The sequence below is a fragment of the Bos javanicus genome, chromosome 5, assembly GCF_032452875.1.
Source record: "Bos javanicus breed banteng chromosome 5, ARS-OSU_banteng_1.0, whole genome shotgun sequence".
Classification (NCBI taxonomy): domain Eukaryota; kingdom Metazoa; phylum Chordata; class Mammalia; order Artiodactyla; family Bovidae; genus Bos; species Bos javanicus.
Genome location: NC_083872.1, coordinates 117,075,460 through 117,192,128, shown reverse-complemented (window position 1 = coordinate 117,192,128; position 116,669 = coordinate 117,075,460). Strand labels below are relative to the sequence as shown.

The 116,669-nt window shown below is 51.6% G+C and overlaps 5 protein-coding genes and 1 long non-coding RNA gene across 10 annotated transcripts in view; 4 read left to right on the top strand and 2 right to left on the bottom strand.

Moving 5' to 3' along the window:
• Positions 1 to 1,324: 1,324 nt before the first annotated feature.
• On the bottom strand, positions 1,325 to 21,098 carry GTSE1 (G2 and S-phase expressed 1). Of its 3 annotated transcripts, none has more exons than XM_061418863.1 (12): positions 20,877 to 21,098; positions 20,340 to 20,424; positions 15,671 to 15,728; positions 14,939 to 15,572; positions 11,760 to 11,930; positions 10,968 to 11,091; positions 8,815 to 9,189; positions 4,899 to 4,971; positions 3,271 to 3,501; positions 2,887 to 3,091; positions 2,246 to 2,458; positions 1,325 to 1,795 (listed from the first exon to the last, which is right to left on the bottom strand). In XM_061418863.1, the coding sequence occupies exons 1-12, from the start codon at positions 21,081 to 21,083 to the stop codon at positions 1,712 to 1,714; spliced, it is 2,460 nt and encodes an 819-aa protein (XP_061274847.1). In that variant the 5' UTR covers positions 21,084 to 21,098; the 3' UTR covers positions 1,325 to 1,711. The 3 variants fall into 3 exon arrangements, with proteins under 3 accessions (XP_061274847.1, XP_061274848.1, XP_061274849.1); XM_061418864.1 differs by having other exon boundaries at positions 2,255 to 2,458; XM_061418865.1 differs by having other exon boundaries at positions 20,340 to 20,536; positions 20,877 to 20,899.
• A 32-nt stretch (positions 21,099 to 21,130) lies between these two features.
• Positions 21,131 to 22,514, top strand: LOC133248545 (uncharacterized). Its single transcript, XR_009736749.1, has 2 exons — positions 21,131 to 21,226; positions 21,506 to 22,514. It is a non-coding gene; the product is annotated as an uncharacterized LOC133248545 (long non-coding RNA).
• Positions 22,515 to 24,001: 1,487 nt separating this feature from the next.
• On the bottom strand, positions 24,002 to 56,207 carry TTC38 (tetratricopeptide repeat domain 38). 3 transcript variants are annotated; one of them, XM_061418877.1, is made up of 15 exons: positions 48,300 to 48,387; positions 48,064 to 48,243; positions 47,010 to 47,087; positions 44,140 to 44,221; positions 42,545 to 42,716; positions 41,262 to 41,435; positions 39,804 to 39,879; positions 36,460 to 36,579; positions 33,679 to 33,738; positions 32,768 to 32,806; positions 31,332 to 31,413; positions 29,110 to 29,275; positions 27,914 to 28,073; positions 27,629 to 27,702; positions 24,002 to 25,321 (listed from the first exon to the last, which is right to left on the bottom strand). In XM_061418877.1, the coding sequence occupies exons 2-15, from the start codon at positions 48,094 to 48,096 to the stop codon at positions 25,228 to 25,230; spliced, it is 1,410 nt and encodes a 469-aa protein (XP_061274861.1). In that variant the 5' UTR covers positions 48,097 to 48,243; positions 48,300 to 48,387; the 3' UTR covers positions 24,002 to 25,227. The 3 variants fall into 3 exon arrangements, with proteins under 3 accessions (XP_061274861.1, XP_061274862.1, XP_061274863.1); XM_061418878.1 differs by lacking the exons at positions 48,064 to 48,243; positions 48,300 to 48,387 and adding an exon at positions 56,121 to 56,207; XM_061418879.1 differs by lacking the exons at positions 24,002 to 25,321; positions 27,629 to 27,702; positions 27,914 to 28,073; positions 29,110 to 29,275 and adding an exon at positions 29,282 to 29,944.
• On the top strand, positions 50,365 to 59,059 carry LOC133248535 (polycystin family receptor for egg jelly-like). Its single transcript, XM_061418861.1, has 2 exons — positions 50,365 to 58,344; positions 58,757 to 59,059. Exon 1 carries the CDS (start codon positions 51,169 to 51,171, stop codon positions 58,129 to 58,131), a length of 6,963 nt encoding a protein of 2,320 aa, XP_061274845.1. The 5' UTR covers positions 50,365 to 51,168; the 3' UTR covers positions 58,132 to 58,344; positions 58,757 to 59,059.
• Positions 59,060 to 79,447: 20,388 nt separating this feature from the next.
• LOC133248532 (polycystin family receptor for egg jelly-like) lies at positions 79,448 to 88,117 on the top strand. The gene is made up of 2 exons (XM_061418857.1): positions 79,448 to 87,402; positions 87,815 to 88,117. Exon 1 carries the CDS (start codon positions 80,227 to 80,229, stop codon positions 87,187 to 87,189), a length of 6,963 nt encoding a protein of 2,320 aa, XP_061274841.1. The 5' UTR covers positions 79,448 to 80,226; the 3' UTR covers positions 87,190 to 87,402; positions 87,815 to 88,117.
• Positions 88,118 to 108,501: 20,384 nt separating this feature from the next.
• LOC133248536 (polycystin family receptor for egg jelly-like) overlaps positions 108,502 to 116,669 on the top strand; it is an 8,708-nt gene continuing 540 nt past the window's right edge. The window contains exon 1 of the mRNA XM_061418862.1: positions 108,502 to 116,669. This exon is cut by the window's right edge and continues 540 nt beyond it. Coding sequence (XP_061274846.1) covers positions 109,282 to 116,244 — 6,963 coding nt within the window. The 5' untranslated portion in view covers positions 108,502 to 109,281 and the 3' untranslated portion in view covers positions 116,245 to 116,669.

Sequence of the window (116,669 nt, the reverse complement as noted above, 5' to 3'; positions counted from 1 at the left end):
ACAGGAAGGGAAGGCAGCGACACACGCGGCTGGCAGGCACTGCTTTACCCACTGTGCACTCTGGGGCCTCCTCCCAACTGTCTGAAGACTTTAGATCCGGTTACTCTGTCCTGCCCCGGGACACCTGTAGACTGGACATGGCACTGTGGCCCACAGGAGAGTGTGGCTGCTCCAAGGAGAGCCTGGGGGAGCAGGCGGGGGCCAAGGCCCAGCTCACCCCTGCGCTGTAGGCCGGACGGCCGGAGCCCCTCTCTCCCACCCACCGCCACGCCCCCAGAAGACAGCCATGTGCGAGCTTTGCACCCCCATGACCACTGCCCACAGGAGAGTCCCCATAAATATTCAGTGAATGGATCCGACCCCAGATTTTGGCTTTCCCCTGTGAAATGAGGAGCCAGACCAGACATCCGAGGACCTTAGTGGTGGATTAACACCACACTGGCCACCGGGATGGAGACAAGGGCGGAGGAGCAGACTGCCGTGACTCCCGCGGGCTTGGCTCCACTGGCCCGGGGGAGCTCCCAGGGCGAAGGCTGTTTTAGGTCAGAGCACGGGAGGGCCACCCTCCCGGGCAGCCGCTAGTCACCTGGACGGTTGCCCCCAGGCAGGAACCCCGCCTTCTGAGCAGCCCCTCCTTTACCTGTGGCGCTAGACCTGCAGGTGTGGCAGCGCCGCCCAGGGCGCACTTTTCACTCTTGATCCACTGGGGTCGCCCTTCCAAACGATGACCTGGAAGTGCAGGACACCCCTCTGGGGTCAGAGGCCGCCTGGCTCCATGCGGGGAGCCCTGGATGCGAGCCCCAGAGCGGTCCACTTAGCAGTGTTCCTACTGTTTGCTGTGTAGCCACCACAGAGACTGAGAAATTATCCGCACACGCTAGCGGCTTTCCGGTCCGCTCATTTTCAACCAAGATCAAGTCAGAACAGCTGCAGGCCGCGAGTGCGCCTCCCAGGGGCCCTGCCCCCTCCACAAGGAGCGCTCCTGCTCCAGCACCCCGGGGGTCTGTCCCCTGCACACCACCCATCACCCCCGCATTCACACGAGCCCCTCCTCCCCCGTGCTCCCCTCCCCTCAGGTGTGGTCTGTGGACCATCACATCAGGACCCCCTGGCTGCCCACTCAAAGTGCAGATGACTAGGCTGCCCCGGGCCTGGGGGCTGGGGCCTGGGGTCTGCACTTAACCAATTTTTCTTCATGCTAAATTTTGAAAATCACTTTGGTAGAAAGAATTAACATTTCGAATAATACATATTGTGCATACTGATCACTAATAAATACAGCCATCTGTCTTTGAAAATTAGGATAATCTTAAACATCAAGAGGTGGTTTAATCCATTTTCATTTACTTTACCATTTAACTTAAACTAGAATATTTAACTTTTCATACAATGTTAACTTAAAAGATGGGTCACTTGCTATTTTACATGCAAAAAATCCAGACTCATCCGGAGCGTAGCCATTCTTCACTCTGCACCCAGCACGCAAGCGGGGCCGGGAGGACGGGGGCCATTGGCCTGCAGTGACCTCAGGTGGCCAGATACCGCCCCCAACCCCATCGCCCGCTCCAGGCACGGTAACTTTACTTAGCTTTTTGTTTCGTTTTACAGCTTTTCCAACACAAACTCTTCTAAAATTTATCTCTGACAGTTGAATACCACTTGAGGACTGTTCTTGTAACTGAGTGAAGTGCAAAGGACTGTTTCACTCCACTCAGAACTTGAGGAGCGGAGACTCCATGTTTTCCTTGTCAGCCTCGGGGCTCAGCAGGATCAGAGGGGAAGCCAAGTCTATGAGCTGCAGGAGAAAGGCCACACAGGTGAATGGAGCGTCTGCGACCCCCTTCCCGCCCCAAAGACCCCGAAGGACTGGCTCTCTGAAGCCAGGGCTGCCTGCGGCCGGTTCCCCACGGTTTGGCCAAAGTACTGGGTGAACTTGGCTCGGGCCCAGAGGAAAGGCACCTTGAACGCCACGCTGAAGCCGCTGGAGGGAGGCAGCAGCACACCCAGAGAAGCTCTGAGTTCCTCTGGCGTTTCTGCTCCCTGTTAAACGCTGGGGGCCATGGGCACAGAAGGGCTCCGGCGAGATGCCTCCTTGGCACTCACACTGCTGAGGGTGAGGCGAACCGAGCCACGTGGCCCTCGGAAGCCCCAGTGGCCACTCTCCAGGGTCATCGTGATGTGCCTGAGCATCAAACCCAGCAGAGACCACTTGAGGCCAGAGCCAGCAGGCCCTGCTACAGCTCACCTGTCCCACCTCGTCAGGGGGCTTGGCCATGGCCTTCCTGTTTGCCTCTGGGGTGTTTGTCAGGAGGTCAACTAGAGGCCCACTTCCAGACCGCAGGGCCACGACTGCCTCGGGGCTTCTGCAGAAGTCAATGAGCGGGCGGTCGTCTAGGGCTGTGGCCGCAGCCTCCATGGTGAGGCTGAGTTGATCCAGTTTGAGATCCACGAGGAGAGCCTGGATGACAAACTAGAATGAAGGGCCATCCCAGCGTCTTCTGTCAGCCATCTTGGGAAAGCAGTGGGTTCTGCCTAGGCCCTGGGGGCTGCTGGTCTGGAGGCCTAAGGAAGGAGGCTGGGATGGCCCTGCTGGGCCGGGCTGTGGTGTGTGAGCACCGAGGACTCCCCTCCTGCCAGTGGTCAACATGGGAAGCCCCTCCCCTGTGAACCCACGTCCTGGCTTCCCACCCCTCCTGTGAACACCAGCTGCCCCGATGTCAGACACAATGAGATGCAGCTTCTGTCTCCTCCAGGGGAGGAGGTCCCACAGCCTCCCGCCTCCCAGCCGTGGCCTGGCTGACACCACAGGCCCCAGGCTGCAGGTGACGTCCTCAGTTACCCGTAGGACCCAGGAGCGCAGACGTCAGCCCTGCCTGTGCCCCTCACCTCACTGGGGGCTGTGGCTTCAGGGGGCTGTGCTTCATCCAGGGTGACTTCTACAGTGACACTTTGTGAAAAAGTAAAATCACTCTTTTCTGGAGAAAAGTCCAGTGCCTGTGGCACAGCAGACGGAGGTGAGCAGCTGCCGTTGGGGGACAAGTCGAGGCGCCTGGATGCAGGCTGGCCGTCGCCCTCCATGGCAGGCGCAGTTCTGTAAAGAGAAGAGGGCATCCATCAGGACAAGCCACACGGCGCTCTTGTCTGCCTGTGACCCGGGTGGACCATGGCGGGAGCAGAAGCGGCATCTGCTGCAGAGCAGATCCCCCCAGCACATGGTCACTTGAGGTTTTACAAATTGGCGACGAAGAGACTGCAGCCTTTAACTCTCACCTCACTGTGGATTTTTTCGGGGGCTCAGAAGAGAGTCGCTTAGCAGATGTAGGCAGGGGAGAAGCCAGGAGCCTGGGCACAGTCGTGGGGGTTGCCAGAGGGAGGCTGGAGAGCCGGCGGCCGGCAGGCGTGGGCAGGGCCGATAGGCGCCTCGTGCTCACGGGGGTCCTCATGCTGCTGACAAGGCTCTGTGCGGCTGAGGACCACCTCATGGGAGTGCTGTGGGCCACCCTGGAAAGAAGAAAGCCTTCAGCAGAGATGACCCAAAACCTAACGACTCAGCCGCACACTGAGAGTAGAAAACCTGTGGCTTTAACATGGAAGGCTCAAGCCAGCGAAGCCTGTTAGACCCCTGGGTGGCGGGGGGCACGGCAGCACCCCCTGGGAGCCCTGGAGTGGGCTTCGGTTCCTCAGTGGGCCCATGTGAGGCTCCGCTCTGGTTTGGCTGCACATTAGGGGCGGGACCAGGAGACGCTGTGTGGGAGTCCACGGGGTGCCGAGTCCCCTCTCGCTGGCTCTCCCATTTCCACGAGGGAGCCCAGGCCCAGGGCGGCCCGGCGGGGTCACACAGTCTCCCTGTGTGCTCCCACTCCGAGTCCAAGACCCCTGAGCTGGGTGAGCACAGGCGAGTGGGTCGGGTGCCAGGCTCCCCACCCATCTCTCCTTCCCACCCTAACCGTCCAATCTGGTCTCGCTCTGACCCCGTGTGCATGGCAGGGAGGCAGCCCAGCGTGGCTGGTGCTGGGAAGGGAGGGCTGGCCCAACCCCAGGAAGTGTCTGCCAAGTTCATGTACAAGCAGAGGCACTCCCAGAGCCCTGGAGAGCCGAGAGGAGGACCCTGGCCCCGGGGCTCGTCCTGCCTGTCCCACCTCGCAGGGTCCGAGGCCACACTCCCACCCTGCTCACGGGCACTGGCACCAGGACCCTACCCTGGGCGCAGCGTGCCTGCGGGTCGGGTGACTTCACTGCGCCCCGCCCCCAGCCAACAGGCACAGGACTGAGGGGCCGGGTCCCTCCTCTGTGACAGCACTCAGAGCTGGGGAGGGCCAGCTGTGTGGACGGCGCTGCCCGCCCCCTCGGGGGGGACTGCCCTCTGTGTGAAGAACCCCCAGGAGTGCACATGTGCATGGGGCGTGTGTCGTGTGTGTGGATGTGTGCCTGTGCGTTTTCTTATTGTTTGCCTGGTTCCATTCCCACTGGGCAGACGAGGAAATGAGGCCAGCAACCTTTCACAGGCTGCACGAGACGCTGACCGGGGCAGCAGCAGCCCCGGGACCCAAACCCGAGCCTGAGCCAGGCCGGCGGTCTTCAGCCGTGGCACATGGGAGTCACCTGAGACCCGCAGGCCCTCGGCTCCACCCAGACCGACCAAGCGGAACCTCCAAGGAGGCTGGGCGGTCTGGCTGGAGACCCGCATGTCAGGGCTGAGGACCGGCAACCCCGCCCCGGGGGCCAGTCTGTGCTACTGCCAACCTCGAGGGACACCAACGGCGGCTCAGGAGACCAGGCTCAGGCCAGGCCCGCGGGGCCAGGCTGGGGGGCCCCACACGTCGGAGAACACACTCTCAGAGGTCACTGGGGACTCGGTTTGTTCTCGTAAGAAGAGAGGAAGCAGACAGACTCGGTACCTCCCCACCGACGTGCAGGACTGCGGCCGCTGCGCCCGACAGGACTTCGGCGTTGCACCGTCCGGGGGCTCACCTGAGAAGAGAGAGGCGGTGAGTGGTCAGGCAGCCGGGACACCACCTTCACCACACGGGCAGCCTCCTCTAAGCGTCTCTGTCCTCCCAAGTTGCAGGGAAAACCTGTGTCCCCAGAGTGCGGGGCTGGGGGACACACGTCCCTCCCCAGGGACCCACCCCAGGACCAGCAAGTGCAGAAGAGGGAGAACCCTGGTCCCACTGCTGCCCTCGGCCTGGCTGACCCCCAGACGGGGTCGGAGCACTTGGTAGATGACCCTCTCAGGTCTCCCACGAGCCCCCCACAGCAGAGCTAACAAGGGGGTAGGAGGAAGGTTCCAGACAGGCCCCACGGAGCCTGCCACAGCCTCTGCTCTGGGGAACTGGGGTGGCCTGGGGTCATCACAAGACATAACGGTATTCATGTGCCATCTGGAGGCTGACAAGAGTTTCGTGTGATCTCACCTGGTCATGGAGTGACTACAAGCGGGCTCAGAGGACTGAGGCCAGGGCCACTGTTCACGGGACTGAGTCCCAGACTCACCTGGGGCCAAGGCTCAGATGCCAAGCCCCGGGTAGCAGCCTGTTGTCTTGGAGGCCACGGGCAAAGGCCATGACAGTCCCAGACGAGAAGGCGGCCCGGGCCTCCGAGGAACTGGGAGAGGCCCAGGCCAGGCCCCCCATCTCAGAGCAGCCTGCAGCGGCCCCTGTGCTCCGGGCCTGCTCCCTGCCCCGTCCACGTCCCTGCGCCTCTTCACAGCAGGATCTCAGAGAGCCGCCTGCACACGCTCATACCCACCCCCACCTCCTGTCCCCTTAGAAGCTGATCTTATCAAAGTGATTCCTGCACCAAAACAGACAAGTTGTAAAAGCCACCCCGCCTCTAACCTGCTTCCCGAGGGGCTCGCCTTCTGGCTCTACGTTACACATCCTGCGACTTCCCACGGGCTCCCCACCCCAGCCCACACGCCTGCCCGGCCCCCAGGGTTTCTGTTTTGGCAGCGAGCGTCTAAGAACAGCACACAGCCCATTGCCCTGCAGCGCCCGCCCACCCCACCTCCAGGGCTGAGAACTGCTTCCGCCTTTTGCTGCTTTCTTATTGGGCGTCCTGTGATGAAACTTCCCTGCACACGGTTCATGCCACCTCCTAAAGGAGCTGTGCTGACCAGCAAGCTGAGAGAACCTGTCTGGTTAAACTGTTCTCCAACTTCCTTTATTCATGCCATTAAGCACAAGCTGGAATCAAGATTGCCAGGAGAAATATCAATAACCTCAGATATGCAGATGACACCACCCTTATGGCAGAAAGTGAAGAACTAAAGAGCCTCTTGATGAAAGTGAAAGAGGAGAGTGAAAAAGTTGGATTAAAGCTCAACATTCAGAAAACTAAAACCATGGCATCTGGTCCCATCACTTCATGGAAAATAGATGGGGAAACAGTGGAAACAGTGGCTGACTTTATTTTTGGGGGCTTGAAAATCACTGCAGATGGTGACTACAGCCATGAAATTAAGACGCTTGCTTCTTGGAAGGAAATTTATGACCAACCTAGATAGCATATTCAAAAGCAGAGACATTACTTTGCCAACAAAGGTCCGTCTAGTTAAGGCTATGGTTTTTCCAGTGGTCATGTATGGATGTGAGAGTTGGACTGTGAAGAAAGCTGAGCGCCGAAGAATTGATTATTTTGAACTGTGGTATTGGAGAAAACTCTTTGAGAGTCCCTTGGACTGCAAGGAGATCCAACCAGTCCATCCTAAAGGAGATCAGTTCATTGGAAGGACTGATGTTGAAGCTGAAACTCCAATTCTTTGGCCACCTGATGCAAAGAGCTGACTCATTTGAAAAGATCCTGATGCTGGGAAAGATTGAAGGCAGGAAGAGAAGGGGACGACAGAGGACGGGATGGTTGGATGGCATCACCGACTCAATGGACATGAGTTTGAGTAGACTCAGGGAGTTGGTGATGGACAGGGAGGCCTGGCGTGCTGCAGTCCATGGGGTCGCGAAAAGTCGGACATGACTGAGTGACGAACTGAAACTTATGATCTGACAGTGTACTTATCTGACTGCATTTCTTATCTCTTACTAGAAAAATGTAAGTTCCATCAGTAGGAGCTATCTTACCATGATGTCCCTTGTACCTATTAGACTGCCGAGCAACGGACAACACTCAACAGCCGGCTCATTCCTTTTCAGGGTGGAGGGCGCAGGGCACGTGACAGCTCCCCGAGTAGGGATTAAACCCACACCACCTTCTGTGGAAACGCAGAGTCAACCACTGGACCAGGGAAGCCCCAGAGTGGCTCATTCTTACATGAGCAAGAACTCCAGTGAGGTTTTCCAGTGCTAACAGCCACCTGAATTGGTCAGCAAAGCTGACAACTTCGACATCCTGAAGCCGCTAGACAGCACGTACTTGAGAGGGGAGGCCAGAACCACCCTGGGCTTTCATCAATGCCGTGCAGCCTCCTGCGTGACCATGTTCCTCAGATGAACTCACCTTGACCAGACGCTGCACCTGCCAGGCACCACGTGGGCTTTCTGCCCAGTGGCCCCGGCAGGACGCTGCGGCAGATGGGGAGAGCCCGAAGGGGCTGGAATTGGGAGCGGCAGTGTACTAGACACGAGGGAGTTAGAGAAGAGAGGACTAGAGAGGGAAGGAGCTCCGGGAGCCCAAGAGGGACACCGAGTCCTGGCTGTGCAGTGAGCAGCAGCGCCACGTGGGTCGAGAACAAGCGCCAGGAACGCTGCCTCGTCACAGGGCTGGGAGGCACGCCCAGCAACTGGCCGGAGGGGACACACGGCACAGGCAGGAGGGCTCGGAAGGGCCGCAGGTGGCAGGGCTGAGCTGTCCCGAGAGTAAAGGCCGAGACCCCCACCATCAAAGCTCTAAAGGAAGCCTTGAACGAATCAAGTTCTACTGAAACCTAACTGCCTGTCAAAGCAAGGTTCAACTCCTTCAAGTCCAGATATGCAGAAAATTTATGATGTCTAGCAGACAATAAAAAATCGTTAGACATGTGAAGAAGCAGGAAAATGTGACCATCACCAGGAAAAAAATTAGTCAATAGAAACAGGCCCCAAATGATACAGAGGATGGAATTAGAACACACCATTATAGATATGTTCAAGAATTCACAGGAAAACATAAGCACCACGAGGACAATAAAAGGGGAAACTGTAAGGTCAGAAATGAAAATCTAGCTGGATGGACTTAAGAGCAGATTAGACACACGGTGGAAAAAACAAACACGTGTGCATGGAGACAGGCCAGAGAAACGAGCCAGACAGAAGCAGAGGAAGGAGGGGGGCGGAGCGCGAGTGACCGAGGGCACAGGAGCACAGAGGAAGGAGGGGGACGGAGCTCGAGTGACCGAGGGCACAGGAGCACAGAGGAAGGAGGGGGACGGAGCTCGAGTGACCAAGGGGACAGCACGAGAAGGCCTCTGACACAGAGACTGGAGTCCCAGGGCCAGGGGGGCAAGGAAACATGTTTGAAGAAACAATGGCTACATTTTCCCCAGACCCAGTTAAAAATATCAACCCACAGAACAAAGGAGCTCAAGAACGCCCAAGCAGGAAAAACACAAAGAAAGCCACACAAAAATACGTTAGTAACAAAAACCCTGAAAATAACAACAGAAAGTCTAAGAGTAGCCATGGAACAATGATATGTTTACAAAGAGGAGAGTAATTTAAGAAATTCACTAACTTATCCAAACCTACAAAAATTAAAAGACATATAAAATGCTTTATAAGAAATGAAAGCAAACACCATCACCAAAACTGATAATTATTTGAACTTTATAAATATAATTTGTTCACTATTTTAAAAACATGTTAAAGTTTATCTATGACTTACCAGTAGAAAATCTGGGAATTTTAAATTGATTCGTAGGGGTAGCCACAGCCTTTGTCTTGGAGTTTAGACAGGAATCGCGCCTCCTTGTACCCCCGGTCTTATCCCACTGAGAAGACTGTGACAAACCACAACAAGAGCTCGGCCCAGGGCCTCCCTGTTCCGGGGTCTGGGGCTGGGGGAGAGATGCTCTGGGGGGCCCCCTGGGCCGCTCCGCCGTCCACTCCGCAGCCTCTGGCCTCTGGCTTTGCCTGCAGGCCACGCCCCCGGGGCCCGCCTTCAAGGATGGCCGTGGCAGGGCGAGTCCCGCTCTGCCCGTCTGGCTGGAGCTTGACCGGGCACTGTCCGCAGAGATGCCTGGACGCTCACTGGGCTTAGCTGGAAGAGGAGACAGGAAATCTGGTTGTCACTCACCCCGATGCTGTGTTTAAATGATGAAGTTATTTAACATACACACACAAGATATGCTATCTTTAGCATATCTACCTCAGAATGTGGAAAAGAAAACAACTTATTTCTATCATGGTGATTTCCATATTAAAAAATATGACACAGGAACAATATTCTGCATGTCCACCAGACAACATCCTCAGACACAAGACGACCCGGGTTGCTTGTGGCTTAGCTGAGTATGATCTGAGGTGCTGATTCTAGACACGGTTGCCAAGATGCATCAGGATGCATAAACTCAAGCTCTCTTGTCCTCACTATGTCGACAGCAGAACTCTATCCCAGCTGAGCAGGTGAAGACGGACAGTCTGGTCAGATGCCCCACCTGGCCAATCAGGGGTGCGGGCAGGGAGACATGGAGAGCAGATGCTCCTTACTGGTCAGTTCCTTTCAGCCACAGGGAGGCTGGGTCCTGTCAGTCACCAGCACTATTTAAACGAGCTGGCTTAAAATACTCAGTTGCCAAAATAGCCAACACAGGCCAACCTGGGGAAAGGCTCTTAAAGAGAAACTTAGGAGGACTAAACCGCAGCCCACGTCACACAGAGTGCAGGCTCATGGTGCTCTTCCCACCGCACTGACGGTCAGATCCCCATCAGATCTGACCCTGGGGATTTTGCCACGGAAAACTGAGGAACACACACCAGAAGGCCCCCCGCAGCCTGTCTCGACCTTTCCCAGAGGTAGGCTCAGAAATCATAGACAGAACTGGTGCTGATGCCTGAAGCAACACAGCCAGTCTCACGGAGCCTAGTGTAACAAAACTTCGTTTCCCTGAACACGTGCCGTGCCACACACGGGGCCAGGGCACCGTGTGGTCCTCAGGCCCGCAGGGACACTGCGAGGGCGGGGCCGCCCCCTAGTTTGTAAAGGTACAGACGCAACTTCAGTTCTCCTAACCACCCAGGCGGTCGGGGCCCCAGATCGGACCAGCCTCGCTCCAGAGGAGAGACTTCTCACGTCTGTGTACAAAACGCAGGCCGTGCTGCCCGGCTTAGAGCCTACCCAGCAAATCTGTTTCAAAGAAGGTTTTAGTCCTTGAGGGCAGGAGGCCGCGTGCCTTCCCACAGCCTCCTAGGGTTTCTCCCCTTTACCAGCAGATGGCACCCTCGGCTTGGAAAGACAGCAAAGTCGCCTGAGTTGAAACAGGTTTGAGCAGATTTAAACAAACACCCAGGAGTTACGGCTCCTACGCCTACACTATCTGGAACAGCCCCACTTTAAAATCCTACATTTGATCACGTGGCTGAGGCTGGCCTCAGCGTCATGCCGGGTCCTTGGCACCAGCAGGGCGTGCCCACCTTGTGACAGCTTGTGCTCAGTCATGTCTGACTCAGCGACCTCAAGGACATAGCCCGCCAGGCTCCTCTGTCCATGGGATTTCCCAGGCAAGAATACTGGAGTGGGTTGCCATTTCCTTCTCCAGGGGATCTTCCCAACCGAGGGATCAAACCCAAGTCTCTTGCATCTCCTGCATTGGCAGGCGGGTTCTTTACCTACAGAGCCACCTGGGACAGCTTAACTCAGCAGAAACTAAGACCGCCTGCCTGACCATGCCTCTCCTCGGAGGAGGGGAGGCACCTTGAGGATGGAGGCTTCAACAGTCTCCCTACCCCAGACCAGAGCCAGCCTTCCAGAACCTGCAGCCGAGCTGAGTGGTTCTGTGAAGAGTCTGGCAGGAACAAGGCGCTCAGGGCTGGCCTTACCTCCGCCAGTCGCAGGGGAAGCACGTGCCGTGGAGCTCAGGCCTGAGACAGACCCCGACGAGGACCTTCCTGCCAGGCCGCCAGCACACCCAGGTGGTTTTAGCATGGTTTTCTTCGGCCCGGACTAAAACAGAGACTGCATTACCTACCCAAGACTTATTTCTGCAAAAGTCGAGGTTTTCAACAGCTTACAAGTTATCATCTCGAATCAGAGAAAGGCCGAGCAGTGTTCCCTGGCGTGGCCGCCAGGCTGCCTGTGTGAGGAGCGCCGGGAGCCTGCTGACCGCAGGCGGGGGGCCTGGACTCCAGCCTGGGGAGTCGAGAGCTGCAGGGCCCAGTGTGGGCAAGCTTAGCAAGTACCACCAGGGACGTGGCACTTTCACAAGCACACAGAGCTCAGCGCTGGAAAACAAACAGCAAAGACGAGGACGGTCGCCCCCACACCTGGGAGGAGCTGTAGTTTTCAAAGCACCAACAGCCCATCTCCTCGGCGCACCAACCCCGTGAGGGAAGCAGGGGCATCTCTGCCATCAGACACCCCGATGTCAGCTCGGGGGGGGGCCGACGTTCCGCGGTGCTCACGGCTCCCTGGGGGCAGTGGCCAGGCCCTGCCACGTGCCAGTCCTGTGTGCCCTGCATTTCAGCACAGCGCCCCTCCTAGATCCTATTTTCAACCTCCTAAACATTGATTTTGGTCCAGACGCATCCCACATCCCACATCCTCAAAGCTGCCTCTTACTCCCTGCACTCACAGGCCAAGCCCCACCCCTGCCCCAGCCCCGGCCAACCCACCTTGTTTGGAACAGGGAGCGACCGCTTGCCTGGGACCAAGTGGCTTCCACTGGCTGGCACGCTGGCGACGGCCCGGGTGGTGCTAAACTTGTCCGGGGGCACGCTGCTGTGGGTGTCCTTTTCATTTTGGATTTTCATCCTGGGAGGACTAGCTGGTTTCTGTCTCACAGGCTGAAAAATTGTAAATCGAAACGTGAGAACTGTCTGGTCTTTCACAACGTAGAGACACATAAAGGCTTCAATTAGAGGGCATGCACCATCCATCTTCCCAACATGCAGTCCTCAATTCATCAACAGGAGAGAAAAGAACATAGCGGTTCACTTCCTCCGTCAAATTACCACAGAAAAAAATGATGATGGAGCCTGCTTCCTCATTAAAAACAGGGTAAAATAATACCAAGACAGACTATTAATAGGAGAGAACTCCTCTAGGCTAGTCCTCAATCAGGATTCTTATTTAAGGGTGATAATGAGGAAGTGGGATCTGGTTATACAAATTTTAAAATGCCGTCCAGAAAGGAATCGTTCATTAAATGGTCATGCCCTCTACCAGAGGAGCTGCTCGGCTGCAATGAATCTTCATCTAGGACTGAAAGCCATTTTTCTTTAGCGAGCAGAGCCCAACAAAGAATACATTCCTCACTTTTAGGTACAAGGGCATTCGTGGAAGTAATTCATGCTTCCATAAATAACCCCCCATACTAAGAAGAGTTCAGAAGAAGCAAAAGCAGCTCATAAAGCAGTAACCTTCTTTCTCCTTTACATCATTTTTTACATCGAGATATGCTTCACCTAAGCTAAGGTCCACCATTTTAAAGCGTGCACTTGAGTGGCTTTAGCATACGGTCACAGCGTCACTGGACAACATTTTTGTTGCCCCAAAAAGCAACTCCTGGCCGTCAGCACTCCTTGCACCTCCCAGCAGGGTGACCATGGACCCACTGTCTCCAGAGCAAGACACGACTCGCCTGCTACGGTCACTTCCTGTGAATGAGACCGTACAACATGGGACCTTCTGCGTCTGGCTTCTTCCTCTGACCGTGTTCCCAGGGTCACCCATGTTTACCAGCATTTCTTCACGGGCCAAAAGTATCCCACTGCATGGACCAGTCATCAGCTGGTGGGCATCTCGATTGTTCCTACTTTTTGGTTATTATGAATGAAGCTGCTTTCAACACTGCTACACGGGTTTCTGTGTGGACATATGTTTTCAATTGTCTTGGGAATACGCCCAAGTAGAACATGTGGAATTGCTGGATCATGTGATAATTCTGAGTTTAACTTTTCCAGGAACTGCCCAACTGTTTTTCCACAGAGGCTGCACCACTGCACAGCCCTATGGGCAATGCACAGGGACACAGTTTCTCCACGTCCTCATCAACACTTAGTTTTTTAATTCTCACTACAGCCATCCTGGGTTTTCCTCGTAGCTCAGATGGTAAATCATCTGCCTGCAATGCAGGAGACCTTGGTTTGATTCCTGGGTCGGGAAGATCCCCCGGAGAAGGAAATGGCAACCCACTCCAGTATTCTTGCTTGGAGAATCCCATGGACAGAGGAGCCTGGCGGGCCACAGTCCACGGGGTTGCAAAGAGTTGGACACGGCTGAGCGACACGACCACCACCACAGTCATCCTGGCAGGTGTCCTGAAAAGACACTTCTAGGCGGCGCCATCAAGAGGCCCAGCCTTGTCCACAGGTGATCCTCACAGGTGGCGGTGTGTAAGTGAGTCAGTTTCCATAGAAACAACATGGGAAGTGATGGGGGTCCCTGTGTGAGCTCAAACAGCTCCATGGTCCAGCTAACCCCTCATTGACCAAAACTCAGCTCTCTGGCAAGAGTACTTCTTACGACCCAGAAAATTAAAGGATCCAGAATAGTCATGGGCTTCCCTGGTGGCTCAGACGGTAAAGAATCCGCCTGCAATGCAGGAGACCTGGGTCCGATCCCCTGGTTGGGAAGATCCCCTGGAGGAGGGCATGGCCACCCACTCTAGTATTCTTGCCTGGAGCATCCCCGTGGACAGAGGAGCCTGGCGATCTGCAGTCCAAGGGGTTGCAAAGAGCTGGACACGACTGAGGACTAAGCACAGAACAGGTGAAATTACACCACAAGCCCAGCCCTGAGCCTATGTGTGACCACACTAATCCGGGCCCAAGTCCGGTGTTGCACCTGGACCCAAGATGCTTTCATTCTGGAAAAGTCACTTCAGAAATTTACATCCAAATGATCTCCAGGATGAGGCATTTGCAAGACTAAAGGACAGCTTCAGCCCTGGGGAAGCAGAGGCCACACGGCCCCTTGCAGGGTCTCCCCTCGCAGGGTCTCCGTGCAGACCTGCGTCCAGCCTGGTTCAGTTCTGGGCTCTGCTGGCAGGCAGTTGTGGGCTCAGGAGCTGTGCAGGGATCTTCTTTGCCTGTGCTGGGTGTTTTGCACGGACCTAACCCTGCTGACAGCCCCGCGAAGCAACGCTCCTCTCTAACTAGCTGGGAGTGCTGAAGCTGGTGGCCAGGGCCGCGGAGCTGGGGACGGCGCAGGGCAGGCTCCCGGCTCTCCCTCGCCTCCCCTGTGCTACCGCCCCGCCCTGAGCTCAGAATCAGAGGAGACAAACCCAGGTGGCAGCCGCAGTCTGACCCCTACCCTGCTACCCACAGACCGCTAGGACTCCCAGCTTGGCTAACAGCACCCCAAAGACACACGTGTCCCCCACATCCCAGAGCAGCACCTCCACTCATGTCTGGGAGGAAGGCAATCTAAACACAGTCATGGTTCAGAGGGAGACTCGTGGCCATCCAGAAGGGGATTTGGCAAAGAAGCTGCTTGTTAACGCACCTAAAATCCCTAATGGGAGCGGGGAGGGGGGCGGGTTGGTGAGGGGAAATGTCCAGTGCTGTAACAAAACGAAAGGGAAGACCTCAAACGGAATGGAGGAGGAGGTGTCCTTGAGTCACCACGATAGGGACCCAGCCCTGCCTGTGCCACCCCTGCCTGGCTCCCCACACCACGGACACAGCTCCTTCTGAACTTCCCATGCCAGCATCTCTGAGCCCTCCCTCCAAGCAAGACATTCCCAGGCTTCCCCCACAGTGGTCTGTTCCGGGGCATAAACCCAGAGGGCTCGGAAGCAAGGCCACGTCTGGTCCCCGAACAGAAGTGCTGGGGGGGCTGGAGGGGCTACCTTCTCCACGGCCGAGTGAAGGCTCTTTGCTCGAAGGGACGAGGTTCGGGGCGGCAGCAACTTGCTGGCGACCTTCTTCTGAGCCCCGGCCTGGTTCGGAGGCTGAGCAGCACTGGGCTCTGCTGGCAGAGAAGGGCATGAGGTGGGCGGCGGACCCGAGGTCTCGGGGCAGCCGGTCTGGGCAGGAGCGGCCAGCGGGGCTGCGCTGGAGGCGGGCTGAGTGCCCCGGAGCAGGGGTGCCCTCCAGAGGTCGTCCGACAGGCAGTATGTCTCCCGCTTAAGTGACTTGGGGCTTTTCTTCACTTCGTTTTCTCTATCGAAGAGGTTTATTTTGAGTTTAGGCTCCTGAATGAATCCTTCCCCTCCCTGGCTCCCAGGGTCTTCGGGCTGGGCAGCCTGGGCCGCCTGGGCCACCGTGGTTCGGCCATTGCTTTGTATCTGGAAGGCCAGTAAGTGAGCTTCTTTATAAACTTCCACAAACTTTTCCCCCGTGAGCGGACTCCAGATGAAGTGTCTTTCAGAAGCTGGCAAAGGAGGTTCTTCGGGAATCTGATTATTTAATTCTAAGCTGGCAGCAATACATCTTTCTTTATGGCCAACAGGTCCAAAAAAGACTTCATCGTCTTCATTGGCACTATTTTAAAAGAAAAGGATCATTAACACTGGCATCACGCAAAAGACTTGACTGAGCGTGGTTACACCAAGGCAAGGGGAGAAAACTCATTTTTTTACCTTGAAGAAGACAACGAAAGGTCGAAGTCAAACTTTTCATCAGCCAACAGAAGAATGTCTGGGGAGGAAAAAGTCGGCCATTACCTTAGGGGTGGGCTGATGACGAGCAAACATCACCAGCCTCCTCCAGCGATCAAAACTCTTTTCAAATTTCACTTCTACAGTGTGACAGCAGTATTTTAATAATCACATTTTCTCAAGGGGCTCTAGATTATCTTAATTTTTCCTTTAAAAAAAAAAATAGCATCAGCCATTCTGTGTTCGCTAAGCTGCCATCAAAGCCCAAGTCCTTGTTTTTAAGTTCTTATATTTAAGACACGATCTAAAATGCATTCACCGAGTCATTCGATTAGCTTTGCAAGACTCAGTCAGTCATTTTCTGGTAAAGAACATTTTCAAAAGACCCCCTGCCTCAGCTCCCCAACTCCCCAGTTACAGACTACAGCTAGTCCTCTTTCAAAAGCAAATTCAGTGCCCCTCACAGGCACAGTAGGGGCCCCATGCACACCTGAAGACCATCGCCTCTCCCTGGACCCCATCCCAAATGGCCAGATAAAGCGCCGCTGACATCCTGCGTACACAGGGCCTTCGCCAGCCCTGATGGCCCATGAGCCTCTGGGAGAGCGCACCCCTTGGCTGGGGCCACCACTCTTTGCCCCAGCTCCACATCCCGCTCCATGCCCGCCTCCCTTAGGGCTTCCTGGGGCTCCCACGGCCCCGGCCCTGATGTCTGCCTCAGCATCACCATCCTGTACCAGCTCCACATCCCGCTCCATGCCCGCCTCCCTTAGGGCTTCCTGGGGCTCCCACGGCCCCGGCCCTGATGTCTGCCTCAGCATCACCATCCTGTAAGGACGTGTCTCTGGCCCTTGTGCGGCCCCACCCGGCCTGGACGCGCCTCCAAACAGTGAACGGCTAGTCCTCTCCCAAGCTCCACCTCAGGGTCTGGACACTTAGCAAATATTTCTCAAAAAGCAACGAACCGGGGATTCCCTGGTAGCCCAGTGGTTAAAAATCTGCCTTAACCAACACTAAGCAACACTGACCAACAGGTGAACAAAAGCAAAGAATGTGGAGGTTAAAACTGCCGCAATGGACAGATGCTATGATTACATACAAGAAGTATCAAGAAAATCAACTGAAAACTATTATAAATTGTGAAAGAATAAAAGCAAATGTCTGAAGACAAAATTATTACACGACAAATCAACAGCTTTCATATCTAAAAAGAAGAGAAGGTATAATGGAAGAGAAGACCTCAGTTGCTATAACCAAAAAATGCAAAACACCTGTGAATTAACAAGAACTATGCAAGATGGATATAAAGAAAGTTCAGCATATCATAAAAGTAACATATCAAATAAAAGGGGAAAATGCATTATTCAATGAATGGTATTGAGATAAACTAGATAATCCTTTGAGAGGGAGAAATACACACATCTGAAGTTTGATCCATAGCTCATAGACCATACCAGGACAGATCCCAAAAAGGTCCAAGACTTAACTGAAAAAAACTAAACCCAAAAGAACAAGAAACCACGGGGAAATCCCTGTATAGCCTGGAGTGCGGAGGTTTAACTCTGACACCAAGCTGGAAGCCATAAAACAACAGGTTGATAGTCCAACATATTAAAGATTTAACGTCTCTGCGTGACAAAAACCACCGCGAGCAGAGTTGGCAGGAGCAACAGACAGGGAAGAGAACACACGCGGTCCCATCGCGAGGGCTGCTGGCGAGCGCTCCCACAGACCGCAGGCGAGCGCTGGACATGCGGGAAGAGCAGGCAAAGGACACGAGCAGAGCGAGGCACAGGGGGCAAAAGGAGACGTTCTGAAACACACGACCGGAAGCTCAGTCGCACTCAAAAGCAAGAGCCATGAAAAACTCAGAGACGCCCAGGACTCCAGTTTTCATTTATAAGACTGTTAAAAATCTAAAAGTTTGATCTGTAAGCTACTACAGCTCTACGGAGGGCAGCCTGACAGTGCCTACCGAGAAAGAAGCGCACGCACCCTGACGGGAGGCCCACTGCTGCCGAGCACCCCACCTGGTTTGCTGCAGCACCACTTGCAACAGCAAGATACCAGCCACAAAGCCAAAGCTCCCGGGTGGCAGATAAGCGTACAGCACATCCCCACAGCGGAATGGAACACGACTTGGGCTCAGAGAAGAACAGTAACACTTCCTATATTGACACACAGAGCTCATGGAGATAAATGAGAGGCAAAACCCAAGATGGCACCCAGGGTTCTACATACTATAGAAGAGGGGGCTGGACTGACAGGTACTGCCTCGCACGTGCACAAGTCAGGTCTGGACTGCCCAGGAGGCCGAGGAGATCAGTGGCCTCTGGAGGTGGTAACTGGGCAGCGGAGGGGCATAAAGGAGGAGGAGATGGACTTCTCACTTTTTAATGTGTCTAAAACCTAGGAAGTCAATTTCATGGGTCACTACCAGAAAATTCCAAACGTCTGCTGTGGGAAAAGGAATTCTGGATCGGGAGTCAGGGGAAAAGCCTTCCACGCCAGGCTCCGCCAGTGGCTCAGGGTGACCTGGGCTAGCTGCCCCTCCATCCACTCTGCAGACGTGGGCTGCGTCCTCCGCTAGGCACTCCTCAGGGGCGCATTGTCCAGCGGGCATACACCGTGGAAGGCGGTGTGGGGAGGGGCCGCCGGGAAGTAGGGACACCTCTGAGGCCAGTGGCTGGAGGAGGTGGAGACACAGGTCAGGTCAGATCCTGGGTGGCGTCCAAGCCATGGCAAGCTTTTAGTTTATTCAGAGTGCAACAGGAGCTATCGAAGGATTTTAAGCAGAAGAGTATTGTGCTCTAACTTCTGTTTTTAAAAGGCTACCCTGGTGGATGTGCTATAAAAGAAGCAGGCATTATCTACTGAAATTTCAGCGTACACATTGGCTAAAGTGCATAATATACATGGTAGGTGGAGGCAAGTTAATATGGCTGAGACCAAGGTGGTGGCATCAGGGTGGAGCTGGAAAGAGGCAGATGGATTCAAAATATACCGTGGAAACGACAGTAATTGATGACTGAACAAATGCTTCACAACCTTCTCAGCTAGGTGAATGGACAGACACTTGACTTCTATTACAGAGACAATAGAGAAGGAAATGGCAACCCACTCCAGAATTCTTGCCTGGAGAATTCCATGGACAGAGGAGCCTGGTGGGATATAGTCCATGGGGTCACAAAGAGTTGGACAGGACTGAGTGACTAACTTTCTTTCTGCTTTTCACAAAGACAAAGAACCAGCCAAGAATGGGGTGGGAGGTGGGACCCGCTGAGTAAGAGGTGGGAGACATTCACGTGAAGACGCCAGCCAGCCAGGTGGATGCACAAGCCCAGAGCTCAGAGGAGAGGCTGTGCCCAGACAAAACGTGGGCACCACCAGAAGGTGGAAGGATTTAAAGGACTGTCTGAGAACCTGTTGGAGGGGAGGGGGAGTTCAAAGAGACCCCAGACCAGGTCCTGGGCAACTCAGCTTCAGAAGGTAGGGCAGAATGAGAAGTCTGCAAACAGATGGAGATATACTGGCCAGAGTGGGCAGAAGGAAAAGCAAGAAGCCAAGCTGGCCAAGTTTCCTGTAGGAGAAAAGGTCAAAAGTCACTGAAAGGACAGAAAAAAACGACCGTAGATTTCACAACACGGATGTGCTCACTGGCGGACAAAGGCAGTCTGGGTGAAGTGAGAGGGCAGAGAAGGTTCGGAGGGGTTGAAGGTTGTGGAAAAGAACAGCAAAACAAGTGGAAAAGTTCTTGCTCTGAAGTCTGGCTCTGAATAAGGCACACAGCAGCGGAGAGGGCGTGGAGCACATGAGGGCAAGTCGGACAACGGGACCTATTTGTACATCATGAGCATGAAGAACAGACAAGAAAAGATATAAAGATACAAAGGATGGGTGACAGGCAGAAGTCCTCAGGAAGCAGCAACAGGGATTCAGCTGCATGTGGAAGGGACTGGAAAAGGAGGGCGTTTTCGCCAGGGTGGAGGTCAGGCTGCAGCAGCAAACCCTGTTCTAGAACCGAGGAAGCAGCGCTGATGACTAGCAGTCTTGGGGCTGTTTCTGCAGAATGGGGGTGTTAAGGAGAAACTGGGGTACCCAGTCTCCCTGACTCGCACACGTGTCGTGAAGACAAAGGATATAAAGGATGTCCCCGCGCTTCAGCAGAAAAAGAGGGCAGGGCCCGTAACTCCTTTTGTAAGGCTGTGCTCTCACTTCCACACTCACAGCAGGCAGGAACAGAACACGACAGCAAGGCTACAGGCCAGGTCGACTGGTCCGACGTGCTGGCAACGATCCTGGCAACGATCCTGGACAAGTCTCAGCAACCAGCCAAGAGGCAACATCAGTTCCACAGACCTGAGTGCCTGTGGAGTATGTCAGGCCCTGGGGACAATGAAGTATATAGAACAGAAAGAATCCCTGCTCCGCGGGAAGTCACAACTTGGGGGGTAAAGAGAATGTAGAAAACCCGAAAAAGAAAGAAGTTAGAGGAATGAAAAAACTCGGGGAAGACATAGAGTTTACCGGGGCGCAGAGAACGGGGTGAGTACTGAATAAACAAACAGGCAAGTTTTCTCAGGAGCATTAAATCGACCTGCGTGTTCCCTGAGACCCCCGGACCGACAGGGCTGCGGAGACAAGGACGTACCTTCCTTCTTGGGAGCCTCCATCTCCGCTTCCTGGGGGGGCCAGGCAGGCTGAAGGCACGTCGCTTCCTCCTTCCGCGGCCAGGGCTGTCAGAGGTCACAGCAAGGAGCAGGAGACAGAAGCGCGGCGGGTGTCGGAGCCCGGGTTCCCCCCAGCCCCCCAGGGAAGCCCCCACCGTGCGGGCCGCTGCAGCACCGGCTAGGCAGAGAGGGCTGGTTAGGGCGAGGTCGCGAGGCCAGCAGAGGCCAACGAGTCAGGGAGAGACCGCGAGGCCGGCAGAGGCCACCACGACCGCAGCCCAAGACCCTCCGCCCCGGGGCCCGCTCGCCTCTGGGCCGGCGCCACCCGAGGCAGGCCCGAACGGGGGCACTGGACCCGGACAACCAGACCTCCCCGGCTGGGCTTCAAGCCGGGGGTCTTCGGCTTGAAGACCTCCTTCAGCCTCGCCGGAGCGTGCAAGGAAGTCCCCCCCGCCCCGAGGACCCCTGACTGCCCCCCTACACAGAGCCACACCCGAGTCGCCCAACGACCCCCTTACCCCAGAGCCGCTGCGATACCCCAGCCGACGCGCCTGCGCCCTGGATTTAAACGGGGCGCGCAGGAAGCGCTGCGGGCTGCTGATTGGCCGGTTTGAAAGGCCGCGGGGCCGGGTGCATCCTGGGGGTTGTAGTCGGAGCCTCAAGAGGGGTGGGGGGAGGGAAATGGAAGGTGGCGCGCGTGCGCACTGCTTTGGCTCGCTGCGCATGCCCGACAACTGGCCAGAGCCGGGCCGCACTGGGCTGGGTGCCTTAGGCTCGGCATCAGGACAGCTACGTGTCGCAAGGGACATGGTTACGACACCACATCTTCAACCTTAAATGAAGATCCAATTCCTATGGTAGGAAATAGGTGCGTATGCCCGCTTTGTAGAGCACTGCCGGTTCGTTCTGGGGGATAAGAAAACCCCATCCCTGCCCGCGGAGCGCCCGGTGACTCTGGGTGACCAGACACCCTAGTTTATGGCCCTGGACCACCCTGACACCTCGTTTCTATTTAGAGGCTCCCTCTGCAGCCTTCAGCCTCGCTCTTTGCGGTCCCCTTCACTTCTGATGTGCTGGGTACACACTCCCTCAACCCTCCCTGAGCTTCTGTCCACGGGCTCCCTTCTGAGTTCCATCATCTGTTCAGGATCCTACTTAACTGGAGAAGAGAGATGGGGCCATGCCGGGAGGCTTCATATTGCATATTGAGTGCATATTGCATATTGAGTGCAGCACTTTCCACAGCATCATCTTTCAGGATCTGGAATAGCTCAACTAGAATTCTATCACTGCTGAGAGCCAGTGTGAGGAACTCCGCCCATGGCAAAGGTCATGAGGAAGGAGGCTCAGCATAGGCAAAGGCGGGATTGAGCCTCAGGAGTCCCCCTGGAAATTCTCGAGCATCTACCCCCAAAACCAGAGTCTGCCTACTTTCTGCTTTGTGCTCTCACCTACACCTCTGACTTTACGGGGGGCTGTCCCCCACTACCTCTCTCTGAAAAAAAGAGTTAACTTACAGCTCCAGTTAATAATTCCTGGGTGTGACAGTGTTTCAACCTACAAACTCCTTTGGAAGTCCTCTAGCCTGCCTGAATAGGTTTTTCAGGCCACATGTGATTGTTCAGAGCCTCCCAACTGTGAGAGGTTAGAGATGTTCTAAACTGTCTAAACACAGATTCCTTTGAGTAGTTAAAAGATTGATTAGAAATTGTATTGGTGAAGGGTTTTTCACTTGTTGGGCCAATGTTTGCTGCATCCCTTACCTGCTGTGTCCCTGGCAGTGTATTGATTAATAGAATTGGTGTAAGTAGTAGCTTTAATGTTTGTAACCTGGGACCCTTGAGTTAATTCTTTTTCTTGTTGTAGCCCACCACACCTTTGCCCTATAGGAATGCAACTTTAATGCTTTTGGAGGGTGGCGCTTGACTAATCACCTTTAGAGAAAAATAAGTTTTCTGAAGAAAGGGTCTTAAAATGTTAACAGGCCTCCGGGCCAGAAGATGATGCAAATCACCTAAGCTTTTGCATATGATAAGTTTGCAGGAAGAAAGCCTGGCTTACTGCATGACTCTACCCCTTCCCCCATTATCCTCTATGCATAACTTAAGGTATAAAAACTACTTTGGAAAATAAAGTGTGGGCCTTGTTCACTGAAACTTGGTCTCCCTATGTCGTTCTTTCTCTTACCTTCTGGCTGAATTATTCAGCCTCTTTTCTCCACTGAATTTCCTCACTGAGCTATCCTTATTTCAGCCTCTTTTCTCCACTGAATTTCCTCACTGAGCTATCCTTATTTCAGCCTCTTTTCTCCACTGAATTTCCTCACCGAGCTATCCTTATTCTATTACTCTTTATATCCTTAATTAACGTTTAATTAAGCAGTTGTTTCCCGATCCTCGCCGACGCCGTCCCCGCTTCGAATTCCCTGGATCCACCGGGGCTGGACCCCGGCAGGGCCATACATACCCAAGTTAAATCCCAGCTGCAGATACTGGTCATGAGCCTCGGGGTTGCAAGTAACAGAAGACCAGCCTCAAGTTGGCTTCAGAAGAAGAATTTATTGGCTGGAATTGGGAAGTCCAGGAGCAGCCCTGGCTGCAGGTGTGGATGGAGAGAGGGGCTTGAAGGAGGGCACTAGGTCGAACTGTCCCCCAGCGGCCTCTCTGGGTCTTGCTCAGCTTCTGACAGGAGCCTTTGTTGAGCCCACCGCCCAGGGGCCCCAGGCTTCCCTCTGCCTGCTGGGGCCTCCTGAAGGCAGTGGCCAGCTTAGTGCTGTGTGTGCTCAGTCCGTGGTGCCAAGGCCTGGGTTTGCCTGATTCATAACCACAGGGCCACTGCGGCAAGAGCCCAGTGGGTCCTAGACTCAAGGGGTATTCACCCAGGTGTCAGATCCACACAGCCCTGGGGATGTCTGCTGGGGGCCAGGGTCCCCAAACGCCCACTCCCAATGCCCCTCCCCCTGTATCATGTCAGCACATGAGACTCGGTCAGTGAACACACCAATTGTTAATAACTCATTGCGGCTAACTGAATTCTGTCTTCATCCAGCCCTTCTCTTGGGCCCCTCCTCTCTTCTGTCAATGGCCTACCCACCTTTTCTTCCTGTCCCCAGTAGGATTCTGCTTCATTTTGTAATGCACTCATTCAAGGGCTCATTCACCAGTCATGGGTTCACTGACAGGTAGTCAGGGCAAGTTCCGTGCTGGATGATGTTGGGACACAGATGTCCCTGACCTGCGGAGGGCAGAGCTGGGGAAAAAGGTGCAGTAGCAAGGACTGTGGGACCCTGGCCTGCAGTGGGAGGCCGGAGGCCTTCCTGGAGGAGGGGGCCAGGGTTCTTGCTCCCCTGGCCAGGCTGTGTCTTGCTTGGAACCAGGAGAGGGGAGAGCATATGGGGTATGAGCATGGGAGCTGGCAGGAAGGGACAGCTCAGAGTGGGAGGGCAGGCTCCCCTTGGGATGTGTCCCTAACTCCTGGGGACAGACAGCAACTCTCTTGAAATCCCATTGTAATGACCCTGCTTTTGACTCACTGCCCTAATCCACCCCCATGTTCAGGAGAAGCCTGTCTTCCCAGGACCCAGCCCAGGCCTGGCACATGGAGGAGGCTCAGAGGTGCCCACCCAGTAACAGTCAGGCAAAGGAACCAATTAACTAATTTATTTTAATCCCAGGAAATGTGTCTAGTCGATTTAGAGGTGTCTGCTGCCTCCCGGAAGACCCGCCCCCTCCGTGCCCCGTGAGTCCCTAACCTAATTTCAGTTTGCACTGAAGGAACCTGAGAAACACCAGTGGGCAGAGACTGCCTCTCACAGCATCACCGAGTTGGACGTCAGGGCCGGGTTCCCCGCGGGGAGGGAGACAGAGGCAGCAGTTATAAAACTGGCTCAGATCTTGTTAAAGCCAAGTCACAAGGCTTTGGTTTCTGCCTCCACACTCAATCCTCACACCTCAGAAAGCACAGCAGATCAACGAGTGTGCATACATATGATTAAAATCATGGTTGACAAAAATAATCAAGGACCCACTGCAGAACACAGGGATCCCTACTCCATAGTCTATAACAACCTAAATGGGAAAAGAATTTGAAAAGGAACAGACACATGCATGGGTATAACTGAATCACTTTGTTGAAACTAACACAACACCGTAAATCAACTGTACTCCCATGTGAAGTAAAAAATTTTTAAGAATCATGGTTGACAATGTGCAGTTTAGAATTAAGAGAAAATCTACCCAAATCAGTGCCACTAAAGCCCCAGGGGAAGCTTGCAGACATCTCTGCAGACACAGCAGAAGGGCCAAGGGCCCAGGCACTGAGGTGGGAGCCCCTCTCCCAGGAGGCACAGGGCCCCCACTAGTCGGGACCCTGGGCAAGTCACTCCCCACCATAGGTCCCCTCATCCAAAAGGTGGGACGACAGAACCTTTCCAGAATATGGAGAGGAAGGCAGAATGGTGGGCTTTATCCCAGGGGCGGCCTGGAGTGCGGAGAGGGGTGCCCCTAGGGGTGGATGGGAGACTCCCCTCCCCAAGCTGAGCCCACCACCACCCCACCCCGACCTTCCAACCCTCGAACTGGGAGGTGTAAAGGAGGGTCCCCTGGGAAAAGTTTTCGAGGCAAATAAAACAGCAGCCCCCACCTAGGCTCTGCTTGAAACCGCACTATGGCCCTGAGCGAGTATTAGAAAAAGATTTGGAACCATGCTGAAAATTGATTTCTGCCCCTCTTCCTGTAACGTTGCTGGTTACAGGGCCTTCTGCTTTACAGGCCCAGCCAACTGGCCCCAACCACTTGTAACCCTGCGAAGCCCATGCAGCAGCCGGTCTGAGGGTCGCAGAGGCCCCGTGGGGTGGGCAGCCAGGCCGGCTCACTGCAGGAGGTGGACGGCGGCCGCCTTGCGGATGAGCCTAGCGGTCAGGGGGGAGTTGGGCTTTAAGGCATCTCGCTCCATCAGAAGGCTCCTGGGGAAACAGAGACAAGGTCAGTGCTGGAACCTTCTAGAAGCTGGGGGATGGACGGCTCTCCACCCCGAGGCAGGACATGAGCAGCATGGGCTGGGGCTGAGCTGGCAGAAAGCAAGACGCCCCCTCACCCAGTGGTGGAGGGAGGGGCTGGCATCACGGCCCAGGGGACAGGTGGGACCAAGGCCCAGAGGCAGGAGACGGGGCCTTGGCAGGGGTGGGGAGCGGACAGCAGGTGGGCAGTGCTGTGAGGTTGAGAAAGCCTGGGCTCCCGCCCCACATCTTCATGCTTGCCCAGGCCATCCATGATTGGAGAGCACCCTGGCAGTGTCCTGGTGATGCCCAAGTGCAGAGCGTTTCAGGGTGGGCACACCCCTGTGGCCTCACCTGCCCCAAGACTGGGGGCCTGTCTCCTTGCCATAAGGAGTGCCTGGACCAGAGGGTGGGGCGTGACCATGGAGATGGAGGGGAAGACCATGCCTGAGAATGCCGGAAAAGACCCCGATGCTGGGAAAGACTTGGGGTAGGAGAAGGGGATGACAGAGGATGAGAGGGTTGGATGGCATCACCGACTCGATGGACATGAGTTTGAGCAAGCTCCGGGAGTGGGTGATGGACAGGGAAGCCTAGCGTGCTGCCGTCCACGGGGATGCAAAGAGTCGGACACGACTGAGCGACTGAACAACAACATGCCTGAGAATGTTCTAGGGAATCAAGCGGCCAAAGGAACGGTGAGGGGAAAATTCCAGCTTTCAACAAGGGAGGATAATTTAAGACAAAGACCCCCCGCCAAACAACTGACCATAGTGATCCTTTGCACTGAGGGCAGGGTTAAGGGGCTAGGCCTGGCACTGGGTCTGGGGACACCATGGCAGGGGGCTGAGGCTTTCTGCTTTGGAGGGGAGGGGGGCTGAGCAGCGTGAGGATGCCAGGAAGGTACCCCGCCGGCAGCGGGTTCCCCAGCACCCCCAGCGTGGACCGTATCGTGCCCTCCAGCTGACCCCAGCTCCCCTGCTCAAGGCCTCGCCCGCCTCTCTGTCCACAGGGCCCCACCCTCCCTGCCCAGCTGCCACCAGGCCTGGAGCCCCCAAGCAGCTCCAACACTAGAGAATGTGTGCGGCTCTGCATGTGACCGTGGGGGGCTGATAGAGGGGCCATGCGTCCAGGGCGCTACAGGGTGTGACCACTTCCTGTGTGTCTGTCCACACTCGTGGGACACACCATCAATGCTTGTTTCATCAGCACCAGCAAACCTGCACTGCTCGGCTGGAACCACCGCTGAGGAAGCTGGGCCTTGCCTGCCATGGGCTGCGTGGACTCTGGCCCCTTCCGCCGGACCTCTAACCTCCAGAGTCCAGCAAGTGCCCCCTGTGCAGTATGGACTTGCAGCAGCAGCTTCACGGGGCCTCAGGACACCTCTTCCACCCACCTGGCACCCCAGAACCCCTTTCCCTTTGGCGCTCCAGCTGGCCAGGAGACTTGGGCGAGGAGGGGGTCTCATCTCACCCCCAGGGCACTGGGGCCGGTGGGGCTGAGAGGAGCCAGGGTGGGAGCACAGAGGTTGTGGCAGAGGCTGGCTTCCCAGAGCTTTCTTCCTGGGGTGCCCCCACCCCGACACCCCTAATCCTCCAGCCGCACCCCTCCTCCTGAGCAGATCACCTCTGAGCCGGTTAAACCCGCTTGGTTTCAGGAGTCCGCCTGAATGTCACCTCCACGGGCTCCCTCCCACCCTGGCCCCCGTCCACTCAACCCCTCCACCACGGCATCCCGGGCAGTGCGCCCACGCCCACAGCGTTTTTACACACATTTGTGGAATGAATCGCTTACTCCCTGCAGGAGAGGGAAGCTCCTCGCAGCCTCAGCTGGGGCCTACCCACCCACCTCTCCCCCTGGCACCTGGCACAGTTTGGTAGGATAATGTGAGCCGAGGCCTGAAGGCTCAGTGGGTGTCAGTGGGTGCACAAGGAAGGACGTCTCAGGCAGAAGGGCGGCATGTGTGAAGGCCCAGGGGCCTGCACAAGTAACGAGCTCAGCGTGGCCAGGACAAGGAGTGCGCTGGGGGAGGGCGGGGCAGGGGGCGCTGAAGGCAGGGCCCTCTGCCCCTTTGGTCAAGTTGCAGATGCTCAGAGGGGAGAACCAGGCACCCTCGGGGCCTCGTGTCTTCACAGGCTTAGAGACGGGCACCACCTTCGGCCAAGGCAGGTGGGAACCTCTGGGACCCTGAAAGTCCGGGGGAGACCCCCGAGTGACAGGGGCTGTGCTCGGGGTCCTTCTTGGCTGGGCTCTGGGCCAGAATAAGGAACTCACCGGGCCACGTGCTTGTGCAGGCCGGACGAGCAGTTCAAGGCCGCGTGAATCAGTAACTGGTTGAAGACATCTCTCTGAAAGATGCACTGGGCATGTGAGACCCCGTGACACGGGACGAGGGGTGGGGACCCCCTCCCCCACTGCAGGCCGGCCAGTCCTCAGGGACAAGCTCATGGGGGTGTGAGCCGCAAGGACCTTCCCACCCCACGGGAGCCCGGGGGCTGCGGACTGTGGGGGCTCCTGGCCCCAGGGCCCTTGCGTGACACGTGCAAGGCTGGGGCTCACCTGGGCATTGCTGCCTCCTATCTGGACCAGCCGGTAGCGGATGGGCAGAAGCAGCTCCACCACGCGGTCGGGGCTCCCATCCTGGGCCTCCACCAGGGCCTGGCACAGGGGCAGCCCCACGTCGCGGGCCAGGAGGTGCTGGCAGTTCTCCCCTGGGGACCTGCCGGCCCAAGAGGGTGCCCTCAGCCCTGTGCTGCCCCCGTGACGGCACATCGGTCTCCCACCCAACTCAGGTCCCTAAGAGGGTGGCCTCTTCCTCAGCCCGGCACCCCTGACTCTGTGCCCCACACAGTAGGGGCTTTGATAAGGTGGGCTCGGAGGACAGGCCACCAGGGATGGGAGAGAACAGGCTCTCAACTCAGTCCAATGGCGCTGTGGCCTCGGGCCGGTGCCCTGACGCCTGGCCTCAGTTTGCTCATCTGTAAAGTGGGAGTAGCAGGGCTGACCTTGCAGGGAAAGCAAGTCAAGGCTGTACTGGAGCTGGTGCTGCCCCTGGACTGAATGAACAGCTGGGGCAGGCCTCGTCTTCCCAGGGCCCTCAGGAGGTGCCCGATCTGGGTCATGAGGGCTGGAGGCCTCAAGCTATGGCCAAAGCCCCAGGAGGAGGGGCAGGGCAAGTGGCCGTGGGTGTCAACCTCCCTTGGGCAGCCGGGACAAACCGCCAGGGCTCCTGGTCCCCAGCTGTAGCCCTCCGCTCGGGAGACGGCTGGCCACATCCCTGGTGGCCTGTACTGTGCCTCCCCGGACTCTCTGGCCCCGCTGTGATTGGTGCGGGGATGTCACCATGTCACTGCCCCCATTCTCCCACCAGCTGAGCAAGCAGGCTGACAGCAGAGAGCTGAGACCCTGTAAGGGGCAGTCCCTCTGGCTCCAGGGCCTCCCCACCTCCCCTGGGCATGACATTGACCTTGACCTTGAGGCGTAGAGGACAGGGACTGCTCTGTGTCCCGGGGGGGGGCGGGGTGGGAAGCAACCGTACCCTCGAAGGGCCCGCCCCACGGGGACACACACCTGGGGGAGACTGAACACCTGGGGCAAGCACCTTCGGAGGATGTTCGTCTAAGGGGCACCCCTGGGAGGGCCACCATGGGCATCCGTGTGGCTGTGCTCACCTGGGGCCTCCACCCTCGGCCTCCCGGCAGGCAGAGGCAGTCTGCTGCGCTGCCCCCGCCCCCCGCCCCAGGCCCTCCACGTACTCGCTGGCGTCCCGCAGGGTGGTCAGCAGCTCCTGCGTGGTCTGGGCGTCCCCTGCGCCCAGGGACGCCATCAGAAAGTGCGCATCGTTGAAGAGCAGGATGTGGTCTCGGCTGTGCTTCCGGGTCACAGACAGGACGTCCTGCCACCGCTCGCCCACGGAGACCCCTGGGGACACAGGGGGACACCCGCGGGCCTGGCGTGAGCGCTGTGTGCACGAGCCTCTGGCCCCCACAGGTGGTTCCACGTGAGGAGGCCCTGCCAAGCTGGCAGGCGGCATCTGGCCTCGGGCTTAGGCCTTTGGGCCTGGCTTACGTTAACTTTGTTTAATCATAAAAGCAGCAGATGGGTAAGGTAGAAAGCCAATCAAAATAATAAAAGCTACGGAAGGGTGTTCAGTGAAGTCTCTGACCCCTTTGACAAACCCCAAACCACTGTATTGGAGAAGGAAATGGCAACCCACTCCAGTCTTCCTGCCTGGAGAATCCCATGGACAGAGGAGCCTGGCGGGCTACCGTCCATGGGGCTGCAAAGAGTCAGACGCGACAGAGCAAAACCACTGTAAAACTTCCTCTTGTGGTTCTCACTGGGAAGGCCCCTGACACAGGGCAGGGGGCCAGTCAGAACCTGCGGAATTCATAAAGAGTATCCTTTGGGTCTTCCTTTTGGGGCTTCTCTGGTGGCTCAGAGGTAAACAATCTGCTCGCAATGTGGGAGACCTGAGTTCGATTTCTGGGCTGGAAAGATCCCCTGAAGGCAGGCATGGCAACCCACTCCAGTGTTCTTGCCTGGAGAATCCCATGGACAGAGGAGCCTGGCGGGCTACCATCCATGGGGCTGCAAAGAATCGCTGCAAAGAGTCGAGCACGACTAAGTGACTGAGCACTCCTTTGGGTCTGTATTTCCAGCTCGAGACTGTTCCTTCTACTCTGCTCTCTCACACCACCTCCCCTCCTGTCCCTCGTGGATCCTGCAAGTTACCCGACTCCCCCTCCTGCTCCTCACGTTCCTCCCGCGACCCTGTGGTTGCCCTGGACCTCCGCGTCTCTGCCCGTCAACTGGAAGCAGCCTGGAGGCTCCACTCTGCGGTGAGGAAGCAAGTGGCCTTCCTCTCCCTTCCCCAGCCCCATGGCACCCCGATGGGGCCTCCCAGCCTCCAGACCAGGGCCCGGCCCTTCTGAGCCCCTCCTCACAGGCATTCGGGGGGCCCAGGCTTGAGGCCCAGGCTGGACCTCCACAGACGAAGGGTCTACAGGGTCGGGGTCAGCAGGACGCAGCTTCCCCGGGCCCTCCCCTCCCCTCCCAGCTCTGGAGGCTCTGGCTGAGCAGAGACACAGGCCCCACCAGCCGGGCTCTGGCCGCCCAGCCCCGTCGCCCCCTCGAGCCTGGCCTCCCCTTGCTCAGCCCGCTTGCTGGACGGAACCAGTTCAGCCTGGCCCCACAGGCCCTCCAATATGCAGATAAAAGCTGCATTCGTCACCCTCCATCCCCACCCTTCAGCCTCCTCCGCTCCATCTAAGCATGCGGACCGTGCCGCTCGCTCATCCCCAGAACAGGCCATCGGCTGCCGTCCTTGTGGCGCTGGGTAGGCCACTCCCTGCTATGATGTCCTTTCCCATTGCCCCTCGACAAAACCCTGTGCTCCTTTTCGTGGCTTCCATCTCACCTCCTCTAGGAAGCCTTCCCAGAGCACTCTAGAAACAGCCTCATGCCCACTCTGTCCCGCTGACACGGGCCCTGTGGTGGGCAGGGGTTTGGCTCTGCTGAACCTGGGAGGGCGGACAGAGCCGTCCGGTACCCGCAGCGGTCGGCCGGAAGCCCTCCGTGGCCCCCAGAGGTATGACCAACCCCGTCCCGGCCACGTCCAAGCATCAGGTGACACTGTTGAGAAATGTGTCTCTCTGAAATCCCTGGGCATTGAGAAACAGATGGTACCAGAGACGGGTGGCCAGGTGCCACCTGTGCCTTGCAGGCCGGGCAGGTAGGCTGTGGGGACGGCAGGGGCCCGCCAGGTTTGGAGCTGGAGGCCTGCGCTCCGAGGGGCAGTGGGAACCAGGACAAAGGGCAGCTGGGGCCTGGCCCCTGGCCTGGGGCCGCACTGTCCCAGGGCTGAGAGCAGGCCCTGGAGAAACTCGCTCAAGCGCTCCTGCCGGCCTGGACCCCAGCCACGGCACCTCCCGCTCGTCACACTGGAGGGGGGGAACCAGGAAGCAGACAGGGCTACCTTCCATCTGCAGCCGGTACAGCATGGAGCAGTTGTCCACCACGTCCAGCATCGCCCCGCTGGCCCGCAGGCTGGGGAGGATCTGGAAGACAAGGGCGGGTGGGGGGATGAGGGGCTGCAGGGACCACCCGAGTCCGCCCATCGGGGCCAAGCCCTCAGCCCACGGAAGCCACCGCCAGCGTCCCCTCCACGCACCCCTCAGGGCCGTTCGGCTCTGGCCCCAGGGGAGTGGGCGTCGGGCCCTGGCCCGCCTCGCACCGCGTGTCCCCGCCTGGCCTGACAACAACTACTCCTCCAGCGGGTCTGCACCCCACCCCACAAGCTCCCGTCACCCTTCATTCCCTACCGCAAGGAGTGCCTTATAGAGGATGGAGCTTACATAGGCTTTCCTCTTACAGGAAACCCTACTGAGCATTTTTCTCCAGGGTTCAGAGCCTCAAATCACAAGCATGTCTGTGCCCCAGACTGTTCGTAAGCCCACAGTGGGGTGCCCAGAAGTTCTGAGTTAGGCTTTTTTTTTTCTTTTAAACACACATCTTTGGCTCAAAAGTTGAGTCTGCCTGCTAATACAGGACTTGGGTTCAATCCCTGGGTCAGGAAGACCCCCTGGAGAAGAGAATGGCAACCCACTCCAGTATTCTTGCCTGGAGAATTCCCTGGACAGAGGAGCCTGGCGGGCTACAGTCCACAGGGCCGCAAAGACTCAGACATGACTGAGTGACTAACACTTTCACTTTCAAACATATACTTAGGGCCTGGAGAGAGGGGGAATGGTTAGCGTTGAGTAGGTGGGGATTTTCAGTTTGGAAAGATAAAAAAGTTGCAGGAATGGATGGTGGCGAAGGCTGCATTGCAATGTGAATGTACTGACCACCACAGAGCTGTACATGTAAACTGCTTACCATGGGAACCGCACACCTAAAGCGGTCACCATGGTAACTGTACACACAAACTGGTTGTCATGGTGACCGTACACTTGCACTGGTTACCGTGGTAAAATACAGTATGTATGCTTTATCTAGTGCTCAGTTGTGTCCGACTCTGCAACCCCATGAATTGCAGCTCACCAGACTCCTCTGTCCATGGGATTCTCCAGGCAAGAAGACCGGAGTGGGTTGCCATTTCCTCCTCCAGGGGATCTTCCCAGGGGATTGAACCCTCATCTCTTGCATCTCCTGCATTGGCAGGTGGGTTCTTTACCACCGAGCCATCTGGGAAAGCAATCTCCCAACGCCTACAGGTGAACAGAGTCAAATCCCATTCTGGGTTTCAACACCGCCCTTGGAGAGAATCAGCGCTGTGAGGTCTCACACAAGAGCTGGGCTCTCGCTCCGGCTGTGGGTCTGTCTGGGGCAACACGGACTGGATCAGGGAACTGTTCGAGACTGAAGGTGAATCGACGAAATAAACTGAATCGGGTGCAAGCGTGGACTTACGTGGTCATCGTAAATGGTCAACGCAGCCTCGTATTCGCCCTGGAAAAATGAAGTTCCAGGATTAACACAGGGAGGAGGTGAAATGAGATGCTGAGACGTGAACTGAAAACGCCTCGACAAAGGCCCCAGCCTGCCTACCCACAGCTTGGTGGGTCTCGGGATGGGAGGAGGGGAACCCACCCGGCCCCAGCCCTTCTTCCCAGGTGGGAGACACGGCACCAGCTGCTGCTAGGGGAGCCCTTTCCGCAAAAGCATCATTTTTCGCATGAAGCGCTTGTCGAGCGGCTGTGAGCTCTCCCATCTATTTCTTCCAGGACGGTTTCTTCCTCTCTGTCTTTTCCTCATGGCCCATTCCGCTGGGTTCACCGCTTTCTTGAAGATGCTGTGTTACTGCATTCTGCATATCCTTACAGGGTCCTTACGTTTCAAGCATTTCTCTTTGGACCTTTAGGGAGCTTCTAGATTTTCTCTACGACAAACTGTAAGCAGAGCCCTTATAAATGGGACCCAGTGGTGGGGTCGCTGGGGTCCAGCATGGCCCCACACCCGCGCCCCCACTGGGTGAAGCACTGTGAGGGCCCCACGGCTCATCCAGGTTCACTGTGGGGTGCAGGCCTGGAGTTCACTGCAGGGGCTACCTTGGAGCAGTTCACACTGGAGCTGCCTTGTCGCCACAAATGGCACATGTGTGTACAGGGTTTCTGAGTCCAGGACAGTGGGAAGCACCTAAAGGAGTTCAAACCTGAGAAGCTGTTTGAAAACATGAGTGCCCGACTGTGTGAGAACACCGCTGAAATGCACACACACACCACTGCTCCGCAGGGCATACAGTACAGCACAGGGGAAAAGCCTTTCTTTCCTTGGAGGGTAAGCCCTCCATCTTTGTAGGGTAAGACAGCTGGTCATCTTACCTTTTCAATCAGATATAAGGCCCAGTGCCAATAATTATGACAAGCAAGCATGTCAGAGTCCTGGGGAAAGAACAAGAGAATGAGAAAAATCTGACAGCCCAGGGTCGGGGGTTGGGGGGGCGCGGTACGGGGGATAAGCAGCTGCTGTCCGTGTCAACGCAGAAGCCCGCAGCTTCGGGTGCAGGAAACACTTCCCAGCCCCTGCCTCGGCTGCCCTGGCTGGCAAGTCCACGCCTGTCCATTCCTTCGGCCCTGAGCCTCGGCAAGCGGTATGCCTGAATTTACTGAGGGTGCTGAGGCTACGGCAGGCTGGCATCTTAGCCCCAGGACGAGGAGACAGGAAAACCAGAGCCACCCAGAGGGGGCCACTTGGCACCCCAAGCCTCGCCTTCCTTAGGTGTGGTGTGGAGAAAATGAGGAAGTCCATCCAAACAGCTGCAGAGGCCGACTGTGCCCAACAGGCAGGGCATCCCAGTAAAGCCCGACGGACAGCTGTGCCCGGGGCCGAACCTCTGCAGGTCCTGGCACAGCCCACGGGATAAGGGGGCAGCGGTGGCACCTGGACGGCTGCGGCTGCTGTGCTTTGGGCCCCACCACGAGCGCCAGCCTACAGGGTTACAACAGACACTTCCTTCTCTGCTTGGGCACCTCCCACCTCCTGGGAGGCAGCTAACGCTGCCTCCTCCATGGCCCACGTCTACCTGGCACCTACGTCTGAGGATTCAACCCTCCCAGCTCCCCTCTGTCACAGGCCACTGCGGACTTCTGTTTACACTGATCCTACACCTCCCTGTCCTTTGTCCACAAACTCCTACTCACCCTTCGACATTCATCTCACAGGCTGCCTCCACCAGGAAGCCTTCTCTGACTGCTTCCCCCTCAAGCCCAATTGGGTGGGATGCTTCCTCTGGGTTTCCATACCCCCAGGAGTGCCCCTGTCATGCTGTGGTCATGCTGGGAGCTGTTGGCTCCGCTTGACGGGCCTTTTGAAGACGCAGAAGCCTGGGCAGGACTCTCAGTGGGGTCCCTGGGATGAGGTAAAGCCTGGGACACTGACTGGAGCCTGAAGAACTGAGCTTGGTGCCGGCAGCCAAGAGCCAGGGGCAGGTACTGGAGGACGGGAAGGGGAGCCGCGGGCCCCGCCATCTGCCCCTGGGCCGTGCAGTCAGGCTGGAGACCGTCAGGAGCCACCGTAGGGGCCTTGCACAGGCGTCGGGGCCCAGCGCCTGCCAGATGAGCCCAGCCATCAAGTGCTGCCTCATGTTAACAGTCAGGCCAGCGTCCAAGGGTGCTCCTTTGGGGCCAGGGGCCTCACGGCAGTGGCAACAGCAGGTTTTTCAGATGAGGAAACTGAGGCTCAGAGGGATCGGGTTCTTGCCCTGGGGAGAGGCCAGGCCTCAAGCACCCAGGCCCAGGAAATCCAGAGTCTGGGGCAGGAAGTAAATGGAATGAATACAAATGACCCGGCCTTGGCCAGGCCTCCCCGGCCTCCCCCTGGAGGGCACGGCCGCCCAGGTGCCCTCTCCATGCAGGGTCAGTACCTGCTGGGGGGCCTGAGGTCCGGGGCCCGACCCACACTGTGCTCCCTACTCCCCATCCAGGGCCGAGGTCAGGCCCAGGGTCTGGGGATCCTTTAAAAGCCATGAGTCTGAATCTAATGCCATCACAGTTCTCCAAGTGCACCTTGCACCTGCTCGCCTGCTCCACCTAATACCCCTCCCGGAGAGACCGGGATGCTGCCTTCTCGTCAATGACTTCTCACTGGCCTTCCTGGGCCAGGGAGCCGCTGGGAGGCACCGAGGTGACCCAGCCAGTCCCCGATCCCTGCTGGGTTCCTGGTCTCGCCTTCATTTGCTCAGTCGCTGACCACCCGCTGCTGGGTGCCCACCGGGGCCCAGAGAAGGGCTGGGCAGCAGACACCCCTGGAGAGGTAGCCCGGGTGTGTGCCAGGGACAAGCCCGAGGACAAGAGGCACGTGTGAGGGTGGAGGGCCACAGCAGCTGGGCACAGGCGGGCACAGGGAGGCCCCAGGGCGGTCAGGCCCCAGGAAAGTCCCTGGCAGGGCTTGAGAGGTCTGGATGGCAGGGGTGCCGCTGCCCCACCAGGGACCCGGCCCCCGCATGCCAGCCCTTCAGACGGTCGCTGGGCCCTCACCCACCCCATTGGCCCCTGGCTGCACCAGCTGCTCCCTGAGGATACTCTGTGGCTCCGGGGTCTGTGTCCAGCCCTCTGGCCGGTGGTGGAGCAGGCAGCTCAGAGCCTCCGTGGTTCTCACCGGCACCAGGCTCTGGTTCGTTGCCGTTGTTTAGTCGCTCAGTCGTGGTCGACTCTGCGACCTGGTGGACTGTAGCCCGCCAGGCTCCTCTGTCCACGGGATTCTCCAGGCAAGGATACAGGAGTGGGTTGCCATTTCCTTCTCCAGGGGGGGATCTTCCTGACCCAGGGATCGAACCTGGGTCTCCTGCGTTGTAGAGGATTCTTTACTGCTGAGCCACCTGGGAAGCCTGGGTTCTTGTTCACCCAGTAATTTTTCTCATCCATTCCTTCTACAGCCAAATGCCTCAGGCCACGACCAATTCTAGGATTGCCTGCAAAATGCTGGCAGGTGTTGGGGAGCCATGTGGCTCCCAGGGGACCTGGCGGTTTGATAGGAATGCTTCCAAGAGGAACAGAAGTTTCCCCAAAACTAAGCTGCACCCAGTAACCCTGGCTGTTAATCCTCAGCTTAACTTACGAAGACAGACAGAATTTTCCAGGCAGGTGGATGGACAAGAGCCATACCTTCCAGTGGGCCTCTGAGTGCTGCATGAACTCCAATCCTTCCTGGACCTCCGCTCTCATCTCGTGAATGTGCGCAACGGTGTGCACCGACCATGCGTCCGTCGGGTTAATGGATAAAGCCTACGTGGGTGCGGAGGGGGCGGCAGGAGGACAAATTAACGTGATGCGTGAGTCGGTCCACCTGGGGACAAGGCGTGCCAAGTGCGGGGGCGCCGGGGCCTGGGCTCTGCCCCAGAGTAACGCCCCAAAGACCGGCCCGTGAACCGCACGCTGGATGCTGCCAACGAGGGCGTCAGTGCCCACTTCACGGATGGGGACACTAAGGCGCAGGGAGGCTGAGTGACTTGCCCAGAGCCACACAGTGGGGCGGCAGTGGGGTCTTTCCAAAGCAGGGCTTATCCAGCCCCTTCGCCCCAAGCCTCCGGTACACAGCTGAGTCACGTGCAACACGCCGCCCAGCGTCTCCACCTTCCTCTCGGGGCTGCCATGGAGGCCAGTGGACACTGAGTGTGCACGGACTCCGGGGGCTCTCAGCTGCCCCTCCCAACTAGTACACACCCAAGGCCACACACAATCAAGGCCCACAACACGCAAGGACCACAGGTGTGGCTTTCCAGGCTCGTGCTGATACTGCTAGTAATAGCGACAGCCACTCACAGGACTGGTGGACTTGCCAGAGACAACACGGCAGAGGGATGTGAGGCTACTGGGCGCCTACTGAGCCCGGCACGGGGCAGTAAGCCGAGCTTCCCCGCGACCCTGGGGGCCACCCACACGGGTCCAGACCCCCCACACCCAACCACGGGCCCCCCCAGCCCTGCCACCTCGGTTCCCCCGTGCCTTTCACCTCTGCCCCTGGCCTGGCCCCTGCCAGGTGGTCTGCGCTGCAGCGGGCGGTGTGAAGCCCCACTGCACGCGCCCGTCCGGTCTGCGTGGGGACAGAGAAGGGGCCCGCCTGCAGGGATGCCGGGGGCCTGGGGCGGAGCCCCACAGGACCGGGATGCCGCGGGAGACCCGGGGGTGCAGCACGGGGCCGGGGCTTAGGGCAGGGGCTGCTCTCACCCCCTGTGGGGATCGTGGCCGCCCTCCCCGCTGACCTGCTTCCCCCACAGTTTCCTGGGGCAAAGTCCGCCTGGCCAGGGTGACCTGGCCCTGCTGTCCCCAGACTTTGCTCCCAGCACCCGGCCCTCCCGCCTCCGCCCTAAGCCCCGGTCTATCAGTGCTCAGTCTATCAGCCAGCCCGGGCCTGCCTCTCCCCTTCCCCACTGCCGCCCTTGGCTCTTTCTGCCCTAGGGGTTCAGCCTGCAGAGGAGGCCCGGGTGTCACCACCATGAAGCCTCTCCTGATCCCAGAGGAGACTGTGGAGCCTACTCTCAGTTTCCAAGAAGCCTGGCCTTGCCCAGTACCTGTCTGTAGTGGACTGCTGCTGGAGTCAGCGTGTAGGCGCCCACAGGAGAACAACTGTGAAGGGAGGGAAGGGGGCCCCCACATCACCCCTTCCTGCTCCTGCGGTTGTGACCCTTCACCTTTTGGTCGCCCTCTGACTTTCTGAACCATCCTGCCACCCACAGGTGCCCACACAGATGGCGCCCTGCAGGAGGGCCTAATGCCAAGGTGTCCAGGGGACCTTCCTGCAGCCGGCCCCCTGGGAGGTGACGCCTGGTCCCCCAGCACAGAGCCAAGAGTACCATGAAGTCCCCTGTGTCCCCCGCTCAAAGCCCTGACTCGGGACTGCATCACAGACCCTGTCACCTCCTGTCAAGTCCCGCCTCTATTTGTGAGCCCGGAGGTCTGCAGAGACCCATGTGCCCTGTGGCCCCAGGAGGGCACCACTGCCCCCTGGGGAGGGGGAGGGTGCTGGGAGCCCTCCAGGGCAACGTCTGGGGGACGAGCCCTGCTGGGAGCTGGGGAGCAGGTCTGTCCAGGCAGCATGGATGGTGCTCAGGCAGCCTGGGGGAGCTTGGCACTGCCTTCTGTGGGCTAGGCGGCCTTGGCCTTGGCCTCCCAAAGCCTGGCTGCTCTCCTCTGAGTGACGAAGGGCTCAATGCCTCATGGCATTGCATCCAGCAGATGGACCGGGCATGTTCAAGTGAGGGCCAGCCCTGAGCCAGGCCCAGGAGCGGCTGTCACTCCCGGGTACATGGTGGTCCCACCCCGGGCCTCAGTCTCTACTCTTGGGAGGGGAGGCGCTGGAGGAGGGGCCTCTGAGTCAGAGAAGCAGAAGCCCTGGGGCCTGCAAGCCAGGGTGTCCAGGGTGCTGCCAGGGTAGCGGCCAGCCAATGTGCCCCAGCACAGAGGGAGGGGCCGGGCCTGCGGGAAACACTTAGCATCCCGCCCAGCTCTGTGCCCTTGGCTGCGGCTCCCTCTGGTGGAGGTGGTACACCTCCAGCAGGCCCCAGTGCCAGGTCAGGGCCCACCAGAAGCAGCCTGATGAGATACAATTTATATTTTAAGGCAGGACAAGAAAAATTAAGCATAAGATCCTCCCTGTGCTTGTTCGGGCCTCTTCCCTGGCTCCCTGATAAGCAGTGCACGTCTGCATCACACATTAACCAGAGCTCCTCAAAGAAGGGAGTGCCTGCTCAGCCCTAGAGATGGAGTCTTCCCTCTCTTCCGACGCTAGCAGCGTAAGTTCTTCAGAGAACTCTGCCCTTTCGCAGCTCTGCAGCGGGGCATGGTGACTCGCTGCTCACTTTGTTCGTGCTTATCCAGACTGCGTGTGCTTGGTGGCCTTTAGGGAAAATATCAGGATGTCATTTCGATGTTCGGTCCTTAGTCTCACAAAAGTAAGTGACTGTACCTTCAAGTTCTAACAGGCGGAACAGTGCTCAGAACTGTCTGCTTCCCGGTTTACAATCCTCAGTTTGGCTCGAGTAAAATTCCCTTTCTTTCCTTCTTAACTTGATAGTTCAGTGGATTTTGGGCCACAAGCCTCACTCAGCACCTCACGGTCCCCTCCCAGAGGCTTGGTGCTATCAGCGACGCTTAGAAACCTGCGGTTCCAGGTGGGAGAGGCAACGCTGACACCCACTTCCCACCTACACAGTCTGGGTCCAGAACACACCCGGGGGGCCCTGGAGACATGGAGCCAGGGTACACAGAGCCGCCAGGCCGTACGGCCCAGAGGGGGAGGGGCGGACGGAGCCCCACGGGCCTTCCCCACCTGGGCGAGGTGGCTCTGCAGACCCGAGGGGCACAGGTGGCCAGAGGGAGCTGCCCTCTCTGTTAACACACGGCCTCCCCGCAGGAAATGGGGTGCAGAGTCGGGGGCCGAGCCTGGCCTGCTCTGCGCCCCGACACCGCTCCCCTCGGGCACTCCCGCACCTCGGGAAGGGCCCACCTACCTCTTTGGCGAGCTTTTCCGCCTGATCGTAGAGGTTGGTTTCCATCAGTCCGAAAGAATAGATGCCTTTCACATAGCTGGAAACAAACAAAAATTATTATTTCTTAAAAATGGATGGGAACCATTCCACCCGTGACACGGCGGGTGCAGGGCTGCGTCCCCCCAGATGGTGTGTCTGGACACATGCCCTACGTGGAATTCGAATCTTTGCAGCTCATTATCAAGATCAAGTTAAGCTGAGGTCATCCTGGATGAGGGTGGGCCCCAAACCCAATGGCTGGTGTCCTTATAAGACAAAGGAGAGGGATGTTTTGGATACAGAAGACACTCAGAGACACACACAGTGGACAGACAGCCACGTGGAGACGAAGGCCGAGACTGGAATGGCTGCAGACTTGCCAGTCCCCACAGTCCCTGGAGCCAATGCCTCCCTCCTCCGCCCCCTCTCTCTCCCTCTGGGTGAGTGCAAATAACATAGATATAGATATACACATCCTGGGTTTCCCTCGTGGCTCAGTGGTAGAGAATCTGCCTGCCAACGTAGGGGACTCGGGTTGGATCCTGGGGTCAGGAAGATCTCCTGGAGGAGGAAATGGCCACGCACTCTAGTATTCTTTCCTGGAGAATTCCATGGACAGAGGAGCCTGGCGGGCTAAGTCCGTGGGGTGGACACAAAACTTAGCGGCCAAGTAACAATAAACACATGTCCTGCTGGTTCCGTTTTCTGGAGGGCCCTGACACAGCCCTGCAACCTCTCAGTCCTCTTGCCCTTCACAACAGTCCTGCGATGCAGACGCAGTGGGGGTGCGCCCGTGTGGTGGCCCCTCGGCCTGCTCACAGGTAGTCCATGCCTCCCTCTGCTCCCAGCCCGTGGTGGCGCTGCGCTTCCTGGCCTCCTGTGGGGGTGACTGGATCTGGCCAGCGACTCAGAGCACTTCACTCTGAGCACTGATGCCATGCGAGTCCCCCAGGAGAGCTCTCCTTCCTCTCAGCAGCTGGCGTGTCCAGAGAGTAGTGGCTTCACCAGCTGGGATCCCAGAGGGAGACAACGGCATGGGCCCCGAGGCTCCGCCTGCCTCTGACAGACATGTATCACGAGGGAGAAGCTCGTCTTTCTCGTAATAAGAAGTGGAGTAAAAGACCTAGAGGATGTTTGTTACTGCAGCAAAGACTACGTCGTGCTGACTGATACATAACGGTATTCATTCCCAGGATGGGATAAAGATCAGATGAAGATGTGAAGCCTTTTCACTTTTTGTTTTCTGGCTGAGACTTGTGGCGAAACCATAGTTCCCTGACCAGGGGTCCAACCCAGGCACAGAGGCCAAAGCCCTGGGCCACCAGGGGACTCCCACCTTTCACTTCAGAGAAACAGGAAATAGCAGCAGCAGTCTCACGAGCTTCAGGGCAGAGGAGAGAGGCTGAGACAGGAATGATGTGACTCCTAGCGGGCACCGACCTGCTCAGGGAGATGTCGGGCGTCCAGAAGGGATAAACTCGAGCCACAGAATCTCGCATCTGCTCCTGGTAGCCCAGGTAAAAGTAGGCATCGTGGGAAAACTTCAGGGCCAACATGTCTGTTGGGTGGTCCTGGAGAATCTGCTCCCATAGCTCACAGGCTTTCGGGAAGTTCCTGGAAGCCAAGAGAAGTGTCTCAGCAACCCCGAACTCAGTTCACACACGGCGAGTGGAAGGGGCTTCACTTCCCGCCAGGGTCACGGCTTGCACTGAGCTGCTTAAAATACACAGGCACGTTTCTGTGTCAGGCTGTGGCTCAGAAAATGCAAAAGCCAGTGGGATGGTTTACTTTCTAATTCAAGCAAACAAACAAAAAAACTGGTTTCACAAGTTGCCAATCCACATGAGACCGTGTACCAGGTGTGGGGAGTCTGAGAGGTGGATTTCCGGCCCTGGGCTGACATTCACACTGATTCCCCAGGAAGACAGTGAAGGGCAGGGCAGCCTGGTGTGCTGCAGTCCGTGGGGTCACGCGGAGTCAGACACGACTTAGCGACTGAACAGCAGCGACACCAGGAAGGCCGGGACGTCACTGCTCAGAACTCCTATACCGTCAGCTCCGGTCACCCGGGTCTGCGGGCACCTCCCCTGCACGAGCAGACACACGGGCTGTCCTGGGGCCACAGGACACACAGGGGCACAGGTGGGAACCAGGGGGGAAGGGGGCAATGGGCAGATGCTCACCTGGTGCGTCAGGACCAGGAGTCTAAGGGCCAGAGTCTTCCTCTCTCTTTTATCTATTTCTTTACTGTGATCCTATTATTTTTGATGTTGTCATCCAGTCGCTAAGTCGTGTCTGACTCTTTGTGGCCCCATGGACCGTGGCAATTATTTTTGTAACGAAAATAATAACCAACTTATTCAATGGAACCAAATAAGCTGCTTTGAATGTCAGACTAGGGATCTGAACCGACTGTGCCCTCGGTCAGCTGAGGGTACAGCGGCACACAAGGCGCGGTTCTCAGTCAGACGCGCACGGGAGGCAGGGCGGGCATCACCCCGCCCCTTCTGCACAGCGCACGGGAGGCAGGGCGGGCATCACCCAGCCCCTTCTGCACAGCGCTGGGGAGGCAGGGTGGGCATCACCCAGCCCCTTCTGCACGGCGCTGGGGAGGCAGGGTGGGCATCACCCAGCCCCTTCTGCACGGCGCTGGGGCAGCCTGCGGCATTGGCCAGCGAGCGTGGCCCTGGAGTGCCAGCCCCCGGGCCAGGGAGGCCCCTCACCCCTTGGCAAAGGTCTCTACTGCAGACACGTGCAGCTGCTCCCGGTGGGTCAGGGGCTGGGTTTTGGAAATCTCCACCATCGTCTTCACGGCCGCATCCAGCTCTTTGTCCAGCCTCACGGAGCTTCCGGTGCCAATCAGCACAAGGCCATTAGCGATGGCGTGGCCCATGGCTGGCGAAAAGTGGGAAAAGAGCTGGTGATTCAGATGGTCCTGCCCAGCCCAGGCAGGCCCCGCAGGTGAAATAAACACCCCGCGTCCCAGGAGGAGCAAGTCAGGTGGCCTTAGGCTGTGTCCCCACCAACAGCGCAAAGCTCAGGTCCTCACCATGCGCGTGGAGGTGCAGCAATCCTAACATATCCTGCACGCCCGCCCTCCGAACACTTTTCCAGCCAGGACACTCCAGGGAGCACAAGTGTGTGGGTCGCCTGTGGCCCCACCACCAGGTGAGCTGGTCAGGGGCTGCCCCAGGCACTTCGGAAGCCCCTCTGCTTCCTTCATCAGCTGCTACTATCCCAGCCACCAGCACAGGTCCTCCCAGGGCCCAGTAGATGCTGTCGGGGGGCTGGCCCCCAGAGCACAGAAGCCATGATGGTGTCTTGGCTGCCTTCCTGCGCTGAGAACTTGGCGGCTGAGAAAGACTGGAGTGGGGGTGCCTTGCGGCCCTTGCAGCAGTCTTGCTGGCAGGTGTGCGGGCCCCCAGGCCCCACCTGGGCTTGCCAGCCCCCACCCTGACAGAGGAAGGATGTCCACTGGTGTTTCAAACTCCAGTCCCTAGCCCGGGTCTGGGACCTAGGACCCAACCAGAGTGCTCGGACCACATGTGGCCCCCACGTCTGACCTGGGACCAGGGTCTGCTCAGAGAGCCTGAGCCCACGCCCAGAGGCTAGCTCCCCTGACAGCTTCCTTCATCCCCTGTTCTGCGCCCCTTGCCCTCAGTGGGACCTGGCCATGGCAGGGGGTGGCGGCAGGGATGAGGGGAGGAGTCCCTGCTGCCCTCCCCTCCTCAGCTCTTCCCCCAGCCCAGAACCTTACCCAGGCTGGGGCTACCCTGCTGGGGTTCTGGAATGCACTGGGCTGACCCCCATGCCTGCCATGCACATGGCTTGCCTGTGACCAAAGCCCCTGTCCCCAGGTCAGTCTCCCCTGCCCCAGCCTCTCTAAGGGAGGCCTCACTAGTATGCAGAGAGGCTGCAGAGGCCACTTCTTGTGTTTCAGAGGGTTCCAGGCTTTGGATTGAGACAGCCGTGTCTGATCCCAGATCCCCAACTACCAGTTGGGTAGCTTTGGGTGTATTTCTTACTCTGTCTGAATCTCAGTTTCCTCATCTGAGAAATGGGATCAGAGTCTTCCTTGCAGAATTAATGTACAATTAAGGAAAACGTTTGAAAGACACCTTCTATCGAAACTGGCATCTTTATGGGAGCAGCTGTTATTCCCAACACAGTGCTGACTGTGATCTTCCCTTCCTCCCAACCTGGTCACTAGCACAGGCCTGCCCTCTGCGGCCCAGCTGAGGTCTGTACTCAGAGAACCAGTAAAGGGCTGGACTCATGAAACATGGCCCTCAACCCAGGGGAAGGAAGCATCACTCACCGAAGGTCGGATCTGCCGCTTTGAGCTTTGACAGGCAGCCCTCAATGCCACCAAGGCCCTGGTCGTTGGTCCATTTTACATACTGAAATTTAAAAGGTGAAACAAAGCTGTCCCAAGGGAGCTTTTAGTCCATGTAAATGAAGGCATGTATCTAAACCTTTTTTTTTTCTTTCTAGAACACTGAGTATTTTCTGGACCTCAGCTCAAAGAAAATGTAGCTGGGTGCATCTCAGATGAAGAGACTTAATAGATGTAACTCAAACCACATTTTCGAGGGCCAGTGAGGCCTCTGTGTCCAAAAATGACACATCTAAAGGAAAGTCCTTCCTGACCGGTGACCTGCCCGCAGTGTCAGCCTCGTCAGCCTCAAGAGGGCACTTGACATTTGGGTACTTGTATTTATTCTTTTTAGAAAAGAACCATAGTAAACATCCACTATAGAGACTTAGGAAGGGCTTCCCGGGGCGGCTCAGGGCTAAGAATCCTCCTGCCGATGCAGGGGACACGGGTTCGATCCCTGGTCCATGGTCCAAAGGCCGTGGAGCAACTAAGCCCATGTGCCATAATCATTAAGCCTGTGCTCTATGCTCTAGAGGCCACGCTCTGCAACAAAAGGAGCCATTGCAATGAGACGCCCCCGCTAGCTGCAACTAGAGAAAAGTCTGAGCAGCAGTGAAGACCCAGTGCAGCCAAAAGTAAATTTAAAAATATATTAAAAGAGAAAAGAGGAAGAGGCGCACAAGCTAAAAGATCAAACTTATCCTAATTCCCCTGGTGTCTCGGCTGGTAAAGAATCCGCCTGCAATGCAGGAGACCCTGGTTTGATTCCTGGGTCAGGAAGGTCCACTGGAGAAGGGACAGGCTCCCCGCTCCAGTATTCTTGGGCGTCCCTTGTGTGGCTCAGCTGGTAAAGAGTCTGCCTGCAATGCAGGAGGCCTGGGTTCGATCCCAGGGTTGGGAAGGTCCCCTGGAGAAAGGAAAGGCTACTCACTCCAGTATTCTGGCCTGGAGAATTCCAGGGACTGTACAGTCCATGGGGTCTCAAGAGAGTTGGACACGACTGAGCGACTTTCACTCTCACTTTCACCCTAATCTCATCTCATCGTCGCTCTTGACAATTTGTTTCCAGTCTCTCTGTTTTAATTCCTCCTCACTGATCTGGCTGTACTGGGTCTTAGCTGTGGCAGCGGGACCTTTTACTTGCAGCACTGGAGCTCAATGGCAACAGGTAGGATCCCCGACCGGGGATGGAGCCCGGCCTAGCACCGGGAGTATGAAGCTGTAGCCACCAGACCACCAGGAAAAATCCCTTACCGCCTAGTTTTTAAAACTCTGTGGGATGTTCCTGGCGGTTCAGGGGTTGAGATTTGTGCACTTCCAACGCAGGGGGTGCATTTCCAGTTCCACCCCTGCTGGGGGAGCTAGGATCCCACATGTCTGGTGGCCCAAAGCCCAAAATATAAAACAGAAACAATTCTGTAACAAATTCAATAAAGACTTTAGAAATGATCCACATCAAAAGAGAAATCTTAAAAAAAAATCCTAAAACCATAATAATGCATTAGATTTTAGAATGTGCTCTATCTGATATCCAACCTCCATCTATACAGAATTAGCACGTGGTATTTTAACAAGACACAGGAGAGTGGGCACAGAGACAAGGACGCAGGGGACAGCGTACACATTGGCAGGGGTTGGAGCGTGGGGCTGCACTGAGGAATTTTTCCTGTAACAAATCACGCTCTGCAAAAGCCAAAAGGGGAAGGGGACACACAGGTAAAGAGCTCAGAGGCACATGGCGCAGCCCCTGGGCAAGCCGACAGCCTCTCCCCGGTTGTCTCTTGGCTGGCCCTTATGTCTCTAGCAGCTTCCTTGGTCCTTATGCTACACGGATGCAAGCAGTAGGCAGCGGCCTTCCTGCTCTTGGAAGAGCCCGCCCTAATTTTCCATTGAGGTGTGCAGACCCAGGTGCATCCTGTCCCTCTTAACTCACTGCAGGAGTCAGCCCCACTCTCCAGGCCTCAGCTCCCCTGCCTGTCAACCAAAGCATCTGGACCTTATCTCTGAGACGCTCCTAGTTCGAAGACTATAGGCTCCTTCACTGCAGTTAGAAATGACCGGTGATACGGTGGAAGGTCTTAGAACAGCCACAGGTGGAACAGTATATTCACAGATTAGACCCAGGAGAGGAGAGAGGGAGGGCTCACATCCTAAATGGAGGAGCTCCACACCAAAAACCCCAGCACCCTCATAGACCAATGCCCGCCGCCTGGAGGACCTCCCAGCTATGTCGTGGGGCAGCTGGAACTGCTCCCCCATTCTGAGGATACAGAGGACATGGATTCTATTGCACTGGATTGCTCAAGTCTGCATGCAGCTTAAAAAGCATCCATGGCTTTCTGAGCCACTGACTTGGACTTGGGAGAGGCCTGAGCCATTGGTCCAGTGCAAGGATGCTTCAAAGCATCATGAAGGTCCCCAGGAAGTCTTTCTACACTCGAGTTTACCAGGGTACAATAACTCTGGGTACGAGTGGGGTTAACGGGCTGCAATGTTTATAAAATCAGGATAAAGTGGGAAAGCTTTGAAAGCTTCCAGTGCCATGCCTGTATGCAGTCACCACTGACCAGCTCTACTTGGACAGCACATCGGATGAAAGGCAGTTCGGCTGTAACCTTAAGCAAGCTATGCGGATGGAAGCTAGAGATCACTGTGCCTGTGTGGAAGCATCATGTCCTCGTGGCGCAAATAAACGCGGCTCTAAGACACACCAAACATATATCTCATGAACATAAAAACCATTCACCAATTTAAGAAACCTCCTCTTGGATCTTTACAGACGGAACTGCCCCTTCCCTCTGCAGGCGTACCTGGGTCAGGGTGGCATCAAACAGTCTGCAGGCCTCGTTGCTTGTGGTTGAGAGCGGCAGCCGGGCATCCTTCCATGCCTGTACACATCAAGAAGCCGTCTTATTCCTTGTAGCCTTTCCAAGGAGCACACATGAGCCTCCACCCCCAAACCCCGAAGGTGCTGATGCCTGTACTCTGCAGGTATGGGCCTGGAGAAGCCCCATCCTTGTGGGCCAGGTGCGGACTCCCAGATTTCATAGACGGTGCAGTTCAAAGAGAGTTGAATCCTGGGTGGGGCCATCCCTAAGTAACTGCCAGGGACTACTGAGCAGCCAACTGCCCTCAGGCAAGCTCCTCCCTCCCTCTGACCTTTGGCCCCTCTGTGATATGAGGCTCTGGAGGATACCTGGGTGACCGGGACATATCCCCCAGGGCTCCCACGCTCAGCAAGGGGGAGGCACTCATCAGGCTGCAGGGGGTGTGCCAGGGCAAAGGAGGGGCTAGAGTTGGAGTCCAAAACCAGGGGCTGGTCCTTCTCCCTGGCCTGCAGGGTGCCAACCACCAAAGCGATTCCTCTCACTCCACTTTTCAGTCAGACATTAGGGAACACCTCCAGCTCTCAGAACTCTGCACTGTAGTGGCGGCCCAGGCATCCTGCCATGGGCACAGGCCGCTCCCCTTACTCCCGGAGCACAGCCGGCGACCCCTCCAAGTAACAGTGGGGGCAGGTCCCCTCGCTCCTCCTCCTCGGCTCCCCTCCCCAGCGGGCCCCAGACGACACTCTCCACTGCCCGGCCTCCCCTCCGTGCGACGACGGGGTTGCTGGGCTACGCTGTTTAAGAGGATCTGGGGTCGCCGAGGGGCCGGGCCTCCTGCCACAGAGCTCTCGGTGGTGGGGCGCACCGGAGTATCCTCTGGTGCCGTCCGTGCGCCCAGGACGCCCGCGGGGCTGTCGGGGGGGCGCCCTGCCACCACCACACCCCAGGAAGCTCTATTCCTACCAGCCCACATGTCGCGGGGCCACCCCAGGGATGCGGGGCCGCGGGCGCTCGGCCGAGGGCGGCCTCCGGGTACCTGACAGTCGCGAAGCGGCACGGTGGCGGCCATGGTGCGGGTTCCGCGTCCGCGGTGCGGGCTCCACGACCTTCCGCGTGAGGGCGGGGTGTCGAGCCTCGGGGGCGGAGCTGGGGGCGGGACGGGGAGGTCTCCGCCCACTACTTGCTTTAGACACACCCGCCCTGCCCGGAGAGTTACCTGCCCGGAGAGTTACCCTCCCCAGGCTGGCAGCTTTGGTGTGAGCCCCCGCCTACCGAATCAGACAGGAGCCAGGGGCGGCAGGGGCGGAGGGCGGGCGTGGGAGGGGGAGTGGGATGAGGGACTCCCTCTCCATGGGAACCCTTTGAGAGGTGACTGCAGTCCCCTAGGAGGCAGAGGAGCCCTGCGGCAGGGGTCCCTTTGAAACTCTGGTGGGGCGGGGGGAGGGTGGGGGGGGTGGGGAGGGGAGGGGAGGGGGTTCCCAATCGTCGAAATGCGCATTCACAAAGGTCATTTTGACCTGAAGGCTAGCTTGCCCTGCACCCTCTCCAGGGTAGAGGTTGTAAGTGGCCGGGAGGGAAAGTGTCTTTGAGACCAAAAAAAGGTGATGTGACATTTCCCCTCCCCTCCCGCTCACCCTTGCAAGTAGCAGGGCTTTCTGGAGACCCTTGACCTGTGCTCCTGCAGGGCCTGGGTCCAGAGCTGGTTTGGGGTGCTAGGAGCAGCTTTGAACAAGTGGGACGAGGGACTGTGCTGTAAGGGCCCCAAGCCTGGGTGCCTCTGTCCTGGGTGTGGCCTGGACAGTGGCACAGGGCCTCACACTTAGACGGTTCCCATGCTCGCTCTAAAGCTCTGCTGTGGTCATCTTGAAATTCTTGACCATCTTTGAAGAAGGTTCCTACATTCTGATTTTGCACGGGGCCCTGAAAATCATGTAGTTGGTCCTCTGACAGCCAATGCATTAGCACGTGCATCTTTTCTGAATTCCTCACAGCTCACCACCTCCTCGGCCACTAACCCCAAACTGAGTCAGGACCAGCTCACTCGCATACCGAGTGCTCTTGCAGCAGGCAGGCCTGGGCCTTTGGTTTCCCTGGACCCCGCCTAAGAGGCCCCTGTACTTTCAATCCTGTCCACCTACAATCTATCTCCCTCACAGCAGGAGGATGCTTCCAACCTGGAAATCAGATCAGGCCCTTCCCCGCTCAAAACCCTCAAACACTTCCCCAACCCACTTGAGATGAAATTCAAATACACGACCATGGTCTCTGAGACCCAGCTTGCTCTGGTCATTGGCCGTCTCTCCAATGACATCTCCTACCACCTCCTCTCCTCTCTGCTTACTCAGGCCCCACTACTAACCTTGTCTCCTTCCTGCCTCCCTGCATTTGTACTTACAGTTCCCTGCCCTAGCTATGCCCTTCCCTAGCTCTGTGTGAGCCATGCTCCCTCATTTCACGCTGATCTGTTGGCTCAGAGGGCACCTCCTCGAAGAGGCCACCTCCTCGCAGAGGCCTTCCTCGATTCCCCACCTCACTGTCATTCTTATCTCTGTACCTGCCTTATTTGTCTTCATATCGCTTTTCACAGTAAAATCCCACATGGTATGTCATGGTTGGATTATTTTTGATTGTCTTTTACCCCCATTATAATGGAAGCTCCATGGGAACTAGGCCTAGGGCTAATGCCTAGGAAAATGCCCGGTATATAGTAGGTGCTTGAGAGCTGTCTAAAATGACCAATGTTAAATGAATTAATGGGGAACAAAAAGGAAAACAATCAGACATAACAGTGGATAATCAGAGAAAATAAAACAAAAACTTAGGTGACAGATCTAATCCAAACATATCAACACTTGCATGAGATGCTGAGCGGACTTATATGAAATGTTGATGGCCACTTGTTGTGCAGTCACTAAGTCCAGTCTGATTCTCTGCCACCCTACAGACTGAACCTCACAGGCTTCTCTGTCATTCACCGTCTCTCAGAGCTTGCTCAAACTCATGTCCACTGAGTCCGTGATACTATCTAACCATCTCATCCTCTGCCCTCCCTTTTCCATTTGCTTTCAATCTTTCCTAGCATTGGGTTCTTTACCAATGAGCTGGCTCTTTCCATCAGGTGACCAAATATTTTGAGTAGTCCTTCCAATGAATATTCATGGTTGATGGTCTAAAGAACTCAATTAAAAGGAATAGATCAACTGGATAAAACTGTAAAACTCTATTAAATGTTGCTTGTAAAAGAACACTATAAAATAAAGACATAAATAATTTGAGTGTAAATAAATGAAAAAATATATGCCACCTAGAAAATAAGCATGAGAAGGCAAGGGTGGTCATCTTATTTGACTTCATCCCCACCAACACCAACCCTGCCCTGTTTTATTCAGATATAATTGACAAATAAGATGGATATTTTCATATCAGGTAAAGGAGATTTCAAAACAAAGATTCTGACCAGAGATAAAGACATTTCATAATGATAATAGGGACAGTTCAGCAGGAAGACATAACAACAATTGTGTATCTACCTAATAAACAGAGCTCCAAAATATAGGAAAAATAAGTTAACAAAATTAAAGAGAGAAATACACAATTTCACAGTTGCAATAGGATATTATCTTCTCTCAGCAACTGCTAGAACTAGAAAAAAACTGCAGGAAAGATATAGATCTAAGGAACAGCACCACCCTTCTTGACTTGACTCCCAAACAGAGGACAGTAGAATACACATTCTTTTCAAGTGACATGGAACACACAGATGGACGCAAGACAGACCACACGGTAGATTTACACAAGTCTCAACTCGTTCAAAAAGGTAAAGGATCGCACAGAATAGTCTGTGACCATAACAACACTGAATTACAAATCAATAACTGTGAGGATTTTTACAGAAACTCTAAGAATCTGTAAGTGAAAGTGTAACTTGAATTGACAGGTCAGAGCCAAAGAGGGGAGATTAAACGACTGATTTCCTGGGCCGCAGGAACCCCACTGACCACGCTGACCCCAGGCCACCGAGGCCCCCGAACCCCACGCCCGCCGTGACCCCGGCCCGCGCCCCGGCCGCCCCGCGCCCGACGCGCCGTGTCCGTTGGCCCTCCGCCCTGCGCCTCCGACGCAGCTCGCACCGGGCGCTGCCATGGGGCCCGGGCCGGCTCTCCTGCTCCTGGGCCTGGGCCTGGGCCTGGGCTGTGGGCCCGGCCGCCCGCCTCCGCCCCCGGCTCCCGCGCAGGCGCCTGGCTCGCCGTCCCGAGACCGCCCCATCCCGACGCCCGCCGCGGCCCGAAGTGCCGCGTCCGAGACCCGGGCCCTCGTCCAGGCGCGGCGGCCGGAGGCCGCGCTCCGCTCGGTCAGGGCCTCCCGGGACCCCGGGGAGCGGGGCGCAGGCTTTGGCGGCCTTGGGGCCGGCCGCGCCCGCGTCAGCCTCCGGGCCCGCGCGGCCCCGGGCGGCGGCATCTTCCTGAGCGGCCGCCGCGGCCTCTGCCTGCCGGCCGGGCGGCCCCCGAGCCTCGTGCCGCGCTGCCTCCGCGCGCACGTCCAGCTGCGCGCCCGCCGCGCCCCCGCCGCCGCGCCCGCGCCGGTGGACCTGCAGCTGTCCGCGCCCGGCGGCCGGCTCTCCCTGCGCTGGCTGTCCCGCCTGCCGCGCTCGCTCGGGCCTCTGGAGTGGACCTTCCGCCTCGGGCTGCTCGGGCCCGCGGCCGCCGAGAGCCGCGCGTTGCCCCGTCCGGCTCTGCAGCGCGGCCGGCGGTCCTACCCGGGATTCGTGGCCCGAACCGAGTGTCCCACGGACGGGCCCACCCCGGTCGTCTTAGAAGCTGTCAGCCCGAACAGCTCAGAACCCACTGAGTCCTCCGTGTCCTGTCAGGTATTCCGACCGGGGCCTTGTAAATTGGACCCCGTGAGGATAAATAGGAACGACGATAGACCGGTGCGACTGACCAGGGACATGGAAGACACCTTCAATGCAACAGTCATCCTCTTCTGTCCCATCCAGGAGTACTATTATCGGGGTTGGTATATCTATTCCGTTCCTTATGTAGGGGCCGTGCCTGACTGGACTAAACCTCTGGAAAAGCCACCGGTCAAGTTTAGTAGAGGTTTCTTCGAGGTGACTATACCCCCATATTCTTTACCTTGGGGGGTGTATCTGTTTAATTTCTCGGTGGTTGTCAGAACGCGGGATCCCCAGGTTCCAGGGAAGAACGACTCAGACCGCATCTATGTCGTCATTTTTAGACGTCCCCTGAATGCTGTTATTTCAGGGCCTTCCAACATCACAATTAATTTCACAGATGGGGTGACTCTCAATGGAAATATGTCTTCTGATCCAGAGGAAACAGACCCTCTAGAGAAAGAGAGACTTAAGTTTCTCTGGTACTGTACCACAGACTCAAGAAACTATGATGGAGAAAACATAACAGTGATAAGCAAGGAAGTTTGTCTCCCGGAGCAGGTTGATCTCAAGTGGACATGGGCTTCTGGTCCTATTCTCACACTTTCTCCAGAAACACTTCAAGGCGGCCGTGTATATTTTTTCAGACTGGTGATCCAGAAGACCAGCAGGTCAGCCTTTGCTGATGCAACGGTGCACGTGCTTCAAGGAGAGCCGGTAGCAAGCACTTCATGCATTGAAAATTGTGACCAGGTTCTGGTTTTATCAGAGAGATTCTCGTTGTCTCTGGATTGCACAGGTTGTACAGCAGGCCGAGATGTCTATCGGTGGTCCATTCTGACGTCTTCAGGTCAGGAGGTGCCATTGGACTGGACGGGGCAAACTTCAACAGGACGGAATGGTGCTTATGTGTCTATAAAAGCTTTTGCTTTCTGGAATTTCAGGGAAGATAAGTTTTGGATTTCTCTAAATGCAGCAACTTGGAGTGGAGTCACCTTGGTCTTAAGATATCCTTTCGTTATTCACCATGTCCGTATAACCACAGACTGCAAAATTGTTCCAGAAAAAGGAATTTCCTTCATTACTCAGTTTGTTGTCATTTGTACTCATTTCAAGCATAAGAATATTGTTCTTACATATAAAATAATAGTTCCTGATGTACATGGTTTTGGTGAGATCAGTTCTTTGAAAGAGAATAACTTTGGATCCATCCTGTATTTGGGGAAGAATTCCACATCACCCCCTTCCTTTCTCCCTGTTGGTGTGTTGGACAGTCATTATGCCTTGAAAATAATTGCTCAGGCATATAATACCTCTCTGGGAGCTTTTTCTCAGGTGAACTTGTATGCCACTGTGCGGCCTCCCACTGACGTAAAGTCATCACCAACTGTGCTGGAGGCGTTATCCAACTTCACCATGGGACCAAATTCCTCCCTGTCTACTTTGCTTCAACAGCAGGATTTTCTAAATGCAAGTTATTTAATATACGTAGTAGCTTCTGTCTTGAATAGTATGAAAAGCGACTTAAGTCTGCAAGCTGACAAAATTAAAATCCGAGAACACCTTTTCAATCAGACACTCATTCTTCCTATAAACACTTTGGTGAATATTAGCCAGGTGGTCATGGCTGTTACTAAATTAACAGAGAAAACCTCTGAGATCAGTGCATTCTCCCAGAAACTGGCCACAGTGAGGTCTTGGCAAGCAAGCCAAGCCCTCCAAGATAGTCATCAGAGAGATAAGAGCATTTCTTCTGAGCAAATAGAAAGTGTGTGCATTGGAATATTAATAACCTTGTCTAACATCCTGAAACTGCTGGTTCATTATGAAGTCTTTGAAGAGCCTTTCCACGTTGTTGAATCTCTAGCAGACACGGTATTGGCTGTGAAAGTGCCGGAGAATGAGACCACTGCCTTGAGGACCTCCAACTTTAAAATGTATGTCAAGAAAACCGAAAAGTGGAATGTTACCAAGTTCTTCAGCACCCAGAAGCACTGTCAGAATTGTTTTTATCCCAGCCTAAATGTGAACAGCGTTCCTAGTCTGCCTGCCAGCGCTCCGATTTCCACGATGTTTTGTGAATTTGCGGATGACCCTTTCCCTTGGCTAAATTATGGGGAAAACATTTTGACCCAGGTGGTTGGATTCCGAATGACAGGAGTGGAGGCCACAGGTGACGTGATTGAGATTCCACCTGATGCAGTGGAAGTGTACCTCATCAGGAAAAACCTGAGCTTTGGAACTTTTAATCTCACGGTGGGACCCAGCTCAGAGCCTTATGCAGTGGATGAATCAGCGACAAAGACGACAGGGGCGTTTAGCTTTGTTGTGGACAGTACCGCAGGCAGGGACGTGTTGATCCACATCATGACAGACGTGTCCGTCTTGTTCACGGTGTCTGTTTACGCGGGCCGTGAGATCACACCCAACTCTTTTATGACCAGCTACCTGGTGCCCCATAAAATCCCTCCGATTGCCAATGAGAGTGACCTGTTTGACCCGGAGTGTGCAGTGAAGGAGGCCCGAGTGGTCTGCCTCCCCGCGGCCCTGGTGCAGGTCATAGCTCAGCGAACCGATTCCTCTGAGTGCACCATCGCTGTGGTTCTACAGGCACCTCGTTTTGTCCTAAAACCCAATAACAAGTTGGTGAGAATTTCTGTTTTCAGCAGTGAATGCTTGGACATGTTTGGGATCCAGAGCGATTGGAGAGAAGATACCTGCGCTGTGGGAGAGAAGACCACTTGGCAAAGAGTGCACTGTATCTGCAAGAACCCACGGCGGGCCAAACGGCAGCTGGATATAATCAAGCAGGCCAACCTTCGCCTGCGTACCCACTATTTGACAGCCAAGGTGATCGTGGTCCCTAACCCTGTGGACTTACGAGTGGAGACAGTCAAGAACGTCACCCAAAACCCTGTGACCCTCTTCACGGTACTTCTCATTATGCTGTTGTACTTGATCCTTGCGTTCTGGGCTTTGCACAGAGATGAAACGGACCAGTATCTTAGGGAACATGTGATAGTTCTCCTTGATAACGATCCTTATGATAATGTGTGTTATCTAGTCACTGTTTTTACAGGAAGCCGTTGTGGTTCTGGGACCAGGGCCAATGTCTTTATCCAACTGCATGGAACCGAAGGTAGCAGCGATGTGCACTGTTTAAGCCATCCACAATTTAGGACTCTCTACCGAGGAAGCATCTGCACTTTCCTCCTAGCGACGAAAAAGGACTTGGGTGACATCCATTCCCTCCGTGTGTGGCACAACAACGAGGGCAGGTCCCCTGAATGGTATTTAAGTAGAATCAAAGTGGAGAATCTGTTCAGCAGACACATCTGGCTCTTCATGTGCCGAGAATGGCTTTCTATCGGATCATCTTTGGACCGAACCTTTCAAGTAATGCCCCCAGATAAGCCTCTCAAGAAAATGGACTTTTTCCTCATAGATTTAAGTTACAAGCTGGGGAGAAGCCACTTGTGGTTCTCCGTTTTTTCTGGTGTCATTTCTACACCATTCAATAGGCTCCAGAGGCTGTCCTGTTGCTTAGCCATGTTGTTATCCACGCTTCTGTGTAATATTATGTTCTTTAGTCTAGAGAAGGAGATGGAAGCAGAGCCACAAGAGCAGAGGTACATCAGGTCAATGGTGATCGGACTGGAAAGTGCCTTTATTACCCTCCCTGTGCAACTAGTGATCAAATCTTTGTTCATGTATTCCCAGAGGAGACCTCAGGTGACTCTACATGAGGTCACTCCTCGGAAACATCCTTTGAAAGCACCAGCAAGGCAGCACTGGGAAGAACGATTGGGAAACTGGCATGCCTATGAAATTGACAAGGCAAGCTCCCAGGAGCCTGTGTCTAACAGACATCATGCAAAACCCAAGGGTTCTGTCAACGTCACCTCTAAAAGACAGCCCCCGGCCAAGCAAGCAGAAAGCCAAGGGTCTCCCATCAAAAGCAAGGTCTCCAGAACTCAAAGCAAGGTCTCCAGAAACCAAAGCAAGGTCACTCAAGCACAAAGCAAGTCCTCCAACATCCAGGGAAGAAATATAAACACCAATAACCCAAATATTGAAGACAACACAAATGTTTCTGATGAGCAGCCTCCCCAGCCAGGTTCAACAGCCCTTAAAGAGAAGACCAGAATGGTCCTGCCACAATGGTGTGTTTGTGTCGCCTGGCTCTTGGTTTTTCTTACCTGTGCAGTATCCTCCTTCTTCATCATATTTTATGGACTGACTTACGGCCTCGAAAAGTCAACAGCATGGCTGTTTGCATCGTTTTGTGCGTTCACTCAGTCAGTCTTTCTCGTGCAGCCATCTAAAATCATGCTCGTATCAGGCTACAGAACACGGAAGGCCAAGTACTGTAAAAACGTTTCATGGATTGGCAACAGCCGCTTCTCTGAGATCAAGCTGCACAACATTCGGAAGGACCCAGAAGAAATGGACAGACGCCACCGGTATGTCATGGAGCTCCGAAACTCGAGAATGTACCAGCCTCTCACCCAGGACGAAATCACAATATTCCAAAGAAAGAAGAGGATCAAAAGAAGAGCTTTCCTGTTCCTGAGTTACATCCTCACTCACTTCATCTTTCTGGCTCTCTTGCTGAGCCTAGTCACCATCCTACATCCCACTGACAGCTTTTACTATAATCAGTTTACTCGGGACCAGTTCTCTGTGGATCTGGCAGGCGTGACCAGGCTGGAAGACATCTATCAGTGGCTGAACAGGGTGCTGTTGCCTCTGTTCCACAATGACCCGAATCCCACGTTTTTCCCTGACAGCTCCTCTAAAATCCTTGGCTTGCCACTCATGAGGCAGGTGAGGGCGCAACCTGGAGAGATAATGTGTCTGCCGGCCAAGAAATTTGTGGAGGGCAGCCTCAAAGGAGAGATTCGCTGTCACCCCGAATATGGCATTGACCCAGAAGACACAAAAAACTACTCTGGGTCATGGAATAGAGTTAGTAAGCGGGACACTGACAAGACGACCAGAGGGTTTACTTATAGGCCTCCGGAGAAGAGGTGGGCGTACTCTTCCTATGGGCTGCTGCACACCTATGGCTCAGGAGGATACGCCTTCTATTTTTTTCCAGCAGAGCAGCAGTTTAATTCCACACTGAGGCTCAGCGAACTCCAGAAAAGCCATTGGCTGGATGAGAAGACGTGGTCTGTGATTGTGGAATTGACCACCTTCAATCCAGACATCAGTCTCCTCTGCAGCATCTCGGTCATCTTCGAGGTCTCTCAGTTAGGTGTTGTGAACACTAGCCTGAATGCGCACTCCTTCTTGCTCGCTGATTTCAACAGAAAAAACTCAGCCGACTCAGCAGAAAACTACTTGTACTTGGCCATCTTCATTTTCTTCCTTGCCTACACTGTTGATGAGGTTTACGTAATCACACAAGAAAGGACTGCCTATGTGCAAAGTGTATATAATTTGCTCAACTTTGCTCTAAAATGTATCTTTACCCTGTGGATTGTACTCTTTTTCAGGAAGCACTTCTTGGCCATCAGTATAGTTCAGGCTTACCGGTCGAATCCTGAGGATTTCATTCCCTTTCATGCAGTGGCTCAAGTAGATCACACCATGAGGGTGATTTTGGGTTTCCTAGTATTTCTGACGATCCTGAAGACGCTCCGGTATTCCAGGGTCTTTTACGATGTGCGTCTGGCTCAGAGGGCCATCCAGACTGCCCTTCCTGGCATCTGCCACATGGCATTGGTGGTGTCCGTGTATTTCTTTGTCTTCATGGCATTCGGGTACTTGGTGTTTGGGCAGCATGAGTGGAACTACAGTGACATGATCCATGCCACCCAGACAATATTTTCCTACTGTGTCTCAGCTTTTGAGAACACGGAATTTTTCAATAACCGGGTTCTCGGGGTCCTCTTCCTCTCATCTTTCATGCTGGTGATGATCTGCATATTGATCAACTTATTTCAGGCAGTGATTTTGTCAGCCTACGAGGAAATGAAGCAGCCCGTGTACGAGGAGCCCTCAGAAGAGGCAGAAGCCATGACTTATCTGTGTCGCCGGCTAAGATCTGCTTTTTGCTGCCTGTGCTTCAAACCCAGGGCAGAAGACGAGCCCAAGTTCTTCATCAACATGGTGTACGGGCAGCCAGAGAAGAACAGCCGCCACTACCTGGGGCTGAAGACCAGAAACATTAATGGGAAGAAAATGGTTTACCTCGTCGTGTGATCCATGGCAGTGTCAAGGCCCACAGGCAGGTTCCTCCAAAGGCTCGGTTTCTGGGGTCGAGGGGCGTTTCATGGCTCAGTTGTGTTTCCCACCCGTATTCTTCACAGTGCACCCCGCGTCTGGACGTGTCTGCAGCGGAGGCCTCCAAGCTTGGAACTTGAAAGGCGGGTCAAGGGCAGCATGGCCTCTGTGGAGAGAGGAGGGCGACCATCTGTGAGTCCGGGTTCATTTCCCTTTTTCTTAGAAGCTGCTGTCTTTGGCACCGACTGCAGTTTAGAGGGTTAGAGACCTAGATTTGGGGGAGGGAACTGAAAGGGCCCCCAACCTCATCTCAGCTTGTCAGAAGCAGCAGGTGAACGCTCCTGCTGTCCCGGTCCCCCTGTCCCCGAGGCTGGGAGGCCAGGGCTAGTGGTTGGGGGCAGAGCCCAGGTCCTTCGGCCCTGCTGGCCCTTCCCTTTGCTGATGGGGCTGCAGAGCCTCCCTGCCTCCTTACCCCCACCACACACACTCCAGCTGGGCAGGGTGGAGGGGCCTCATGAGGGGTCCCAGGAGTGGCCCTTGTGCCTGGAAATGGAGGGATGTGGACCAGGGCGCAGCAATCTGAAGCTTCCCATCTGCTCTTTAGGCCATTGCAAGTTATGGATGTAACGTGTTTCTGGCCAGGAGACATGACTTTTGTTAAAGAAGAAGGTGTGTGTGTGTGTGCATGCTGTCGAGCTCACACTGAAAGGTGGTAAATGTTCTATGTCATGAGTGTAGCCGTCTCTCTCTCCAGGATTTGGGCTTTTGTTTATTGATGGCCTGGTGGCTTGTTTAGAACACATTGTTTAAGAAAATTGTTAATGGCTCCTGTGTTTTCAACCCAAAGCATGTTCCTTCATGAAAATGTCATGCAAAGCTTCATCAGAATTAAAATATGATTCCTCTATGAGGCCTGCAGTGATTTCTGTGAGAGGGGCAGTACACAGATGGCACCTGCCCTCGAAATGCAGTGCCAGCAAAGGGGAACGAAGCGCAGGTGTGACTGCTTTGACCCGACTGTTTATCACTTGCTTGGCGCCCTGATGGTGCTCACTCAGCTGCACTGCATGGCCATAGCACTTCGCACCTTGGCAGGTAGGGGCACGTGTACATGTAGAGGCCTTCTCTCCCTTCGTCCCTGGGGTCGGGGTGGTCTTCCTGCCAATTAGACAATAGTCTTTCTGACTCACCCAAGACCACCCAAACTGTCATGATCAAATGCCCAGTTTTGTGTTTTCTAACTTCCCTGGTGGGAGTTCACAGGTGTGGCTAGGTTCTGGTCAGCTGGTGCTGGGTGATGTGCAGATTCTGCATAGCACTTCTTATTGTCACCCAACTGCCACCCGTACATTTTTTAGAACCATGGCCTTGCCCAGTAACCGTATGGGACTGGTGCTGGGGTCAGAATGTCCGACTCTTGAGAACCCATGGACTGTAGCCTGCCAGCCTCCTCTGTCCTTGGGATTCTTGAGATAAGAATGCTGGAGTGGGTTGTCATTTACTTATCCAGAGGATCTACCCGACCCAGGGATTGAACCTGGGCCTCTAGAGCTGCAGGCAGATACTTTACAGTTGAACCATCAAGGAAGCCCTCAGGAGAACAAGTGTGAAAGGAGAGAGAAGGCCCCCACATCACCCCTTCCTGCTCCTGGCAGTTGTGACTCATTTCAGTCACCCTCTGACTTCCTGAACCATCCTGCCACCCACAGGTGCCCACACAGATGGCGCCCTGCAGGAGGGCCCAATGCCAAGGTGTCCAGGGGACCTTCCTGCAGCCAGCCCTCTGGGAGGTGACACCTGGTCCCCCAGCACGGAGCCAAGAGTACCATGAAGTCCCCTGTGTCCCCCGCTCAAAGCCCTGACTCGGGACTGCATCACAGACCCTGTCATCTCCTGTCAAGTCCCGCCTCTATTTGTGAGCCTGGAGGTCTGCAGAAATCCATGTGCTCTGTGGCCCCAGGAGGCCACCACTGCCCCCTGGGGAGGGGGAGGGTGCTGGGAACCCTCCAGGGCAACGTCTGGGGGACGAGCCCTGCTGGGAGCTGGGGAGCAGGTCTGTCCAGGCAGCATGGATGGTGCTCAGGCAGCCTGGGGGAGCTTGGCACTGCCTTCTGTGGGCTGGGCGGTCTTGGCCTCCCAGAGCCCGGCTGCTCTCCTCTGAGTGACGAAGGGCTCAATGCCTCATGGCATTGCATCCAGCAGATGGACCAGGCATGTCCAAGTGAGGGCCAGCCCTGAGCCAGGCCCAGGAGCGGCTGTCACTCCTGGGTACATGGTGGTCCCACCCTGGGCCTCAGTCTCTGCTCCTGGGAGGGGAGGCGCTGGAGGAGGGGCCTCTGAGTCAGAGAAGCAGAGGCCCTGGGGCCTGCAAGCCAGGGCGTCCAGGGTGCCGCCAGGGTAGCGGCCAGCCAGTGTACCCCAGCACAGAGGGAGGGGCCAGGCCTGCGGGAAGCACTTAGCATCCCGCCCAGCTCTGTGCCCTTGGCTGTGGCTCCCTCTGGTGGAGGTGGTACACAAGAGAAGGCCTGGCCAGCAGGCCCCAATGCCAGGTCAGGAAGCCAGCCTGCTGAAATAAAACTTACATTGAACATAAGGGGCTAAACTTCTTAGGACGATCTGTGGTCTCTGAGCGGCCAGGACACGCCCCGTATTTCTTGGGGCCTGGCTGCACTGGAGAGTCCACTTGTCCCTTCTGTGTGCCCAGGACCCGCACTCATCTCTTGGGGACCTCGCCCTCTCTGGTCCCCAGGAAGGTCGGATCGCACTGCCACCCGCGCGCTCCAGGCAACCCCGGGGATGCGGGTCCGCGGGCGCTCTGCCGAGCGCGTCCTCCGGGTACCTGACAGTCGCGCAGCGGTGAGGTGTCAGCCATAGCGCGCGCGCGTTCCGCGCCCGGGGTGCGGGCTCTGCGCTTCGCCGCGACCTTCCGCGTGGGGGCGGGGTGTCGAGCCTCGGGGGCGGGGCGGCCCCCGCCCACTACTTGCTTCCGACACACCCGCCGCGCCAGGAGGGTTACCCTACAGGCTGGGGAAACCCAGGGCCACCCCAGGCTGGCAGTTTTGGTGTGAGCCCCCACCTACCCGATCAGACAGGAGCCAGGGACGGCAGGGGCAGAGGGCGGGCGTGGGAGAGTGGGTGGGATAAGGGAGTCCCTCTCCATGGGGACCCTCTGAGAGGTGACTGCAGAGTCCCCTGGGAGGCAGAGGAGCCCTGGGGCAGTGGTCCCTTTGGACAACAAGTGGGACCAGAGGCCGTGCTGTAAGGGCCCCAAGCCTGGGTGCCTCTGTCCTGGGTGTGGCCTGGACAGTTGCACAGGGCCTCACACTTAGAAGGACCCCATGCTCGCTTTGAAGCTCTGCTGTGGTCATCTTGAAATTCTTCACCATCTTTGAACAGGGTTCCTACATTTTGATTTTGCACGGGGCCCTGAAAATCATGTAGTCGGTCTTCTGACAGCCAATGCATCTTTTCTGAATTCCCCACAGCTCACCACCTCCTCGGCCACTAACCCCAAACTGAGTCAGGACCAGCTCACTCGCATACCGAGCGCTCTTGCAGCAGGCAGGCCTGGGCCTTTGGTTTCCCTGGACCCCGCCTAAGAGGCCCCTGTACTTTCAATCCTGTCCACCTACAATCTATCTCCCTCACAGCAGGAGGATGCTTCCAACCTGGAAATCAGATCAGGCCCTTCCCCGCTCAAAACCCTCAAACACTTCCCCAACCCACTTGAGATGAAATTCAAATACACGACCATGGTCTCTGAGACCCAGCTTGCTCTGGTCATTGGCCGTCTCTCCAATGACATCTCCTACCACCTCCTCTCCTCTCTGCTTACTCAGGCCCCACTACTAACCTTGTCTCCTTCCTGCCTCCCTGCATTTGTACTTACAGTTCCCTGCCCTAGCTATGCCCTTCCCTAGCTCTGTGTGAGCCATGCTCCCTCATTTCAGGCTGATCTGTTGGCTCAGAGGGCACCTCCTCGAAGAGGCCACCTCCTCGCAGAGGCCTTCCTCGATTCCCCACCTCACTGTCATTCTTATCTCTGTACCTGCCTTATTTGTCTTCATATCGCTTTTCACAGTAAAATCCCACATGGTATGTCATGGTTGGATTATTTTTGATTGTCTTTTACCCCCATTATAATGGAAGTTGTATGGGAACTAAGCCTAGGGCTGATGCCTAGGAAAATGCTGGGTATCGTGTACCTGCTTGTGAACCCTGTATGAAATAACTATAGTTAAATGAATTAAGGGAGAATGAAAAGGGAAAAAAATCAGATATAAATAGGAATAATCAGGGATAATAAGAAAACAAATAATTAGGGGACACATGTAAGTCGAGACATATCAATCATTACATGATCTGGTTCAAGATGACAGAGTAGAAGGATGCGGGCTCATCTCCTCCTGCAAAAGTACCAAAATTGCAACTAGCTGTTGTGGCAGCTATTTGCCACAACAAATAGCTTCTATTTTCTGGAAATAGAAGGATGCTGGAACCCACCAAAAAAAGATACCCTATGTCTAAAGACAAAGAAGGAACTGCAGTGATGTGGTAGGAGGAATGCAATCAAGATAAAACCAAATCCTATACCCACTGGGTGGGTGACCCACAGACTGGAGAATAATAATCCCAAAGAAGTTCTCACACTGTTATGAAGGATTTGAAGTCCATGTCAGGCTTGCCAGCCTCAGGATCTGGTAAAGGGACTGGGAATCCCCAGGGAATCTGGCCTTGAGGGCCAGCAAGATTTGATTATAGGACTTCCAGAAGGCTGGGGGAAACAAAGACTCCAGTCTTGGAGGACACAAACAACATTTCACCTGCCCCCAGACCCAGATGAGAGCAGTGACCCCACAGGAGAGTGAACTCAAAGTACCTCCTAGTACTGGGGGCCTCTTGGAGGCGTGGGCCACCACAGGGCCATTGGCAGAAACCCCTTTGGAGTTCACTATTCACCCTAGAGCTTGTAGTGGGCTGGAGTGGCTATAAGAGATACCCCACGTGAAGAGATACCCCACGCCCAAAGGCAAAGGAGAAGCCCCAGCAAGATGGTAGGAGGGGCGAATTCATGCTTAGACTCAAACCCCATACCTGCCAGAGATGCTCAGAAGGGTCAAACATACCTTGTGTGCACAGGACCAGAGACCCCACGGAGACTGAGACAGAACTGTGTTTGAGTGTCTCCTGTGGCGGTACGGGTCAGCAGTGGCCTGCCGCAGGGGCAGGGGCTCTGGGTGCAGCAGTCCTGGGTATGGCATTAGCCCTCTTGGAGGAGGTCGCCATTAACCCCACCACAGAGCCGCCAGAACAAGACTGCGGAAACAGAGCCTTGGAAGGCACAAGCAGAACCTTGTGCACCAGGACCCAGGAGAAAGGAGCAGTGACCCCACAAGGGACTGACCCAGACTTGCCTGAGTGTCCAGGAGTCACCGGTGGAGGCGTGGGTCAGTGGTGGCCTGCTGCAGGGTCGGGGGCACTGAGTGTGGCAGTGGGACCTTTTGCCTGCATGGGACCTTTTAAAGGTGCCATTATCTTCATTACCTCCACCATAGTTTGGCCCCAGGTAGATAACAGGGAGGGTACACACAACTCCACCCATCAACAGAAAATTGGATTAAAGATTTACTGAGGATGGCCTGGTGAGGACTCTTGGCAACTCTGGTGGGGACTCTTCTTTGCTGAGACTGACATCCTGACCACTCAGGGTACTCAGGGGCCAGCTTGCCTGCCAATGGACCAGACCCAGAGGCTGCAACTGGGACCCTTTTGTCCCTGGTCTCCTCCTGATGCGGACAACTGGCCAGAGTGCCCCGACTGGTAAGGAGCAAGAGACTTTATTGGCCTATCTCGCCTTACCTCTCTCTTTCCTCTCCTTAACCCTTCCTTCTACTTAACGGCCAGGAAGAGCTACCCCACGTTCAAGGAGCGGTGGCTGCACGGGCGCAGGAGGGTCAAGAGGAGCTACTTCAGGAGGGGTGGCGGTGAGGAGATACCCCTCGTCCAAGGTAATAGAAACTCAAGTAAGGTGGTAGGTGTTGCAAGAGGGCATCAGAGGGCAGATACACTGAAACCATAATCTCAGAAAACTAATAAATCTAATCACATGGACCACAGCCTTGTCTAACTCAATGAAACTAAGCCATGCCCTGTGGGGCCACCCAAGATGGGCGAGTCATGGTGGAGAGGTCTGACAGAATGTGGTCCACTGGAGAAGGGAATGGCAAACCTCTTCAGTATTCTTGCCTTGAGAACCCCATGAACAGTTGAAAAGGCAAAATGATAGGATACTGAAAGAGGAACTCCCCAAGTCGGTAGGTGCCCAATATGCTACTGGAGATCAGTAGAGAAATAACTCCAGAAAGAATGAAGGGATGGAGCCAAAGCAAAAACAACACCCAGCTGTGGATGTGACTGGTGATAGAAGCAAGGTCCGATGCTGTAAATAGCAATGTTGCATAGGAACCTGGAATGTCAGGTCCATGAATCAAGGCAAATTGGAAGTGGTCAAACAAGAGATGGCAAGAGGGAATGTCGACATTCTAGGAATCAGCGAACTCAAATGGACTGGAATGGGTGAATTTAACTCAGATGACCATTATATCTACTACTGCGGGCAGGAATCCCTCAGAAGAAATGGAGTGGCCACCATGGTCAACAAAAGAGTCTGAAATGCAGTACTTGGATGCAATCTCAAAAAGGACAGAATGATCTCTGTTCATTTCCAAGGCAAACCATTCAATATCACAGTAATCCAAGTCTATGCCCTAACCAGTAACTCTGAAGAAGCTGAAGTTGAACTGTTCTATGAAGACCTACAAGACCTTTTAGAACTAACACCCAAAAAAGATGTCCTTTTCATTATAGGGGACTGGAATGCAAAAGTAGGAAGTCAAGAAACACCTGGAGTAACAGGCAAATTTGGCCTTGGAATACAGAATGAAGCAGGGCAAAGGCTAATAGAGTTTTGCCAAGAGAATGCACTGGTCATAACAAACACCCTCTTCCAACAACACAAGAGAAGACTCTATACATGGACATCACCAGATAGTCAACACGGAAATCAGATTGATTATATTCTTTGCAGCCAAAGATGGAGAAGCTCTATACAGTCAGCAAAAACAAGACCAGGAGCTGACTGTGGCTCAGATCATGAACTCCTTATTGCTAAATTCAGACTGAAATTGAGGAAAGTGGGGAAAACCACTAGACCATTCAGGTATGACCTAAATCAAATCCCTTATGATTATACAGTGGAAGTGACAAATAGATTCAGGGGACTAGATCTGATAGATAGAGTGCCTGATGAACTATGGACGGAGGTTCCTGACATTGTACAGGAGACAAGGATCAAGACCATCCCCAAGAAAAAGAAATGCAAAAAAGTAAAATGGCTGTCTGGGGAGGCCTTACAAATGGATGTGAAAAGAAGACAACTGAAAAGCAAAGGAGAAAAGGAAAATCATAAGCATCTGAATGCAGAGTTCCAAAGAACAGCAAGAGATAAGAAAACCTTCCTCAGCAATCAATGCAAAGAAATAGAGGAAAACAACAGAATGGGAAAGACTAGAGATCTCGTCAAGAAAATTAGAGATACCAAGGGAACATTTCATGCAAAGATGGGCTCGATAAAGGACAGAAATGGTATGGACCTAACAGAAGCAGAGATATTAAGAAGAGGTGGCAAGAATACACAGAAGAACTGTACAAAAAAGATCTTCACAACAAGGATAATCACGATGGTGTGATCACTCATCTAGAGCCAGACATCCTGGAATGTGAAGCCAAGTGGGCCTTAGAAAGCATCACTACGAACAAAGCTAGTGGAGGTGATGGAATTCCAGTTGAGCTATTTCAAATCCTGAAAGATGATGCTGTGAAAGTGATGCACTCAATATGCCAGCAAATTTGGAAAACTCAGCAGTGGCCACAGGACTGGAAAAGGTCAGTTTTCATTCCAATCCCAAAGAAAGGCAATGCCAAAGAATGCTCAAACTACCGCACAATTGCACTCATCTCACACGCTAGTAAAGTAATGCTCAAAATTCTCCAAGCCAGGCTTCAGCAATACGTGAACTGTGAACTTCCAGATGTTCAAGCTGGTTTTAGAAAAGGCAGAGGAACCAGAGATCAAATTGCCAACATCTGCTGGATCATAGAAAAAGCAAGAGAGTTCCAGAAAAACATCTATTTCTGCTTTACTGACTATGCCAAAGCCTTTGACTGTGTGAATCACAATAAACTGTGGAAAATTCTGAAAGAGATGGGCATACCAGACCACCTGACCTGCCTCCTGAGAAACCTATATGCAGGTCAAGAAGCAACAGTTAGAACTGGACATAGAACAACAGACTGGTTCTAAGTAGGAGACGGAGTACGTCAAGACTGTATACTGTCACCCTGCTTATTTAACTTATATGCAGAGTACGTCATGAGAAACGCTGTGCTGGAGGATGCACAAGCTGGAATCAAGATTGCCGGGTGAAATATCAATAACCTCAGATATGCAGATGACACCGCGCTTATGGCAGAAAGTGAAGAGGAACTCAAAAGCCTCTTGATGAAAGTGAAAGAGGAGAGTGAAAAAGTTGGCTTAAAGCTCAACACTCAGAAAACGAAGATCATGGCATCTGGTCCCATCAGTTCATGGGAAATAGATGGGGAAACAGTGGAAACAGTAGCTGACTTTATTTTGGGGGGCTCCAAAATCACTGCAGATGGTGACTGCAGCCATGAAATTAAAAGACGCTTACTCCTTGGAAGGAAAGTTATGACCAACCTAGATAGCATATTCAAAAGCAGAGACATTACTTCACCAACAAAGATCCATCTAGTCAAGGCTATGGTTTTTCCAGTAGTCATGTTTGGATGTGAGAGTTGGACTGTGAAGAAAGCTGAGCACTGAAGAATTGATGCTTTTGAACCGTGGTGTTGGCAAAGACTCTTGAGAGTCCCTTGGACTGCAAGGAAATCCAACCAGTCCATTCTAAAGGAGATCAGTCCTGGGTGTTCTTTGGAAGGAATGATGCTGAAGCTGAAACTCCAGTACTTTGGCCATCTCATGTGAAGAGCTGACTCATTGGAAAAGACTCCGATGCTGGGAGGGATTGGGGGAAGGAGGAGAAGGGGATGACAGAGGATAAGCTAGACGGCTAGACGGCATCACTGACTCGATGGACGTGAGTCTGGGTGAACTCCGGGAGTTGGTGATGGACAGGGAGGCCTCAGTTCAGTTCAGTCACTCAGTCGTGTCCGACTCTTTGCGACCTCATGAATCGCAGCATGCCAGGTCTTCCTGTCCATCATCATTTAACTCAGATGACCATTATATCTACTACTGCAGGCAGGAATCCCTCAGAAGAAATGGAGTAGCCATCATAGTCAACAAAAGAGTCCGAAATGCAGTACTTGGATGCAATCTCAAAAAGGACAGAATGATCTCTGTTCATTTCCAAGGCAAACCATTCAATATCACAGTAATCCAAATCTATTCCATAACCAGTAACTCTGAAGAAGCTGAAGTTGAACTGTTCTATGAAGACCTACAAGACCTTTTAGAACTAACACCCAAAAAAGATGTCCTTTTCATTATAGGGGACTGGAATGCAAAAGTAGGAAGTCAAGAAACACCTGGAGTAACAGGCAAATTTGGTCTTGGAATACAGAATGAAGCAGGGCAAAGACTAATAGAGTTTTGCCAAGAAAATTCACTGGTCATAGCAAACACTCTCTTCCAAAAACACAAGAGAAGACTCTACACATGGACATCACCAGATGGTCAACACCGAAATCAGGTTGATTATATTCTTTGCAGCCAAAGATGGAGAAGCTCTATACAGTCAGCAAAAACAAGACCAGGAGCTGACTGAGGCTCAGATCATGAACTCCTTATTGCCAAATTCAGACTTAAATTGAAGAAAGTAGGGAAAACCACTAGACCATTCAGGTATGACCTAAATCAAATCCCTTATGATTATACAGTGGAAGTGACAAATAGATTTAAGGGACTAGATCTGATAGATAGAGTGCCTGATGAACTATGGACTGAGGTTCGTGACATTGTACAGGAGACAGGGATCAAGGCCATTCCCATAGAAAAGAAATGCAAAAAAGCAAAATGGCTGCCTGGGGAGGTGCCAGGAGCCGGCATATTGCATATTGAGTGCATATTGCATATTGAGTGCAGCACTTTCCACAGCATCATCTTTCAGGATCTGGAATAGCTCAACTGGAATTCTATCACTGCTGGGAGCCAGCGTGAGGAGCTCCACCCATGACAAAGGTCATGAGGAAGGAGGCTCGGCATACGCAAAGGCGGGATCGAGCCTCAGGAGTCCCCCTGGAAATTCTCGAGCATTTACCCCCAAAACCAGAGTCTGCCTACTTTCTGCTTTGTGCCTTCACCTACACCTCTGACTTTACGGGAGGGCTGTCCCCCACTACCTCTCTGAAAAAAGAGTTAGCTTACAGCTCCAGTTAATAATTCCTGGGTGTGACAGTGTTTCAACCTACAAACTCCTTTGGAAATCCTCTATCCTGCCTGAATAGGTTTTTCTGGCCACATGTGATTGTTCAGAGCCTCCCAACTGTGAGAGGCAGGAGATGTTCTAAACTGTCTAAACACAGATTCTTTTGAGTAGTTAAAAGATTGATTAGAAATTGTATTGGTGAAGGGATTTTCACTTGTTGGGCCAATGTTTGCTGCTAAGTTTCCATATCCCTTACCTGCTGTGTCCCTGGCAGTGTATTGATTAATATAATTGGTGTAAGTAGTAGCTTTAATGTTTGTAACCTGGGACCCTTGAGTTAATTCTTTTTCTTGTTATAGCCCACCACACCTTTGCCCTATAGGAATGCAACTTTATCTAATGCTTTTGGAGAGTGGCTCCTGACCAATCACCTTTAGAGAAAAATAAGTTTTCTGAAGAAAGGGTCTTAAAATGTTAACAGGCCTCCAGGCCAGAAGATGATGCAAATCACCTAAGCTTCTGCATATGATAAGTTTGCAGGAAGAAAGCCTGGCTTGCTGCATGACTCTACCCCTTCCCCCATTATCCTCTATGCATAACTTAAGGTATAAAAACTACTTTGGAAAATAAAGTGCGGGCCTTGTTCACTGAAACTTGGTCTCACCATGTCGTTCTTTCTCTTACCTTCTGGCTGAATTATTCAGCCTCTTTTCTCCACTGAATTTCCTCACTGAGCTATCCTTATTCTATTACTCTTTATATCTTTGATAAATATTTAAATAAATAGGTCGCCTATGCCGTCTCTCCTTCGAATACCCTGGATCAGCCGGAGCTGGACCCTGGCAGGGAGGCCTTACAAATGGATGTGAAAAGAAGAGAACTGAAAAGCAAAGGAGAAAAGGGAAGATATAAGCATCTGAATGCAGAGTTCCAAAGAATAGCAAGAAGAGATAAGAAAGCCTTCCTCAGCAATCAATGCAAAGAAATAAAGGAAAACAATAGAATGGGAAAGACTAGAGATCTCTTCAAGAAAATTAGAGATACCAAGGGAACATTTCATGCAAAGATGGGCTCGATAAAGGACAGGGAGGCCTGGTGTGCTGCAATTCATGGGGTTGCAAAGAGTCAGACACGATTGAGTGACTGAACTGTACTGAGGATGGCCTCACCATCAGAACAAGACCTTTCCCCCTCAGTCTCTTCCATTAGGAAGCTTCCATAAGCCTCTTATCCTTCTCCATCAGAAGGCAGACAGCCTGAAAACCACAGAGAAAACTAACCAGTATGATCACATGGACCACAGCCTTGTCTAAGTCAATGAAACTATGAGCCATGCCATGTGGGGCCACCTGAGATGGACGTGTCAAGGTGGAAAGGTCTGACAGAATGTGGTCCACCGGAGAAGGGAATGGCAAACCACTTCAGCATTCTTGCCCTGAGAACTCCATGAACAGCATGGAAAGGTAAAAAATAGGACACTGAAAGATGAAATCCCCAGGTTGGTAGGTGCCCAATATGCTAATGGAGATCAGTGGAGAAATAACTCCAGAAAGAATGAAGAGATGGAGCCAAAGCAAAAAAATACCCAGTTGGGGATGCAACTGGTGATAGAAGTAAAGTCCGATGCTGTAAAGAGCAATATTGCACAGGAACCTGGAATGTTAGGTCCATGAATCAAGGCAAATTGGAAGTGGTCAAACAGGAGATGGCAAGAGTGAAGATCGGCATTTTAGGAATCAGCGAAGTAAAATGAATTTAACTCAGATGACCATTATATCTACTACTGTGGGCAGGAATCCCTTAGAAGAAATGGAGTAGCCATCATAGTCAGCAAAAGAGTTTGAAATGCAGCACTTGCATGCAATCTCAAAAATGACAGAATGATCATTTCCAAGGGAAACCATTCAATATCACGGTAATCCAAGCCTATGCCCTGACCAGCAATGCTGAAGAAGCTGAAGAATTCTATGAAGACCTACAAGACCTTCTAGAACTAACACCCAAAAAAGATGTCCTTTCCATTATAGGGGACTGGAATGCAAAAGTAGAACTTCAAGAACCTGGAGTAACAGTTAAATTTGGCCTTGGAGTACAGAATGAAGCAGGGCAAAGGCAAATACAGTTTTGCCAAGAGAATGCACTGGTCATAGTGAACACACTCTGAACCCAAGAGAAGACTCTACACATGGACATCACCAGATGGTCAACACCAAAATCAGATTGATTATATTCTTTGCAGCCAAAGATGGAGAAGTTCTATACAGTCAGCAAAACAAGACCAGGAGCTGACTGTGGCTCAGATCATGAACTCCTTATTGCCAAATTCAGACTGAAATTGACGAAAGTACGGAAAACCACTAGACCATTCAGATATGACCTAAAGCAAATTCCTTATGATTATATAGTGGAAGTGACAAATAGATTCAAGGGATCAGATCAGATACAGTGCATGAAGAACTATGGACGGAGGTTCGTGACATTATACAGGAGGCAGTGATCAAGACCATCCCCAAGAAAAAGAAATGCAAAAAGGAAAAATGGTTGTCTGAGGAGGGCTTACGAATAGCTGTGAAAAGAAGAGAAGCCAAAGGCAAAGGAGAAAAGGAAAGATATACCCATTTGAATGCAGAGTTCCAAAGAATAGCAAGGAGAGATAAGAAAGCCTCCTCAGCGATCAATGCAAAGAAATAGAGGAAAACAACAGAATGGAAAAGACTAGAGATTTCTTCAAGAAAATTAGAGATACCAAGGGAACATTTCAGGAAAAGATGAGCACAAGAACAGAAATGGTATGGACCTAACAGAAGCAGAAGATATTAAGAGGTGGTAAGAATACACAGAAGAACTATACAAAAAGATCTTCACGACCCAGATAATCACGAAGGTGTGATCACTCACCTAGAGCCAGACATCCTGGTACGCGAAGATAAGTGAGCCTTAGGAAGCATCACTACGAACAAAGCTACTGGAGGTGATGGAATTCCAGTTGAAGTATTTCAAATTCTAACAGATGATGCTGTGAAAGTGCTGCACTCGATATGCCAGAAAATTTGGAAAACTCAGCAGTGGCCACAGGACTGGAAAAGGTCAATTTTCACTTCAATCCCAAAGAAGGGCAATGGCAAAGAATGCTCAAACTACCGCACAATTGCACTCATCTCACACGCTAGCAAAGTCATGCTCAACATTCTCCGACCCAGGCTTCACTAGTATGTGAACTGTGAACTTCCAGATGTTCAAGCTGGATTTAGAAAAGGCAGAGGAACCAGAGATCAAATTGCCAACATCTGCTGGATCATAGAAAAAGCAAGAGAGTTCCAGAAAAACATCTACGTCTGCTTTATTGACTACACCAAAGCCTTTGACTGTGTGGATCACAACAAACTGTGGAAAATTCTGAAAGAGATGGGCATACCAGACCACCTGACCTGCCTCTTGAGAAACCTGTCTGCAGGTCAGGAAGCAACAGTTAGGACTGGAAATGGAACAACAGACTGGTTCCAAATCGGGAAAGGAGTACATCAGGGCTATATATTGTCACCCTGCTTATTTAATGTATATGCAGAGTACATCATGAGAAATTCTGGGCTGGAAGAAGCACAAGGTGAAATCAAGATTGCTGGGAGAAATATCAATAACTTCAGATATGCAGATGACACCACCCTTATGGCAGAAAGTGAAGAGGAGCTGAAGAGCCTCTTCATGAAAGTGAAAGAGGAGAGGGAAGAAGTTGGCTTAAAACTCAACATTCAGAAAACTAAGATCATGGCATCTGGTCCCATCAGTTCATGGCAAATAGATGGGGAAACAATAGAAACAGTGACAGCCTTTATTCTCTTGAGCTCCAAAATCACTGCAGATCTTGACTGAACCATGAAATTAAAAGATGCTTACTCTTTGGAAGGAAAGTTATGACCAACCTAAGATGGCATATTAAAAACCAGAGACATTACTTTGCCAACAAAGGTCCATCTAGTCAAAGCTATGGTTTTCCCAGTAGGCATGTATGGATGTGAGAGTTGGACCATAAAGAATGCTGAGTGCCGAAGAATGGATGCTTTTGAACTGCGGTGTTGGAGAAGACTCTTGAGAGTCCCTTGGACTGCAAGGAGATCCAACCAGTCCATCCTAAAGGAAATCAGTCCTGATTTGGCCCCCTGAAGCAAGGAACTGACTCATTGGAAAAGACCTGATGCTGAGAAAGACTGAAGGCAGGAGGAGAAGGGGATGAGAGAGGATGAGAAGGTTGGATGGCATCACAACTTAATGGACATTAATTTGGGTAAACTCTGGGAGCTGGTGATGGACAGGGAGGCGTGGACTGCTGCAATCCATGGGGTCACAAAGAGTCGGACACAACTGAGCAACTGAACTGACTGAGAAGTTGTAGATCCCAGTGCTGGGTTGCCTCAGACCAAATAACTACCAGAGAGAGAGTGCAACTCCACCCATCAGTAGATAATTAGATTCAAGCTTTATCAAGCAAGGCCCAGTTTTTCCCATGGCCAGTTTCTCCCATCAAGAAGCTTACACAAGCCTCTCAGCCTCATCCATCAGAGGGCAGACAGAAAAAGCAAGAAGAAGGACAGTCTGACAGTAGTTAAATCAAAAACCATATTACAGAAAGTTAATCAAGATGAAAGGCTTCCCTGACAGCTCAGTTGGTAAATAATGTGCCTGCAGTGCAGGAGACCCCAGGTTGATTCCTGGGTCGGACAGATCCACTGGATAAGGGATTCCTGGGCTTCCCCTGTGGTTCACCTGGTAAAGAATCTGCCTGCAATGCGAGAGACCTGGGTTTGATACCTGGATTAGGAAGATCCCCTAGAGAAGGGAAAGGCTACCCACTCAAGTATTCTGGCCTGGAGAATTCCACAGACTGTATAGTCATAGTCAAATCTATGGTTTTTCTAGTAGTCATGTATGGATGTGAGAGCTGGACCATAAAGAAGGCTGAGCACCGAAGAACTGATGCTTTTTTGAACTTCGATATTGGAGAAGACTCTTGAAAGTCCCTTGGACAGGAAGGAGATCCAACCAGTCCATCCAAAAGGAAATCAGTCCTGAATATTCATTGGAAGGACTGATGCTGAAGCTGAAACTCCAATACTTTGGCCACCTGATGTGAAGAACTGACTCATTTGAAAAGACCCTGATGTTGGGAAAGATTGAGGGCAGGAGGAGAAGGGGACAACAGAGGATGAGACGGTTGGATGGCATCACCGACTTGATGGATATGAGTTTGGGTGAACTCCAGGAGTTGGTGATGGACAGGAAGGCCTGGCGTGCTGCCGTCCATGGGGTTGCAAAGAGTTGGACACAACTGAGTGACTGAACTGAACTGAGTGTCCATGGGGTCACAAAGAGTCAGATATGACTTAGCTCCTTTCACTTTCACTTTCAATCATGATGAAAAAGCAGAAAGTTATGTCCCATATGAAGAGACAAGATAAAACCCCAGAAAAACAACTAAATGAAGGGGAGATAGGCAGCCTTCCTATAAAAGAATCCAGAATAATGATATTCACAATGATCCAGGATCTTGAGAACAGAATGGAGACAAAGATTGAGATGATTTTAGAAATGTTTACCAAAGACCTAGAAGAACTAAAGAACAAAGAGAGATGAATAATATAGTAGATGAAATCAGTAGCAGAATAACTGAAGCGGAAGGACAGATAAATGATCTGAAGACCAGAATTCGTGGAAATCACTGCCACAGTAGAGCATACAGAAAAAAAGAATGAAAAGAAGTGAAGATAGCCTAAGAGGTGTCTGGGACAACACTGAATGGAACAGCATTCACATTATAGGGTCCCACAGGAGAAGAGAGAGAGAAAGGACTGCAGGAGATATTGTAAGAGATAATAGCTGAAAACTTCCCTAGCATTGGAAAGCAAATAATCAACCAAGTCCAGGAAGCACAGAGAGTCCGAGGCAGAATAAAGCCAAGGAGGAATACACTGAGAAACATAGTAATCAAACTGACAAAAATAAAAGACATAGATAAAATATTTAAAGCAACAAATGAGAAATGGCAACACACAAGGGAGCTCCCACCAGGCCATCCGCTGATTTCTCAACAGAAACTCTACAAGTCAGAAGGGAAAGTCTGATAAAATGATATATTACACGATATATATAAAATGATATATTACAGTGATGAGAGGGAAGAACCTGCAACGAAGAATACTCTACCCAGCAAGACTCTCCTTTACATGTGATGGAGAAATCAAAAGCTTTCCACATGAGCGAAAGTTAAGAGAATTTAGCACCACCAAACCAGCATTACAACAAATGCCAAAGGAACTTCTCTAGGCAGGAAACACGAGAGGGAAACGCACTACAGAAAACAAACCCAAAACAATAAACAAAACGGTAATAGGGTCATCACTTCAGTTCAGTTCAGTCGCTCAGTCGTGTCCGACTCATTGCGACCCCATGGATTGCAGCACGCAGACCTCCCTATCCACCACCAACTCCTGGAGCTTACTCAAACACATGTCCATTGAGTCAGTATTGCCATCCAACAATCTCGTCTCTGTTGTCCCCTTCTCCTCCCACCTTCGATCTTTCCCAGCATCAGGGTCTTTTCCAAGGAGTCAGTTCTTCTCATCAGGTGGCCAAAATATTGGAATTTCAGCTTCAGCGTCAGTCCTTCCAATGAATATTCAGGACTGATTTCCTTTAGGATGGACTGGTTGGATCTCCTTGCAGTCCAAGGGACTCTCAAGAGTCTTCTCCAACACCACAGTTCAAAAGCATCCATTCTTCAGTGCTCAGCTTTTTTTATAGTCCAACTCTCATATCCATACATGACTATTGAGAAAACCATAACTTTGACTAGGTGGATGTTTGTCGGCAAAGTAATGTCTGGTTTTTAATATGCCATCTAGGTTGGTCATAGCTTTTCTTCCAAGGAGCAATGGTCTTTTAATTTCATGGCTGCAGTCAATATCTGCAGTGATTTTGGAGCCCAAGAGAATAAAGGCTGTCACTGTTTCCATTGGTTCCCCATCTATTTGCCATGAACTGATGGGACTGGATGCCATGATCTTAGTTTTCCGAATGTTGAGCTTTAAGCCAACTTTTTCCCTCTCCTCTTTCACTTTCATGAAGAGGCTCTTCAGCTCTTCTTCACTTTCTGCCTTAAGGGTGGTGTCATCTGCATATCTGAGGTTATTGATATTTCTCCCAGCAATCTTGATTCCACCTTGTGCTGTATCCAGCCCGGCATTTCATATGATGTACTCTGCATATAAGTCAAATAAGCAGGGTGACAATATACAGCCTTGACATACTCCTTTCTCAATTTGGATCCAATCTGTTGTTCCATGTCCGATTCTAACTGTTGCTTCTTGACCTGCATACAGATTTCTCAGGAGGCAGGTCAGGTGGTCTGGTATTCCCATCTCTTTCAGAAATTTCTGCAGTTTGTTGTGATCCACACAGTCAAAGGCTTTGGCGTAGTCAACAGATGTTTTTCTGGAACTCTCTTGCTTTTTCTATGATCCAACAAATGTTGGCAATTTGGTATCTGCTTCCTCTTTTTCTAAATCCAGCTTGACCATCTGGACATTCTCAGTTCACGTACTGTTGGAGCCTGGCTTGGAGAATTTTGAGCATTACTTTGCTAGCGTGTGAGATGAGTGCATTGTGCAGTAGTTTGAGCATTCTTTGGCATTGTCCTTCTTTAGGATTAGAGTAAAAACTGACCTTTTCCAGTCCTGTGGCCACTGCTGAGTTTTCCAAATTGGCTGGCATATTGAGTGCAGCACTTTCACTCAGCTGGAATTCCATTACCGCTGCTACCTTCACTCATAGTGATGCTTCCTAAGGCCCACCTGACTTCACATTCCAGAATGTCTGGCTCTAGGTGAGTCATCACACCATTGTGATTATCTGGGTCATGAAGATCTTTTTTTGTACAGTTCTTCTGTGTATTCTTGCCACCTCTTCTTAATATCTTCTGCTTCTGTTAGGTCCATACCATTTCTGTCCTTTATTGTGCCCATCTTTGCATGCAGTATTTCCTTGGTATCTCTAATTTTCTTGAAGAGATCTCGTCTTTCCCATTGTATTGTTTTCCTCTATTTCTTTGCATTGGTCAGTGACAAAAGCTTTCTTTTCTCTCCTTGCTATTCTTTGGAACTCTGCATTCAGATCTTTCCTTTTCTCCTTTGCCTTTCGCTTTTCTTTTCACAGCTATTTGTAAAGCCTCCTCAGACAACCATTTTTCCTTTTTGCATTTCTTTTTCTTGGGGATGGTCTTGACCACTGCCTCCTGTATAATGTCATGAACCTCCATCCATAGTTCTCTATGGACTTTATCTATCAGATCTAATCCCTTGAATCTATTTGTCACTTCCACTGTATAATCATAAGGAATTTGATTTAGGTCATATCGGAATGGTCTAGTGGTTTTCCCCATTTTCTTCAATTTAAGTTTGAATTTGGCAATAAGGAGTTCATGATATGAGTCATGAACAGCTCCTGTCTTGTTTCTGTTGACTGTATAGAACTTCTCCATCTTTGGCTGCAAAGAATATAATCAGTCTGATTTCAGTGTTGAGCATCTGGTGATGTCCATGTGGAGATGGCTCCTGTGTTGTTGGAAGAGTGTGTTTGCTACGACTAGTGCATTCTCTTGGCAAAACTCTGTTAGCCTTTGCCCTGCTTCATTTTGTACTCCAAGGCCAAACTTGCCTTTGGCCTTGTATAGGGACATACATATTGATAATTACCTTAAATGTAAATGGATTAAACGCATCAACCAAAAGACATAGAGTGGCTGTGGATGAAAACATGTTCCTGTATGTACTTCCACATACCACATCACTCTGCTTGACCCACCCACGAACTGTATCTAATTATTTTATATTGTTAACTTAATAATGTTCCCATTATGGGTTGCAATTATAATTACCTTTTTTTTTTTTTTGGTCTGGCTATTGATTTTGAAAACTGATAAACATCTTTTACAGTTGTGATTATATAGCTACTGCTCACCAAATACCATTATATGATAATTGCTCAAGAGAAAAATAATAGAACTCTATATCACCAAATTAAGGATCTAATAGAAAAACTCGTCATCATTTTTAAAAATTCAGATGCATATCAGAATTATCTTGACATTTTTTGAAAAATGCAAATGGTCAGGTATTGGCTTTTTTCCCCAGAGCTCCAGATATGTTTCTAACGAGCAGTCATGTTTAAAAACAACTACAGTATATGATGATCCTTTACTTTTATCTAGTTGCTTCACTTTTTTAATTTCATATTTAGTGCTTTTATCTCATTTAGTTTATGTTCTTCATTTTTTTCATCTCTGTTTTTTCTTTTGATGTTTTTTCTCAAGCCTTTATCTAGTAGAAAAGCTTTCGTATACATATATACATATATATATATATATATATATATAAAATTATGTATGAGGAAAGCCTAGCACTGAAGAATTGATGCTTTTGAACTGTAGTGTTGGAGAAGACTCTTGAGAGTCCCTTGGACTGCAAGGAGATCCACCCAGTCCATCCTAAAGGAGATCAGTCCTGGGTGTTCATTGGAAGGAATGATGCTGAAGCTGAAACTCCAGTACTTTGGCCACCTCATGCGAAGAGTTGACTCACTGGAAAAGACTCTGATGCTGGGAGGGATTGGGGGCAGGAGGAGAAGGGGACAGAGGATGAGATGACTGGATGGCATCACCAACTCGATGCACATGAGTTTGGGTGAACTCTGGGAGTTGGTGATAGACAGGGAGGCCTGGCGTGCTGCAATTCATGGGGTCGCAAAGAGTCGGACATGACTGAGCGACTGAACTGAACTTAACATATATTTTGGAAAACTCACAAGTTTTGAATGAGATAGTTTTTGCCTAATAAATAGATTTGCCTAATAAAAAAATTATCACATTTTGATTTCACTTGTTTGACTTAGCATGAATAGAATGCTAGATTTCGAATTAAAAATAGATAAGCAACAAGCAACAAAGGTTTACTGTATAGCATAGGGAACTTCAGTCAATATCCTGTAATAAACTATGGAAAATACTTTCCAAACCAATATTTCATGTGTGTACACCCGGTCGTGCTGCTGTGCACCTGAAGCACCGTGACCCACTGTGCTTTGACGAAGTGCATCCACCGAAATAACAACAGTGATGACATGAAACGCCGGGAGTGATTCCACCAGGTGAACGGTGTTTGCTTGTTGTCACCCACTGCCTAAGTCCTGACTATTCTTTGCCACCCCACAGACGCACCTCACCAGGCTCCTCCGTCCTACACTGTCTACCAGAGTTTGTTCAGATTCATACACACTGAGTCAGTGATGCAGTCTCACCATCTCATCCTCTGCCCTCCCTTCTCTTGCCTTCGATCTTTCCCAGCATCGGGGTCTTCTCCAATGAGCTGGCTCTTCTCATCAGGTGACCAAGTATTGGAGATACAGCACTAGTCCATCCAAAGAATGTGCAGGGTCGATGGTCTAAAAAACTCAGTTAAAAGGCAGAGATTGAATGAGTAGATAAAAGAGTAAAACTCTATTAAATGTGGCCTGTAAAACACTACTTATAAACATAAAGACGTAAATAAGTTGAAAGTAAATGAATGAAGAAAACAAATGCCACACAGACAATATGCACGAGAAGCGAGTGTGAGCATTTTATTTTACATGAGTCCCCCCCCCGCCCTGATTTATTGAGATATAATTGACATATAATGTGGCTTTTTAACAAGCAAAGGAGAAATTCAAATCAAAGACTGTCACAAAAAAAACCACATCATAATGATAATAGGAAGAGATGGTTGGATGTCATCACTGACTATGGACATGAATTTCAGTAAGCTCCTAGAGTTGGTGATGGAAACGGAAGCCTGGCATGCTGCAGTCCATGGGATCACAAACAGTCAGACATGACTGACTGAACTGAACTGAATGATAATAGAGACAATTCGGCAAAAGACATAACCACAATTGTGTATCTACCTAATAATTGGCGCTCCAAAATACAGGAAGCAAAAGTTAACAGAAGTAGAGAATTAAATAGAAAATTCCACGGTTACAGTAGGAGAGATTATCATCTTCTCTCAGCAACTGCTAGAACTAGAAAAAAACTGCAGGAAAGATATAGATCTAAGGAACAGCACCACCCTTCTTGACTTGACTCCCAAACAGAGGACAGTAGAATACACATTCTTTTCAAGTGACATGGAACACACAGATGGACGCAAGACAGACCACACGGTAGATTTACACAAGTCTCAACTCGTTCAAAAAGGTAAAGGATCGCACAGAATAGTCTGTGACCATAACAACACTGAATTACAAATCAATAACTGTGAGGATTTTTACAGAAACTCTAAGAATCTGTAAGTGAAAGTGTAACTTGAATTGACAGGTCAGAGCCAAAGAGGGGAGATTAAACGACTGATTTCCTGGGCCGCAGGAACCCCACTGACCACGCTGACCCCAGGCCACCGAGGCCCCCGAACCCCACGCCCGCCGTGACCCCGGCCCGCGCCCCGGCCGCCCCGCGCCCGACGCGCCGTGTCCGTTGGCCCTCCGCCCTGCGCCTCCGACGCAGCTCGCACCGGGCGCTGCCATGGGGCCCGGGCCGGCTCTCCTGCTCCTGGGCCTGGGCCTGGGCCTGGGCTGTGGGCCCGGCCGCCCGCCTCCGCCCCCGGCTCCCGCGCAGGCGCCTGGCTCGCCGTCCCGAGACCGCCCCATCCCGACGCCCGCCGCGGCCCGAAGTGCCGCGTCCGAGACCCGGGCCCTCGTCCAGGCGCGGCGGCCGGAGGCCGCGCTCCGCTCGGTCAGGGCCTCCCGGGACCCCGGGGAGCGGGGCGCAGGCTTTGGCGGCCTTGGGGCCGGCCGCGCCCGCGTCAGCCTCCGGGCCCGCGCGGCCCCGGGCGGCGGCATCTTCCTGAGCGGCCGCCGCGGCCTCTGCCTGCCGGCCGGGCGGCCCCCGAGCCTCGTGCCGCGCTGCCTCCGCGCGCACGTCCAGCTGCGCGCCCGCCGCGCCCCCGCCGCCGCGCCCGCGCCGGTGGACCTGCAGCTGTCCGCGCCCGGCGGCCGGCTCTCCCTGCGCTGGCTGTCCCGCCTGCCGCGCTCGCTCGGGCCTCTGGAGTGGACCTTCCGCCTCGGGCTGCTCGGGCCCGCGGCCGCCGAGAGCCGCGCGTTGCCCCGTCCGGCTCTGCAGCGCGGCCGGCGGTCCTACCCGGGATTCGTGGCCCGAACCGAGTGTCCCACGGACGGGCCCACCCCGGTCGTCTTAGAAGCTGTCAGCCCGAACAGCTCAGAACCCACTGAGTCCTCCGTGTCCTGTCAGGTATTCCGACCGGGGCCTTGTAAATTGGACCCCGTGAGGATAAATAGGAACGACGATAGACCGGTGCGACTGACCAGGGACATGGAAGACACCTTCAATGCAACAGTCATCCTCTTCTGTCCCATCCAGGAGTACTATTATCGGGGTTGGTATATCTATTCCGTTCCTTATGTAGGGGCCGTGCCTGACTGGACTAAACCTCTGGAAAAGCCACCGGTCAAGTTTAGTAGAGGTTTCTTCGAGGTGACTATACCCCCATATTCTTTACCTTGGGGGGTGTATCTGTTTAATTTCTCGGTGGTTGTCAGAACGCGGGATCCCCAGGTTCCAGGGAAGAACGACTCAGACCGCATCTATGTCGTCATTTTTAGACGTCCCCTGAATGCTGTTATTTCAGGGCCTTCCAACATCACAATTAATTTCACAGATGGGGTGACTCTCAATGGAAATATGTCTTCTGATCCAGAGGAAACAGACCCTCTAGAGAAAGAGAGACTTAAGTTTCTCTGGTACTGTACCACAGACTCAAGAAACTATGATGGAGAAAACATAACAGTGATAAGCAAGGAAGTTTGTCTCCCGGAGCAGGTTGATCTCAAGTGGACATGGGCTTCTGGTCCTATTCTCACACTTTCTCCAGAAACACTTCAAGGCGGCCGTGTATATTTTTTCAGACTGGTGATCCAGAAGACCAGCAGGTCAGCCTTTGCTGATGCAACGGTGCACGTGCTTCAAGGAGAGCCGGTAGCAAGCACTTCATGCATTGAAAATTGTGACCAGGTTCTGGTTTTATCAGAGAGATTCTCGTTGTCTCTGGATTGCACAGGTTGTACAGCAGGCCGAGATGTCTATCGGTGGTCCATTCTGACGTCTTCAGGTCAGGAGGTGCCATTGGACTGGACGGGGCAAACTTCAACAGGACGGAATGGTGCTTATGTGTCTATAAAAGCTTTTGCTTTCTGGAATTTCAGGGAAGATAAGTTTTGGATTTCTCTAAATGCAGCAACTTGGAGTGGAGTCACCTTGGTCTTAAGATATCCTTTCGTTATTCACCATGTCCGTATAACCACAGACTGCAAAATTGTTCCAGAAAAAGGAATTTCCTTCATTACTCAGTTTGTTGTCATTTGTACTCATTTCAAGCATAAGAATATTGTTCTTACATATAAAATAATAGTTCCTGATGTACATGGTTTTGGTGAGATCAGTTCTTTGAAAGAGAATAACTTTGGATCCATCCTGTATTTGGGGAAGAATTCCACATCACCCCCTTCCTTTCTCCCTGTTGGTGTGTTGGACAGTCATTATGCCTTGAAAATAATTGCTCAGGCATATAATACCTCTCTGGGAGCTTTTTCTCAGGTGAACTTGTATGCCACTGTGCGGCCTCCCACTGACGTAAAGTCATCACCAACTGTGCTGGAGGCGTTATCCAACTTCACCATGGGACCAAATTCCTCCCTGTCTACTTTGCTTCAACAGCAGGATTTTCTAAATGCAAGTTATTTAATATACGTAGTAGCTTCTGTCTTGAATAGTATGAAAAGCGACTTAAGTCTGCAAGCTGACAAAATTAAAATCCGAGAACACCTTTTCAATCAGACACTCATTCTTCCTATAAACACTTTGGTGAATATTAGCCAGGTGGTCATGGCTGTTACTAAATTAACAGAGAAAACCTCTGAGATCAGTGCATTCTCCCAGAAACTGGCCACAGTGAGGTCTTGGCAAGCAAGCCAAGCCCTCCAAGATAGTCATCAGAGAGATAAGAGCATTTCTTCTGAGCAAATAGAAAGTGTGTGCATTGGAATATTAATAACCTTGTCTAACATCCTGAAACTGCTGGTTCATTATGAAGTCTTTGAAGAGCCTTTCCACGTTGTTGAATCTCTAGCAGACACGGTATTGGCTGTGAAAGTGCCGGAGAATGAGACCACTGCCTTGAGGACCTCCAACTTTAAAATGTATGTCAAGAAAACCGAAAAGTGGAATGTTACCAAGTTCTTCAGCACCCAGAAGCACTGTCAGAATTGTTTTTATCCCAGCCTAAATGTGAACAGCGTTCCTAGTCTGCCTGCCAGCGCTCCGATTTCCACGATGTTTTGTGAATTTGCGGATGACCCTTTCCCTTGGCTAAATTATGGGGAAAACATTTTGACCCAGGTGGTTGGATTCCGAATGACAGGAGTGGAGGCCACAGGTGACGTGATTGAGATTCCACCTGATGCAGTGGAAGTGTACCTCATCAGGAAAAACCTGAGCTTTGGAACTTTTAATCTCACGGTGGGACCCAGCTCAGAGCCTTATGCAGTGGATGAATCAGCGACAAAGACGACAGGGGCGTTTAGCTTTGTTGTGGACAGTACCGCAGGCAGGGACGTGTTGATCCACATCATGACAGACGTGTCCGTCTTGTTCACGGTGTCTGTTTACGCGGGCCGTGAGATCACACCCAACTCTTTTATGACCAGCTACCTGGTGCCCCATAAAATCCCTCCGATTGCCAATGAGAGTGACCTGTTTGACCCGGAGTGTGCAGTGAAGGAGGCCCGAGTGGTCTGCCTCCCCGCGGCCCTGGTGCAGGTCATAGCTCAGCGAACCGATTCCTCTGAGTGCACCATCGCTGTGGTTCTACAGGCACCTCGTTTTGTCCTAAAACCCAATAACAAGTTGGTGAGAATTTCTGTTTTCAGCAGTGAATGCTTGGACATGTTTGGGATCCAGAGCGATTGGAGAGAAGATACCTGCGCTGTGGGAGAGAAGACCACTTGGCAAAGAGTGCACTGTATCTGCAAGAACCCACGGCGGGCCAAACGGCAGCTGGATATAATCAAGCAGGCCAACCTTCGCCTGCGTACCCACTATTTGACAGCCAAGGTGATCGTGGTCCCTAACCCTGTGGACTTACGAGTGGAGACAGTCAAGAACGTCACCCAAAACCCTGTGACCCTCTTCACGGTACTTCTCATTATGCTGTTGTACTTGATCCTTGCGTTCTGGGCTTTGCACAGAGATGAAACGGACCAGTATCTTAGGGAACATGTGATAGTTCTCCTTGATAACGATCCTTATGATAATGTGTGTTATCTAGTCACTGTTTTTACAGGAAGCCGTTGTGGTTCTGGGACCAGGGCCAATGTCTTTATCCAACTGCATGGAACCGAAGGTAGCAGCGATGTGCACTGTTTAAGCCATCCACAATTTAGGACTCTCTACCGAGGAAGCATCTGCACTTTCCTCCTAGCGACGAAAAAGGACTTGGGTGACATCCATTCCCTCCGTGTGTGGCACAACAACGAGGGCAGGTCCCCTGAATGGTATTTAAGTAGAATCAAAGTGGAGAATCTGTTCAGCAGACACATCTGGCTCTTCATGTGCCGAGAATGGCTTTCTATCGGATCATCTTTGGACCGAACCTTTCAAGTAATGCCCCCAGATAAGCCTCTCAAGAAAATGGACTTTTTCCTCATAGATTTAAGTTACAAGCTGGGGAGAAGCCACTTGTGGTTCTCCGTTTTTTCTGGTGTCATTTCTACACCATTCAATAGGCTCCAGAGGCTGTCCTGTTGCTTAGCCATGTTGTTATCCACGCTTCTGTGTAATATTATGTTCTTTAGTCTAGAGAAGGAGATGGAAGCAGAGCCACAAGAGCAGAGGTACATCAGGTCAATGGTGATCGGACTGGAAAGTGCCTTTATTACCCTCCCTGTGCAACTAGTGATCAAATCTTTGTTCATGTATTCCCAGAGGAGACCTCAGGTGACTCTACATGAGGTCACTCCTCGGAAACATCCTTTGAAAGCACCAGCAAGGCAGCACTGGGAAGAACGATTGGGAAACTGGCATGCCTATGAAATTGACAAGGCAAGCTCCCAGGAGCCTGTGTCTAACAGACATCATGCAAAACCCAAGGGTTCTGTCAACGTCACCTCTAAAAGACAGCCCCCGGCCAAGCAAGCAGAAAGCCAAGGGTCTCCCATCAAAAGCAAGGTCTCCAGAACTCAAAGCAAGGTCTCCAGAAACCAAAGCAAGGTCACTCAAGCACAAAGCAAGTCCTCCAACATCCAGGGAAGAAATATAAACACCAATAACCCAAATATTGAAGACAACACAAATGTTTCTGATGAGCAGCCTCCCCAGCCAGGTTCAACAGCCCTTAAAGAGAAGACCAGAATGGTCCTGCCACAATGGTGTGTTTGTGTCGCCTGGCTCTTGGTTTTTCTTACCTGTGCAGTATCCTCCTTCTTCATCATATTTTATGGACTGACTTACGGCCTCGAAAAGTCAACAGCATGGCTGTTTGCATCGTTTTGTGCGTTCACTCAGTCAGTCTTTCTCGTGCAGCCATCTAAAATCATGCTCGTATCAGGCTACAGAACACGGAAGGCCAAGTACTGTAAAAACGTTTCATGGATTGGCAACAGCCGCTTCTCTGAGATCAAGCTGCACAACATTCGGAAGGACCCAGAAGAAATGGACAGACGCCACCGGTATGTCATGGAGCTCCGAAACTCGAGAATGTACCAGCCTCTCACCCAGGACGAAATCACAATATTCCAAAGAAAGAAGAGGATCAAAAGAAGAGCTTTCCTGTTCCTGAGTTACATCCTCACTCACTTCATCTTTCTGGCTCTCTTGCTGAGCCTAGTCACCATCCTACATCCCACTGACAGCTTTTACTATAATCAGTTTACTCGGGACCAGTTCTCTGTGGATCTGGCAGGCGTGACCAGGCTGGAAGACATCTATCAGTGGCTGAACAGGGTGCTGTTGCCTCTGTTCCACAATGACCCGAATCCCACGTTTTTCCCTGACAGCTCCTCTAAAATCCTTGGCTTGCCACTCATGAGGCAGGTGAGGGCGCAACCTGGAGAGATAATGTGTCTGCCGGCCAAGAAATTTGTGGAGGGCAGCCTCAAAGGAGAGATTCGCTGTCACCCCGAATATGGCATTGACCCAGAAGACACAAAAAACTACTCTGGGTCATGGAATAGAGTTAGTAAGCGGGACACTGACAAGACGACCAGAGGGTTTACTTATAGGCCTCCGGAGAAGAGGTGGGCGTACTCTTCCTATGGGCTGCTGCACACCTATGGCTCAGGAGGATACGCCTTCTATTTTTTTCCAGCAGAGCAGCAGTTTAATTCCACACTGAGGCTCAGCGAACTCCAGAAAAGCCATTGGCTGGATGAGAAGACGTGGTCTGTGATTGTGGAATTGACCACCTTCAATCCAGACATCAGTCTCCTCTGCAGCATCTCGGTCATCTTCGAGGTCTCTCAGTTAGGTGTTGTGAACACTAGCCTGAATGCGCACTCCTTCTTGCTCGCTGATTTCAACAGAAAAAACTCAGCCGACTCAGCAGAAAACTACTTGTACTTGGCCATCTTCATTTTCTTCCTTGCCTACACTGTTGATGAGGTTTACGTAATCACACAAGAAAGGACTGCCTATGTGCAAAGTGTATATAATTTGCTCAACTTTGCTCTAAAATGTATCTTTACCCTGTGGATTGTACTCTTTTTCAGGAAGCACTTCTTGGCCATCAGTATAGTTCAGGCTTACCGGTCGAATCCTGAGGATTTCATTCCCTTTCATGCAGTGGCTCAAGTAGATCACACCATGAGGGTGATTTTGGGTTTCCTAGTATTTCTGACGATCCTGAAGACGCTCCGGTATTCCAGGGTCTTTTACGATGTGCGTCTGGCTCAGAGGGCCATCCAGACTGCCCTTCCTGGCATCTGCCACATGGCATTGGTGGTGTCCGTGTATTTCTTTGTCTTCATGGCATTCGGGTACTTGGTGTTTGGGCAGCATGAGTGGAACTACAGTGACATGATCCATGCCACCCAGACAATATTTTCCTACTGTGTCTCAGCTTTTGAGAACACGGAATTTTTCAATAACCGGGTTCTCGGGGTCCTCTTCCTCTCATCTTTCATGCTGGTGATGATCTGCATATTGATCAACTTATTTCAGGCAGTGATTTTGTCAGCCTACGAGGAAATGAAGCAGCCCGTGTACGAGGAGCCCTCAGAAGAGGCAGAAGCCATGACTTATCTGTGTCGCCGGCTAAGATCTGCTTTTTGCTGCCTGTGCTTCAAACCCAGGGCAGAAGACGAGCCCAAGTTCTTCATCAACATGGTGTACGGGCAGCCAGAGAAGAACAGCCGCCACTACCTGGGGCTGAAGACCAGAAACATTAATGGGAAGAAAATGGTTTACCTCGTCGTGTGATCCATGGCAGTGTCAAGGCCCACAGGCAGGTTCCTCCAAAGGCTCGGTTTCTGGGGTCGAGGGGCGTTTCATGGCTCAGTTGTGTTTCCCACCCGTATTCTTCACAGTGCACCCCGCGTCTGGACGTGTCTGCAGCGGAGGCCTCCAAGCTTGGAACTTGAAAGGCGGGTCAAGGGCAGCATGGCCTCTGTGGAGAGAGGAGGGCGACCATCTGTGAGTCCGGGTTCATTTCCCTTTTTCTTAGAAGCTGCTGTCTTTGGCACCGACTGCAGTTTAGAGGGTTAGAGACCTAGATTTGGGGGAGGGAACTGAAAGGGCCCCCAACCTCATCTCAGCTTGTCAGAAGCAGCAGGTGAACGCTCCTGCTGTCCCGGTCCCCCTGTCCCCGAGGCTGGGAGGCCAGGGCTAGTGGTTGGGGGCAGAGCCCAGGTCCTTCGGCCCTGCTGGCCCTTCCCTTTGCTGATGGGGCTGCAGAGCCTCCCTGCCTCCTTACCCCCACCACACACACTCCAGCTGGGCAGGGTGGAGGGGCCTCATGAGGGGTCCCAGGAGTGGCCCTTGTGCCTGGAAATGGAGGGATGTGGACCAGGGCGCAGCAATCTGAAGCTTCCCATCTGCTCTTTAGGCCATTGCAAGTTATGGATGTAACGTGTTTCTGGCCAGGAGACATGACTTTTGTTAAAGAAGAAGGTGTGTGTGTGTGTGCATGCTGTCGAGCTCACACTGAAAGGTGGTAAATGTTCTATGTCATGAGTGTAGCCGTCTCTCTCTCCAGGATTTGGGCTTTTGTTTATTGATGGCCTGGTGGCTTGTTTAGAACACATTGTTTAAGAAAATTGTTAATGGCTCCTGTGTTTTCAACCCAAAGCATGTTCCTTCATGAAAATGTCATGCAAAGCTTCATCAGAATTAAAATATGATTCCTCTATGAGGCCTGCAGTGATTTCTGTGAGAGGGGCAGTACACAGATGGCACCTGCCCTCGAAATGCAGTGCCAGCAAAGGGGAACGAAGCGCAGGTGTGACTGCTTTGACCCGACTGTTTATCACTTGCTTGGCGCCCTGATGGTGCTCACTCAGCTGCACTGCATGGCCATAGCACTTCGCACCTTGGCAGGTAGGGGCACGTGTACATGTAGAGGCCTTCTCTCCCTTCGTCCCTGGGGTCGGGGTGGTCTTCCTGCCAATTAGACAATAGTCTTTCTGACTCACCCAAGACCACCCAAACTGTCATGATCAAATGCCCAGTTTTGTGTTTTCTAACTTCCCTGGTGGGAGTTCACAGGTGTGGCTAGGTTCTGGTCAGCTGGTGCTGGGTGATGTGCAGATTCTGCATAGCACTTCTTATTGTCACCCAACTGCCACCCGTACATTTTTTAGAACCATGGCCTTGCCCAGTAACCGTATGGGACTGGTGCTGGGGTCAGAATGTCCGACTCTTGAGAACCCATGGACTGTAGCCTGCCAGCCTCCTCTGTCCTTGGGATTCTTGAGATAAGAATGCTGGAGTGGGTTGTCATTTACTTATCCAGAGGATCTACCCGACCCAGGGATTGAACCTGGGCCTCTAGAGCTGCAGGCAGATACTTTACAGTTGAACCATCAAGGAAGCCCTCAGGAGAACAAGTGTGAAAGGAGAGAGAAGGCCCCCACATCACCCCTTCCTGCTCCTGGCAGTTGTGACTCATTTCAGTCACCCTCTGACTTCCTGAACCATCCTGCCACCCACAGGTGCCCACACAGATGGCGCCCTGCAGGAGGGCCCAATGCCAAGGTGTCCAGGGGACCTTCCTGCAGCCAGCCCTCTGGGAGGTGACACCTGGTCCCCCAGCACGGAGCCAAGAGTACCATGAAGTCCCCTGTGTCCCCCGCTCAAAGCCCTGACTCGGGACTGCATCACAGACCCTGTCATCTCCTGTCAAGTCCCGCCTCTATTTGTGAGCCTGGAGGTCTGCAGAAATCCATGTGCTCTGTGGCCCCAGGAGGCCACCACTGCCCCCTGGGGAGGGGGAGGGTGCTGGGAACCCTCCAGGGCAACGTCTGGGGGACGAGCCCTGCTGGGAGCTGGGGAGCAGGTCTGTCCAGGCAGCATGGATGGTGCTCAGGCAGCCTGGGGGAGCTTGGCACTGCCTTCTGTGGGCTGGGCGGTCTTGGCCTCCCAGAGCCCGGCTGCTCTCCTCTGAGTGACGAAGGGCTCAATGCCTCATGGCATTGCATCCAGCAGATGGACCAGGCATGTCCAAGTGAGGGCCAGCCCTGAGCCAGGCCCAGGAGCGGCTGTCACTCCTGGGTACATGGTGGTCCCACCCTGGGCCTCAGTCTCTGCTCCTGGGAGGGGAGGCGCTGGAGGAGGGGCCTCTGAGTCAGAGAAGCAGAGGCCCTGGGGCCTGCAAGCCAGGGCGTCCAGGGTGCCGCCAGGGTAGCGGCCAGCCAGTGTACCCCAGCACAGAGGGAGGGGCCAGGCCTGCGGGAAGCACTTAGCATCCCGCCCAGCTCTGTGCCCTTGGCTGTGGCTCCCTCTGGTGGAGGTGGTACACAAGAGAAGGCCTGGCCAGCAGGCCCCAATGCCAGGTCAGGAAGCCAGCCTGCTGAAATAAAACTTACATTGAACATAAGGGGCTAAACTTCTTAGGACGATCTGTGGTCTCTGAGCGGCCAGGACACGCCCCGTATTTCTTGGGGCCTGGCTGCACTGGAGAGTCCACTTGTCCCTTCTGTGTGCCCAGGACCCGCACTCATCTCTTGGGGACCTCGCCCTCTCTGGTCCCCAGGAAGGTCGGATCGCACTGCCACCCGCGCGCTCCAGGCAACCCCGGGGATGCGGGTCCGCGGGCGCTCTGCCGAGCGCGTCCTCCGGGTACCTGACAGTCGCGCAGCGGTGAGGTGTCAGCCATAGCGCGCGCGCGTTCCGCGCCCGGGGTGCGGGCTCTGCGCTTCGCCGCGACCTTCCGCGTGGGGGCGGGGTGTCGAGCCTCGGGGGCGGGGCGGCCCCCGCCCACTACTTGCTTCCGACACACCCGCCGCGCCAGGAGGGTTACCCTACAGGCTGGGGAAACCCAGGGCCACCCCAGGCTGGCAGTTTTGGTGTGAGCCCCCACCTACCCGATCAGACAGGAGCCAGGGACGGCAGGGGCAGAGGGCGGGCGTGGGAGAGTGGGTGGGATAAGGGAGTCCCTCTCCATGGGGACCCTCTGAGAGGTGACTGCAGAGTCCCCTGGGAGGCAGAGGAGCCCTGGGGCAGTGGTCCCTTTGGACAACAAGTGGGACCAGAGGCCGTGCTGTAAGGGCCCCAAGCCTGGGTGCCTCTGTCCTGGGTGTGGCCTGGACAGTTGCACAGGGCCTCACACTTAGAAGGACCCCATGCTCGCTTTGAAGCTCTGCTGTGGTCATCTTGAAATTCTTCACCATCTTTGAACAGGGTTCCTACATTTTGATTTTGCACGGGGCCCTGAAAATCATGTAGTCGGTCTTCTGACAGCCAATGCATCTTTTCTGAATTCCCCACAGCTCACCACCTCCTCGGCCACTAACCCCAAACTGAGTCAGGACCAGCTCACTCGCATACCGAGCGCTCTTGCAGCAGGCAGGCCTGGGCCTTTGGTTTCCCTGGACCCCGCCTAAGAGGCCCCTGTACTTTCAATCCTGTCCACCTACAATCTATCTCCCTCACAGCAGGAGGATGCTTCCAACCTGGAAATCAGATCAGGCCCTTCCCCGCTCAAAACCCTCAAACACTTCCCCAACCCACTTGAGATGAAATTCAAATACACGACCATGGTCTCTGAGACCCAGCTTGCTCTGGTCATTGGCCGTCTCTCCAATGACATCTCCTACCACCTCCTCTCCTCTCTGCTTACTCAGGCCCCACTACTAACCTTGTCTCCTTCCTGCCTCCCTGCATTTGTACTTACAGTTCCCTGCCCTAGCTATGCCCTTCCCTAGCTCTGTGTGAGCCATGCTCCCTCATTTCAGGCTGATCTGTTGGCTCAGAGGGCACCTCCTCGAAGAGGCCACCTCCTCGCAGAGGCCTTCCTCGATTCCCCACCTCACTGTCATTCTTATCTCTGTACCTGCCTTATTTGTCTTCATATCGCTTTTCACAGTAAAATCCCACATGGTATGTCATGGTTGGATTATTTTTGATTGTCTTTTACCCCCATTATAATGGAAGTTGTATGGGAACTAAGCCTAGGGCTGATGCCTAGGAAAATGCTGGGTATCGTGTACCTGCTTGTGAACCCTGTATGAAATAACTATAGTTAAATGAATTAAGGGAGAATGAAAAGGGAAAAAAATCAGATATAAATAGGAATAATCAGGGATAATAAGAAAACAAATAATTAGGGGACACATGTAAGTCGAGACATATCAATCATTACATGATCTGGTTCAAGATGACAGAGTAGAAGGATGCGGGCTCATCTCCTCCTGCAAAAGTACCAAAATTGCAACTAGCTGTTGTGGCAGCTATTTGCCACAACAAATAGCTTCTATTTTCTGGAAATAGAAGGATGCTGGAACCCACCAAAAAAAGATACCCTATGTCTAAAGACAAAGAAGGAACTGCAGTGATGTGGTAGGAGGAATGCAATCAAGATAAAACCAAATCCTATACCCACTGGGTGGGTGACCCACAGACTGGAGAATAATAATCCCAAAGAAGTTCTCACACTGTTATGAAGGATTTGAAGTCCATGTCAGGCTTGCCAGCCTCAGGATCTGGTAAAGGGACTGGGAATCCCCAGGGAATCTGGCCTTGAGGGCCAGCAAGATTTGATTATAGGACTTCCAGAAGGCTGGGGGAAACAAAGACTCCAGTCTTGGAGGACACAAACAACATTTCACCTGCCCCCAGACCCAGATGAGAGCAGTGACCCCACAGGAGAGTGAACTCAAAGTACCTCCTAGTACTGGGGGCCTCTTGGAGGCGTGGGCCACCACAGGGCCATTGGCAGAAACCCCTTTGGAGTTCACTATTCACCCTAGAGCTTGTAGTGGGCTGGAGTGGCTATAAGAGATACCCCACGTGAAGAGATACCCCACGCCCAAAGGCAAAGGAGAAGCCCCAGCAAGATGGTAGGAGGGGCGAATTCATGCTTAGACTCAAACCCCATACCTGCCAGAGATGCTCAGAAGGGTCAAACATACCTTGTGTGCACAGGACCAGAGACCCCACGGAGACTGAGACAGAACTGTGTTTGAGTGTCTCCTGTGGCGGTACGGGTCAGCAGTGGCCTGCCGCAGGGGCAGGGGCTCTGGGTGCAGCAGTCCTGGGTATGGCATTAGCCCTCTTGGAGGAGGTCGCCATTAACCCCACCACAGAGCCGCCAGAACAAGACTGCGGAAACAGAGCCTTGGAAGGCACAAGCAGAACCTTGTGCACCAGGACCCAGGAGAAAGGAGCAGTGACCCCACAAGGGACTGACCCAGACTTGCCTGAGTGTCCAGGAGTCACCGGTGGAGGCGTGGGTCAGTGGTGGCCTGCTGCAGGGTCGGGGGCACTGAGTGTGGCAGTGGGACCTTTTGCCTGCATGGGACCTTTTAAAGGTGCCATTATCTTCATTACCTCCACCATAGTTTGGCCCCAGGTAGATAACAGGGAGGGTACACACAACTCCACCCATCAACAGAAAATTGGATTAAAGATTTACTGAGGATGGCCTGGTGAGGACTCTTGGCAACTCTGGTGGGGACTCTTCTTTGCTGAGACTGACATCCTGACCACTCAGGGTACTCAGGGGCCAGCTTGCCTGCCAATGGACCAGACCCAGAGGCTGCAACTGGGACCCTTTTGTCCCTGGTCTCCTCCTGATGCGGACAACTGGCCAGAGTGCCCCGACTGGTAAGGAGCAAGAGACTTTATTGGCCTATCTCGCCTTACCTCTCTCTTTCCTCTCCTTAACCCTTCCTTCTACTTAACGGCCAGGAAGAGCTACCCCACGTTCAAGGAGCGGTGGCTGCACGGGCGCAGGAGGGTCAAGAGGAGCTACTTCAGGAGGGGTGGCGGTGAGGAGATACCCCTCGTCCAAGGTAATAGAAACTCAAGTAAGGTGGTAGGTGTTGCAAGAGGGCATCAGAGGGCAGATACACTGAAACCATAATCTCAGAAAACTAATAAATCTAATCACATGGACCACAGCCTTGTCTAACTCAATGAAACTAAGCCATGCCCTGTGGGGCCACCCAAGATGGGCGAGTCATGGTGGAGAGGTCTGACAGAATGTGGTCCACTGGAGAAGGGAATGGCAAACCTCTTCAGTATTCTTGCCTTGAGAACCCCATGAACAGTTGAAAAGGCAAAATGATAGGATACTGAAAGAGGAACTCCCCAAGTCGGTAGGTGCCCAATATGCTACTGGAGATCAGTAGAGAAATAACTCCAGAAAGAATGAAGGGATGGAGCCAAAGCAAAAACAACACCCAGCTGTGGATGTGACTGGTGATAGAAGCAAGGTCCGATGCTGTAAATAGCAATGTTGCATAGGAACCTGGAATGTCAGGTCCATGAATCAAGGCAAATTGGAAGTGGTCAAACAAGAGATGGCAAGAGGGAATGTCGACATTCTAGGAATCAGCGAACTCAAATGGACTGGAATGGGTGAATTTAACTCAGATGACCATTATATCTACTACTGCGGGCAGGAATCCCTCAGAAGAAATGGAGTGGCCACCATGGTCAACAAAAGAGTCTGAAATGCAGTACTTGGATGCAATCTCAAAAAGGACAGAATGATCTCTGTTCATTTCCAAGGCAAACCATTCAATATCACAGTAATCCAAGTCTATGCCCTAACCAGTAACTCTGAAGAAGCTGAAGTTGAACTGTTCTATGAAGACCTACAAGACCTTTTAGAACTAACACCCAAAAAAGATGTCCTTTTCATTATAGGGGACTGGAATGCAAAAGTAGGAAGTCAAGAAACACCTGGAGTAACAGGCAAATTTGGCCTTGGAATACAGAATGAAGCAGGGCAAAGGCTAATAGAGTTTTGCCAAGAGAATGCACTGGTCATAACAAACACCCTCTTCCAACAACACAAGAGAAGACTCTATACATGGACATCACCAGATAGTCAACACGGAAATCAGATTGATTATATTCTTTGCAGCCAAAGATGGAGAAGCTCTATACAGTCAGCAAAAACAAGACCAGGAGCTGACTGTGGCTCAGATCATGAACTCCTTATTGCTAAATTCAGACTGAAATTGAGGAAAGTGGGGAAAACCACTAGACCATTCAGGTATGACCTAAATCAAATCCCTTATGATTATACAGTGGAAGTGACAAATAGATTCAGGGGACTAGATCTGATAGATAGAGTGCCTGATGAACTATGGACGGAGGTTCCTGACATTGTACAGGAGACAAGGATCAAGACCATCCCCAAGAAAAAGAAATGCAAAAAAGTAAAATGGCTGTCTGGGGAGGCCTTACAAATGGATGTGAAAAGAAGACAACTGAAAAGCAAAGGAGAAAAGGAAAATCATAAGCATCTGAATGCAGAGTTCCAAAGAACAGCAAGAGATAAGAAAACCTTCCTCAGCAATCAATGCAAAGAAATAGAGGAAAACAACAGAATGGGAAAGACTAGAGATCTCGTCAAGAAAATTAGAGATACCAAGGGAACATTTCATGCAAAGATGGGCTCGATAAAGGACAGAAATGGTATGGACCTAACAGAAGCAGAGATATTAAGAAGAGGTGGCAAGAATACACAGAAGAACTGTACAAAAAAGATCTTCACAACAAGGATAATCACGATGGTGTGATCACTCATCTAGAGCCAGACATCCTGGAATGTGAAGCCAAGTGGGCCTTAGAAAGCATCACTACGAACAAAGCTAGTGGAGGTGATGGAATTCCAGTTGAGCTATTTCAAATCCTGAAAGATGATGCTGTGAAAGTGATGCACTCAATATGCCAGCAAATTTGGAAAACTCAGCAGTGGCCACAGGACTGGAAAAGGTCAGTTTTCATTCCAATCCCAAAGAAAGGCAATGCCAAAGAATGCTCAAACTACCGCACAATTGCACTCATCTCACACGCTAGTAAAGTAATGCTCAAAATTCTCCAAGCCAGGCTTCAGCAATACGTGAACTGTGAACTTCCAGATGTTCAAGCTGGTTTTAGAAAAGGCAGAGGAACCAGAGATCAAATTGCCAACATCTGCTGGATCATAGAAAAAGCAAGAGAGTTCCAGAAAAACATCTATTTCTGCTTTACTGACTATGCCAAAGCCTTTGACTGTGTGAATCACAATAAACTGTGGAAAATTCTGAAAGAGATGGGCATACCAGACCACCTGACCTGCCTCCTGAGAAACCTATATGCAGGTCAAGAAGCAACAGTTAGAACTGGACATAGAACAACAGACTGGTTCTAAGTAGGAGACGGAGTACGTCAAGACTGTATACTGTCACCCTGCTTATTTAACTTATATGCAGAGTACGTCATGAGAAACGCTGTGCTGGAGGATGCACAAGCTGGAATCAAGATTGCCGGGTGAAATATCAATAACCTCAGATATGCAGATGACACCGCGCTTATGGCAGAAAGTGAAGAGGAACTCAAAAGCCTCTTGATGAAAGTGAAAGAGGAGAGTGAAAAAGTTGGCTTAAAGCTCAACACTCAGAAAACGAAGATCATGGCATCTGGTCCCATCAGTTCATGGGAAATAGATGGGGAAACAGTGGAAACAGTAGCTGACTTTATTTTGGGGGGCTCCAAAATCACTGCAGATGGTGACTGCAGCCATGAAATTAAAAGACGCTTACTCCTTGGAAGGAAAGTTATGACCAACCTAGATAGCATATTCAAAAGCAGAGACATTACTTCACCAACAAAGATCCATCTAGTCAAGGCTATGGTTTTTCCAGTAGTCATGTTTGGATGTGAGAGTTGGACTGTGAAGAAAGCTGAGCACTGAAGAATTGATGCTTTTGAACCGTGGTGTTGGCAAAGACTCTTGAGAGTCCCTTGGACTGCAAGGAAATCCAACCAGTCCATTCTAAAGGAGATCAGTCCTGGGTGTTCTTTGGAAGGAATGATGCTGAAGCTGAAACTCCAGTACTTTGGCCATCTCATGTGAAGAGCTGACTCATTGGAAAAGACTCCGATGCTGGGAGGGATTGGGGGAAGGAGGAGAAGGGGATGACAGAGGATAAGCTAGACGGCTAGACGGCATCACTGACTCGATGGACGTGAGTCTGGGTGAACTCCGGGAGTTGGTGATGGACAGGGAGGCCTCAGTTCAGTTCAGTCACTCAGTCGTGTCCGACTCTTTGCGACCTCATGAATCGCAGCATGCCAGGTCTTCCTGTCCATCATCATTTAACTCAGATGACCATTATATCTACTACTGCAGGCAGGAATCCCTCAGAAGAAATGGAGTAGCCATCATAGTCAACAAAAGAGTCCGAAATGCAGTACTTGGATGCAATCTCAAAAAGGACAGAATGATCTCTGTTCATTTCCAAGGCAAACCATTCAATATCACAGTAATCCAAATCTATTCCATAACCAGTAACTCTGAAGAAGCTGAAGTTGAACTGTTCTATGAAGACCTACAAGACCTTTTAGAACTAACACCCAAAAAAGATGTCCTTTTCATTATAGGGGACTGGAATGCAAAAGTAGGAAGTCAAGAAACACCTGGAGTAACAGGCAAATTTGGTCTTGGAATACAGAATGAAGCAGGGCAAAGACTAATAGAGTTTTGCCAAGAAAATTCACTGGTCATAGCAAACACTCTCTTCCAAAAACACAAGAGAAGACTCTACACATGGACATCACCAGATGGTCAACACCGAAATCAGGTTGATTATATTCTTTGCAGCCAAAGATGGAGAAGCTCTATACAGTCAGCAAAAACAAGACCAGGAGCTGACTGAGGCTCAGATCATGAACTCCTTATTGCCAAATTCAGACTTAAATTGAAGAAAGTAGGGAAAACCACTAGACCATTCAGGTATGACCTAAATCAAATCCCTTATGATTATACAGTGGAAGTGACAAATAGATTTAAGGGACTAGATCTGATAGATAGAGTGCCTGATGAACTATGGACTGAGGTTCGTGACATTGTACAGGAGACAGGGATCAAGGCCATTCCCATAGAAAAGAAATGCAAAAAAGCAAAATGGCTGCCTGGGGAGGTGCCAGGAGCCGGCATATTGCATATTGAGTGCATATTGCATATTGAGTGCAGCACTTTCCACAGCATCATCTTTCAGGATCTGGAATAGCTCAACTGGAATTCTATCACTGCTGGGAGCCAGCGTGAGGAGCTCCACCCATGACAAAGGTCATGAGGAAGGAGGCTCGGCATACGCAAAGGCGGGATCGAGCCTCAGGAGTCCCCCTGGAAATTCTCGAGCATTTACCCCCAAAACCAGAGTCTGCCTACTTTCTGCTTTGTGCCTTCACCTACACCTCTGACTTTACGGGAGGGCTGTCCCCCACTACCTCTCTGAAAAAGAGTTAGCTTACAGCTCCAGTTAATAATTCCTGGGTGTGACAGTGTTTCAACCTACAAACTCCTTTGGAAATCCTCTATCCTGCCTGAATAGGTTTTTCTGGCCACATGTGATTGTTCAGAGCCTCCCAACTGTGAGAGGCAGGAGATGTTCTAAACTGTCTAAACACAGATTCTTTTGAGTAGTTAAAAGATTGATTAGAAATTGTATTGGTGAAGGGATTTTCACTTGTTGGGCCAATGTTTGCTGCTAAGTTTCCATATCCCTTACCTGCTGTGTCCCTGGCAGTGTATTGATTAATATAATTGGTGTAAGTAGTAGCTTTAATGTTTGTAACCTGGGACCCTTGAGTTAATTCTTTTTCTTGTTATAGCCCACCACACCTTTGCCCTATAGGAATGCAACTTTATCTAATGCTTTTGGAGAGTGGCTCCTGACCAATCACCTTTAGAGAAAAATAAGTTTTCTGAAGAAAGGGTCTTAAAATGTTAACAGGCCTCCAGGCCAGAAGATGATGCAAATCACCTAAGCTTCTGCATATGATAAGTTTGCAGGAAGAAAGCCTGGCTTGCTGCATGACTCTACCCCTTCCCCCATTATCCTCTATGCATAACTTAAGGTATAAAAACTACTTTGGAAAATAAAGTGCGGGCCTTGTTCACTGAAACTTGGTCTCACCATGTCGTTCTTTCTCTTACCTTCTGGCTGAATTATTCAGCCTCTTTTCTCCACTGAATTTCCTCACTGAGCTATCCTTATTCTATTACTCTTTATATCTTTGATAAATATTTAAATAAATAGGTCGCCTATGCCGTCTCTCCTTCGAATACCCTGGATCAGCCGGAGCTGGACCCTGGCAGGGAGGCCTTACAAATGGATGTGAAAAGAAGAGAACTGAAAAGCAAAGGAGAAAAGGGAAGATATAAGCATCTGAATGCAGAGTTCCAAAGAATAGCAAGAAGAGATAAGAAAGCCTTCCTCAGCAATCAATGCAAAGAAATAAAGGAAAACAATAGAATGGGAAAGACTAGAGATCTCTTCAAGAAAATTAGAGATACCAAGGGAACATTTCATGCAAAGATGGGCTCGATAAAGGACAGGGAGGCCTGGTGTGCTGCAATTCATGGGGTTGCAAAGAGTCAGACACGATTGAGTGACTGAACTGTACTGAGGATGGCCTCACCATCAGAACAAGACCTTTCCCCCTCAGTCTCTTCCATTAGGAAGCTTCCATAAGCCTCTTATCCTTCTCCATCAGAAGGCAGACAGCCTGAAAACCACAGAGAAAACTAACCAGTATGATCACATGGACCACAGCCTTGTCTAAGTCAATGAAACTATGAGCCATGCCATGTGGGGCCACCTGAGATGGACGTGTCAAGGTGGAAAGGTCTGACAGAATGTGGTCCACCGGAGAAGGGAATGGCAAACCACTTCAGCATTCTTGCCCTGAGAACTCCATGAACAGCATGGAAAGGTAAAAAATAGGACACTGAAAGATGAAATCCCCAGGTTGGTAGGTGCCCAATATGCTAATGGAGATCAGTGGAGAAATAACTCCAGAAAGAATGAAGAGATGGAGCCAAAGCAAAAAAATACCCAGTTGGGGATGCAACTGGTGATAGAAGTAAAGTCCGATGCTGTAAAGAGCAATATTGCACAGGAACCTGGAATGTTAGGTCCATGAATCAAGGCAAATTGGAAGTGGTCAAACAGGAGATGGCAAGAGTGAAGATCGGCATTTTAGGAATCAGCGAAGTAAAATGAATTTAACTCAGATGACCATTATATCTACTACTGTGGGCAGGAATCCCTTAGAAGAAATGGAGTAGCCATCATAGTCAGCAAAAGAGTTTGAAATGCAGCACTTGCATGCAATCTCAAAAATGACAGAATGATCATTTCCAAGGGAAACCATTCAATATCACGGTAATCCAAGCCTATGCCCTGACCAGCAATGCTGAAGAAGCTGAAGAATTCTATGAAGACCTACAAGACCTTCTAGAACTAACACCCAAAAAAGATGTCCTTTCCATTATAGGGGACTGGAATGCAAAAGTAGAACTTCAAGAACCTGGAGTAACAGTTAAATTTGGCCTTGGAGTACAGAATGAAGCAGGGCAAAGGCAAATACAGTTTTGCCAAGAGAATGCACTGGTCATAGTGAACACACTCTGAACCCAAGAGAAGACTCTACACATGGACATCACCAGATGGTCAACACCAAAATCAGATTGATTATATTCTTTGCAGCCAAAGATGGAGAAGTTCTATACAGTCAGCAAAACAAGACCAGGAGCTGACTGTGGCTCAGATCATGAACTCCTTATTGCCAAATTCAGACTGAAATTGACGAAAGTACGGAAAACCACTAGACCATTCAGATATGACCTAAAGCAAATTCCTTATGATTATATAGTGGAAGTGACAAATAGATTCAAGGGATCAGATCAGATACAGTGCATGAAGAACTATGGACGGAGGTTCGTGACATTATACAGGAGGCAGTGATCAAGACCATCCCCAAGAAAAAGAAATGCAAAAAGGAAAAATGGTTGTCTGAGGAGGGCTTACGAATAGCTGTGAAAAGAAGAGAAGCCAAAGGCAAAGGAGAAAAGGAAAGATATACCCATTTGAATGCAGAGTTCCAAAGAATAGCAAGGAGAGATAAGAAAGCCTCCTCAGCGATCAATGCAAAGAAATAGAGGAAAACAACAGAATGGAAAAGACTAGAGATTTCTTCAAGAAAATTAGAGATACCAAGGGAACATTTCAGGAAAAGATGAGCACAAGAACAGAAATGGTATGGACCTAACAGAAGCAGAAGATATTAAGAGGTGGTAAGAATACACAGAAGAACTATACAAAAAAGATCTTCACGACCCAGATAATCACGAAGGTGTGATCACTCACCTAGAGCCAGACATCCTGGTACGCGAAGATAAGTGAGCCTTAGGAAGCATCACTACGAACAAAGCTACTGGAGGTGATGGAATTCCAGTTGAAGTATTTCAAATTCTAACAGATGATGCTGTGAAAGTGCTGCACTCGATATGCCAGAAAATTTGGAAAACTCAGCAGTGGCCACAGGACTGGAAAAGGTCAATTTTCACTTCAATCCCAAAGAAGGGCAATGGCAAAGAATGCTCAAACTACCGCACAATTGCACTCATCTCACACGCTAGCAAAGTCATGCTCAACATTCTCCGACCCAGGCTTCAATAGTATGTGAACTGTGAACTTCCAGATGTTCAAGCTGGATTTAGAAAAGGCAGAGGAACCAGAGATCAAATTGCCAACATCTGCTGGATCATAGAAAAAGCAAGAGAGTTCCAGAAAAACATCTACGTCTGCTTTATTGACTACACCAAAGCCTTTGACTGTGTGGATCACAACAAACTGTGGAAAATTCTGAAAGAGATGGGCATACCAGACCACCTGACCTGCCTCTTGAGAAACCTGTCTGCAGGTCAGGAAGCAACAGTTAGGACTGGAAATGGAACAACAGACTGGTTCCAAATCGGGAAAGGAGTACATCAGGGCTATATATTGTCACCCTGCTTATTTAATGTATATGCAGAGTACATCATGAGAAATTCTGGGCTGGAAGAAGCACAAGGTGAAATCAAGATTGCTGGGAGAAATATCAATAACTTCAGATATGCAGATGACACCACCCTTATGGCAGAAAGTGAAGAGGAGCTGAAGAGCCTCTTCATGAAAGTGAAAGAGGAGAGGGAAGAAGTTGGCTTAAAACTCAACATTCAGAAAACTAAGATCATGGCATCTGGTCCCATCAGTTCATGGCAAATAGATGGGGAAACAATAGAAACAGTGACAGCCTTTATTCTCTTGAGCTCCAAAATCACTGCAGATCTTGACTGAACCATGAAATTAAAAGATGCTTACTCTTTGGAAGGAAAGTTATGACCAACCTAAGATGGCATATTAAAAACCAGAGACATTACTTTGCCAACAAAGGTCCATCTAGTCAAAGCTATGGTTTTCCCAGTAGGCATGTATGGATGTGAGAGTTGGACCATAAAGAATGCTGAGTGCCGAAGAATGGATGCTTTTGAACTGCGGTGTTGGAGAAGACTCTTGAGAGTCCCTTGGACTGCAAGGAGATCCAACCAGTCCATCCTAAAGGAAATCAGTCCTGATTTGGCCCCCTGAAGCAAGGAACTGACTCATTGGAAAAGACCTGATGCTGAGAAAGACTGAAGGCAGGAGGAGAAGGGGATGAGAGAGGATGAGAAGGTTGGATGGCATCACAACTTAATGGACATTAATTTGGGTAAACTCTGGGAGCTGGTGATGGACAGGGAGGCGTGGACTGCTGCAATCCATGGGGTCACAAAGAGTCGGACACAACTGAGCAACTGAACTGACTGAGAAGTTGTAGATCCCAGTGCTGGGTTGCCTCAGACCAAATAACTACCAGAGAGAGAGTGCAACTCCACCCATCAGTAGATAATTAGATTCAAGCTTTATCAAGCAAGGCCCAGTTTTTCCCATGGCCAGTTTCTCCCATCAAGAAGCTTACACAAGCCTCTCAGCCTCATCCATCAGAGGGCAGACAGAAAAAGCAAGAAGAAGGACAGTCTGACAGTAGTTAAATCAAAAACCATATTACAGAAAGTTAATCAAGATGAAAGGCTTCCCTGACAGCTCAGTTGGTAAATAATGTGCCTGCAGTGCAGGAGACCCCAGGTTGATTCCTGGGTCGGACAGATCCACTGGATAAGGGATTCCTGGGCTTCCCCTGTGGTTCACCTGGTAAAGAATCTGCCTGCAATGCGAGAGACCTGGGTTTGATACCTGGATTAGGAAGATCCCCTAGAGAAGGGAAAGGCTACCCACTCAAGTATTCTGGCCTGGAGAATTCCACAGACTGTATAGTCATAGTCAAATCTATGGTTTTTCTAGTAGTCATGTATGGATGTGAGAGCTGGACCATAAAGAAGGCTGAGCACCGAAGAACTGATGCTTTTTTGAACTTCGATATTGGAGAAGACTCTTGAAAGTCCCTTGGACAGGAAGGAGATCCAACCAGTCCATCCAAAAGGAAATCAGTCCTGAATATTCATTGGAAGGACTGATGCTGAAGCTGAAACTCCAATACTTTGGCCACCTGATGTGAAGAACTGACTCATTTGAAAAGACCCTGATGTTGGGAAAGATTGAGGGCAGGAGGAGAAGGGGACAACAGAGGATGAGACGGTTGGATGGCATCACCGACTTGATGGATATGAGTTTGGGTGAACTCCAGGAGTTGGTGATGGACAGGAAGGCCTGGCGTGCTGCCGTCCATGGGGTTGCAAAGAGTTGGACACAACTGAGTGACTGAACTGAACTGAGTGTCCATGGGGTCACAAAGAGTCAGATATGACTTAGCTCCTTTCACTTTCACTTTCAATCATGATGAAAAAGCAGAAAGTTATGTCCCATATGAAGAGACAAGATAAAACCCCAGAAAAACAACTAAATGAAGGGGAGATAGGCAGCCTTCCTATAAAAGAATCCAGAATAATGATATTCACAATGATCCAGGATCTTGAGAACAGAATGGAGACAAAGATTGAGATGATTTTAGAAATGTTTACCAAAGACCTAGAAGAACTAAAGAACAAAGAGAGATGAATAATATAGTAGATGAAATCAGTAGCAGAATAACTGAAGCGGAAGGACAGATAAATGATCTGAAGACCAGAATTCGTGGAAATCACTGCCACAGTAGAGCATACAGAAAAAAAGAATGAAAAGAAGTGAAGATAGCCTAAGAGGTGTCTGGGACAACACTGAATGGAACAGCATTCACATTATAGGGTCCCACAGGAGAAGAGAGAGAGAAAGGACTGCAGGAGATATTGTAAGAGATAATAGCTGAAAACTTCCCTAGCATTGGAAAGCAAATAATCAACCAAGTCCAGGAAGCACAGAGAGTCCGAGGCAGAATAAAGCCAAGGAGGAATACACTGAGAAACATAGTAATCAAACTGACAAAAATAAAAGACATAGATAAAATATTTAAAGCAACAAATGAGAAATGGCAACACACAAGGGAGCTCCCACCAGGCCATCCGCTGATTTCTCAACAGAAACTCTACAAGTCAGAAGGGAAAGTCTGATAAAATGATATATTACACGATATATATAAAATGATATATTACAGTGATGAGAGGGAAGAACCTGCAACGAAGAATACTCTACCCAGCAAGACTCTCCTTTACATGTGATGGAGAAATCAAAAGCTTTCCACATGAGCGAAAGTTAAGAGAATTTAGCACCACCAAACCAGCATTACAACAAATGCCAAAGGAACTTCTCTAGGCAGGAAACACGAGAGGGAAACGCACTACAGAAAACAAACCCAAAACAATAAACAAAACGGTAATAGGGTCATCACTTCAGTTCAGTTCAGTCGCTCAGTCGTGTCCGACTCATTGCGACCCCATGGATTGCAGCACGCAGACCTCCCTATCCACCACCAACTCCTGGAGCTTACTCAAACACATGTCCATTGAGTCAGTATTGCCATCCAACAATCTCGTCTCTGTTGTCCCCTTCTCCTCCCACCTTCGATCTTTCCCAGCATCAGGGTCTTTTCCAAGGAGTCAGTTCTTCTCATCAGGTGGCCAAAATATTGGAATTTCAGCTTCAGCGTCAGTCCTTCCAATGAATATTCAGGACTGATTTCCTTTAGGATGGACTGGTTGGATCTCCTTGCAGTCCAAGGGACTCTCAAGAGTCTTCTCCAACACCACAGTTCAAAAGCATCCATTCTTCAGTGCTCAGCTTTTTTTATAGTCCAACTCTCATATCCATACATGACTATTGAGAAAACCATAACTTTGACTAGGTGGATGTTTGTCGGCAAAGTAATGTCTGGTTTTTAATATGCCATCTAGGTTGGTCATAGCTTTTCTTCCAAGGAGCAATGGTCTTTTAATTTCATGGCTGCAGTCAATATCTGCAGTGATTTTGGAGCCCAAGAGAATAAAGGCTGTCACTGTTTCCATTGGTTCCCCATCTATTTGCCATGAACTGATGGGACTGGATGCCATGATCTTAGTTTTCCGAATGTTGAGCTTTAAGCCAACTTTTTCCCTCTCCTCTTTCACTTTCATGAAGAGGCTCTTCAGCTCTTCTTCACTTTCTGCCTTAAGGGTGGTGTCATCTGCATATCTGAGGTTATTGATATTTCTCCCAGCAATCTTGATTCCACCTTGTGCTGTATCCAGCCCGGCATTTCATATGATGTACTCTGCATATAAGTCAAATAAGCAGGGTGACAATATACAGCCTTGACATACTCCTTTCTCAATTTGGATCCAATCTGTTGTTCCATGTCCGATTCTAACTGTTGCTTCTTGACCTGCATACAGATTTCTCAGGAGGCAGGTCAGGTGGTCTGGTATTCCCATCTCTTTCAGAAATTTCTGCAGTTTGTTGTGATCCACACAGTCAAAGGCTTTGGCGTAGTCAACAGATGTTTTTCTGGAACTCTCTTGCTTTTTCTATGATCCAACAAATGTTGGCAATTTGGTATCTGCTTCCTCTTTTTCTAAATCCAGCTTGACCATCTGGACATTCTCAGTTCACGTACTGTTGGAGCCTGGCTTGGAGAATTTTGAGCATTACTTTGCTAGCGTGTGAGATGAGTGCATTGTGCAGTAGTTTGAGCATTCTTTGGCATTGTCCTTCTTTAGGATTAGAGTAAAAACTGACCTTTTCCAGTCCTGTGGCCACTGCTGAGTTTTCCAAATTGGCTGGCATATTGAGTGCAGCACTTTCACTCAGCTGGAATTCCATTACCGCTGCTACCTTCACTCATAGTGATGCTTCCTAAGGCCCACCTGACTTCACATTCCAGAATGTCTGGCTCTAGGTGAGTCATCACACCATTGTGATTATCTGGGTCATGAAGATCTTTTTTTGTACAGTTCTTCTGTGTATTCTTGCCACCTCTTCTTAATATCTTCTGCTTCTGTTAGGTCCATACCATTTCTGTCCTTTATTGTGCCCATCTTTGCATGCAGTATTTCCTTGGTATCTCTAATTTTCTTGAAGAGATCTCGTCTTTCCCATTGTATTGTTTTCCTCTATTTCTTTGCATTGGTCAGTGACAAAAGCTTTCTTTTCTCTCCTTGCTATTCTTTGGAACTCTGCATTCAGATCTTTCCTTTTCTCCTTTGCCTTTCGCTTTTCTTTTCACAGCTATTTGTAAAGCCTCCTCAGACAACCATTTTTCCTTTTTGCATTTCTTTTTCTTGGGGATGGTCTTGACCACTGCCTCCTGTATAATGTCATGAACCTCCATCCATAGTTCTCTATGGACTTTATCTATCAGATCTAATCCCTTGAATCTATTTGTCACTTCCACTGTATAATCATAAGGAATTTGATTTAGGTCATATCGGAATGGTCTAGTGGTTTTCCCCATTTTCTTCAATTTAAGTTTGAATTTGGCAATAAGGAGTTCATGATATGAGTCATGAACAGCTCCTGTCTTGTTTCTGTTGACTGTATAGAACTTCTCCATCTTTGGCTGCAAAGAATATAATCAGTCTGATTTCAGTGTTGAGCATCTGGTGATGTCCATGTGGAGATGGCTCCTGTGTTGTTGGAAGAGTGTGTTTGCTACGACTAGTGCATTCTCTTGGCAAAACTCTGTTAGCCTTTGCCCTGCTTCATTTTGTACTCCAAGGCCAAACTTGCCTTTGGCCTTGTATAGGGACATACATATTGATAATTACCTTAAATGTAAATGGATTAAACGCATCAACCAAAAGACATAGAGTGGCTGTGGATGAAAACATGTTCCTGTATGTACTTCCACATACCACATCACTCTGCTTGACCCACCCACGAACTGTATCTAATTATTTTATATTGTTAACTTAATAATGTTCCCATTATGGGTTGCAATTATAATTACCTTTTTTTTTTTTTTGGTCTGGCTATTGATTTTGAAAACTGATAAACATCTTTTACAGTTGTGATTATATAGCTACTGCTCACCAAATACCATTATATGATAATTGCTCAAGAGAAAAATAATAGAACTCTATATCACCAAATTAAGGATCTAATAGAAAAACTCGTCATCATTTTTAAAAATTCAGATGCATATCAGAATTATCTTGACATTTTTTGAAAAATGCAAATGGTCAGGTATTGGCTTTTTTCCCCAGAGCTCCAGATATGTTTCTAACGAGCAGTCATGTTTAAAAACAACTACAGTATATGATGATCCTTTACTTTTATCTAGTTGCTTCACTTTTTTAATTTCATATTTAGTGCTTTTATCTCATTTAGTTTATGTTCTTCATTTTTTTCATCTCTGTTTTTTCTTTTGATGTTTTTTCTCAAGCCTTTATCTAGTAGAAAAGCTTTCGTATACATATATACATATATATATATATATATATATATAAAATTATGTATGAGGAAAGCCTAGCACTGAAGAATTGATGCTTTTGAACTGTAGTGTTGGAGAAGACTCTTGAGAGTCCCTTGGACTGCAAGGAGATCCACCCAGTCCATCCTAAAGGAGATCAGTCCTGGGTGTTCATTGGAAGGAATGATGCTGAAGCTGAAACTCCAGTACTTTGGCCACCTCATGCGAAGAGTTGACTCACTGGAAAAGACTCTGATGCTGGGAGGGATTGGGGGCAGGAGGAGAAGGGGACAGAGGATGAGATGACTGGATGGCATCACCAACTCGATGCACATGAGTTTGGGTGAACTCTGGGAGTTGGTGATAGACAGGGAGGCCTGGCGTGCTGCAATTCATGGGGTCGCAAAGAGTCGGACATGACTGAGCGACTGAACTGAACTTAACATATATTTTGGAAAACTCACAAGTTTTGAATGAGATAGTTTTTGCCTAATAAATAGATTTGCCTAATAAAAAAATTATCACATTTTGATTTCACTTGTTTGACTTAGCATGAATAGAATGCTAGATTTCGAATTAAAAATAGATAAGCAACAAGCAACAAAGGTTTACTGTATAGCATAGGGAACTTCAGTCAATATCCTGTAATAAACTATGGAAAATACTTTCCAAACCAATATTTCATGTGTGTACACCCGGTCGTGCTGCTGTGCACCTGAAGCACCGTGACCCACTGTGCTTTGACGAAGTGCATCCACCGAAATAACAACAGTGATGACATGAAACGCCGGGAGTGATTCCACCAGGTGAACGGTGTTTGCTTGTTGTCACCCACTGCCTAAGTCCTGACTATTCTTTGCCACCCCACAGACGCACCTCACCAGGCTCCTCCGTCCTACACTGTCTACCAGAGTTTGTTCAGATTCATACACACTGAGTCAGTGATGCAGTCTCACCATCTCATCCTCTGCCCTCCCTTCTCTTGCCTTCGATCTTTCCCAGCATCGGGGTCTTCTCCAATGAGCTGGCTCTTCTCATCAGGTGACCAAGTATTGGAGATACAGCACTAGTCCATCCAAAGAATGTGCAGGGTCGATGGTCTAAAAAACTCAGTTAAAAGGCAGAGATTGAATGAGTAGATAAAAGAGTAAAACTCTATTAAATGTGGCCTGTAAAACACTACTTATAAACATAAAGACGTAAATAAGTTGAAAGTAAATGAATGAAGAAAACAAATGCCACACAGACAATATGCACGAGAAGCGAGTGTGAGCATTTTATTTTACATGAGTCCCCCCGCCCTGATTTATTGAGATATAATTGACATATAATGTGGCTTTTTAACAAGCAAAGGAGAAATTCAAATCAAAGACTGTCACAAAAAAAACCACATCATAATGATAATAGGAAGAGATGGTTGGATGTCATCACTGACTATGGACATGAATTTCAGTAAGCTCCTAGAGTTGGTGATGGAAACGGAAGCCTGGCATGCTGCAGTCCATGGGATCACAAACAGTCAGACATGACTGACTGAACTGAACTGAATGATAATAGAGACAATTCGGCAAAAGACATAACCACAATTGTGTATCTACCTAATAATTGGCGCTCCAAAATACAGGAAGCAAAAGTTAACAGAAGTAGAGAATTAAATAGAAAATTCCACGGTTACAGTAGGAGAGATTATCATCTTCTCTCAGCAACTGCTAGAACTAGAAAAAAACTGCAGGAAAGATATAGATCTAAGGAACAGCACCACCCTTCTTGACTTGACTCCCAAACAGAGGACAGTAGAATACACATTCTTTTCAAGTGACATGGAACACACAGATGGACGCAAGACAGACCACACGGTAGATTTACACAAGTCTCAACTCGTTCAAAAAGGTAAAGGATCGCACAGAATAGTCTGTGACCATAACAACACTGAATTACAAATCAATAACTGTGAGGATTTTTACAGAAACTCTAAGAATCTGTAAGTGAAAGTGTAACTTGAATTGACAGGTCAGAGCCAAAGAGGGGAGATTAAACGACTGATTTCCTGGGCCGCAGGAACCCCACTGACCACGCTGACCCCAGGCCACCGAGGCCCCCGAACCCCACGCCCGCCGTGACCCCGGCCCGCGCCCCGGCCGCCCCGCGCCCGACGCGCCGTGTCCGTTGGCCCTCCGCCCTGCGCCTCCGACGCAGCTCGCACCGGGCGCTGCCATGGGGCCCGGGCCGGCTCTCCTGCTCCTGGGCCTGGGCCTGGGCCTGGGCTGTGGGCCCGGCCGCCCGCCTCCGCCCCCGGCTCCCGCGCAGGCGCCTGGCTCGCCGTCCCGAGACCGCCCCATCCCGACGCCCGCCGCGGCCCGAAGTGCCGCGTCCGAGACCCGGGCCCTCGTCCAGGCGCGGCGGCCGGAGGCCGCGCTCCGCTCGGTCAGGGCCTCCCGGGACCCCGGGGAGCGGGGCGCAGGCTTTGGCGGCCTTGGGGCCGGCCGCGCCCGCGTCAGCCTCCGGGCCCGCGCGGCCCCGGGCGGCGGCATCTTCCTGAGCGGCCGCCGCGGCCTCTGCCTGCCGGCCGGGCGGCCCCCGAGCCTCGTGCCGCGCTGCCTCCGCGCGCACGTCCAGCTGCGCGCCCGCCGCGCCCCCGCCGCCGCGCCCGCGCCGGTGGACCTGCAGCTGTCCGCGCCCGGCGGCCGGCTCTCCCTGCGCTGGCTGTCCCGCCTGCCGCGCTCGCTCGGGCCTCTGGAGTGGACCTTCCGCCTCGGGCTGCTCGGGCCCGCGGCCGCCGAGAGCCGCGCGTTGCCCCGTCCGGCTCTGCAGCGCGGCCGGCGGTCCTACCCGGGATTCGTGGCCCGAACCGAGTGTCCCACGGACCGGCCCACCCCGGTCGTCTTAGAAGCTGTCAGCCCGAACAGCTCAGAACCCACTGAGTCCTCCGTGTCCTATCAGGTATTGCGACCCTGGCCTTGTAAATTGGACCCCGTGAGGATAAATAGGAACGACGATAGACCGGTGCGACTGACCAGGGACATGGAAGACACCTTCAATGCAACAGTCATCCTCTTCTGTCCCATCCAGGAGTACTATTATCGGGGTTGGTATATCTATTCCGTTCCTTATGTAGGGGCCGTGCCTGACTGGACTAAACCTCTGGAAAAGCCACCGGTCAAGTTTAGTAGAGGTTTCTTCGAGGTGACTATACCCCCATATTCTTTACCTTGGGGGGTGTATCTGTTTAATTTCTCGGTGGTTGTCAGAACGCGGGATCCCCAGGTTCCAGGGAAGAACGACTCAGACCGCATCTATGTCGTCATTTTTAGACGTCCCCTGAATGCTGTTATTTCAGGGCCTTCCAACATCACAATTAATTTCACAGATGGGGTGACTCTCAATGGAAATATGTCTTCTGATCCAGAGGAAACAGACCCTCTAGAGAAAGAGAGACTTAAGTTTCTCTGGTACTGTACCACAAACCCAAGAAGGTATGGAAAAAAAATAACAGTGATAAGCAAGGAAGTTTGTCTCCCGGAGCAGGTTGATCTCAAGTGGACATGGGCTTCTGGTCCTATTCTCACACTTTCTCCAGAAACACTTCAAGGCGGCCGTGTATATTTTTTCAGACTGGTGATCCAGAAGACCAGCAGGTCAGCCTTTGCTGATGCAACGGTGCACGTGCTTCAAGGAGAGCCGGTAGCAAGCACTTCATGCATTGAAAATTGTGACCAGGTTCTGGTTTTATCAGAGAGATTCTCGTTGTCTCTGGATTGCACAGGTTGTACAGCAGGCCGAGATGTCTATCAGTGGTCCATTCTGACGTCTTCAGGTCAGGAGGTGCCATTGGACTGGACGGGCCAAACTTCAACAGGACGGAATGGTGCTTATGTGTCTATAAAAGCTTTTGCTTTCTGGAATTTCAGGGAAGATAAGTTTTGGATTTCTCTAAATGCAGCAACTTGGAGTGGAGTCACCTTGGTCTTAAGATATCCTTTCGTTATTCACCATGTCCCTATAACCATAGACTGCAAAATTGTTCCAGAAAAAGGAATTTCCTTCATTACTCAGTTTGTTGTCATTTGTACTCATTTCAAGCATAAGAACATTGTTCTTACATATAAAATAATAGTTCCTGATGTACATGGTTTTGGTGAGATCAGTTCTTTGAAAGAGAATAACTTTGGATCCATCCTGTATTTGGGAAAGAATTCCACATCGCCCCCTTCCTTTCTCCCTGTTGGTGTGTTGGACAGTCATTATGCCTTGAAAATAATTGCTCAGGCATATAATACCTCTCTGGGAGCTTTTTCTCAGGTGAACTTGTATGCCACTGTGCGGCCTCCCACTGACGTAAAGTCATCACCAACTGTGCTGGAGGAGTTATCCAACTTCACCATGGGACCAAATTCCTCCCTGTCTACTTTGCTTCAACAGCAGGATTTTCTAAATGCAAGTTATTTAATATACGTAGTAGCTTCTGTCTTGAATAGCATGAAAACTGACGCAAGTCTTCAAGCTGACAAAATTAAACTCCGAGAACACCTTTTCAATCAGACACTCATTCTTCCTATAAACACTTTGGTGAATATTAGCCAGGTGGTCATGGCTGTTACTAAATTAACAGAGAATACCTCTGAGATCAGTGCATTCTCTCAAAAACTGGCCACAGTGAGGACTTGGCAAGCAAGCCAAACCCTCCAAGATAGTCATCAGAGAGATAAGAGCATTTCTTCTGAGCAAATAGAAAGTGTGTGCACTGGAATCTTAACAACCTTGTCTAACATCCTGAAACTGCTGGTTCATTATGAAGTCTTTGAAGAGCCTTTCCACGTGGTTGAATCTCTAGCAGACACGATATTGTTTGTGAAAGTGCCAGAGAATGAGACCACTGCCTTGAGGACCTCCAACTTTAAAATGTATGTCAAGAAAACCGAAAAGTGGAATGTTACCAAGTTCTTCAGCACCCAGAAGCACTGTCAGAATTGTTTTTATCCCAGCCTAAATGTGAACAGCGTTCCTAGTCTGCCTGCCAGCGCTCCGATTTCCACGATGTTTTGTGAATTTGCAGATGACCCTTTCCCTTGGCTAAATTATGGGGAAAACATTTTGACCCAGGTGGTTGGATTCCGAATGACAGGAGTGGAGGCCACGGGTGACGTGATTGAGATCCCACCTGATGCAGTGGAAGTGTACCTCATCAGGAAAAACCTGAGCTTTGGAACTTTTAATCTCACGGTGGGACCCAGCTCAGAGCCTTATGCAGTGGATGAATCTGCGACAAAGACGACAGGGGCGTTTAGCTTTGTTGTGGACAGTACCGCAGGCAGGGACGTGTTGATCCACATCATGACAGACGTGTCCGTCTTGTTCACGGTGTCTGTGTACGCAGGCCGTGAGATCACACCCAACTCTTTTATGACCAGCTACCTGGTGCCCCATAAAATCCCTCCGATTGCCAACGAGAGTGACCTGTTTGACCCGGAGTGTGCAGTGAAGGAGGCCCGAGTGGTCTGCCTCCCCGCGGCCCTGGTGCAGGTCATAGCTCAGCGAACCGATTCCTCTGAGTGCACCATCGCTGTGGTTCTACAGGCACCTCGTTTTGTCCTAAAACCCAATAACAAGTTGGTGAGAATTTCTGTTTTCAGCAGTGAATGCTTGGACATGTTTGGGATCCAGAGCGATTGGAGAGAAGATACCTGCGCTGTGGGAGAGAAGACCACTTGGCAAAGAGTGCACTGTATCTGCAAGAACCCACGGCGGGCCAAACGGCAGCTGGATATAATCAAACAGGCCAACCTTCGCCTGCATACCCACTATTTGACAGCCAAGGTGATCGTGGTCCCTAACTCTGTGGATCTACAACTGGAGGCAGTCAAGAACGTCACCCAAAACCCTGTGACCCTCTTCACGGTACTTCTCATTATGCTGTTGTACTTGATCCTTGCGTTCTGGGCCTTGCACAGAGATGAAACGGACCAGTATCTTAGGAACCATGTGATAGTTCTCCTTGATAACGATCCTTATGATAATGTGTGTTATCTAGTCACTGTTTTTACAGGAAGCCGTTGTGGTTCTGGGACCAGGGCCAATGTCTTTATCCAACTGCATGGAACCGAAGGTAGCAGCGATGTGCACTGTTTAAGCCATCCACAATTTACGACTCTCTACCGAGGAAGCATCTGCACTTTCCTCCTAGCGACGAAAAAGGACTTGGGTGACATCCATTCCCTCCGTGTGTGGCACAACAACGAGGGCAGGTCCCCTGAATGGTATTTAAGTAGAATCAAAGTGGAGAATCTGTTCAGCAGACACATCTGGCTCTTCATGTGCCGAGAATGGCTTTCTATTGACACCTCTTTGGATCGAACCTTTCTTGTAACCCCCCCAGATAAGCCTCTCAAGAAAATGGACTTTTTCCTCATAGATTTAAGTTACAAGCTGTGGAGAAGCCACTTGTGGTTCTCTGTTTTTCCTGCTGTCATTTCTACACCATTCAATAGGTTCCAGAGGCTGTCCTGTTGCTTAGCCATGTTGTTGTCAATGCTTCTGTGTAATATTATGTTCTTCAATCTAGAGAAGGAGAATGAAGGAGAGACAGAAGAGCGGAGGTTCATCGAGTTGATGGTGATCGGACTGGAAAGTGCCTTTATTACCCTCCCCGTGCAACTAGTGATCACATGTTTGTTCATGTATTCCCAGAGGAGACCTCAGGTGACTCTAGGTGAGGTTACTCCTCGGAAACATCCTTTGAAACCGCCAGCAAGCCAGCACTGGGAAGAACGATTGGGAAACTGGCATGCCTATGAAATTGACAAGGCAAGCTCCCAGAAGCCTGTGTCTAAGAGACATGGTGTGAAACCCAAGGGTTCTGTCAACGTCACCTCTAAAAGACAGCCCCCGGCCAAGCAAGCAGAAAACCAGGGGTCTCCCATCAAAAGCAAGGTCTCCCGTACCGAAAGCAAGGTCTCCAGAACTCAAAGCAGGGTCTCTGGAAAACAACACCAGGTCTCCCACACCCAGGGAAGAAATATAAACACTAATAACCCTAATATTGAAGATAATACAGATGTTTCTGTGGAGAAGCAGCCTTCCCATCCAGGTTTGGCATCCCTCAAAGAGAAGACCAGGATTGTCCTGCCACGATGGTGTATTTGTATAGCCTGGGTGTTGGTTTTTCTCATCTGCAGTATATCTTCCTTCTTCATCATATTGTATGGACTCAGTTACAGCTACGAAAAGTCAATAGCATGGCTGTTTGCATCATTTTGTGCATTCATTTTGTCAGTCTTTCTAGTGCAAATGTCTAAAATTATATTGATCTCAGCCTGTAGAACAAGTAAGGCCAAGTACGGTAAAAACCTTTCGTGGATCGGCGACTATCGCTTCACTGAGATCAAGCTGCATAACACCTGGAAGGACCCAGAAGAAATGCGAAGGAGCCAGGCGAGTGTCATGGAGCTCCGAAACTCGAGAATGTACCAGCCTCTCACCCAGGACGAAATCACGATATTCCAAAGAAAGAAGAGGATCAAGAGAAGAGCTTTCCTGTTCCTTATTTACATCCTCACTCACTTCATCTTTCTGGCTCTCTTGCTGAGCCTAGTCGCCGTCCTACGCCCCACTGAGAGCTTTTACTATAATCAGTTTATTCGGGACCAGTTCTCTGTGGATCTGGCAGGCGTGACCAGGCTGGAAGACATCTATCAGTGGCTGAACAGGGTGCTGTTGCCTCTGCTCCACAATGACCCGAATCCCACGTTTTTCCCTGACAGCTCCTCTAAAATCCTTGGCTTGCCACTCATGAGGCAGGTGAGGGCGCAACCTGGAGAGATAATGTGTCTGCCGGCCAAGAAATTCGTGGAGGGCAGCCTCAAAGGAGAGATTCGCTGTCACCCCGAATATGGCATTGATCCAGAAGACACAAAAAACTACTCTGGGTCATGGAATAGAGTTAGTAAGCGGGACACTGACAAGACGACCAGAGGGTTTACTTATAGGCCTCCGGAGAAGAGGTGGGCGTACTCTTCCTATGGGCTGCTGCACACCTATGGCTCAGGAGGATACGCCTTCTATTTTTTTCCAGCAGAGCAGCAGTTTAATTCCACACTGAGGCTCAGCGAACTCCAGAAAAGCCACTGGCTGGATGAGAAGACGTGGTCTGTGATTGTGGAATTGACCACCTTCAATCCAGACATCAGTCTCCTCTGCAGCATCTCGGTCATCTTCGAGGTCTCTCAGTTAGGTGTTGTGAACACTAGCCTGAATGCGCACTCCTTCTTGCTCGCTGATTTCAACAGAAAAAACTCAGCCGACTCAGCAGAAAACTACTTGTACTTGGCCATCTTCACTTTCTTCCTTGCCTACACTGTTGTCGAGGTTTACGTAATCACACAAGAACGGACTGCCTACCTGCAAAGTGTATATAATTTGCTCAACTTTGCTCTAAAATGTATCTTTACCTTGTGGATCATACTCTTTTTCAGGAAGCACTTCTTGGCCATCGGTGTAGTTCGGGCTTACCGGTCGAACCCTGAGGATTTCATTCCCTTTCATGCAGTGGCTCAAGTGGATCACACCATGAGGGTGATTTTGGGTTTTCTGGTATTTCTGACGATCCTGAAGATGCTCCAGTATTCCAGGGTCTTTTACGATGTGCGTCTGGCTCAGAGGGCCATCCAGATTGCCCTTCCTGGCATCTGCCACATGGCATTGGTGGTGTCCGTGTATTTCTTTGTCTTCATGGCATTTGGGTACTTGGTGTTCGGGCAGCACGAGTGGAACTACAGTGACATGATCCATGCCACCCAGACAATGTTTTCCTACTGTGTCTCAGCTTTTGAGAACACGGAATTTTTCAATAACCGGGTTCTCGGGGTCCTCTTCCTCTCATCTTTCATGCTGGTGATGATCTGCATATTGATCAACTTATTTTGTGCTGTGATTTTGTCAGCCTATGAGGAAATGAAGCAGCCCGTGTATGAGGAGCCCTCAGAAGAAGTGGAAGCCATGACTTATCTGTGTCGGTGCCTAAGATCTGCTTTTTGCTGCCTGTGCTTCAAGCCCAGGGCGGAAGACGAGCCCAAGTTCTTCATCAACATGGTGTACGGGCAGCCAGAGAAGAACAGCCGCCGCTACCTGGGGCTGAAGACCAGAAACATTAATGGGAAGAAAATGGTTTACCTCGTCGTGTGATCCATGGCAGTGTCAAGGCCCACAGGCAGGTTCCTCCAAAGGCTCGGTTTCTGGGGTCGAGGGGCGTTTCATGGCTCAGTTGTGTTTCCCACCCGTATTCTTCACAGTGCACCCCGCGTCTGGATGTGTCTGCAGCGGAGGCCTCCAAGCTTGGAACTTGAAAGGCGGGTCAAGGGCAGCATGGCCTCTGCGGAGAGAGGAGGGCGACCATCTGTGAGTCCCGGGTTCATTTCCCTTTTTCTTAGAAGCTGCTGTCTTTGGCACCGACTGCAGTTTACAGGGTTAGAGACCTAGATTTGGGGGAGGGAGCTGAAAGGGCCCCCAACCTCATCTCAGCTTGTCAGAAGCAGCAGGTGAATGCTCCTGCTGTCCCGGTCCCCCTGTCCCCGAGGCTGGGAGGCCAGGGCTAGTGGTTGGGGGCAGAG

Excerpts from the sequence above, each read along its gene's own strand:
- GTSE1 (XM_061418863.1), bottom strand. The coding sequence starts at position 21,083 with ATGCGCAGCGAGCCAAAGCAGTGCGCACGCGCGCCACCTTCCATTTCC. Across the intron at positions 11,092-11,759 it reads CGCTCCCTGTTCCAAACAAG|TCCGGGCCGAAGAAAACCAT; the intron begins GTGGGTTGGCCG and ends TCTCTGTTTTAG. Across the intron at positions 1,796-2,245 it reads CCCCTGACGAGGTGGGACAG|CTCATAGACTTGGCTTCCCC; the intron begins GTGAGCTGTAGC and ends TTTCTCCTGCAG.
- TTC38 (XM_061418877.1), bottom strand. The coding sequence starts at position 48,096 with ATGGCCGCCACCGTGCCGCTTCGCGACTGTCAG. Across the intron at positions 47,088-48,063 it reads TGCCGCTTCGCGACTGTCAG|GCATGGAAGGATGCCCGGCT; the intron begins GTACCCGGAGGC and ends TGATGTGTACAG. Across the intron at positions 32,807-33,678 it reads CCTTATATCTGATTGAAAAG|GGCGAATACGAGGCTGCGTT; the intron begins GTAAGATGACCA and ends TCATTTTTCCAG.
- LOC133248535 (XM_061418861.1), top strand. The coding sequence starts at position 51,169 with ATGGGGCCCGGGCCGGCTCTCCTGCTCCTGGGCCTGGGCCTGGGCCTG.
- LOC133248532 (XM_061418857.1), top strand. The coding sequence starts at position 80,227 with ATGGGGCCCGGGCCGGCTCTCCTGCTCCTGGGCCTGGGCCTGGGCCTG.